The 144,179-nt window shown below is 37.7% G+C and overlaps 1 protein-coding gene across 1 annotated transcript; it reads right to left on the bottom strand.

Moving 5' to 3' along the window:
* Window positions 1–61,642: 61,642 nt before the first annotated feature.
* LOC142034031 (uncharacterized) lies at window positions 61,643–64,459 on the bottom strand. Its single transcript, XM_075034737.1, has 2 exons — window positions 62,332–64,459; window positions 61,643–62,205 (listed from the first exon to the last, which is right to left on the bottom strand). Exon 1 carries the CDS (start codon window positions 64,394–64,396, stop codon window positions 62,981–62,983), a length of 1,416 nt encoding a protein of 471 aa, XP_074890838.1. The 5' UTR covers window positions 64,397–64,459; the 3' UTR covers window positions 61,643–62,205; window positions 62,332–62,980.
* Window positions 64,460–144,179: the final 79,720 nt, after the last annotated feature.

The following is a 144,179-nucleotide window of genomic DNA, read 5'->3' as shown; positions in this document are numbered from 1 at the left end:
AGTTCTCTTTAGTGCAGCACTATCAGTTTAAATTTGTTTGGGTGGTTCAAATTTGTTGCTCCCTATCAGCATCTAACAAAGTAATAATCGCATCAAAGCTCTTCCTTTAAAAATAAATAACCTAAGAAATATTATCATTTTAAGAAGAAAAAAAGGAAAGGAAATTGTGCATTGTTTTATGTCTGCTGTGAAATATTGTTATCTTTCAATGTTACAGTCGTGTAAAAAATAGACATTTGTCATAATGTGTTCCCTTGAAGTTGAACTTCAGATTGCTCTAATGCAAAGGGAAAACCAAACACAGTAAAAGTGTAAAATGGAATTCAAAAGCTGTGTTATCAAATGGGATGAAACAAAATAAAAGGGGTGCTAAATAATGGTATTTGGGAGATAAAAATTATATTCTTTCTATATAAGCTTTTAATGTTTGTTATGTGTAAGTACCATGCTCTGTGAATTATGGCAGGAGAAGGACGGGGGAAGAAATGTTTCAGGTGGACATGTGTTAGATTTCTATTTTGAACTGAGCAGCTCTGATGATCCGTCATACAAATTTTTGCAAACTATTCCTGATATAATGACATAAACAAAAGATGCTTCTAAAAAGAAAAAATTCTACTGTTTGGTGAATAACTGTAAATTTGCATATGTTTTGAATTAGGCAAACATATTCTTTGTTTAAAAAGCGTTTCTCAAAGTAAATAGAGGTTTTGTACTTGGAGTTAGTTTACCATCTTTCTATCTTTCCTTTTCTGTTAGTTGAAATGTGTTGGCTTTTTTTTCTTTTTTTTTTTTTTTTTGGCCATTTAGGACTGTATGTTATCATCAAATTCATTGCCATTATTGTTATTTTTGGTTCAGGTTTTATGCTTCAAAACTGTGTTCAGCTTCATCTAAGGAAAACTTTTTACTGCTTAGCTCTAACTGATGATAAAAGCTACTACATGTAGAGAAGGATGGATTCCCCCAGCTTATCATTACGAAAGATCATTGTAATTTAAAATTAAATTTAGGAGCTAGAATGAGATTAAATTGAAAGCTCAAGTAGAACATTAAAGAGAACTCCATCTAAACACCGGTATGATTTTAAATTCCAGTCAAGTACTTACTGTCCTGTTCTACAGGCCCAGTCACAAATATCTGGGATACTTTAAGAAAATAGTGTAATAATTCAAAAGGAAGAGACCTACGAAACCAAAGAAATAAATTATTTAAAAGGCAGTAACAAAAGATGAGAGAAAAATAAAATATTTTATCTTTGTGATATAATGCCAAAGAATTTTGTGTGTTCTTTGTTAAATAGGGTAATTGATCTCTATCCCAATATCAAAGTTACAACGAAGTTTTTCTAGGTAGTCTGCTGAGGCTGTATCATCTAGTTCTGACTGGGCAAGCACAGCAGCTTTTGGGTCATCATAGCTATGTTTTAAGCTAGCAAATAGCTATTTCCTAAGGTGTTTCAGAACATTTGAAATACAAATGCCATACCTTGTTCAATTCTATATGCTAAGCCACAGGAAGGGTCTTCAGAAATGCTTCTCTTTTTACTTAAAATTATGTGATTTCCTTCTCTACATGCCTAATTTGCACCATCAAGGAAGAAAACTTGCATCATATCATCGAAAAAAAATTAGAAATTGCTGTATCTTCCAAGTTCTGGAACATGATACTTAGAGGCAAAGTTGATACAGTAACATTTCCCATAGCATCGAGCCCAAACTGGTCAGCAGGTTAGGCTAACAGTAAGAACTATGGCCTCTCAATTTTCCATTACTAAGAAATAGTTAACCATGTCTCACATGAACACGAATTACTTCTTTCATCAAATGGGCTTTTACTCTTGCTTGTTCATTGGGAGTTTCTCTGTTGGGCACAAGACCACAAGGGAATTTAGATACCCTGGCATCTAACCACCTGAGCATTTGCTAAAGCATATGTGCTCTGTGATCATGCAACAGCATTGCATAGCCTTCTTAGTAGCCAGTGCTTGAATGCAGTAAACCCAGAGGATTTTCAGAACAGCTTGAATTCAAGCCTCCTGCTTTTCCTATTGAGCATGCTGGCACTTCAGATCACTTGAAGAAAAAGGCTGTAACAACTTGTCTGCTGGCAACAACCACATGTCACTATAAAGCACGGACTGATATACAGCAGCAGACTTGGGATGACAGTGCATGTGCTCAAAGTGTCCACACTACAAGAAGACGTGCTCTTTGACATGTGCACTGGGAGCTGACAAGAGCTCGACTTCATCTCCTGCTGCGGTCCCGAGCTCAGCCAAAGCCACTACCTGCTGACCTCTGTGCAGCCTATCAGTTGTAGATGTCAGATGATCTAAAGTTAAACTCGAACATAAAATATAATTTAGACAGAGACCCTGGCTTTAAAGCTGCTTATTCTCTAGCAAAATTTAAAACTCTGGGATTAACAGCCTCCTAAAATGCCTAAAAAATCCCCTAAAATGTGTTTGGGGTTTTTTTTTAAGAAACCAGCTTATGATTTTCAAGATTATCACAGACCTCTTATGCAGTGGTGAGAGAGGAAATACTCTTCTGGCCAAACTTTGAACCAAAACCCAGGCTTTAAGGTAGCTCATTCAAAAACAAAGCAAGAGGTCGTGTCTTTTTATTTCAGAGAAAAGGCTCAGTAGCCATGATCCAAGAGGAAGGGTTGTGTAAGCATGCCATACTGCACAGATGGGATCTGTTGGAAGGTAGCAAAGCATCCCTCCTTCTCCTGTGCCACTTCCCAAAATCTGGACTTGACCTGTGCTGCTTGTTTTACCTGTGCTTTGAAGGGCCAACACAGGATTTAGGAAACAGGGCTCGATTCCTTTCCCTGCCTGAAGAGAGTTCAATTTACATCTCCCAAAGTAACAATAAGCTGACCTAGGTCAGGGATGCTCTTGTTTCTTCCTGCTGTAGCTATTTCACTTTTCATGGACTACTTAACCTTTCAGTGAACCAGTGACTTAGAGCAAGAGTACAAGTGGGTGAATGAATAAGAATGAAGATGATGCTGTTACCTTGTGCTTGGGACCTTGCTTGAAAAATGGGTATTGGTCCAAGAAATGATTATATTTCATTTTTTTCCCGAAAAGTCCATTTGCTATAATTCCCAGAAGTTACAAGATTGGTAGATATATCCTAATTGGCAGAGATGTTCTAGCTGGAGTAGGAAAGGCAACTGAATAAATTATATAATCTGAGCTAATAGGAGTTTTATTGGACTAAGCAGCAGATTCCAGTTTAGTACTTAAACTGTAGGTTAAAAGAAACAAAAAGTGTTTGCTAATGCAGCAGATGAACCAGACCCTGAAATATTTTATCATTAAATAAATTTCACCTGTAAATTAAGAGGGGATGACTCCCCCTTGATTAACTAGTTACTTTCCTGGAGCTAAGATATTAGCAGTAACGTCAAAGGTTGCAGTTGTTACTGCTGTGAAACGGGATCTTAATTAATTTTTTGTTGTTGAATATGCTACTTAGATGTCATATATTTTGCTCTATTTATGCAAGTCTACTATCTGCAGACTTAAAACAAGTACTTCGCCTTGTGAGAGGTATCTCTAAGTGGTACAAATAGCTTACTCTTGTATTGTGTTCTTTTTCAGACCCATTGAAAGTGCTAAAGGATCATTTGGAGGTTGAACTTCCTACCTTTTCTTGTGCAAATGGTGTAATTCTCAATTCGACGTGCAATTCTGAGGCTGATCTGTGGGAAAAGCTTCTTCCAAAGCCAAGTGAAAGGGCAACCACCAATCCTAGGGTTTTGCATGAATGATCATCAATGATTGAACCCCATGGGATTACTCCTATGAAAAAGGACTGCAGGATCTGAACCTTGAGTACTGTATTGTGAGGACTTCATCATTCTGTGAAGTGCTCTTCGTATCTGTTGTCCTGTAGGGAAAAAATATTCTCCTGTAATAGCCTAACCCTCTTTTGAACTGTCTATATGTTTTGGACATTTTAAGTGTTCTGCAACTTGTCTATTGCTCTCCTTCCTAAATTCTTCCCAGTTGGGGACAAAATACAATTTTAAAACAGAAACTTCATTTGTTTATTTTTAATTCTTGCTCATAGTTGTGTAAAGTAATCATGAACACTGCCTTAATTATGCAGGGGAATGATTTATTTGGCTACAGTATTAAATGGTCCTTTCCCTGAAAGACCTGTTACATTCCTAGTCTAGTATGCCAACTGGAATTTTGTTTGGTTTGGTTTGGGTTTTTTATTTGGTTTTGTTGTTTTGGAGATTTTTTTTTTGTGGTTTTGTTTTAGGTTTTGTTTTGTTTTGTTTTTTCCTCTCAGCTATCATAGTTCCTCCTTGCGTGGTTTTTAGAGGTTGTGTAAAACAGAGTGCATAGAGTAACATTTAACGTTGTGCCTACAGAATAACAAATTTACTTTATCCTTTGAATTACTGCTGCTTACTGCCAGTACGTGATCCTAGCAATCCCAGTTCTTCATTCTACAGAAGAAGAATGCCTTGGTATAACTCTAAACACCTGTACAAATGATATTATAAATGTCTTGTCTTTTTTCTTTTTTCATTAGCCATTTATATGTCTTGTCTATCTCTCCTTTTTTTCTCCTTTTCTTCTCACTAGTTTACTTTTTTTCACAGTCTCCACAGTGTCTTTACCTTACTTGTTCACATTTGCCTTTAAGCAATCAGATGGAGCATTTTTACAAGCTGTGTATTTTAAATCCCTCAGTGATAGCTAATGTTTTCATTGCTTATGTATTCACTTTCCTGATAAGGTATTCTACAATCATAACAAATTAAATGAGTGACATACAGTGTGCAGTTATTTGTTTACTCTTTGACTAGTCACAGAGAAACAGCTTGTACTAGAAAAACAAAATATGTAACTCTGAATTACTGCAGTATTGCCAAGCTAAAGGTGTCACAGTTTACATAATTTTGTTCCTGTTTCTGAATGCTGTAGTAAAGGTTGTCATTCAGCTTCCATAATGACTCCTAACTGGCATCTGTGGAGAAGTTCTTTTAAAAAGTTTGTCTTGATCTAATATTGTATATTTCATACTCCATCTAAATTAATAATGCCTGCCTTATCTTTTCAGGAAAAGTTAAATGAAGTCCTCTGATATGTTTTTTGAGCAACTAGAGGATTTTTTTTTTTTTAATCTAAGTCCCCAAATCAACATTATAAAACATTTTCCTTCATCCTAATCAGTACCCTTGGTGGTTCCAGATTTGCAGTATAGTTAGTCTTTCTGAGAGGTCAGAAGGAAGTTTATAGCCAATTGGCTTTTTCTCTTTTTTTTTTTTCCTCTTTATTGCTTTCTTTGCAATAAGAAAGTCTCCTGTTGTCTCCCTGTTGATTGTTCCCCACCTTTTGCTATTCACACCTTGATTGGATTTCTTACCAATTTTGTACATCTGTAAAAATGAGGAATAGCATCATCTCCGCCGTCTTCCTGCTATGTATGATTTAATTGTAGAGGTTTAATTTTTGGAACTTATTAATATTTTTGTCAGGAATTCTAGCCTTCAAGTCCACAAAGATAAGATTTCTTAGATGAGGTGAATAATATTCCTGCTCTACTACTCCTACAGAGTACCCCATATTGCAACACATGTAGAGCAAGAAATACAGATGCTCATCACATATGGGTCCTTGCTCTTAAGATTGTTCTGGAAAGCCAATCTTTGGCTCCTGCTCTGCGAGAAAACAGGGTCAACAAAACCATTCACAATGGAGCAGGATTAAGACAAACTTTTGCACTTCACAAGCATATGGCAATAAAATTACTTTTGAACGGCACAGAGGCAATTCATTAAGCGTATGTGAGGTAACTTAGATTAGGCAGACAAAAGAGGTAAGCATCCAAAGAAAGATAAAGAAATAAAAAGGATCAAAAAACCCCATACGCAAATGAGCTGCTATGAAACTAAATCAAGGGGTGAGGTATGAGAGAGAAAGACCATAGAGGGAGGTAAAAGTGATGCCAGTGCTAAGCTGGATTCTTTTCCATTTAGATTTTTAGCCTGCCTTTTTATTTAGTAAAGTAATCCACTCCCTGTTAAGCACCAATAGGGTTCCCTTTGTTCCTCCTTTCACCATCATATTTGGCTTTTTTTTCAGAAGGAGGTCTGCCATTTATCAGCTTTTTTATGGATGTTATTTGGCAATTTTTTTCCTTCAATGGGAATCTGAAGAGTGTGGGTATTTATGAATATACCTTTGTGAGGAGAGAAGGTGGGGTTGTAGATAGCAGTTGATTTATTTTAACAAGGCTGGTATTTGGCAACCCAAATTTCAAAAGAAATCTGAAAATATTATTAGTTTGACATTATTTCTTGGTTGTTCGGGGTTTTTTTCCTTCAGTTCACATTGCCTGCAGCATCTTATGTCTTTCTCCTAACAAATGATTTAGACAGGTAACACTGAACTTCCCAAACAAGCTGCCTGACTGTCAAGTGACTGTCTCCATTGACACAGCACATAAGCAAACACATACGATAGAATTGGCATCCAAATACCCAGACAAGCTGTCCCTATTGACAATTGCTCCTGCCTCAGCATATGTATTGTCCTCTTGGATTATCCCATCTGCAGCTGCTTCAGCTCTGATGCCACATCATCATTTACTTGCTCCAATGGTTCCTCTTCAACAACTGAACTCCATCCTTCATGAATTGCATTTCAATGTCTGTGCTGGAACAAGCTCTTCAGCTGCTTATGGTTCCTCCTCTACTGACATTATTTAAACAGTATCTTCAGGAGATGCCAGACTGCTCTTGCATATCATCATGATTATTTTTTTAAACCTCACTGCACATAAAACTACAAGATAATGATGCCCTTCAATACAGAATGGTAGGAAGTACAGAGAAATTAATTTCTTCTTACGAACCTTTAAAAAAGGCATCACTGTGCTTTAAAGCGTTGTCTTTGAAGCATTGTCTGTGAATTTGGGAGCCAGGAAAACACTCAGGATTTAGAAAGGTAGGAATAGTATTGGGAAGACCTGTAACAAAACTTCAATAAAAATCATAGCAGAATAGAATATTCCAGCTTCCAAATCAACTGCTACACTTGCAATTTATGTAGTAATCAGACTCCCTTTAGATTCAAATTCCTTTGTAAAACTTGTCACTTCTTTATGCTGCTAGAGCTAGTACATGAAGCAAAGGATCACACAGGACAGCTGGATGCCTTGTTTTGACTCTGTCTATGAAAAATGTTGAGTTGGAACTGCTCTGCTAGTCTGCCTTATGGCCATATTGTCATATGGTTTTCCACAGGTGAAATTCTTCTTGAAATCAGAGGTTATTTTAATATTTCTGTATTTTACTTCTTTAGCTAACTATATGTATTATTACGGACTATATCTAGCAAGAGACTTGTTCACCCAGTTCACAATGTTGTTAGGATTCATGTGCCTACATCCAAAGCTGGGCTGCAGCTGAGGTTTTCAAACTGCTAAGTACACATCTGACTGTACTCCATGATGCATTATTAATGTTAAGATTCCCCAATGACCAAAACAAAGTTTTCCCTCATCTCCTTCCTTTCAAAGGTATCCTCAAGACACACCTAATTAATCATGTAGTATACAATATGAATTGCTTTTTTCTTTTACATAACCTGAGGAAATGCGTACACAATCCCATCACTTCCTTCTTTGCGACGCTGACCTTGTATGGGGAGCATCTTCTTCACAGGGTATGTTCCCACTGCCAAGCCATTTTCAGCATTCATATTATAATAAGGGCTTTAGTTTCTTATGGAACCAAGAGATGCTGGTTATGATGCCGGAAGGAAAACACATCTTGACTTCTATGTTACGTGAAGACAAAGTAGATATATTTCTTGAAAATGATAGGAAAAGAATTTTAAAAACACCACCTTTGAAATTCCTCTCAGAGAGCTTTTTGCATTGCATTCCATGGATTATTTTAGGAAAAGGTCCATCCTCTAAAAAGATAATTTAAATGGCTACTTCGTTGAAAGAAACATTGCAGGGTAAACATGTTGCATATTAAGTATGGGGATTAATACGACTTAGGGTCTATATTGTGATTCGTATTTGGCTTTACAACTTTATTTCTTTATCCAAAATAGCAATATGCTAAATTCTAGGGATGGCAGCAGGAGAGCAGAGAATTGTTCTATATTTGATTTTTCCATTTTTATCTTTTACCTATGTGTAAGAAAAAAAAGTCAGTTGATCAAAGATAGGATTAGCACTTGATTCTAGAAGGAATCTTTTTTTCTAATTTAAAACAGGATTTTAGAGGTGTACTTCAGTTCTTCTGGAATGCAAGGTGGCTTCCCAGCAATGAGCAAGCCCTCTGTAGATCAAAGCAGACAAAATGGATAAATACGGATATTTCCAAGACCTTCTGAGTCGAGCCTTTTTCCCTCTCTATGTGAATGCTAATGTTCATATTCATTTTGTATGATCCTGCCCTTCATTCTTGTTTTCTCTTAACCCGCGATTTGTTCAGAGTGCCAGCTGTCTGTTCCCTTTCCCCTAAATTGTGGATGTATTTCTGCTTTGTTGTACTACAATAATCTGTGGTGATATGTGATGATCTGAGATGTAGAGAGAGTGTGTGTGGACTTCCATTTTTATTGTATACAATGCTCTATTTACAGTAGAGTGTGGCAGTGATGGTTGTTATTGCCCGCTTACCTGGACATCTCAGAAGTGATATAGTAATTCTTAAGAGAGTTATGCTTTTTGAGGGATTTTTTAAATCTGCCAACAAACTGAAGTACCATTATAACAAGCTCTCAGTTGTTCAAATACAGTGTCCTCAAGAACTTTATTAAAATGTCTAGGGTAAGTAAAGTGGTAGATTACCAGGTGCTCTACGTAGGTGGCAAACATCTGTTCAGGCAAAAAGTGTAAACTTAGAAACCTGAGTTGGCGGACTTAGACTTTTGTCACAAACTCACGAATATTTCCTTTTAAGGACAGCGCTGAAATCACAGATTATTTTGTCATGGCCTGTGTTCACTACAAGTTGATGTAACCATATAATCTTCAGGCAGCATAGTACAAGCATGTAAACAGAACATGTTTGATCTCTGCTGTTCTGGATCAAAACACCATAGGTTTCAAATTGACTTTTTTTTTTTTTTTTTTAAATCCTTGGAATAAAAAAAAAGGCAGTTCATACTTTTTTTTCCTCTCTGAGTTGCAGCTCTAATCCCAAACTGGCAAGGTCCTCATACTTAAATACCTTGACTGAATGCTCAGTAGTTCTACTAACTTCAGTGTAAGTCTTGCTTAAAGCCACGTGTATTTGGGACTAGATTTAACTTAATAACTATCTGACCTACTTTAAAAAAGAGCATGCTTTATGAATTTTTCACCAATATTCATGTATATATTTTGTTTCCTTGCCAAGGTATGCATTAATGTAATTAACATTGATAAATTCAACATATTTGCGTGACTGATTTCTATATGAATAGGTGATGGCTCTCAAAGCTCAGGTTCTTCGAGTGTGGCAGCTCAATCTTTGCATAAAATAACTGTATATAATTCAATAAAATATGTCTCAGAGTGGAATGAATCCCTAGCAACCATTCTTATTTTGTGCAGAAGATTTGTTTTTTGAAGGCATACCGAGGGAGGACAAGAAATACTCTTGTTCTGTGGCATGCAAATGGGGCTGTGCTGGTAAAAATTACATATGCATGTGTTTATAGTGAGCAAATTCTGATCTGCTTGAAGTTGGTGGAAATTTCTGTAGTTGTAAAGATTTGGCCCATAAAGCAGGCAAGGAAGAGACACAAAAACTTTGGTGAAATTATTTTTCATGCTGAGATTATGGTCCTGAGCAAAATCTTGCAGAGTTCACATGGCTCTAAAATTAAAAAGCATTTATATGTGAATTTGACTTAGAGTTATAAAAGTAATCATAATTCTTATCTTTTTTAATCGTGTGCATTCAAATTCATAACAAAGGTGATGATGTGGTATTGACATACCTGAACTTATTTGCACAAGTAATTCCTTTATCTTTTTGAAAAAAAAATTGACTGTAACACAGTTACTTACCTGTGTAGCTGTTGCTTTATTGGTCCTGGAGGAAACCAAATTTTGTATATAAGCTCTTTAGCAAGACCTCAGAAGACCTATTTAGATGCCTTAAGTTAACATGTAAGTTCACAAAGCCCCACCTAATATACCTACCTATTAGTTTGGATCAAAGTTTGTAAAATAACAGAGAATAATTAGAGCTGACAAGGAGATAAGATTTTCCTCTCTTTTTTCTTTTTTAATTTCCTGAAAACAAAAGTGTGATAGTATCTTAAAATTTAAAAAAAAAAAAAGAATCCAAATCTGTCTTAATGTTATTCGCAGCTTTAAATTACTTTTTTTTGTTGTTTTACATGGATTCTTAAAAGTTTTTAGTAATAAACCAACATTTCTAAAAATGACATCCTCCTGATTTCAGCATTGTCAAAATACTTTTTTTTTTTAAATCAGTGCATTCATCTGAACATTTCAATTCAGCAAAACAACACTTCATAGGGGAAAAATATGTTCCAGAAGAAAAGGAAAGTGAGAGCTGAAAGGATTGAAAATAAATTTGTTGTGAGTTTTTACGTGGGATGTGAGAGAGCCTGAAAAAAACAGATGTAGCAGCCTGCTGAGTATTCTGAGGCAGAAAGAGAAATATTCAAAAAATAATTTTGGTGTTTTATGCATTCCCAGTATTTATCTTTGCCATAAATCACATCAGAGTATTTGGGGTTTTACACATCATGGGAGCAGTTACTTATTTATTTTTTCTTTCTTTCTTTCTTTTTTTTTCATCCTCCATAATTCTGTTTGGGGTACTGTACCTACTGCTTTCCAGACCAGTGGTCAAGTCTCTTAGGCTATGTTTGCACTGTCAATTGTAGCAGCATTTTAATATGTACTTGTGCTCCTTTGCCATACCTAGTGTTTGTCACCACAATGGGGATATTGGAGAGATTAGGACTTGCCTGTGTCATGAAACACTAACATGACAATAACAGAACTCTCACTGATTTGAATATATTTACAAATCTTACTTGAAGGAAACTCCCCCTGCCTACATCTTTTAACTCCACCCTCTTTTGAATTTATTACTGATGACTGAATTATTCTCTAAATTTCTATATTCTCTAAAATTGAGAATGGTCTAATGAAGAAGGCATAAAAGCAATGCCATTTTCTTTCTAATTCATCATCCTTTCTGATTCCCTAAAAACTATATCTGTTCTTCATTTCACAGTAAAATGGAGATCCACAAAAGGGACCTGATTATTTAAATCAACATTTCTGACCTTGTACCGAAGAATCACTGTAGAAACACCAGGCAGAAATACCAGAAGAAGGGATGTAGGAATGACACAGCTCTACAACATCTACATTAGTAAGTTATCGAGATCTGGGTGCATTTCCATGCAGCTTCTCAGCACCTCTTGGATTAGGAAGAGGACAGCTTGCTCAAAAGACTCAAGCCATCAGGAAGCAGCGGTAAGAAGGTGAGACAAGACTGAAGCTTTATGACACCCAGATAAGAGATGAAACAGTAAGCAGATGATAGTGACTCATGGAGGTGAGATATGCTAGAGAGGTAAAACTTCCTAATCACCATCAGCTCTGAAAGACTAAAAAAAGACACAAAAACCAGCATGCTATCACCAACCTTAAAACATTCCAGAAGACATAATAAACCCCAGATAGCCATCCCTCCTCTTCTGCATCATCCCAAGGAAGCCTAGCTGTCAGGACTACTTGGATATATGCCCACTGGTGTGAAAGCCTGTGAGTGAAAACATTTTTTTTTTTTTAAATAAAATCACTTTTGCTACCAGAGAGATGCATATAGAGCTTTGCTATTCTGCTGCTATAAGACCACAATCTTACTTGCTTTCAAAATGTTGAAGGCCAAAAGTTGGGTCCTCAGCAACCCCTTCCTTCTGACCCTGGAGCATGAAAAACACCCAGATGCCTCTGTATTAGACACTGCAAGGTCTTTTGCTTGGCACAGAGGTCTGAGCCCACTCGGGACTGAGTAGCTTCATGCTGAGCTACTAATGCCTAAATCCTATGAGAATAGGCATTTTAGGCATCTCTTTGATCATGGAGCAAAACCGCAAAAAAGCATTCAGAGTTGAAAAAAAAACCAGTAGTTGCATTTCCTTCACCTTTTTTATATCATAAATGAGCTCTTAAAGCAGTAACTTTAATGCTAAGGGAACGAACTTCAATGTCTTACTGTTCAGTAGTCTGTCTTATCAACCATGTTGTAAGTTTAAATTTTTGCTGTTGTTGACAAAATTAGCATACGAAGAGAAAGAAGGAAAAAGCAAATATGCACGAACTGATCGGATATGGTGGAGTTCTCTAGTTCCCATGGGATACAGCAATATTGTTTGTATTTTATTCATAGGTTACTTAGTATAAAATCATCAAAAGGTACTGGAGCAGAGAATGAAAATCAGGTACCTTCAATTTCCTGGTGAACTCCTTGATATCCTTACCCATAGCTTTTCTGCCCCAAAGATACAGTCTATCCATTCTGCAAAAAAACATCCGCAAAGAATCTGAGTCTTTTCCATGAAGTCTGGAATGGTAGACAGAGTAAGGCACTTCATTCTCATGTTGGTAATGGGAGTTTCAGACTGCTTGCTCAAGGCAGGGGAATAAAACCACATCTCTCATGTAAAGACAGAGTGTTCTGAAGAAGTGAATTAACATCATCACAGAAAACATCATTTCTGTAGACAGAATTTGACTGATAAGACAATCCCTTGCTGGTTTGTGGAAGAAAGGCTTGGCTACCTTTCTCTGAGCATCAAGTTCAGAATGATGAGATCTTAATGGCTGAGAGAAACAATGTTTCACATGTTTCACTTCTCACGGTATTACCTATAATTTAAAATGCCAGCCCTGTGTGCTGGCAGTGCTGGCTGCCTGGGTTGGTACCTTCAAATTTGTATTTGGAGTAAAATTCTTTTCAGTATGTGAATACATGGAAAAAATAGGAACTCAATATTCAACAGATCTTTCTGCATGCAATGGGTTGCAGCTGCTTGGTTTTGAGACAAAAGTGACATTTTTGTGTTGGTTTGTGGGTTTGGTTTTTTTTCCCCTCTTCCTTGCTGCTCCTTTCTCCAAGGACAATGCTGAAGCTGAATTCTGTCCCACCTTATGTACGGTGCAGAGTCGCTGGTCGCATTCAAGGTGAACCTAATGGGAACTGAAGGGAAGCTGATACTGTTCCATAGGGTCCTTCATACCTGAGAAGCCTGAAGTTAGTCTGGTTTCAGATTGCAACTAGTGGAGTTTGTGAGATTTGATTAAAAGGTAGATTTAGCTTTATTAATGGTATTTGTAAACAGCACTCATTTACTTCCCAGTGCTCTTCACACTGAATGCTGAAAAACAGAATGATTTTTTAATGAAGGAAAGATTCAAATTAAAGATTTACTTGAAAGACATCTCTAAACAGGCTCAAAAATCTCTAAACAAGCTGAATCTCTACCTCTTCTTCCCTTGGGCAAACAAGACCATGAATTAGGGTCCCAATTCATTCCTTTCCTGGGGTTCAGATGAATTTGTAATGTAGCAATCAATAATCTGATTGACATAGCCAATGCCTTTTGTGTCTTACTGTTTCCCATTAGGACCCTATTTATTCTAGCCTTTTCTCTGCTGAGAGCTGCTCCAACCACCCTGTTGTTAGCCTGGGAGGGCTGCCACAAGGGAGTGGGATCCCTGCTGCTCAATGGGGTTTGCACTCTTCCTGGTGGGGTAGGTCGACAGAGAAGCCCTACCACCTGGTATCAGCTCTGCTCAGCAGATTTTGTATTTTTGTTTACACTCTGCTCAGCTGTAATTGACAGTTCTGTCATCATTTCTTCACCATCTTTGGGTGCATTGTTATAGTTGAATACATACCATAGATTGGGAAGAATCCTTGTTCATCACAGCTGTCGTTTTCCTCTTCTTCAGATCTTCTTGTTCTTTTTTCCTACGCTTTTAGTAGTGTAAGTCATGCTGCTTATATTGCATATGCATTGACAGATTTTTTGACTGACATGCAAATTAATTCAGAGGAAGAGAAAAAGAACATTTTTGTTCCTGACACTTCTTTATTTTTATCTTTGCATGCCATCTTTGACAGGCTTTAAAATCTTATTCGTATTTTAAAAGTAACTTTAAATAAAGAGCAATTTGTTATATCAGAAGTGTGTTACTACTGCATCTTGCTTTCCAATTTGTTCAAGTCTACATGATGAAAAACTTCTCAATGATGTGATTGTGACACTAAACAAGATCCCTGGAGTTCCAGTAAATATATACTCTTTTTTTTTTTATCTGCTTGAGGGAGATTTTTTTAATGATCCTGGGTTAGGAATTTTCCTCTGGTGCCCTTTACCATGCTCCTTCAGGATTGCACAGGCAGAGCCCTGTGAAACATTCACAACTTATAAAATTAAAGAGGACGGTCCCAGAAAGGGCCATAACTAAGAGCAGAAAACTCATTGTCATTAATCAAAAATAATGGCAAGCAGACCTATTGTCTCAGTATCAGTAATGGATCAGCTATTGCAGTATAAGACTTTTGCATTTTAAACCTTAGATATTGGCTCTCAGATGACTGATTCTAGTTTTCATTTTTCCAGTTCAACTGGTGTCCTGGTAATTTTACTTTCTTCAAGAAAACAAAGGCTTTATTTGCTTTTCCCTTTTTATATTTACTTACATTGGGATTAAAATTACCTGTGACCTGCCACCTCCCCAGAACATCGGCCTTGGAATAATTCTGTGAATTCTGAGGAAACAGAAATGCAATTTTAGAGAGAGGAAATTGCCTTCATATTTATACTAGATGAATTATATTCTTGTGTGGGATTTTTTTGCCAAAAGATCGCAATTCTCAAGTAGAGTAGTGACCTCAATTTTTCCTCTTCTGGTAGAAAATTGTTGGATGTCCTTTTCTCATTTCCTGTTGGGGCATGGTCACCTCTGAGACCAGTGCTACCCACTGATTACCCAGTGTTGTCCACCCCAAGGATTCAAAAGCATTGCAGGAATTTTTGTGGTTTGTGTAAGCAGTTTTCAGGGAGGAAAACAGTGTTTATTGAATGGAGAGTAAGGTATGTGAGGAAAAAAAGAACAGTGACAGTAAAAGAAAATATAAGAGTGGGAACATGGGTACTGAAGAATTGGAAATGTCATTCAGAGAGCAGCTATGGGAAAGGAAAAAAAGTGGAAAATTAATTCCAGTTCTTCATTGTCATTGTTCTTGCTTTTTTCCTTGTTTTCCCCTAAAATTTTCTTCTAAGAATGAATACTATCTAATAAAGGAATATGTCACAGACATGTTGGCAGAAAGTTTCTTTTTTTAGGATAACACATCATTTGATGCAAAATACTATTAACTGATTTGTTCTTCTTCTCATACAGGTTTTTCAGCCCTTTGTGTTCTCTTGGCTAGTGCCTTGAATTTAGCTGAAAGCCATGTTAGTCAGTGTATGAGAAGCTCTTAGCTAGAGAGGAAAACTCATCCAAACAACATGAAGAGTGAGTTTTCATTACAATCTGTATGCTTTAAAATTCTTTGCACTTCACAAGCTTAGCTGTGCTTGGTCTGTGTTCCTGAACAAACAAAGAAGGAGGAACAGCTTTGGAAAATTCAGCCTTTTTAGAGCCAATGACAAAACTTTCTCTTTTTTTTTTTTAAAATCAGTTTTCTACCTTGAGTTGATGGAGCTCAAGGAGAGTTCTAATTGTCCAAGTGTCACAAGATGTAAGACATACACAACATAACTGGGAAGAATAGTGATTATGGATGGCAATTAGTCATTGATCAACCGTCTTCTTAATGGTTTGTATAGAATGATGGTTTCTCACTACCCACAAGCTAGGAGTATGAATTTAAACCTCCTGTCTTGTCTGCTGGTTAATAGGTGCCTTAGAATAATCTTATAGTGACAGTTTCTTGTATCAATAATGAGTGTAAGTAATGAAAAACCAGTAAACTTTATTAGCCTGTAGACTTTTGTTTGCTTTCTACCACTTACCTTGGTTGCAGTTTAGAGAAGCTATAGACTCTTTCCTACTGTGTTTTCTCTGCTGCTGGTGGTGTAATTTTAAGTAAAGGTCCAGGTACCACTGCAGTTATGCAAAGCAGGTATTGAATTACTGGGGTTAAAGCTAAGTATACAGCAATTTTGTTAAGAAAAAGGCTAAAACAAAGTTTTTGATTTAAAAGTAGAAAGCCCAAGTCCAAACATTAACCTCCTGAAACTGAACCTGTGAATCATGTGCAGATTAGCTAGTCTGCTTGAGAGTACTTTTTTTCACTTGACATAATTTTATTTTTCAGTAAACTTATAAAAATGAAGTTTTTTACTAACCTTACTCCACCTCAGAATGCTTATTTGTTAATTTTTCATTTAAAAGTTACTTGCTATGGACAGATCACAATTCCTGCCATGTTCATTTGTCTGACTTCTTTCCTACCTTCCCTGAATGTGTCTGTATCTCATCATTGCTTTCCTTATTTCTGAAGTCCATAGAAGTGAATATCTTTTAAACTCTTAAACAGTTGTGCTTTTCTCTTTCTTTTCACCTGCTCACTAATTTCTGTTGAGGTTGGTCTTTCTACCTCTAGGACATTTTGGAAAGCCTGTGGAGGGGAGGTGGTGGCTGTTTTCCAGGTTTTTCTGAGGGAGACCTATTTAGCAGGACACTTCACAATCTCCTTTCCTTCACACCAATTCATGTCCTGCCCCAGGCTTGGAGAACCTTTGAAAAATGAGATATTGTACTTGAAGCAGAGGCAGCAATTACACTGTGTGCTGTTATTAATGAGTGCCTTGTTTCCTTTGTCTGCCGAGACCAGCAACGCAACCCAGCTGCCATTGATTTTAACTCAGGTCCTGGGTTTGTGTTTCATCTTTAAGCAAATTACGAAGGAGATGAAAGAAGTGATTCCACTCAAGATCTTTTCATACCAAGGCTTTCAAGACAAATGCTTATCATTTTCTGCCTCAAATGTATCAGTTACAACATTTTGACTGAATCATTGGAAAATGAGTAAAAACTGATGGGCCATATTACAGGTAGTATTTGCCTAGGTTCAGTAGTGAAACATTTCTCAACTGTGAAGAGGTAATAATGAGAAAAGATGCTTGGAAGAGTACTGTTGGTAAAGAAGCATATTGGGTGTGGTAATTTATTTTTCTTCTAAGCTGTGTGGTTCACCCTTGTTTATCTAATGCTTAGGGGACATTCCCATTAACAGGCACCTGACCCTTTCAGATAATGTTTCTGTTATGCTGGGCACTCCTTAGCAGATGTATCCCTTGGATGAGCAGAGTTCCAGGACATCTTTTTAAATTCTGAATGATCTACTTTGAATATCAGTTTAATTTGCAGAATATGGGGGGAATAATTCCTTTTCAAGAAAAGTTATCAAATACTCTATCACTGAATTGTGCAATAAGATTACAGGTAAATCATAATCTTTCAGTGCAGCTGATGGAAGAAATAAATCCATCTAGGCACATCTAAGCAAAGTATTTATGACTCCCTTAAATAGCCTTTCTAACTCATATTTCCTGTATAAATCAGTCCTGTTTGTGACCTTGGCAATACATCAGCACTACAAAAATAACTAAATTGCTTTCTGCCAACTCAAGCTGAGGTTCTTTTAACTTACCATTGCCTTCAATTTCACAGGAAATATCCTCTCTGATTAAATACAATTTTAACATTACAAAATGTTTTAGGAAAAAAAAGTCTGAGTATATAGTTAAAATGATACTTTCATACTACCAATCTTAATTTTTACTACCAGCTATGATCTTGACCACAACATACTGTAAATATCTGTTGACATGCAATCTCAGAAAGAAGTCTGGCTTCAAGTTTATAGTTGTAAATGCCTTTTAAATTCATTTAAAAACCATTGCATTTGAAATGTCCTTCTTTTAAGTTAGGATATATCCCCATATATCCCCATAGGAATTTCCTAACACTTCACTGGAGGTTTTTTGTCCCTGTGCCAAAAGGCCAATAAAGCTAGTCCTCTTTTTGTTCCTTATCTCTTTTGAGCCTAACCTGAACTGCCTGCTGTTTCTTTTTGAGAGTTTGTCATGCTTCCATTGACACAACCCCTGACCCAAATGCTTATTGCAGCTTGTCTTCTGCCTTGTAGTTTCTCAGGCACAGAAAGCACAACTGTCATAATCTTTTAGACTTTATTGATGTCAATATATTGATGTTAATAAAAGATCATGCTGGGAGTTTTTGGTCATCTTTCCTTTTATCTGGGCATTGTCCAGTCACAGTACAATATGTGTTGATGACAAAAGGAGTTTTGGGTGTTTAAGTTGTAGCATTGATAAAAACAAACAAACAAACAAACAAAACCCCAAAACCAAATCCCAAAACAGCTAGCAAGGAAAAACAATGCTCAAATACCCTTGTGTTGTTTGGGTGATTTGTGTGAAAGGAGTTCAGATTTAAGAGGGAAATTGATATTATTGTATTCTCATTACAGTGTTCTTTCCTCTTCTTTTTTTTTTTTTTTTTTTTGAGGGAAGGAATGAATGAAATTTCCTCTGAACTAGAAATTTCAATTTCACCTGGCTCTGCAAGCAGCTAAATTCCAGTTTCATCAAATACATTTAGTGTGTTCATCCACGAAGTCTTGAGAATAAACATGGTTTTAGCAAAAGCCTGTCCTCCAGAATGGGAAGTCACCATGCCCTTACATTCTGTACACTCTTTTGTCCATTTCCTTTCCATGCACAAAATCGTACCCAAAGTTCCAAGGTTGGCCAAAGCCTTTTAAAAGAAAACATTTCACATTTAATCAGTGGAGGTGTTCATTACTAAAATCTCAGAAGATCCCACCCACAGTGAGCAACCAACTCCCATTACTGCTGGAATGACATGAATAACACCTAAGAAATTAAAATTTACATGAGGAAAAACTACCAGGCAAAGAGACAGTAAATAGGAGGCAAAAAAAAATGTCAGAGGCTCAAAACTGAAGGCATGATGTTGTTGAAGGCTACAGGAATGTTTCACGACTTCAGTACTTGCCTTTATAACCATTATTTTTGTTTATTTTGTTGGGGAAAAGGATTGGGGGAGTTTTTAAATGCAATGAATGTTATATTTGTAATAAAACAGCCTTACTACACAAAATCTATGCCACAACATGCTCCCTTCTAACCTGAAAGCTTCCCCAAAGAAGAGAGGAAGGCACTGTCAGAGTCCCCCATGCTTTCTCAGGACCACTGAGAAGTCCCAGCCTCCTGCTGGAGGTGGCCACCTCCACAGGGTAGGAGAGGAGTCTGGGATGTTGCTTTTGTGTGGTGAAGAGATGCTAGTTGTTTGCTGCCTAAAGGGCTGAGGAAGTGGGTATTGTTCTCAGCTCACTGAAATGCCGGCAAGAACTATGTCCAGTCCCTCCCCCAGCTATCAAGGTGAACTAAATAGAGTCTATAATCACCAGGATCTGTGTCTTATTTCTGTCTGAAGGTATTAAAACCACAAACTGATTCTGCAGTTACCTTTTTAATTAAAGGTCAGTGCAACTTTACAGCCTTCAAAAATGTACTTCTGATTTACAGGAAAACATAAAAGTCAGAAGAGAATTGGGTCATGTAATTTAAAGATCATTATTGTCATTCACTTTGAAATAATACTTCCACATTGGAGCTGAAGTTACATTATTCACCGTGATTTGTACTTATAGAAATTGGAGATGGACAACAACTTTTTTAGGCCTCAACCTTTAGCTAGAGTGAGTTATGGCAATTGTTGTAAACAGAGTATTAATGTAAGTAAAGAAAAGATGGCAACAAATTATAAGTAGAGATCTGCCAGGAAAACATTCTATTCCAAAAAAGAAGGAGAAATTTATGGAGAAGAAGGGAAAAACAATAGACTGATGATTATTATTACAATATTATTACAATAACAAGGTCCCCCGTTTAAAATGATATATTAAAACAAAACAAACCAAAACATACTATTGGCTTTGACGGAGCAAGAATTGATTGCAGATGAAGAGCTTGAAGGGGTAGTCTGGACAAGTGGATACTGGAAGATTGACATGTAGGTTTTTAATTCATGAACATCTTTATCTGAAGGAAAGGACTAAAGTAGGCAGGTTTTGTTCCCCCCCACCCCCAACACACTAAACAGTATCAAGGAGACTTCCTTTTCTTTTCAAGTACTGTAGGCTGTACATTTCCACTCCTCCCAGCCTGATGAACCAGAATGTGAAAGTGGTTCAGAAGAAAACACACCTAAGTTTGGCGTGAGAATTAAGCTCCTAATTATTTGTGCAATGAGCAGAGACATTTCCTTTTCTAAAAGTATTTAATTTCCTTACCTAAGAAAGGAATAGCAACTAAGGAAAAAATTGTACTAGGTACTGCTAGTTACCTTCCAACAGAAGAAAAGACAAGTTTTCCTAAATAGATGTCAGAGGATATAAGTAATAAATCTCAGCCAAATTAAAGTAGGTGCCTTTTATCCAGTCTATCTTCCAGTATATCTAAGGACATGGCAAATCTTTGAGCAGGGAGATAAGAAAAGGTGGTGGCAAGTGAACAACTGATTCTTCCCTGAATTTGTTATTGCTGGTTTCTCCCTCAGTCCTGGAGCAGTGCTATTCGAAGCCAATTTAAGTGGCTTGGACAGACTCATCACAATGTAAAAGTGATTTTTCTTACATTCTTTTCTCCTCTGTGACTAACTTACTGGGAAGAAAGGAAGCCAACAGGAAGAAATGTGAAGAGGATAGAGATGCTTACTGCTACATCCTTGTCTTGGCTACTGTTTCAGGTGCTGGTGCTAGCAGAAAAAAATGCAATTTGCTTTTACTTTCCGTTTACAAATGGTACATACTAGAGAGAGAGTAAAAGTTAGAGCTTTGAGCCATTTGAACAACCCTGGATATGAGCCAGCTACTCATAGTAAAATCCCTTTTTTTCTGTATATACGTATATTTCTGGTTTTAGACCCATGTATATATTTATCTTGTTGTGGTTTTTGTTTCTCATAGTTATTTAATGTAAATTTCTGATACATTAAATTAAGAATTCAGTATCTTTGCATGGGCTAATACTCTTATAGGTGATATTTAAGCTTTTTTCTTTCATCCAAATACAATGCAGTTTTATAACTTTTCAGTGCTGTGAAAAACAGTTTGTTGCAGTCACAGAAAAAAAAAAATCTAAACCGCCAAATAATTGAGTCTTTGTGCTACTGATGTCCACAATCAAATTAATCTCCATTAAATAAAATCATTGAGTATTTAAGGAACACTGTAAAAGAGAGTCAAGTGGACCTGTGCAATTATTTTTTAAAGTTTTGGATTTTTTTCTACATTCATCAGGCTTGTTCAAACACCTTAAACTTGAGCTCTAGGAAAAATCTGGACAGGCTACCTGTTTTTACATGGTCCAGACTTAAATGGCAAGATTTGAGATCCCTCTTTTTTCTTTACATACTAACAGTAGACCTTTAAAAAGAAAACATTAAAATGAGACAAACTTGTTAAATTAAGAAAGAACCCAGGAATCTTAACTGCCCCATCCCCAAAGGTGCCCAATAAACTGGAGAAAGCAGACATTATTTTTTGAGGTCCCAAGTAGGTAGTTTCACTGTGCTGTCCCACGTAGACAACCTGCTCCGGTCTTTGCTACGTACATTTACCGCATCAGCTTATGAGCAAAAAGGTAGGAAAATGCAGAAACAACTTTCTCTTTTTTTTGGTCAGAAATATCTTTCTTCTTTGACAAATACTTTTATTAACCTCAGTTTTTAATGGGGAAAATGTTTGTGAGGGTTCATCAATGCTCTTTATATTAACAGTTCCTTTTTCATTAAAATCAAAGTAGCATATACAGGTGAATTTTTTTCACCAACCTGCACATCCTGGTCACATACATTATTTTTCACATGGTGAGACAAATCTCATAAGATAGAAGCAGATGGTGACAGCTTCCCAGTATGATCAAATCAAATTGAGATAGCAAAAATAAACACTGGTCCCAAGCTTAGAAACTAGGTGAACATTCTGCCTTCTGAAAAGCTGTGCCAATTTCTTTAGAAACCGTGAACAAAATAATGTTGATTAAGAAACAACCATGCATCTCCAAAAAGAATTCTTAGGAGACGTTAGTTTACTGGAGACATGAGACTACATTGTACTTAATCTTTTATATCAAGATGGGTTTCATTTCAAAAAGAGTGAATATTCTCCCTCTGGTCTTTGTGTTGAGAAAGTGCTCTGATCAATAATAATTCAGTGTCACCTGAGGTTCACTATTTGAAATTCAAGAACTACAGGTAATATTTGCACTGTTTCTTCAAACCCTCTGTGGAACAATAAAAATCCCTAAAATATGCAGTAAAAATATCGTTACTATATGATGAAAATCCACGTAGTAAATATCATCCAAGTTTACTGACTTACTAGCAACACCAAATCCTGGTTCTGTATTTTTCTCCTTTTATTAATTTCTTTCATGTATTAATTTTTTCACCACTCAAAAAACCTTTTACCCTGGTACATGACAAACAACTGAAGGAGGAGAAAACAATACACTGAGAATTTAATATATATATTAGATTGCATCAACCTTAGTTATACTTCTGATTTTGAGCATAAAGTATAAAAAACAAACATTTTCATTGATTTAGGAGTTGGAGCATATTTGTTAGTAGGAAAGGCTGAATTGAACTCATTTTGGTACAATGAAATAAAACTATCACCTTCTAGGATTTAAATTGGGCAAACCCCATTTGCTTTCCTCTTTCCCCTCTCCCTGTTCACCCCTATCGGCCCATACAATTACCTCTCTCTGTATTTGGCCAATGCAAGTTAGCTTGTCTAGTCAAAAGTGTGAGAACACCAGACTGTTTCAAAGAAATGATTACCAAACTTCTTAACACAGGTCAAGTCTCTCCTTGCTCTCCAAAAAAACACCTCTCAACTTTTAAAAAAACAATTAGCCCTTGTTTGCATATGTTACATTTTCATCTCACATGATTACCTTGGTTAAATATGTATGTAACAGAAAATTGGATATACTAATAATGGAAAAGTAGGGCAACTGATTGAAAAGCAGTACTGCTTCTATTCTACAAAACTGTTGCTTTTGATGGAAGAATATAAATAAAAATGCCTACAATATTAATGCTTTTATGACAGTTGAATAGTGTGTGGAGCAGTGGAAAAGGAGAGGTTTTATGAGAAGTAGGCTGGGACAATAACATAGCATTTGTGTGATACTGTTATCATATTTTACAGATAGGAAGAATAACTCAGTTCAGGCAGAAATGTTTAGCAGTCCCTCTCACAGGGAATGTTCTCTTTGTTATCTTCCAGAGGGTGACTTATCCTGTAAAAAATATGTTGCACAACCCATTATGTGTCTTGATATTCAACACAAAATAAATGTTATGACAAATTAATTTGATGAAAAGATACCATGAAAAGTATCACAGCATAAATGAAAAGTGTTATGACTAACGGTGCTCACAAATGAAAAACTGTTGTCCTTAGTGTAGTCAAAGGTAGTTTATATTTTAGGTTTTGGTATACTCTGTACCTAACTGAAATAAGTTTTATCATCTAAACTGTAAATGGGAAAATGTTAGATCACTAACAGGGTGTGTGCTAGACATGCTAACGCAGGACTGAGGGAAAGAAAATCCTCTTGTGTTGATGAATGACATAGTACTTATAGTTTGGTACTGTGCCTGTGCAGGAGGGAATGTCAGTCTTACAGTGATTCCTCTTGTCATTCAATCAAATTCTCTTGTAATTTTGAGGTCATGAGAGAAGTACAAAATGTTACTGTTATCTTCAAGTTTGGGTCTATAATCTCATTAGAGTAATGGGGGTTTTACTGTTCTGTCCTGTCTGAAGAACTTGGAAAAACAGAATCACATCAGTTTAAGCATGTCTTTTGGATTGAACTTTTTTGCCTTTATAATACCAAATGCTATAAACATATTTCTTAATAATTAGAAGCTTTTTTCTTTTTACAACTTTCATCAATGCTGAACATATCTGCTGACTTAAAAAAAACAAAAAGCTATAATCTATGTAGCATGGGCTATTAAATATGTTAATTTTCCTGTTTATTGCTGCTATACTTTCTCTTATCTTTATTGCATTGATTTTAATTCATCAGACAATATATAGCATGGATTTCCATTTACCTCCTTGTTTATGGCAAAAATCTCTCATATTTGACTGCATTTCTTAGATCCCTCTTTTTAACTTTCCTCATCATTCTTCATCTTTCCCCTACATTGTCCTTTCCCCCAAGTCTTGGCTTTTTACCTGAAGAGACACGCTGAAGAGGATTGGTAACAATTTGGGATTCTTCCTGCTACCTCTCTCTCAAATCCATTTCTCCTCACTTCTAAAACCTGAAGTTCCTTCCATGTCTTACAGGGATAGAACTGCAACAGCATTAGCCCTGTCAGCTGCTTTCCCCAGCTCCAAGTTGCCTTCACGTCCTCAGACGCAAAGATTTTTTGCTTCAGGGGACAAACCCATAAACCATAAATTAATCTTCAGATCTCAAAATTAAGAATGTAATATTTTCAAATGATCTGAAAAGTGGTCAGGAACAATAACATGAGGAGAAAAGATGATTACTGTATACTTCAATAGATACTTTATTGCTTTAAAAGTAAAAGCTGAGAATGTGGGGAATACATAATCAAATATTTAACAAAGGGACTTGAACTTTGATTTTAAAATGAATTTCCACTAAGTCTTCACTACACACTGCTCTGACATTTAAATAAATTTAAATTTATTTACCACAATATATGTAGAAAGAATATGTCCACTAATTAACAATAGTTCTGACAAGTTCATAGTATCCTTTGTTAGAGCAGTATTTCTGTTTTTTCCTTACAGAAATATTTTCCCAAGACTCCTTATAGCAGGATTGTTTTGGTGCATGGACTCATCCTGCAAATGTTGACAAAGTACTGACATAACATTTCAATAGTATTAAAACCTGCTCAAGTTTACTTGCCAACTTGTACCCTATTTGCAAGTAAAATATGCCTGCTTTCCTAATCATCTGCTGCTTTAACTGATCATTTCCCATTCATTTAATAATATATGCCAAGTGCCTTCCAAACATGTTTTGTCCTTAGACTGTCTTATCATCATTATATTGTATGGTATCAGTGCCAATCTCAAAAGAAATTAACAACATAAGGAGCACAAATGTCTAGGTGGCAGGTCACTTTATAAAAAATACAAAATGTGAGTACTAAGGCCTATCTAAAAAACACTAATGTGTTTTTTAAAATGAACAAAAATGAAAGCAGCTGGAGAAGCATTTGGGGAATTTTGGTTAATCAATGAGTGTTTTAAACAATATCTATTATTTGTGAATTGAAGAATCTGAAATATGTTACCACAGTGATGATACTGGAAAAATATTAGTTTCTGAAATACTAATTGGAAAATAATAACCTTGATTCCATCGAAATAAGTGTGTATTACACCAGTCAAGAAAGAATGGCCAGTTTTGGAGTGCCAAAAAGGTACAGTTATCCAAGGAAAAGAAAAGATGTATTTGTGTTCACAAGCTTTATGTGAATCAACTTTAATTTTGTAAGTAAAAATATTGCCATTGTTACTTGAGAGCTATATAGATAATCTAGCAACAGGACCACAACTTAGCACGATCTTCCCCAAACAGCTTCTGAGACCAGTTTGTGAAAAATGTTCAAGATGTATTTGGGAGAAGATATATTTTTAATATCCTTGGAACAGTGCAGCTGAGTAGTAGAAAAAGTAATCTTCTGCCCCAAGCCATACACTTTTAAGATCACATGACTCACTTCTGGGCCTAAATGTATATTTTAAGAATGGATAACTGTCATAAACACTTATGAAACTTGTAATCTGGATAAGAGATTTGTTTTTTTCCTTACATGCCTTAATTGTGTCTAATGTATGTGATACAGAAAAACTAGTTCTACTTTCACACTTGGAATTTTAAGGCAGAATTTGGGGGGTTTTTTTGATGTTTTTGTTCTTTGTGAATACTGGTACCTCATTCTTAAGGGGTTTTTTTTTTTCAATTTTCTGTTCTGGAAAATGTATGGTAGCATACAGTTACTTTGGAACACTCAGAATATTCACTATGGTAATAAGAGCTAATAATCTCGGGAAAGGCAATGAACAAAGTTCAATGCTATTTCCAGAATGGATGGATGTATGCAAATTTTAAACACTACATACATTGTGTGTGCTCTCTCAGAATTTTATTAATAAAGACAGACAGTATCTGAGCAACAAGACAAATACTAGTACTCAAAAAAGTAGTACATATCTTGGCTCAAGACAGAATAAGCAGTTAGCACTTAAATAGTGTTTTACAGTTTCAAATCACCTTACTGATAGCCACAGCACCAGTGTAATGTAGGTGTCTCCTTACAGCCTTGACTACCAGCCTACCTTACTGAGATGGTATCAGGATGTCTGCCTGGGACTACTACATTACAGATTAAATGACTTATTTGTTACATTTGGGAGATGAAGAGTAGTGTTTAAGAGGAACCAAAAGTAATTTGTGCCAAAAAAATGTGCAATAACAATTCAGCATATTTACAGTTTTATTTTAGAAATATTTGCTTGTGATTCACATAGTTACTCCTCACTGGATATCAATAACTTGATTATGCAAAGTAACAATCTGTTTTCAAGTTTCTAAAGAGACCCAAATATGTCACCTGCATCTAAATTCCTTCATGTTATGCACTGAAAGTCAAAAAACGTGGAAATTTGCTTCTCAAAACCCCATTATCTCAAGAGATGTCAGCATTTCCTATGTTATCCAAAAATACAATATATTTTTACTTTCATGATTGAAAATTTATTTCTGTCAAACAGAAGAAAAACTGGTAAAAAAGTAATACACTTGTAAGCTTAAAAACAAACAACAAAACACCAATACCTCCTCTCCCCCTCCCCCTAAAAAAAAAAACCCAAATGCATGCACTAATTTTCTTATCTCGGCTGTTTTTCCTTGTCACTGTTCTATTTTGCATCCCCATCAGTTTAATACTTTCTCAACCAGCATGCCACGATTTCCGCTATCAACTTGCTAAGCAGTGTACCCTAAGTCTGAACTAGTTGGTTTCCAAGCAGTTTTCATGGTACCCTTTGTCTGAGTGCAGAGGACAAAAGAATGGATAGACCATATTTAAAGAACTTTTGTCCCCCTTATCTCATAGTCTTGTTTACAGTGAGCAACCAAAATAAATATGTTTAGATGTGAACAACTCTCAGACAGAGTCAGAAAGATCTGTAGGAATTTGAAATTAAACTGAAGAGTTCATGAAGGCAAAAGCATTGAAAGCTGGTGAGCACTGTGGGGAAAAAAGCAGAATAGAAACTCTTTCCTTGCTACAGCTTGTGTGATACAAGCTGCTTCGGGATCATGGAGAGCATATTTGGAGCTCTGAGCTGCAAACTGCTCCTTGTTAGGGAAATTCGTCTTTTATGAAAGAGATTTAATTGCAGCTATCTTCAAACAAATTGAAAAATAACCAGAAGGTAAGTGAAAGATTCATTTAATAATCTCAATGAGACAGAGCTTAGAGCATCTGAAGGCCTTTAACAAGTGCTAATGATTATACGTGAGAAAATATCTCATTCTGATTCAGAATTATTAATTTAGATGCAGGACAGAGGATAAGATTTGATACCAATTTAATGTGGGGAATAAAAAAAAAAAAAGAAGGGAAACTTGCTGAATAAAGCAACTATTGTTAAAATAAATTACTGACCCAAATGTTTGCTAGTTCTACAAGGTATGAGATACTTTGTTTTCTATGTATTTTTCAAGGAAGAAAAGTGGCTTTTCTATTGTCCCATGCACACTTGGTTTACTGACACATTCCAACACCTTCTGATAATTTCCCCAAAGCATTTTTTCCTTCTGGTCTTGAAAAAGGTATGTGTAGAGTTTCAGATCTCTGCCATGTCAGGGAACAGACTCAGATGAGATCTGAATCAAATATACTCTCTAGTATTCAGTATAACCTAAAATCACATGATATAGCCATAGTGATATAATCACTGCGATATAATCAGCATCTAACCTAAAATCACACAATCACTTCTTCACTCAAAGGACCAGAGAAGAAAAGCAGTCTGGTTACACAGATGAATCAAACCATGGCTTGCTTGCGGTGGATCTCCTCCCTTCCATTTCTCAGGTCTGGGTCCTTAGATCATCTTGATGTGTGGTACTTCGTTGTTGGTTTTGGTTATAGTTATGTCACTGCCAAGAGAGAATTAAATCATACACTCATTTGTCACCATCTTTTCAGTTATGGGAACTGAATACTGATAATTTTTTATTTTTTTTTTTTTACTTTTAAATAGGTCCAGTATTCCTGACTCTGATGAGTGCTGGCTGCAGTACCAAAGTCAGAGCTTCTACAGTTTCTTCACCGTCTGAAGAAGGAAGCCTTGAACAGAACTAAAATGTTCTGATCCACGCTACACTGTAAGCTTTTACTCAATTTTCAATAAACTACTACTATAAGGTCTTCTTTCAGCATTACACTTCATCTCAGCTTTTCAGACTATTTGAATATCTGTATTTTACATTATTTTCCTCAAACATATTAGTTTGTATTTTTCCTATTTGAATCTCATTTTGTAATTTTCTACCTGATTCCTTAATCTCACTTGGTCCCATTTGTATTATGCCTTTGTGCTCTCTGGTGTTCACCTCAAGTTCTAATTTATTCTCACTTGCATATTTCATTAATGTATTTTTACTCCCACATCCACATTATTAATAAAGATGTTAAACTGAATGAATCTCTACAGAATGCTATTAAATATTCCCCCCTACACTCCAAATTTAATACTTTGAGCCTTTATTTTACAGTCAAATCTCAATCCACGTGACAATTCTCTTCTGCGTCATTGGGAAATAATTTTCAGTACAATTCTGCAATGTATCACATTGAGCACCTTACTAGATTCCACATATGTATATTGCATTCCCTTTACCCACTAAGTAGGTGATTGTGTCAAAAAACAAAAACCAAATGGCAAAAACAGTTTCTAGGAAATAGCTGCTGTATTTTATTACTTGATGACTGGGTTTGGGATTGGGGAAAGAATGATCTGAATTATTTTTTATAACCTTTGCACTGTGATTTATAGAGCACTGTTTGCAGCTTTACCCAGGATCATTTAAATTCCCCTGGCATCAGGATCTGTTTCTGCTGCTTGTAGTGTTTAGCACTAAACCTTTGTTCTCAGGATAGAATAGCAGGGCAAAAGGCTCCTTCAGACTGACCCTTCTGCTGAACTATGGCAAAGCTTACAGCAGGTTCTGCTGCGAATGCTACAACCAAGTATGCCGTGATATATCTCTCACAGACAACAAAGTCACCTTTGCGCTATCTGGAAAGCTTCCATCATGCTCTCATGTGGGAGAAGTGCTCCTGACTCAACCTTGTGACTGCAGCGTCTGGGAAGACAGCATGCCCCGCTGTTTTCGTGCTGGTTTGGTTTTGCTCATTTCTGAGTCTGCTTTCTAACACACTTTCTTTTCTATGTTAAATTGTTTCCCTCCTTAGCAATTTTCTCCCAGCTACTTGTGTTCTTTTCTAATTACTAGGCACAATTAGAGTAATTCTACTTCTTTCTACAGGTTCTGTAGTTTGACAGTGGAATCTGATTGGGACTAAAGTCAGCTGTCGTTATCTATCCAGCAAACTATGTACTTGCTTTGGGAAGGTACGTTAGAGACCCAGTGTATTGGTCTAACTGTTTAAAGCAACACTCAGCACCAAAAGAATGCTGCAATCTTTCATTAGGAAATAATGCAGTGGTTGGAAGGGAAATAATCACTTTTTCACATTCTTTATTTTAGATTTATGCAAAGAATGCAACAAAAATAATCGAGGGAGTCCAGCCACAAGATCAAATTTGGAATTGTCCCATAGCAATCAAAGGCTAGGAGAAAAAACAATTTGCTTTAGAATGACTACTGGAATAGCTGCATTTAAGACTTACTAAGCAGTTCTGTTCCAAAGAGGGTATTTTGACATCCAAGCCAAGTACCCTAATGTTTCAAACCAAATACGAAATAAATTATTAAACCTGTGTGGGCTGCTTATTTCCATTTCAAGTAAAATACAAATCAAATATGACATTTAAAACTTTTCTATAATGTCTATAAAGAGCGGTAGGAAGAATACAGACTTGTAAGAGGCTTGTTCAGTGCTTATAAGACTGGCCTATCAAGAAGGGAAGTCATTAAAAATACAGATCTTCTATATGATGATTCAGGAGAACATTTGTGGCTTAAAATCTTGAAAGGTTAATACTGACAATAAAGCTAATGGCTGTCACAGTTTCTCCTGGCATTCATTCTCCAAATCCCTCTGGCCAGTGAAGTCACTTGTGACATAACCCCTGTTTAAGGTGTCCCTAAGGTGTTTAACTTGATTATGCTAGTGTTAGAATGTGGGGATTTTGGTTTGCTGGGGTTTTTAGTGAGGTAAAGACAAGGTGGCTCCTCTGCTTCTTTCTGTAACAAAAAGAACAGTATCTAGTAAGAGCACTGTTAGTGTTTTCAGGCCTTTATAGCTAATGAAAGTTAATTTGCAATAAAGCAGTCCTTGGGTTTCTCTAGTTTGAGATTCATCCTGTAAGTAATAAAAGATTATAAATAGAGCATGAGTGAGCTCTTCTACACACTGATGTTGGGCACAGTTTCCATGTGTGTTGTGAGAATATCTTTAGAATGTACTAAGAATGTCCAGAGCTCAGCAAGAGAGTAAAAGGCAAGGTTCACTAGCTTATCAGAGCAGGGAAAACAAAGACTATAGAGTATATTCATACTATACTAACTTAGATGTTGTTGTGGTTTAAGCCCGGCTGGCAACAAAGCACCACGAGGCTGCTCACTCACTCCTCCCCTGCCGGTGGGATGGGGAGGAAAAAATATAAAAAAAAGCTCATGTTGAGACAGGGAGAGGGAGGGATCATTCACTACTTATGGTCACAGGCAAAGAACAGACTTGACTTGGGGAAAAAAAACCAAATCAGTTTAATTTGTTGCCAATCAAATCAAAACAGGATAATGAGAAGTAAAATCAAATCTCAAAACACCTTCCCCCCATCCCTCCCTCCCTCCCTGGTTCAAGTCCACTCCCCATTTTCTCTACCTCCTCCCTGCCCAGCAGCGCAGGGGGACAGAGAATGGGGGTTGGGATCAGTTCATCACATGTTGTCTGTGCTCCTCCTTCCTCCTCAGGAGGAGGACTCCTCACTCGTCCCCTGCTCCAGTGTGGGGTCCCTCCCACGGGAGACAGTCCTCCATGAAATTCTCCAACGTGAGTCCTTCCCACAGGCTGCAGTTCTTCATGAACTGCTCCAGCGTGGGTCCTTTTCACCGGCTGCAGTCCTTCAGTCACAGGCTGCTCCAGCGCGGGCTTTCCCATGGGGTCATGGCCATCTTGGGGGGCCTCCATCCCCCTGCTCCGGCGTGGGCTTCTCCCCAGGCTGTAGGTGGGCATCCGCTCCCCCGCTCCCCTCCATGGGCTGGGGGGGGACAGCCTGCCGTCTCACCACGAGCTGCAGGGGCATCCCCTCCTCCGGCGCACCTCCTCCCCTCCTTCCTTACTGACCTCGGTGTCTGCAGAGGGGTTCCTCTCACATTCCAATCTCGTCCCCCGCTGCACGTTTCACTTTCTTAAATCCGTTGTCCCAGAGGTGCTACCACCATCACTGATGGGGTTGGCATTGGCCAGAGGTGGGTCTGACTTGAAGCCGGGAAAGCTTCTAGCAGCTTCTCACAGGAGCCACCCCTGCAGCTCTTCCCCTGCTACCAAAACTGCACCACACAAACCCAATACAGATGTTCTGAGTGCTCTCTGGATAAAATTCTGCTAGCACTGGAGGCGAGACAGTCTGACACTTTGTTTAGCTGTAGAAGACAAGTGCCTAAAATACATATAGTTGTTATGGTGCCTTAACTTTTAGTTTACAATGTACATAAATTTCATATTTTAACTTCACTGATATTTTAAAACTTATAAACATCATGATTCATATATATAAGTATATTTTTAGGACAAGCTTTATGTGTAGAATTTAGCAAAACTATGCTATGACTTTAATTGTTATCAATTTTGAGATTTATGATAGTTTGGGGTTTTTTCTGAGATTTATGATAGTTGTTTCTAAGTGATCAAATTTAGAAAGCTGCAACAAGGGAGCTGTATAGATGGAGGCAAGGACAAAATGTTTACGTGAGAGTTTTCTTCACGGGTTTTTCGGTTTGCTTTTTTTGTTTGGTTGCCCCCCCCAACTTCATTTTATTTTATATGAATTTCTACCTTCATTTTGGGGTTGGATGTTCTGAAGTAAGTTAAGATTTTTTTTCTGTTCAAACACCTGTGCTTTCAGTGTGTACCTGAATGAAATATAAATCACTGCAGACCATCTAATAGGTGTGCTATTGTCTCCCTTCATGAAAAACTAGCTAAGTAGACAGCTGTAAGCGGAGGCACAATCTGAAATTTCCAAGACTGTTTCAAAAAAATAGCTCTAATCACTAAAGTTTTAGTGTTTCATGCAGGTACTTAAAATACATGGTGAAGTTCTCATCTAAAATTAAAGTTTATTGTTATGTTGCTGGAGGAAGATGTAAAAAATTTCAGGAATTGATGAAGATGGACAGGGACATTCTCTTATGAATCTTTGTAATATGGCTGGTCAAAAGTGTTCTATTGAAAGTAATTTCCAACAGAAAACCAGTTTTTACTAAATATTCTGAGGCCCGAGATTGCTGTTTTGCTGTCTTTCAATGAAAAGATTGGCTTTTATAAACAAACAAACAAAGTCCCCAAAAGACAACTTCCCACCTCCTCTCATTCTCTTTGTTTAGCAACATGCAAAGACACTAAACTCTTAGCTGATGAGCTTTTGGCATATGTCAACATTGTTTCCTATAGTTTTCTTATAGCTACTATTTTGCTAAGTTTTAAATTTTATGTCCAAACCTAATTTTTTATCAACTCTGGCTTATTACTGCTAAATAAATTGAAGAAACTTTGTCCCCAGTCTTTAACATGTATTGGCAAACCTTCTGGTATGGAAAAAGCTTTTGCAAAAAGGAAGAAAATAACTTGCTCACATGTCCATGATGAATAAAATGAGAAGTTAATTAGATTAGATTCCAGCATGAAAGAACTTGGATTAGATATTATGAAGCACATTTTGATGATAAAGGTATTGAAAGCAACAGAATTGCTGGGGAAAACTGTAGCTGCCATCATGGGACACCTTTATTAATAGTTTTGATAAACATCAGCCAGGAATGACAAAGATAAAATTGACCTTGTGTGAGGCAAGGTGCCAGACTAGACTTTTTGAGGTACTTTACAGACTTACTATTTCATGATTCTATCCCTGTAGCTGTGCATGTTTCATGAGTAGTTTCATAGCTGTCAATGGGACAACTCAGAAATGCTAACCTCTTGTGAAAGACTCTCCATGGTCAGAATATTTACATCTGCAGTCTGCAACAATCAAAAAGATAAAAAGTGTATGTTTTTGTAGCACTCTGTTTTCTGCTCTTTGGGTTATTTACCATCTGTTCTCTAGCATAAGTTGTTCAACATATATTTTATAGTATGAAGAGATAAATGTTTCTTACTGGGTATGGGAAAAAGTCAGATTATCTATTCCTTGGAAAATTCCTTTTGCTTTTTAAAGCTGCATTTTTATATAAAAATAATAACCAGGAAAAGGAAAATGTAAACAAATATGTTCTCAATCTTTAAATAGTCTATTTTAAAAAATTTCACGTGAAATTTGGAGAGCTTTGAGGTTTCTCAGAATTTCTGTCTTTCAGTTTCCTGTTACTTCTCTAGTCACTAGGGAGCTGAGAAACAAAAACCTTAGAGGAATCCAAGAGTTATCCAGCATCTCTGAAGCACAGGAGGCAGTTCTTCATCAGGAAGTACAGAAGCCTAAAAGTTGTTACCTTAACTACCCTAGAGAGCAGGGTGTGATTTACATCTGACTGTGTCCTCAGTGAATTGTTTTGGTTATCTCAAAAAACCTCCCCATTCTGAGATGTCTAACATCTCTTGAATATCCCCAGAGGGGAGCACAACTCCCAGATTCAGCTTAGAGGCCAATGCCATTTTGGTTTCAAAACCTCATTTTGTAGGTTCAGACTAAAGCCTAAATTACTTCAAAATACAAAGTGATTCTAATGCAGACTGTGCTCCTAAATCAAAGAAGCAAAACACCCACAAAAGATATATAGAAACTTCTCTCACATCCCAGACTGCCAACATGGACCAGAGACATTTAAAAATCCTTTTCTAATTCAAAGATCTTAAGAGGTGATATATTTCTCAGAAGTACTGACTACTAGTCACTTAATACAGAAAAGCTTTGCTGCTTAGATGGATCACTTTAGAAAACTTTTTAAAGGGAAACTTGAGCCTTATGCAATTATTTTCCATGAATGCACAGAAACATGTTTTGCATTCACAGATTTTACGTATATTCAGGGTGGGATTAGGCTTCAAAAAAGCAATTTCTTGTGAAGCAGAGACAGAAAGTGGCTAATAAGAGCTCAAATAAGAGGTACTTTCTTGTGAAAAATATAGAATACCCATTCTCACATACACAAATAAATTACATTGGTGTTTGTAAAGCTTACAGAAAATAGATTCAGTAGTAATGATTATTTTCATGTAATACAAACACTTTTTTATTTAATCTCACTGCTACTCTTTTACAATGATATAGTTTTAAGTGTTTACTGTAGATTTTCCTCTTTCTTTGAATTCACTCAATTGTATTATCTGGTCTATATCAAAGGAATTCATCTAAATCAAATATAGAAGTCAGCATTTAGTTTGACAAGTGTCAGTTTTATTTTCTTATCTCTTTTCCTAGTTTCAATGCATCTTTAAACATATAAGCAAATCCTTTACTCTTCACACACAATAGTTTGAATGTCTATTACTACCCTGTATTACCACCACTGCTCTTCAAAATTACCATCCTTGGAATGGTATTTTTTTAAAATACATTTTAGTCAGCATTTAATGGATAATAAATATATAATTTGAAATTCATATTATATAATTAAACATATTCAATTTGATAATGTTTCAAAATAGCTACTTTCCCTTCACATAGAACATATTCAAACTAAATAAAACATGTTTACACTATATTGTTTACACTATATACACAATGGTCTATATTGATTACACTATACTATACTCATATTCACACTAATAAAACATATTTACACCAGATGCAACAAATCCGAAAAATCCAATCAACCAGATGCAACAAATCTGAAAAATGGGGCATTTTTACAAAGAGATATGTAACACTGTGCTAAATCAGAATACATATGGGGCTGCTTCCAAAGTAAATTTCTGTGAATTGTCATTGGATTGTCAGATATCTCGTAAAACCAAACTTTGTACTTTTGCCCAAGTTGCAGTTCTGAACTGAAATCAACAGAGGTTTGGGCTGAGAAATGACTGCAGGATTGTTACATTTAGCTTGCTGATAGACATTTTACTTTGTAGTTAAAACTTTCGTAATAGCGAAAAAAATCACAGATATATCACAGTCTACCCTTGAGGTTTGTTCCAGTTTTTCTCCCTTATTTGACTGAGCATGCCCTGTCTGGCCATCTGTGTGTTCCACAGAAAGATTTTGCTGTTATTTAAGAAAAAGTAAGTAAATTCAGTGGGAAGGTTTTCTTGGGGAGGCGGGGGTAGGAGAATGAGTGAAATCACTGCTTGTGATTTTACCCTGGAAACAGAAGTTTCTTGTTACAGTCATAATAACATGGTGATTTTGTTTGCTAATTCTTGATCTTCAAAGGTGTATTTTGGTCTTGGAAGTACTATTTACTAGTAACTGATTCTGTCAGCTTCTCTTTTTCTTGTTTCTTTCCACATGCATAATTAGTTTGAAGATACACTATGAATTTGATCTTCTGCTTGGTGAGGACTTCTTAAGTCTTTATTGTGAGGCCATAGATGATATGATATATGGTCACGCCATATATATGGTTATTTTGACCAGTATTTTGTTCACAAATCAAATATCATTGACACATTTTGGTTTGGTTTTGTATTTCAAAATAAAATACGTTAGCTTTTCTAGGTAAAGCAATCTGTCCTATGAAGTTTTCCCTCACATTAAATTGTTTAGTTCAGGGAAAGGAAAAAAAGGATTTTCTATGGGGTCATTTTTGCCCCTGCCTTTCTTCCAAAAACAAGTATTAAATGAAAAGCAAAGCCAATATTGGATTAGTTTGATGTTTGCTTAAGCATAATCTCCAATGTTGGAAAAAAGCTGTGTAAATTAGGAACTCAAATCCCATCACCTTTCAATGGGATTTAAGCTTCTAGGTGAGGAAGATGCTTTGGAGATTGTTTTGACCTGTAGAGAAAAAATGACAGGACAATTTTCAGAATGAGCAAATAATTGGTTAGATTGTTCATGGCTTTATAAAAGATTGTTCTATGGGCAAAAGCTTAATGACTTTACCTCTTCCTTTATCTTTCTGCTACCAAAGAGAGCAGATTTCTCTTCTTCCTCAGAGCACACATTTCTGTTCTGGGGGAAGATCACTGAATGAAAGGTCTATTATCTAACATTTTCACACCAGCTTGCAGAGTGGGACCAACACAGCACGGGAAGACAAGTACTTTCCACAAAAGGGACTGTCTGTGGCCATAACCTATAGCTATGTGGGAAAGGTATTTTCTCCCCTCTTGGTATAATATCTTCCACTGCTAGGATAGAGACAATGCAGCTCTGCATCTTCTCTCATAGTTACTCTGGTAAAATGAAATAACAGAGCCCAGAATAAATCAACAGGGTTTTTTGTCGTCATCGTTGTTTGGGGTTTTTTTTCCAAGCAAAGTGAAATTAAAGTGAAATAACTTTGCCTTTAGATACATAAGGACACAGGAAACGACATGAAATCTAGATAGCAGAATGCCCAAGCACACTTGCTGATTTCTTCTAATCTGGATACAAAAATCCGTCATAAAAATCCCTTATCAGTGTTAGGCTGTGATGTTAGAAACAGAAGTAATTGTCTCAATGCTGACAAGTTGCCTACCTTGTTTACCTTGCCTGTGCTTTCAGGGGGAAAGGGTGATAAGCAGATTCTATCTTGTTCTTTTCAGACTACCCCAGAAAGAGGCTGGGATTAAGACCCTTGGAGAGAAAATCTTTTAGAAATTCAGTGTACAGTCTACTTTAGATAATGCAGCAGTTTGGACTGTTCCTCTCATTTCTTCCTGAATCTTTCATAACCTGGAGATAATACAACACCAACTCAATCAAAAGTTTGATAATATACGTCGTAATGAAAAGTGTGAATCTTGGCATTAGGGCTCATCAGAAATATTTATTTATTTCAGATTCCAATTTGTTTCAGAGATTCAAATCTAAAAAGATCTTTATAAGAAATTGAGAACTATTTTCCTCTAATGTTAAGCAGATTAATTGTTTAGGAAGCAAGGTATGGCAGTAATGCTTCCTCTTCAAACTTTAATTTGGATTTATTATCTGCTTGGAGATAGAATATACTCAAAAAGTAAGTTATTATTTGGGATTGGCCTGGCTGACAAAATTTGACCTGTGTAAAAGCTTTTTTACAATCATTTCCACACTAAAAGTTGAAACTTTATGTCATGGTATTCTTTCAAGTTAAATATGGCTATGAGCCAACATATTCCCATTATCACCCAAACTTCACTATGACCCCAGAGCGGTTGACTACTCTTGTGTCTAGCCTCAATCAGCAGCCAATAATGATCTACATTCATTAATCTCAGTTATGGCATTATGTTAAGTAAGGCTGTTAATTTAAAGTTTATCTAAAATTCCGAGTTCGCAGCATAAAAAGGCTTCATGCATAATTTTTTCTTCCTACATGGGTGGAAAACTGTTTCACTTCTCACCTCTGCCCATCAGATAAAGTCTGGCAAAATTTTCTTATTACCACCTAGAAGCCACAGCATATGATCTGCCAAAAATATTTGCATCTTCTGAGAGCTGAAGGGAAGTAGAAGAATCTTTTTAGGAGGTGAATCTGGACTGAAGTCCCAGGACAGCCTGAAAAATAAATTGATTATGAAAGTAAGAATGTTGTGAGGAGACTTTCTAGTGCGACCTGAGCTGTGAGGTAGGCAAATGGATTTAGTCTCCGACTGCATGGAGGTGGTAAGTATCTCTACGAGGTATCTTGAGGCAGTAAAGACAGACCTTTTGGAGCTGAGTATGCTTTCCTTTCATTCTTAAATTTTGCAGCTCTCTATTACTCTTGAAATGGCTGTTGCCTTATACTGGCTTGAATTAAGGTTGATTTCAAGATGGCTGAATCACATCAACACATTTCACAGTATTAATTTTTTTTTAAGTACATAGGAGTCTGGGCTGTTTCTGAAGGACTGAGCATGCCAGCCCAATCCATCAGTGTTTCCAGGGGTGAAAACTGCTGTTCCGGCCCAGGGCCCTTCCAGGAGCTTCCTGGCTGCACAACAGGCCAGCACAAAGTTAAATTGTGTGAGAGCAACCGGCCCCTTTGGCTTCCTGTTGCACAAGACTCTGTCACGATCAGAACGACACCCACAAGGCTTTCATCCTAGTCCCCATCTGCTGAGCCTCCATCCACCAGCTCTTCGGCAGCCGCAGGGCAGCTGGGCACGGCACCAGCCCCTGCCAGAGCAGCCGTGGGCTGCGGCGCACGGTGCAGCCTCAGAGCAGGGCTGCTTTTGGATGGCGCATCAGGGCAGGGCGCTGCAGCACACCAGCTCCCTGCACGGCTGAGACTGACCGGTCGTGGCTGCAGCCCCAGCTCCAGGGATTAAACACAGCAGTGGGAGCATGGTCAGGAGAGCCACGCTTCAAGCACTGCAGCAAATAAAACTTGTGCCTCTTCCTATCACTGCCCCTGTGGATCCCTCTCACCCCACTCATCCTGTTTGTGGAGAGCGGCCCAGTGGTGGTTCTGGTGCAGGCAGAAAATCCCCATGCAGACATTTCTGAAAGATGTTTCCTATGTTCTGGGCTGGTTTTGGTTTCTGCCCCTCCTTTCCCTCGCATCTGGAACTGACAAGCGGTGATGGGTACGGTCTGTCCTCCCCCACCCAGAGACAAGCTGTGCTCCACAGCACGCTTCCCAGGCTGCAGTCCTGGTGGCTCGTTAGTCACAGCCAGGCCTCACAGCATGGAGGCATGAGCTGAAATGGGAGTGTCCCCTCGGCAGTGCCAGGCCTGACCTCCACGGGATTTGTTTCTGACTCTTGTCAGGTGGTACAAGATCACCATCTTCCTGGAGGTAGAAACCTAGCGATGATGGTCCTGCCACTGAGAGGCCATTCCTGAGGGTTACGCAGCCCAGGTCCTCAGAGAAAAGCTGTGACAAGCTATGGAGACTGTGCACAACCTATAGAGGTGGTGGAGGTCTCCTGCTATTTATTGGAGGCAGCACGGCGAGTGCCGGTCTCAGGGAGGGCCGATCCCACAGTGGGCTGAAAAACGATCTCAGATGCTAATGATTCAGCCAGAAATCAAAAGTTTGTCTGCCTTCTTTCATCTATCCGCTGTACAGCCTACATACAAATTCCTATTCAAATATCATTAAAGCTCAAATATTGAATTATTCAGCGTAAGCAGCTTTGTGAAACACAAACTTCATGGTTGATTACATATTGCCTACCCCTGACTCATAGAAGGAATTTAACTCCGTGAGTTCTTGTACCAAAGCACACATGAAACTGAGTTTCATATGCCACATGATAAAAACAGTGTTAAAATGTTTTTCCTCTACTTTCCACACACAGTAAAGTGAGACAATAAATGAAAGTTTAGTACTATGTAACAAAGTTTTAAATAATACTGGAAAGAAAAATATTTAGAAGCAGTTGTAAGACAGCACTGAAAATCATGTAGAGACTATCTCGTGGGCAAAAACAATGAAAGAATATAAATGGTGCCTTTAGGGAGGGAAAATGTGTACTTACAAGGAAAAGCACTCAAATTATCTGAATTTCCAAACAATATAGTCATGCACACACACACAGAAAAAAAGTACTTCCCTAATAAAAATCTATGATACAGTGTAAGAAAAAAAGACAAACACCCATTTCTCAAAGCTCCTGCAGAAATGTATGTTTAAAAATACTCAAATCAACTGTAGTGACTCTTACATTAATATTATAAAGGCTTGTATACTTGTGAATGCTATCACTGTGTCCTTATCTTGATTACAGCGGATTAAATATTTATGTGGGGCAGCCAAACTTTGTTTTATTTCTTTTACATTGAGTTCAGAGTATACCTACATGAACCAGAGCTTAGCAGAGTTACAGAGTTGTAAATCAAAGATAAGCATCCACAACTCCCTTCATCTAGATTATGTAGACAGTCTTCTATGAACCAATATAATAACAGCAAATCTTTATTTTATTCTACTTGGATTTCTATTGCCATCCAAAAATTGAGAGGCAGTATCTGTTAGAACCCAGATACTATATCTGAAAGCAGAAAATACTCCATTTTATTATGCATTCTTATCCTAGTGTTACTTTTTATTTCTACAGCTGTTTCCTAGTAAGTTGAAATATTACAGGTGTAATTAATTCTTATAAAGCTGTACCAGTATAATTAAAGTATTTCCTGTCAGGTAAATTCAACATTATTGAGCCATACCTTATCTCAGAGCATATTCAAATGCAGGACCTAGATTTGGTAATTTATAGACTAAATCTCCTTTCTCTTAACTGATAATAAAATATGCATACACATTTTCTCATAATATACACCAGCTTACTGTATCAGAATGTGAATCTAGTGACCAGCAGTTGGCAAATGGTGTCCTGTTTCATACAGACATGTATTTTCTTTAAATGGATATTTAATATCCTATCTAGTCAGTGCTACTTGTAAGCGGTGTTCTAATTAGATATTATTTTATTGGGAAATAACTTGCCTGCTGAGAAAGAATTGCCAGTATTCACTATTTTGCAGTTAAGAAGTGTTAACACTACTCTAACAACATCCATTTTTCTTTTGTTAGCTAACTGGAAACAATGAAAATTACACAAGAAGAAAATAACTTGGCATATGATTCATGCCATAACTTGGAAATGATGCAAACTCTCAAAAGGTGCAGTTCAATATGAAGAAGTTTGAGTGCTTCTGAGGACGCCCTTCACAAGTCCCCTGATACTCAGAAGATCAGTCTCAGAGCTTCACATCAAAACCTACAGGCCACCCAAAAAGCTGAGCCCCATTCTGTTAGGCATAGTCCATGCAGTATGATGCTAGCTTGGTCAGTTCACAAAACAGTTTCTATCACAGGGTGTTAAAAAACACAGGCCAGCAGACACCTCTCAGCCAGCAATACCTATGGAATAAACAGGACTCTACGCCAGACAAAGAGCAGACAGGCAAAGCTTTGTCAGCTTAGTTTACATCATTCAGAGAAATGGGATACCAGCCTTTTTGATAGACTGCCATTGACCCACACTTGTTTTTGCCCATAAGGGACCCTACTGAACAATTCACATTTTAGCTTTAATACCTCCCAGTCATATACTGTGCAAGGCATGGCTTTCTTAATCTTTGGATCAATCTGTGATGGAATAAAGCTATATCCTTAACTCCTTCTAGCTGTTATATATATCTCTATATATAAATTTATTCATTCTGATTGATTAATATTCTCTCTGATCAGAGTCTTAAAACTGACATCCCACAGTAATATGATTACTGGTGTAAGGCAAGGAAAACGTCTATGGCCAGAGTATGTGTGGCTTGTGGATCCATGGGTAGGATCAGGAGGACTGAAGGTACCTCAATTGGTAGGAGCTTACAGCTGTAATAAAGCGCTCTCATTTGGGTGAAGAAGTGATCCCACTATAGAACATCTCAGGCAAGTCACTAAATAGGTTTAGCTTTTGTTTACCTATATGCAAAATAAGCACAATAATAGTTACCTCTTGAGCATTTTATCTTGCCTTGCAGTGTAACTTTTTAACCTTTTAGGTTGTAGGCTCTGTGAATGCATATTAAAAAGAGGGACACTGAGCAAAACAGATAAAAAGTGACAGAGACTGGAATAACACATTATTTCCGCTGCTTTTTTTTTTTTTCTTTTAACCTTGTGGAATTTCTCATTCTCTCTCTGTACAAAGCATTTCCATGGAAGGAATGACAGTCTTGACTTAATCATGAATGGGATCAGTCCTGAGACATCTAGAACCTGGATGGTTGGTCAGAATGAGAATGGCAAAGAACTCACTACTGTTATTCAAAAACTCAATAACTTCCTGTGCCCAGGGAGAATTTCACAGAAGTCAACAGCCAAATTAAAAGTGAGAAATATGAAACAGCAATATATAAATTAAAAATACATATTGATGCATTCCAGTAAATGTTGAAAGGTGTAGGAATGAGTTCACAATATTCTGAGAAATACTTATTTACGAGGAAGAAATATCATTAGAACACTTTGTTAAGAATTAACAAGGAGATTGGCAGATCCACCTACTTACTTTACCAAAGTTTTACCTTTCCAATATCCTAAGTGGTGAGGGGTGACACAGATAGTAGTTCCCTATCCTGTATAAAGACATAGAACTATTCTTAGGGTGAAAAACTTACATCAGAAATATGGATGTTTATTTTCTAGACTACTGTTTTGAACAAATACAGAAGGCTAAATTTAGTACCACTAGTGGAACTTGAGAAAATAATACATTCTCAAGAACCAGTCCTGAAAAAGGCTGAGTACTTTAAAGTCAAGAAGGATAAAGAATTTTTACTAGTATACTGGACTCACTCAGCAGTTGGTTGCTGAGAGAATTAATTTTAGCTCTTTCAATGCCTTTGGCCATTTTAAGGATATTTTATATATTATTTTGATTGGGTGTTTATTGACTATTTCTCTGTGTAGCTGGCTGGTGCAAGAAGTTGTTACCAAGATACATTACCATTGTAAAAGAAGTTCAAAAAAGTATGTTGACAGGACTGCTAAGTAGTTCTAGAGTAGCAGATGTGTATGTTAACACCCAGGGTTTTGATCTAGGTGCTAGGTGTGATGCAGTGAAATTAAATTGACAGTAAACATTGACTGTTATGCCCAGTTATCCAATAGGTCAGCTTATGCAATTTCTAGTATGTCAAGTCATCCCCTGAGTTAAAAAGAAATTATGATGCTGCATCAGTAATTCAAAAACACAGTCAAGAATGAAGAAATTTCTATATACAAGATTTTTCTTGTTGACTTTTTCTGTTTGGATAGAGTCCTTTCTGTATGCCTTATAAAGGCTTTAAAAACTGAAGTTCAAATTTCAACAACTTTCCTCATGCCAATAGCCTATTTGACTCCCCGTGGGCTACTTATGTACATAAGCAATGTGGTGTCAGGCCTTGAGTACAAAATACACAGAACTCCTTTTACTCACCGTATACATGCATGTGCACTTACAGTGAAGTGCATAGTTTTATTTAAGGGGAGAAGACAACAGATGTTTAGTCTTACAGAACTCCTTTACGGTTCCTCACTCAGGTAAGAACTTGATCAGAGTTTGCTCATGGTAGCAGGCTTCCATTTGATCAATTTGCTTTATTATGAACTAACCAGCTATGGACATATGCTTTCCATTGCTTTAAATAAAAGCAAATGTCCCTCTATTTAATTAGGAGAAAAGAAGAAAGATAAGAAACGAAGGGGATCATATTTTCAAACAAGCTGTTTGAGCCAGTCCATTTGTGTGCCATGTCTGAAGAAAGTATGTATTTACTTGAAATGCTAAAACAAGGAGAAACATAAAACTAAGGGAAGTAGGTAGAAGGGGAATATGAGGAAGTAACAATGGGGTACAGAAAACGACAACAAGATGCAAAATGGTTGCTTTAATGAAGGAAAAAAAAGTTCTCATATGTGTTCCTGCCTGTTCGTGTCATCAGCATTCATCTGGGAAGAAAGCAAAGGGTAGGCAATATAAAAGAAAAATAAGCCTATTTCCTATGCGTCTAGCTAGAAACATGCATGAATTTCCACACTGAGAGAAATCCAAAGCATTCTGAAGCTCATCTTCTGTATTAGAAATTACAAATTATCCAAGAGCAGCTTAATTTTAATTTATATTTAAATAATTTCCTACTAATTTAAAAATTCAAGTAAACCCATACTAATTATGAGAAAATATAGATGAAGGTGTCTTACTAACATAGAAAAAACTTTGTTTCAGAGCCAATAAATTTATGTCAAATTATACATGCACTGATAACTTTGAGTTTGAATAGCTTAGATTTTCACCTGTAATTTTTCTTTTGAATAGCAGAAGGATAATGAATAAAATAACTTAGAAATTATGAAAAATATCCCTGGCAAATCTGGGGCCTTCCACACTTTTCTGATGAATTTTAAGCAGTATGCTCTTGTCAGTCCAGGATGTTTAACTGAATAAGAAGACAAACAAGCTCAATTATCTCATCAAAATATGTTACCATTTAGACTTTAGGAGAACTATTTAGTAGCAAACATATTTAAGCAACCAGGTTGTAGATTATTAATTCAGGAGGAGGGTCAATTATCTTAATAAAGACTGGAGGTGACATAGCACTTTGTGATTTTAATCTGCAGTAGGTTATTCTGAAATTGCCTGAGGGTGAACATAATCAATTTGGAGCATCTAAGCAACATTTACTTTGTACTAAAACTGACAAACAACCTCAGGAAATTCACCAGTGCAGTCAAACAGAACAGTAACACTCAGAACAATAAAGATACTATTCTTCAGAGGTGGATGAAAGAATGACACTTGATGTAAGATATCTACAGAAGTTTTTGCATGTGTTATCATATACTATCCTATACTGCATGCAGTTCCATGAAGAGAAGAAATTGAATTTACCACCACCTAACCCACAAATAAGTGCCCAAAGGTTTATGAAAAGAAGGAAAAATAATACTTCCAAAATTTAGAACTCAATATAAAACATCAACCTGATCATTTAGAGCACATATGGCAATGTAGTATAAAAGTATTCAGACATATTATTTATTAAACTCCTATGCTAAGTGTCTACAAGTCCTTATTCTTACGGATAAATTATGTATTACTCAACACCACTTAAAGAAGCTGCTGAGAGGTCATTTCTCTGAATTTCTTATGTCTGACAGAAAGAAATTCACATCATTAAAATGCAAGAAAGTATGCAGAGCACAAAGCTGCCTCTTTGCTCATTTGGTGTAGATGGATAATTGACAAAAGTATCTTGGTTATATTTGCATGCTCTGACTTTTCAGAGAGGAAAATATATTTTAATATATTGGGCCTACCCAGAAAGAATTAATATTGTAACTTGACCTTTATGTCTACATTGTTCAAATATATTCTAAATTGTTCTGAACATTGGCTCACAGAAACCTAAGATCTCGGATTGTGTAATTAGCTTGGTTTATAGCCGTCAGACCATACTGGAGTTTCTCATCATTAAAGGTGCCAGTGAAGAAAGGCATGTCATGCATCTAGTAAAAAAAAAAAAAAAGAGAGAGAGTTTTTTCATGTTGTTCTTTGATTTTCATCATGAAAAACAGATAGATTGGCCCTTTTTTTCCCCTTCAGCACAGAATCAATAAATTGAGCAAAGTTGTGAAGATTGGCAGAATTACTAGTATCAATGTATCTCCTGTGATGACCCAAGCCAGTCTCATTCCCAAAGATGCATCTCTGTGGTTATTTTATAGCTATTAGTACAGCGTGTCTTTAATAAGAAATATTTCATAAACTCTGCCTCTGTTCACAGAGATATGGCACATTGTTTATCCCAATAATGAAACAATTAGAACACTTAGCAGGTATAAGAAGGGTATGCTCTAAGTATCTTCCAAAACTGTCACTCTCTGTTGGATTCCTGCAGACTTTCCAATATGCAGCAAAGAATTACAAAAAACTTTTTATTTGGTTTATCTTCTCTAAATGAAAATGTTTATTTACTTGATCTCGGAGTAATCCCACTGTAAGCACTCTTCAGAGCAATGAAATAAAAAGGCAGGGAGAAGACTATCATATCACCCTGTGTATCAGCCTGCTGGAGGAAAGTAAAAAAAATGGATTCTAGGGTTTGAAAAAGTCTATTTCTATAATGAATGGAAACTAATTTCAATAAAAATCTACTTTTATCCTGACCCATACTCACCTATGGATTCAAGCCAGGAGAACATCAGCATAAATGAAAGAGCACTCAGGTGGGATTGATGAGATGGGAATCTTCAGTGAAAAAAGCAGAACTAAAACATCATTGCCACTGAGATAAATAAAGTGTTTGGGTTGAAATATTTGAGCAATAAATTTAATTCTTGTATGATTACAAAGATTTGTACAACAATGTGAATGAATATGATGACTGTGAGCTTGGGAATGACAGTGGTAGCAGTATTGCTAGGATAACAGAGAAGACATATCTATAGAGCACATTAAACTCTAGGCACTTCAAGCCTAAATGCAAGCATTCAACGGCAAACCTTTACCCACATTAACATGTCCTTGCTGTTTCTGCACTGACATGTATGAGTTGGGTCCTTTCTGTGTAAAAGTCTCTAGAACTCTTGCCTGTGCATCAATGGAGGACACGTCCACCCCCTCCACAGCACTTGTGCAGAAAATTTGAGTGAACTTGTATGCAACTTCAGTGCCTTTTAAAGAACCCTTTTAAATCCTTTCCTCTCTCTTTCCTTCCCCATTTGTACAAGCAAACAGAATCAAAACACAGGAAAAATTACATTAAAATATTGTGGGTGCAAACCACATAGGTGTGTCAAAAATCACATATTGGATTACAGAGTTAGATTACAGTGTAGACAGCCCTTGAGAAGGTCTGTAGGAATGAACCATTAGAGGATAAATCAGTAGATAAGTATCATAAAGCACTAAGGAGAAACAGAAATTAAGGAAAATATTACCTGAAAAATCTAAGTTAAAAATGAAATTTTATGGCTAGAACACCAAGATGTAGAACAAATGGGAATTATCATGTGAATGCACAATACATGAGAACAGTAGCTGTAGTCTGAGAGCAAGTAAACAGAAAGATTGCATTATGCAAAGCATCCTAGAAGCACTTTGAGGCAGGTAAACTCACTCAGAATCAAACTGAGCATATTCTTAAAAAATCATCCCATCAGTGTAAAAATGGAAGTGAATTTGGGTTGCATACAAAAACCCTGAATCATAAACCCTAAATAGATCTTGTAGGATCTGTAGAGTCTAAAATCTGATGTCTCAGGTGTACCACAACAGATAAAGCAGATAAAGAAATCAATGGGAATGTGTCATGGTAGTGAAAATTAGCAGTCACAGGCATTGAGCTTTAGACTGGAAAGAAGAGAAGAAAATGAAGGTCCTGTTCTGAGCATACAGTGAAGAACTACTTTTGTAAAGCAAGAACTGAGAAAAAATCTGCAAGTCAGAATTTATTGAATGTCAGAATACAATTGGATAGAGGATTTTCACATTCCTTTTCTCTGTTTTAAGTATGGGCAATTTATCTTTTGCTTTGTGACCTTTCACTATCTCCTTCCCCTTTTATTTCTGAATAGGTTTCCAGATGGTCTCCCATCCAAGAAATTTCTTCATTACTCAAAATAGGCAGGGTTCTATTTTTACCAAAATACAGTGGACTAGGTTCTTATGTTTTATGCAATTGTAACAACTAAGCTAAACACCACATCATAAATATTTAAGCAGTTAATATTCATGTCATCTAATTGTTCTTTAACAACACAATGAAAACACCCTAACAACAACCCAAGTATGGAGAAAATACCAGGACTAAATGAAATTAGTCAATTTACTCTTAAGTGAATTCACTTTGACAGTTTATAATTTGAAGTGAATTGTGTAATTTTCATTGGGTTAAAATTCATGCAATATTGTAGAAAGGCTGCCAATTAAAATAAATTTCTGCCTGAAAACAGTTTACTTGCAATTGCCGCAAGGAACCACTGAAACTACACTAACTATAAGAGATTAAATGATAACTATTTTCTATTTTTTTTCCCATTTGTTTGACATTTTTAAATTTGGCAGTACACTATGTATTGACAAAGTAACTGTTTCCAATATACACTCAGTTTGTTAGTCAATTCATGTATTGCTGGCATGGATCTTTCACACAGCAACAGAGAAGCAAAATTTGAAAACGCCCAGAAATATATGAATGCAAGCCCATAAAGTTTGGCAGAATTATGGAGCAGGCCTAGTATATGAAATAAATTTGATTTTGTAGGCAAATAGATTTCAGTTTTGGTTTGTGGTATTTTTTTTTGCTTTGCTCTTCCTTACAAACTACTTCTAGAAGATTTCCATCCAGAGCTTTAAACAACATTAAATATAAACCTGTTTGGTTGTTTTCCAAGTAGAAGCAGATTTTCACTGAAAATATGAAATTATGAAAATTATGAAATCAGGCTTAACAAACTTGTGATAAAAGGCAAGCAAGTGGTGGTTCCAGCAGCCCACCCTTGTCATGCCAGACCAGTGGAGAATGGAGGGCTCAGACAGTCAGATGGCTCTAAGGACTCCCAGGCTTCTGTTTCTGGAGCAACCCTGTCCCAGAGCCTGACATTTCAAGTTTTCCCTGAGCTGTATCTCAAGAACACTCTTATTCTATGGAGTGTCCCAGGACTTGGGACTTCAAGTTTTTTTGTCACAAAGCCTGAAAACCTGGAGCTGAAAATCTGTGGGACTCCCAGCCACTTTGCAACTACCAGGGAGTAGCTCCCCCTGTTTGGGGAATTCTCTGCCCTGAATTCTCTCTTGCAAGCAGGCCCGTCCAAAAGGAAACAGCTGTTCCTTAATTAATTAAGTCTCCCTTTAGGAGGAGGAGGAGCTTACAGAAGATGACTCTCCCCTTGCCCACTCCCACTGATGCAGTACTGGTGAGAAAGTCATCAAGGATATCAAAGTTCTGAGTTCAGTTCCCTTCATCTGTGTGAGCTCCAAATGCCTGCCTCCCTTGGCCCAGAGAGATACTCTGCCTCTCAGACAAAGGATGGCTTTTCAGCTGTGGTAATCTGCAGGTATGTTGGAAGCTGTTTAGTTTGTATAATATTCAGTGAGCCAGAGAGAAATAAGAAACTGGAGATCAAGTCTGTAGGGAAGTGTTTGGGTCATCCTGCTTGAAGAGGAAAATCCTCTTTCAACTGTGCTCTGAGTACTTTTTGTTTGTTCTACATTAATCAATCACTGTGTAAAATACTTATAAGAACTAGGATTGGAGCACAAGCTATATCCAGACTATATAGCAGACAGGAAAAGAGTCAAAGGTGTGTCTCATCAGTGCATGTCAGTGGGGCTTAGATGTGAGAAATCTGCTGAGCTGCCCAGCCTCCTCAAGTGGTAAGTGCTTCTGAGCACATCAAGAAGAAAACCTGTAGGTTCCTGTGTCACTTCTAGTATTGAAAGTAACATGCATTATTGTTTAATGACTTAACAATTAATATGTGAACTTAGGAGTTACATGCTGGAGTTTTGAAAATCTAAACTCAGAGCAGCGATGCCCTGGTTCTATGGTTTTGTTATTAAGCATTTCTGGAAATGCTTATGTAATAGCATGGCTTGGGGTTTCCATGTATGAAAACATTAGCTATTGTAGCTTATTATAGCTCCTTTGGAAACTTTATTTTCCACTTTAACAGCTGGTGCTGTGTGAGGACTGATAGAAAGTTCTGTCAGTTGCAAGTGTGATGCCTAGTCCCACTCAAAAGATATTGAAACCCAACAGAATTCTGCTTACTCTTGGCCTTGGGGTTTGGGTTGTGGTTTGTTGTTGGTTTTGTTCTGTTATTTTGGTCTGGCCTAGGTATTTGGTGATAATGCTGGTTTATAGCAGTTCAAGGATTTTCTGGTAATGATTTTAAATCGGCTTTGTTCAAAACTGTCACATGAAATATGTTTGTGAACATTACCTCTCAAAAATATAGAAATCAAATCTGGTGGTGTTGAATTAGATATATACATTGTTGTAAACAATGTCTCAGATGTTAATCTGAGGAAATAAGCAACAAAACTGAGAGCGCGCTTGTTGCCAGTGTCAAAGGGAGACAGGAGTAAAACTATGTATCTGGTTATTTTTCCTGACCACTGTGGAGTCAGGAGAGCTTTCTTTACATTTGCTGGAAAAAAACAGGGAAGCACTGCTCAAAGTTCCAATATCCTTTGCTTAGACTACCATAGACAGATATTATAAGGAAAATCCTTCACCAGTATAGCGGCAAGAGATGAACAGGAGTACTGGCAAAGAAATATAAAATTTTTTACATTTTTTTGTTCTGCTTTAGAGAGGAGGAAAAAAAGAGACCATTAGGAGTGTGTGGGAGGAAAGAACAGTAAAAAAAGTGATGGCTATAATCTAGAACACCTATTGATGCAGGAGCAGCCACTTGCACCACTGTGGGAGATCTAGGTTCAAGCATCTGTTCCAAATCAGGTGGGCAATATGGGTATGTATTCTAACTCCAAAATCAGTACCTTAAATATTATGACATTCGTATTCTGAATCTAGGACTCCTCCTTACAGGCTTCCTTCTGAAAAGTATCATAGAAAAATATTTGAAAGTGTATTTTCCAACATAGAAAACCTTTCTTGAAATATTCCTCATCAGCTCCACTGAATTGACCTTATGGGAACATTTAAGAAATAACATATACTGAGGAGTAGAGAAGGGCACTTGCCATTGCATAAATGTTTTCTTGAAGGCATTGAAGACCTGGGCTTTCAAGATTTGTGTTGCTCTTGTAACACGCTGTATAGCACGTCTCCAGCAGCAGTAGCTCTTCCCCTCAAGCCAATGGCTGCATCAAAATTCCTTTTCCTCTGGGAACAATATATATTTAAATACTTGTATATCTCCTTAGTCCAACTCAAGACCTAACTTGTACTGTGTGTCTTGATGTGAAATGTTGCAGAACTAGTATCTTTTCATTCCATCACTCAGGGACTGTTGGGCATTTAGCATGGGATGTATCACTTGCCTCAAACAAGAACAGGATTTCTCTTCATAACACGAAGTGTAAGAAAGTTCTGCTGGGCTAACTGAGAACTTGGCTGGAATTGAAGTTTTCAAAATGGTAATTTCTGCTTTTCTGGAATGAGAAAAGAAAATAAAAATATTTAAAGAGACAGATAATTATTTTTAAATTTAACTTTTAAATTAAAAATGATAGAGAAGTGTCAACTGGAAGGATGAATGAAGCACAAATTCTAAAACAAAAATAAGTATATATTTACCTTTGCAAGGCTATAGTGTCAACTTTGGTGGTTGTGCTCGAGTATGTCCTTTACTTTCCATATGCTATTAAGGTATAATGATGCATGGATCTTAGGAAAGCCCTTTGCAAAGGAATGGATTACACCCTTTCTAAAAGGAAATTCAAGACCAATTACACTGGAGTACAATGTAATAGTAGCATTGCATTGTGACTGAAGTGTTCAATGACCTTCTGATATCCTCTACCCCATCTGTAATTTCAGAAGCAGCAGTCCATAAGTTTTAGCACTTATTTGAAGTGATGCTGTTTTAAAATAAATAAATAAAATCTGAGAGCTCAAAGGTGCATTCCAGTGTATGGAAGAATTACTACCAAGTCTGGACAGAGAGACTTTGCTGTGCACGTTCAGGCAAGTCATAAGTTGCTCACTGAATCAAATTCATGAGCTCCTGCAAGAACTGGGGCTGGAACAGTACAAACCCTTCACGTTATAATCAGTTATTCCTACACATTTTTATTTAGTATTTTCTTTGTCCATTTTTGACTATTCCTTGTCTTGAGGTCATGAGGAAGCATGACAGAAACATACAGATATTGCTGCTGGAAGTTTCTTGGTCATTAACATCAACATGGAGAAGCTAAGGTATTTGCACTTGGTTTGATAAGGTAATGGTATTTAAGCTTTCTTAGTGTCTGATCAGCTTCAACAAGGAGCCGCTATGCATACCTCAGAGAAGACATAGAAAAATCTTCTTAAAACTGCCTGCTGTATTTACATGCAGTCAGTCATCCATGGCCCGCTGACCATATAGAAAGGATAAAGAATGTAAGAAGCTTTAATATACATCCAAAGACTGATGTGACCTGTAAGAGGTGGACAACACCTCTTCCTTCAGCTTAGTCATTCCAACTCTTCTGTAGATGTTAGCAAAATTCAACTAACTTTTGAATTGCCACTGGAAGACATTGGAAACTAAAATATAAGAATCTTCTTCTTGCCAGGGATACCTGTTCAAGAGACTAGAGTAGCTGATAGAGAGACATAACCAGAGCCTTAGGTAATGTCAGCTGCTGAGGAGTCTGGATGCTTTGGTCAAATTCGACAGGCCAGTGAAGTTAGTGAATAAAGGTCTAATTCATGATAGCATGGTAGCAAGGAGACTTTTGCTCAGCTGCATGCAAGAGTTTGTCCACACACTGTTCTTGTTCAAACTCTTCTATGCAGCAACATTTTCCAATGCATTCAGAAACAGTGATAAAAAGGTCTGATCATTACCATAAAGACAGGATAATTTCAGTTTGCAAAGACTTAATGCTTAATCAGAGGTGCTAGAGCTGCTTGTCTGCTTAACTGTCTGTCAATGTTTGCAACTTTGGTGCTTCGCTGAAGTAAGTAGAATGTCTTGCTGACCATTTTGAACACTAGTGCCAGAATAAAGAAAACGGAGCTCTTAAATCATTCCCACCCTACAGTACAACATATAGAGCAATTGCATATGTCGAGAAGGGAACACTGAAACTTGCAGACAAGTTTCTGTGTGTTTGCACAAGGATTCTCAAAATACCAATGCTTGGTGGACTTGGTTCAAAGATTCAGAAATGTTTCCAGTATTTCATGAGGTAACCTTACCACTGTTGGAGCTCCAGCAAGAACATACTGATCATCATGGCTCTGCTGTTCCTTTTGAACCTTGGAGTACAACACCTTTTCCTTTTTAAGTTCTGGCTTATGTTATTCAAAAAGTACCTGACATAAGAATTTAGATCTATGTGCACTGCAGTTAAGGTAAGGTCCCTTTACAGGTCGTGTTTTTCATGAGCTGTTTTCTTAGGTCTTTAATACTTGTATCTGATCCCTACCCAATTGATTGTCTTTGTGAGTTCTGGTGACCTGTTAGTGACTGAGCAAGTTACTGACTTTTTGTTCTTCTTACTTTGTCTAATGGCCTTTCTGATCTCTCTGAGTGAGAGGCTGGTTTGATCCTCTCTCGGCTCAGAAAACTCCAGTGTCCTATTTAGATGTCTTTACCTGTGCTTCATGTTATGTCTGCCATGTATATGGTTAGATTGGTTTTATTTATGGGAACATTTAAGAAATAATAAATCCCTCCCACAGCAGAGGGGTTGGACTAGACGATCTTTAAAGGTCCCTTCCAACACAAACCATTCTGTGACTCTATGATTTTGGAAATACGTGGGTGACAGATCACTCCCAGTCTTTCTTCATCTTTTCTATTTACTCTAAGGAGTCCACATCCAAGAATGGCAGCATTTCCTGCTTGCTGCAGTTGCTAAGAGTCTCCATGAGAGCAATGAAAGAGTTGCCAAGTGGGTGGCAAAAGCCAAGGAAACATTCAGAAGGAAGCTTTTTTGTTTGTTTCTGAAAACATTAGCTTTGAAAAGAAAATGAGATGCTATTCCTAACAAGTAAACATAAATGTTCATTTCCTCTTTATGTGTACCTAATGTCTTGGTGAGTTTTGAGTACTGATATTGGTAAAGCTTATAAACAAACCAGGTTGACTTCAGATGTGCAGTTCAAGAAACCCTAGAGAAAAGCAGATGCAGAGATTATGTGGAGCTGCTTCTATAAGATCTGTAACCAGTTCTGTACTGACAAAATCAAACTACTACACAACCAAAGAAGTGATACCACAAAATGTGTTGCATCAAAAGAAAATTTCATCATCATATTGGAATAAAAAAAAGCATTAAGAAGTGAAACTGTGAGGAAAAAATGATTTTTGTGCTTGTTTCTGTACTGGTTGAACAACAACAAAAAGTCAGGAAAATTGCTTTGGATCAATTGGGAAACAATTTTATCTTCCTATTTACTGTGGAAGGTAAATTGTTTTGGGAAGAGCAAAATGTTTTATACTTGAAAAAAACAAATTTTCAAGGAACTTTAAACTCTAAGAATGTGATATTTAGGTATAACTTGAAACAAAATGTCATATTTGAAACAATTGATTCAGTGTATTTTAAAATGTTCACATTAAATATTTTATAATTTTCTCTTTCTTTCTCTCTTAAATGGTGTGACTAAAATAATTGTTTTAGATTTCTTTGAATTTGACTGCTCTTGGACGGTGCGGGTGGGGGTGTTAAAAAAAAAAAAAAAAAAGAGTAAGTTTCTGAGGAAACCTTGGCCTATTTCAGCTGGCTAACTTCATAGCTTTTATCTGCAGATAGATTAAGGCATCTTTCTAAAGCACCTGTCTGAAGTAAACTATAGTGAGGGAAGAAAAATGTGGGATCTTCCTACCCACCAGTGAATAGATTCAGTAACAAAAACTCAAAGAATCCATCAATTATTCAAAGGAATTGCTGCTTTCACATACTTAATTCTGCCATCTGAGCTATGGGTGAAATTCAGCCTTGGCAGGTGATCAGCACTAGGCTTGTGCTCTATCTAAATCCCACATCAAATCCTCCACATTTTATTTTTTTTATATATATATATATATATATTCATTATCAAATCCTTCTCCTTCCTACAGCAGATAATGTAGCACAAGTGGGGATAACTGAGTCATTTTCTCATTATAAACTACTTTACAATTCAATGCAAAAAGGAGAAAAGAAAAAAACACCCTACATTAATATGTATAAGAATTTTTAAAGTTGAGAAATGTTCCACATAGAAGCTAAGTCAATCCCCTTCACATATGTACTATTTTATTACAGAACTAGCTATTTAGTTTCATGCTTCTGTGTACTTCTGCATATTTATAACATGGTGTAAATATTGTTGGTGTGGAAAATACCTTCAAATTTTATCTGGGGTACAAAAACTATCATTGGGTTGAATTGCTATTGATATTTATAAATAAGAGACAGCAGAACAAGAAATAAATCAATACTCCATGATTAATTATATATTCAAATTAAATATGCTTAAGATTCAGTGTGAGATTCAAATGCATTTTATGCATAAGTATATTTATTTTATGCCTGCATCACTGCATACTCAAATAAGCTAGGTTCAGCTATCTACATGTGTGATGTGGGACTTGAATCAGTACTTTGTATTTAGTTAAATTCTCTTACATACACAATTTGCTGAATTATAATCCAAATACCCAGCACTCGGGTAAATTTATTGAGTTTTTATTTGTTTGATTATTTGTTTTGGGAAATCTGCCTTAACACAAGCAATACTGCGAAGTACACTGGTACAGAAAGTAATATGGTTCAGTAAATGTAGAGCAAAATTCTGGCGCTATTTCATCTGATGTTAAAACTCCAGCTGAATGAATGGAGCCAGTACTTCAACCACAACAGTGCCCTTTATTGTGGCATATTTCCCTTTGCCAGAACTGGAAGTAAAGATACTTTTCTGGTTAGTAACATAATGTCTGCCCCGAGAAGCAGACAAGGATGATAGAGACTAGTTTAGATATGGCTACTTCCTTAGCTTCAGATTACTAAACCATGAGAGGGATGATCTGTAAAACGTGAGGGGATGTCTTGCACAAAGTACAAGTGAGGTACATTGTCCATAGAAAAGCTGCCTGGAATGGAGCTAGAAATTTCATAAATTCTTTTGCCCCCAGCCAGGATGAAATTGTTGGATTAGCTGAGTGTTGCTGTCTTTGTGTTTCAGCTCTGAACTGTCTCACGGAAATTGCAGTTTAAGTTTCTCATGCTCATTTCCACTCTTAATATGTCCCGCTAACGCTGTGTCTCTCTGAATGTATCATGAGTATGTGACTTCTCACGTTCTGTGCTAGTTCAAGTAGGCTTCAATGACTGTGAAGGATGCAGTATGAAGCCCAACCTACACAGCTAGTAAGACCAGAAGATGTACCTGGAAGGAGCTAGTCCTCTACTGTCACAAGCAGGCAAATTACAGGTTCTCTTTTAATAAACTGACACATCACATCCTAGAGCTATTAGGATTTCTCCTTCACTTGACAAGCAGTCCCCCAATCCCACTGCTTGAGTAGTCAGGAACTGTCGGCTCCCGGGTTCTACAGGAACACATTGCTTTGGGTAAATTTCCACAAGAAAGCCAGGCATCTTGCAAAACCACTCTGCATTGCTGCCAGCTGGCATCCCGATGGGCTGACACAAAGCAGAAGGCCTCAGGAGTCCCAGCTTTCAGGCATGCTGTCCTCAGTTGCCTGGGATCAAAGTGTTCATAGTTCTCAAGGAAATCATTGCTAGGGCTGTCTTAGCAATAGTGGAGTTCAGAAGACGTGTTTTTGCAGGGAATTGTAAAACTTGTGGTTTGGGTTTTTTGGGGTTTTTTTTTGTGTTTTTTTTAAATAGAAATTAACTAGAACTTTGTAATATTTGCCTGCTCTCTTAAACAGGATTATCATTCTTAGCTTGTAGGTATATTAAAAGAGAAACCTACATGTTCTCCTCAAAGAAAATAAGCTTCTTTTAACTCGTTATGAGATCTAACTATTTTAAGTTTTGGTAAAGATCACCTTAGACATGACAAAATCCAGTTGCTTTTTTTTCTTTCTTTCTTTCTAGCTCAAAGAGACACTAAAATGTCACTCAGTACATTTGTCACGCCACAAAACATTCAGTTGTTTGACCTTCTGTGTATATTGCTGTCTGCTACTTTTCTTCTGATCTTGTATACTTCTTTTTATTTTTACTTCCAATGTGCAGTAGTGTTTTTCTCAACAATTTGGATGTTGATGACTGGCGGTATGGATAGCTCACTTTTTCTATTGAAAAGAAATATGGCATTTCATGGAAACCTATTAGGGTCATTGTCAACACAATGTACTTCAAGAAGAATCAAATGGTAAATTCCTGGCAGAATAGTAAGATAGATCTGACATGAGTCACCAAAGAGATAAATGTAGCTATGCAGCCATTTTGTATACGAAGCAGTAAGTTAACTTAGGGACTGGTTGGGTATTCCCTTTGTTGCATGTATGTCTTGGTACAGAAGAATAACCTTTTTGCTCTAGTCCCTTGCTATTTGATTTATTACACTTTGTTAAGGCTAACTAGTTCATTTTGTTATTTAGTGTTCATTGTTGACCTCTTTGGCTACATAGCAGAATTATAACTTTTTGAAATACCAGAATAAAGTTGAAATAAAGTAAAATACCATCCATGGTGAACTCCTTTTATCCTGTGTCTCCACTGGAGTTATGTGCTTTTCTTGGCTAATACAGGAAATTCTGATTCTGTGTTGTATTTTAAGATTTTTACTGTTTTGAAGTAATCATCCAATACAACAACTAGTTTACTAGCATTTTTGCAAGGCATCTGAAAAACAGGCTCCTAGTATTTAATTCTGGCTTAGGTGTTTATTCTGAAAATGTAGAGCCATTGTGGTTTAGCATATACAGAAAATTTTAGCATTTCTTTTCGAGAAGTTACTTCGTTCATGATGAAGCGATACAGGATAATCCTAGACTATTATTTTCTGTGGTAGTAGTTCCATTTTCACAGAAACTACCATGGTTTCATTTTCTGTGTCATCTTTTTCATAAAAGCATCAAGAGAATAATTACTGGAAAAGTCTTATTCTCACACTGCAGTGTATATGTATACCTTAAAGCAGAGTTTTTCTTTGTTGATCCCTGTTAATTTTGCTTTGCTTCAGACATCTCTGTAGGCTATTTATAGGTAACCCCACATTCACAAGGAGAAAATCAAATCTCTACAGATATTTTCTATAACATACTTTGCTTTGGATGCATATAAAGACAATTTCATTGACACATAGACCATTTAAAGTAATATAAACTTGTTTTCCATTATGTCTTCAACATCACCAGTTAATATTGAGCCAGTACACATTTCTCTCTGTTGCTATACCATTACTTTTAATTAGCTTAACAATTGACTTTTACCTTTTCAGTGCATGCCTGCTATTAATGCCATTCTGTTCATAACTTCTTGGCTACGCTTGTGTTTTCTGTGCCAATTTTTCTTTCCTATGCATATTCGTCAATGGAAGTGATTGGGCATTTAGAAAACATGACCTATCAGCAAACAGTGAAAGAACTGGGATTATTTGGAGAAGATGGAGGGATACATTACAGCAGTCTCTAGTCTTAGCTTGCAATCTTTGCAAAAGGTTGCAAAAATAAAAGAGAATAAACTGTTCTTGTTGTTGCTAGTGAATATGGAGCAGTAATGGGCAGCAATGGAATTGTAGATTAAACATAAAGCTGAAAGTGTTGCATTAGGTTACCTCAGGAGGCATTTGAATTTTCATTATTAGAAGTTTTTAAGATTAGACAAGTACTGGTTGGAGATGGTTTAAATCTAGTTGATCTAGACATTAGCAAAGTTACAAAAGCATGTCAGGAAACAAAAATATAGTTTTTGTAGAGAAATGTATGAGAGCAGCTGGGGTAGTACCTCTTTAACTAAAATTGATATTACCGATAGAGATGAAGTAACATGTCACTATTAATAAGTTTAAGCAGATTGAAATTGCTCCAACAAGTGAGATTTAGTCATTCCAAAGTAGACTAATCATTAGGGCACTTTTCTGAGAAGACTGAAGTCCTTGCTTCAGATCAGGTGGGGCAGGGACTTGAATACAGGAGGCCATGTGTGCTAGTAAGAGCCTCAGGTACTGGGCAGTTTGGTTTACCCACCTACTCCACTGTCCCAGCCTCAGCTGGGTTTGTCCTGAGAAAGGCTGCCAGGGACCTCCTGCAAGCAGGACAGCTCTGGTGTCTTGAAGGCTTTAGCATTGCTTGAGTTTTTAAAGCTGCTTTAGAACACACATGTAAGTGCTTTAGGGCTGTTACTGGAAGAAATTTAAGTGCTGGAGGAATTCACAGGACTGTTGGACAAACAGCAGGCTGGTAGGGTATTAATGTTGATAATTCCTTTGTGAATTTAACTGTGCAGAGGCAAAGATTTAGGTCTTATGAGCCGGGCTTGGTAAGGAAAGAATTCCTTAACAGGGAGTCTTGGGAAAGGGAACTGGCACTTATCAAACTGAAACAGCCTTCCCCCCCCTCTACAAATATTCTAGCTGAAAAAATTAACAATGGAAAAAAAATAAATTTGTTTTCAAAACACTGAAGTATTTTGCTTGACCTGGAACAATTGTGAGTGGAAACCTCCCTGAACTATGTGGTTTTTCTTTTGCAATGGGATTGGGCTGGAAGAACACACAGTGGCTGTGGCTCAGCTGACTAGAGGTCTCTTGTTAAGCTCTGTGGATCCAGGTCACTGGTTATGTGTACCCTCGGATGAAGCTGTGATACCCAGGCTTCAAATAGAGAGAGATCAGGTAGTTGTAAATAAGCAATCATATGAATTTGAGAATTTATGTCCAAAGTGTATCAGTAAAAGTTTTTTATTGTTGCCTTCTGCATCACTGTCTCATGCCCACCACTCTCCTACATATAATCAAGGAATCTTTCTATTAGCATAGCTCAAAACAGTGTTGAGGCTTGCCGTGCTACTGCAGTTTCAGAAAGATGATTATAATTTTCTTAGAAGTTACAGCTACTTTATACAGAAAGGGACAGCTATGACAACCAGCTTCAAGCCTTCTATTGCTCTGTTCAGGGTAAAATGTGCACCATGCTGAAAGATCTTGCTATTTGTGACTGAGTTGTTCAATAACATTTTGGGTGTATTCGACAAAAGTAAGCATTGTTGGCATACAATTGTGTTAAAGCATAAAAATGTAAAATTTGTTTTTTACATGAATTTCCACAGATTTCACCATGTTGCTCATTTAAATAATTCCACAACTAAAAATGTTGGTTAAAAAAAGAAATATTGACTGAGTTGTGATCTCTAGATCAGAAGCAGTTTTTCTGTGTGGAGACAATACCAAACCAAACCAAATTCTAACCCACTTAGAACTCATGTATAACTCTTGTGGGCATGAACTGTTGGATTAAAACTATGTTTAAGCTTGAAATACAAATTTTCTGTAAGGCAGTCAGGAGTGTCTTCTGTAGAAGGCTGATAGTGTTACAGACAGTAGAAGGAAATGAGCTGCTTAGGAAAAAAAGTATCCATCACTGGTAGTGTGAGCATTAGCTGACTTCACTCATAAATCTTGGAATGAAAAATGCTCTGACCCCTGTGTAGGGTTTAGGGTTAATCCATCTGGGGTCCGGATGATGGAACACCAATATGATGACCAAAGTAGTAGTTTATTGAGCTTAGCCGATCATTTTTATACAATTCTATAAGTTGTTTAGAAAATTCTAATTGGTTGCTGCATGCAAGCATTTGGTGTCCATGCGCACAAGCATAAACGGTGATTGGTTACATCGGTACTGTCCACGCGCACAGATGTAAGAAAAGGTTAGTTATACATGCGCATAAACATAGGACATAATTGGCCGTATTAATTAGAGCATGCAAGACTTGTCTTAGTCCAATTGGTCGAGATAAGTCCTTGAATTGAGGTTGTTTGTGCCAAGTTCCCTTTATCGTGGAATGCGCACCTGTGTTTTTCTAATTGGGATCTTTCTTCTTCTATCTTCTTGTTTAGTCTGTTCAAAGCCTTCTAAAGGCGTCTGGAACACTCTTGTGACCATGAGCTACTTTCAGGCCCGATAACTAAGTTCCATATAAATGAACCCTACATCTCCCCCTCTTTTATTGTTTTTTGTTTCAATTAACACAGCCTTACTTGATCCATCAATTAATTTGTAAACACATTGCAACACACAAGGATGGACCATCTTGTACATTCTTGTGCGGTTTTGCTCCGCAAACTCAGCCCAGCAATCGGTAGGTGCCAGCTTTCCGTGGGCGTCCCCACAGAGGCAACGACGGCCTCACCGTACACCAACCCGATGCTCTTCAGAAAATCCCGGTATCTATACATTTGCAGAGGAACGGGTTTTAGCACACGTGGCCAGCGGGTGCCAAAAGCCGCCTCATTTAGAAACTCATGACGCGTGCGCTCACTGGCCAGGCGCGCTGCACGAGTCATAGCCATCTTGTCCATTTGTTCATGGGCTTTGTGATGCGGTTGCAATGCACTGAGAATTTTGATCTGTTATGTTAGCCAGGATGACCTACGCATTAGTTTTTGGCTGAGGTGGTATTCGTATTGCTGCCGCACCATCTATGATGCTCCGGATGATGATGATCGTGTAAATTGAACGGAAGTCCATTGTGGGTTTGCACCTGTGAAAACACAAGCATAATCTCGCCCCAGGTTATTAATGAAAAGGTGGACTTTCCCATTGCTCTGTTTCTAGATCTTTAACTAAGGCAATGACCTTATCTCCAATTGTAGTTTTAACTAACTCTCTGTCTTTCTCCGTGTTTTGTTCTGGTTTGTTTGTTTGTTTGTTTTTTCTTTTTTTTTTTTTTTTTTTTGGACAAATAAATGACTATATATTGGGGTATCCTAAAACCACTGCCACACCAGGCTCTGAAGAGTAAAGTTCCACCGAGTGCTGGTCAAGATTAAATTGTATGTGTATATATATATATATGCTATAATAACTCTAAACTGCTTATTCTCAATACGATCAGTTATAGGTTAGTAGGTTAGTTGGTTAGTCAAATTTCTATTAGAATGGTTACACACACACACACAAAAATAATATATATATATAAATTTTTTTTTTTTTTTTTTACTATCCTTTCTACCCACTCGCACTAAGATACATATCTAAAGCCGGTATCATACTCCACATTTTTCACACGCATTCTTAATTTCCGCATTGACTGCCGCTCTCTGTCGTGATTTGTCCAGTCAGTCTGTCTAGGGCTTCGGGACCTGCTGATGTCTCCGCTGCCTCTTGCTCTCGATCTTCTGAGTTGTTTGTGTCATCTGGTCGCTCAATCCACGGCTTGACCCATTTCGCCGGTATCTAATGGGGCTGTTCGTTACCTGTGGAAACACAAGCATACCCTCTTCCCCAAGTAAATAACTTGCAAGGTCCCTGCCATTGCTGTAAAACTGGAATGACTTCAGATTTCCAGGATCCATCCTGAAGATACACAAATCCCGCTTTACCCGTTCTGCTGCTAGCATCAGTAAAAATGGTAATGGCCTCCAGCAGCTTTTTGCTGCAAATAGAGCGTGGTTCCATTGTTAACATTGTTTTAAATAATGGGTGAGGGGGGTGGTGATTATCCACTTTCCCCTTGAAGTCCAGCAGAGCTACTGCAAGACAGTCACTTTTTATCATGGCCTTATTCACAATATCAACTGACATAGGTAAAATAATTTTGTCCATTTGCTTCCCTGAAATTTGTATCGCCCTCACCCCTGCTTTTTGAATGCACATTCCCAGAGCTTCAATTCTAGTGACTACCGTTTTTGACATGCTAGCAGGCAAGAATATCCATTCTAGTATTACCAATGGGTTTTGTTTCTGTCGTTCATCCCACTGACCCAAAATTCCCGCAACTTCCTTATCTGAGTTATATACATATAAATTTATGGGTAAATCAGGGATATATCTGCCAGACATAGATGATGTAATTTTTTGTTCAATTGCCATCAAGGCTTGCTGCCCTGGTGCATTTAGTTGTAGTACGGAAGTTAAGCTATTGCTGCCCCGTAATAAGTCCAGCAGTGGCTGCAAGTCTGTATTTGTGATACCACAATAAGGCCGGATCCACTGTAGGTCTCCGACAAGTTTTTGCACATCATGTATATTTCATATGTCTTTGTGTAGCGACAGCTTTTGTGGACAAACAGAGGCTTCCGCAACTTGCAAACCCGGATATAGTGTTAACGGTGTTCCATCTTTTTTAAACCTTGATCGACAGTCGCTGGCTTTGTGTCCGAACTTGTCGCACTTGTTACAGACCCCAGGAAAGTTTGACTGACTGCTGTTAGTTAGTGCTGGCATAGATCGAGGCTGCGTTGCTATGCGTTGAGGGCACACACGTCTCAAATGCCCCGGCTGACCACACCGATAACACGCTAAGGGGTCTTTGTGTGGGCCGTAGTCTCCTTTTCCCTGCCGCACTATCGGTTGTAGAGCTACCGCGAGTGCTACAGCGTGAGCGTCAGCAAGTATTTTAGCTTTCTCTCGTCCTTGTATTATAGTAGCCAAATCCTCGTTTGCATTATTTGAATCAGGGTATATGCTAGGTATAATTTGTTCATGTTGAACGGTGGTATCTGGGGGCTGTTTTCTCGTAGGTGGATTTTTACTCACTCCCTGATCCTGTAGGGTTTCCTTTAATTGTACGGTTAGGGAGGCTTGGGAACTGTCAGATGGCCGATTAATATCGGCAGTCCCAGGGAGTGGAGCAGAAGTCAAGGGCACAGGAGCACGCGGACAAGCTCCAAAAAGTCTCTCTTTCTGCATTTCCGCCAACAATTCTAACATTGTCTCTTTTTGATCTATTATTAAAGTAGCCAAGTCCTTGTTTACGTTATTAGAATCAGTATGTAGCTGGTTTTGAGCTTCCTCAGTATTTTCTAAGTCCGGTTGGGCCCCCCAATCATCAGTGTCCATAGGCAGAGGAATGTCTTCCACTCGTAACGGCGGCTGACTTGTCTCTTTCGGCAAAGGATTTATCACCCCCTGTTCCTCAGGTGTAAGCGGGGCCATGGGGATATCAGCGTTAGTTCCCTTCCCCCAAAAATTCAACTCCTCTACAGGAAAAGCTGCAATCGCCGTTTTCTGTTCCTCTAATGGCGGCGCCGTTGGCAGCAGGGGGGGTTCCTGTGTTTCGCGTACTGTCTCTGCCTCCGAACGATACGGTAGCGGAGCAGGAGCATTAATGATTTGAATTTCTGTCGCTATAGCACGTTTTAGTGCATCCTCAGCAGCAGTTTCTGACGTTATTTGCTGCATCACTTTGAGACACTTTTTCCAATGCGCTACCAGACGTGTAGGTATTTTATTCCCTTCTTCTATAGAGTCCCATATTTCTTTTCCTAACTTCTCCCAAACAGACAATAAAAAGAGAGCCTCAGAGTCATTAAAAAGTCCCCTTTTTTGGCCCCACTGTAACAAGTCCTCTAACTGATCTTTTTTAATATCTATTTTTGTTTCTTCAGCCAGCCTAATAAATGTCTTTATGGCTGCCTTTTCTTTTGCAGATGCTGCGATACCCATGCCGCCCCTTTTTTCACCGTAAGCTCACGATTTTACCTGCTTCTTCCGAGCAGTGAAGTCCTGCTTCTTCCGAGCAGTGAAGTCCTGCTTCTTCCGAGCAGTGAAGTCCTGCTTCTTCCGAGCAGTGAAGTCCTGCTTCTTCCGAGCAGTGAAGTCCTGCTTCTTCCGAGCAGTGAAGTCCTGCTTCTTCCGAGCAGTGAAGTCCTGCTTCTTCCGAGCAGTGAAGTCCTGCTTCTTCCGAGCAGTGAAGTCCTGCTTCTTCCGAGCAGTGTCCAGCGCCATCTTTCCAGCCACCGTGGTCCGCGGCAGTTCCTCGTCTTTTCAGTAGCGTTGCCTCTTGTTCCTCTTCAGATCACGTCGGGGTCCCCAAATGTAGGGTTTAGGGTTAATCCATCTGGGGTCCGGATGATGGAACACCAATATGATGACCAAAGTAGTAGTTTATTGAGCTTAGCCGATCATTTTTATACAATTCTATAAGTTGTTTAGAAAATTCTAATTGGTTGCTGCATGCAAGCATTTGGTGTCCATGCGCACAAGCATAAACGGTGATTGGTTACATCGGTACTGTCCACGCGCACAGATGTAAGAAAAGGTTAGTTATACACGCGCATAAACATAGGACATAATTGGCCGTATTAATTAGAGCATGCAAGACTTGTCTTAGTCCAATTGGTCGAGATAAGTCCTTGAATTGAGGTTGTTTGTGCCAAGTTCCCTTTATCGTGGAATGCGCACCTGTGTTTTTCTAATTGGGATCTTTCTTCTTCTATCTTCTTGTTTAGTCTGTTCAAAGCCTTCTAAAGGCGTCTGGAACACTCTTGTGACCATGAGCTACTTTCAGGCCCGATAACTAAGTTCCATATAATTGAACCCTACACCCCTGTAGATTTGCAACCAATTAGAAATAACATTTATAGCTCTTATTTGTGAAAGAGAAGGCGAGAGAAGGGAGTGAATAATACCCTTCCAGCAGAATACCTTAAATACCTTCACAGACAGATGTGAAACATCGATGGGACAATGTCTTACCACCTTGGAGTGCCTGTCTGCAAAATATGAGTTGCAGAATTCCAATTTTTCCACTTTTACAAGCAAAATAGCTCAAAGAAAAAAAAAAGGTGGTGTAATTATAAAGATTTCCCTCTGATGACAGTTGCCTGCAAAATATTGACAGGAGCTCTCCTCTGCTGTTTACTGTACAACTTAATAGACACCACATTCCTGGAAACACAGTGGAATCTTGATTGTGGCATAGAGCTATTGACATGATCTTTACTGTTTGAGAATGGCAGAAAATATCTAGAAAGCAAAATAGAAATGCTTATATAATCTTTATCATTCTGACAAAATCCTTTGTTATATTCCACCTTCGTGGCCCTTGGAAGTTCCTGTGGAAATGTGAATGTTCAGATAAGGCAGCCAACATCATCCATCAACTCTACGATGGACAGATAGAATAGGTCGTGTTTACCCTTTCCTTCACTTTACCTTTCCTAGCTCTTCAAAGGCTATAAAGCAGGTTCAAGCCATCTTCATGGCTCAGACCTTCTAGTAAGGTTACATGAGGCAACTCATAGTTGGAGGGAGCAAGAGATGGATTCTACAAAGCAAAGAATCTAATCCAATTCATTTATATGCATCAAGGATAGTGTCAGGAACCCTATTACAAAATTATGTTTGTAAATGTCTGTGCAGTTGTGTCTTATTCAAAGACAGACCTGAAGATAATGATATCTCATTATTCAGCAGCCTCAGTAAACTTTGTCTTAACAATTAGTATTTCAAAGAATAAGGTTATGTGCTAACCAGCATCAAACAAACAGTGGAATTATGTTGAGACAAACATAAAGATGATAATAAATACACAGTGACAAAATTCACCTTTCTTTGAGTTCTCACAAAAACACAGGCAAGGAATGAAAATATTAAGCTGCCTATATAAAAGGTTAGCACTTAACACAGTTCTGCAGATTGCAGTGTTGAAATAACATAGTTTGGTCCACGTATAGTGATAACACTGCCTAGTGTTGCTTAATATTGCATTGCCCTGCTTCCTATGCTCTGCTAAAATGATGAGGCTCAGAACTGTTAGTCGTAGTATCTTAGAGATAAAATGGGAGCTTTGTAAGTGTGTCGTCTCACTGAAGTTGTTCCACTTAATGTCTACCTTCTGATTCTGAGTGAGGAAAATGCAAAGAGTTGGCAACTGATCTGTTCAGGCTGTTACAGTAGCTTCCAAGAATAGATGACATGGAAGCCTAAGTATTGGCTGAGGGATACAGCCCAACGTGTTTTACAGGGTCATATTTCAGCAATGTGTGCATGAGTTGGATTTTATTTGATTGAGAGCAGCATATGAGTGGGTGAGTAAGAGAGGGAGTGCTTTGTTAATGTGGGTTTTTTTTCCTGTTTTTTGATTAAGCAAAACCAGAAAACCAAGCAAACAGCTAAAGAAAATTATACTGTAGGAGAGCAGACCTGAAAAGAATCCCTAAGAAAATGAGTGAAAAGATATTCAGAACTGTGAGCAGATAAAATATTTCGTTCAGTTTGAGTCATGTATGTTAATGGAATCAGACCTTTTAAATACTTTTTTTTTACATGAACAACACTATATATTAAAGAAATTCCTAATTCCATCAGCTGTTTTCCCTCCTGAGGAGACAAGCTTTATTATTTGACTATTCAACTGAAGAAGGGTAATGATAACTGATGTATTTTGCTACTTCATAATATACATATATATAAAGCATGCATTTGTTCTAACATGGTAGTCAAGCAAGTTTATAGATAACATTAATACAGAATGAATTATCACTTTTCTGTATGGATGAAAAGTGTATGTGAAGGTAATGTCACTATAGGGACACTGCATATAGGATATAAAGGATATGAAGTGAGAAAAGGAAATATTTTAGAGGTACTATCAAAAAGACATCATAGACTTGTAGTAAAGACATGGAACATAATCGTGTCTGTTAGTCATGCCAAATACTGGTAGTCATACCTGAACTGTAGCTGTCAAAGCCAATTGTCTTTGTGGTGTTCTGCAAAAGAAAACACTAGCTGTATTTGCTGCAGCATGAAGTGATCTAAGGATTATCCTCCTTTTAGACAGGCTCTTTTCTCAGCTATCTAGCTGATGTCTGCTTGCCTTGTTAAATAAAAGGGGACCATGTATTCAGTTGTTTTCTTTTCATAGGAGTTTTCTTCTCCCTAGATAGCCCTTAGTACCCTGTTTTGTCTATTGCAATTTGACATGTATGGACACCATTATTATAAAATCTATAAAAAATTTATTTAAAACCCACAGATGGACAAAAGCTATTTAAATCCCACCTCACCGAAAGGAAACAAGGGCTATGAAGAATAAAATTCTGCTCACTAAGAAAAATAAGGCTATAAAGCATAGGTATATGACAGGTCATTTAACATGGAATGAGTAAAAGCAGTGTTGGGAGAAACATATAGCCAGAAGCAGGGCTGTATGTAAGTTTGGTTTTAGTCGGCAATGTTATCTTAAATACTTTAATAGTATCTCATCGTAATCGTATGTTGGTGTTCCCCAAGAAATGTTAAAAGGATATCTACGTAGCTGATGATATTCATATTTCGGTTTAAGAATATGTAAGTATGATGTATAAGATAAATAAGAGGGATGGATAGAATTAAGGCAGCCTGGGCAGTCTTCTAGCAACAGAAATCACTATATCAGATGCAAGAAACAGAAAAAACCTCACCACTCTTCAGTCTGAGGCTTGATAGAAGTGAAAACCTTATCTAAAAGGCAGGAGAATTAAAGAAAAAATAGTCAAAAGTTTAAAAAGTCTCACAAACAAAGACATTTGAGTGTGGCCAAACCTCTTGTTTGTTTTAATTTGGAAGGTCTATGTACCATTAAACAGCAATAGTTAGACATGCTGACAAGGATGAAACCGGGTATCAAGAAATGAGCAGAAAAAATGATGAGAAGATATCCCAGAATCTGTTAAAAAGATAGACTTTCCACTGTGCACAGGTGAACTTAATGTGCTTGCTAGCTGACTCAGAAATTATGGTTAGTGGGCTGCTGTTGACCAGACGAAGTTTGAATAGCAAAATGCCAGTGTAATTATCAATATAAAATCTCTGTTCAATGGGAGCAAAAAACATCATCTTATATATGAAGTTCCCATGTAGTGAAGGCTCCACACAGCAAATAACAGTTGAAAGCATGTTAAGATGAGATTTACTGAGGCTTAGCAACAAGAGGACATCCAAGGCCTGTGGATACAAACAAGGGTTGTTTGCCTGTGTTGATGCTCTGTTTATTTTTTGGAGTTGCTTTATTTGCTAAGTTGGAGATACCTACATATCTTTAACTTTCACAAACACAACTTCATGATACAGTGTATAACCAGCAAAGTGGTTTACTCCACAAATAATATAAGGTAGATTTATCTCAAATAAGATGTGAATTAATCTCATAATTTAATTTGTTAAGGTCATAAGAAATGGTTGATCCTTAGAAAAAGATGTACCATTCTACTTGTTTTGTTTCTAATACAAATGCAATTTGAATAGAACATATAGATAAAGATGTGAAACTCCCTTAGATTTCAGTGCAAAGCTATTAATAATTTCTCATCTTTTGCAACATTACATTTCCATTTTAGTATTCCTATGACAACTTATTCTAATTGGTCAAGGCACTTACTATCATGGGCACCTTTTACATGTATTTGTTGCAAATCTTGGTTTAAACCAAATGTGAAGTTTATTGTCATCATCTTCATCAGTCAATATATTTGACTAAAATACTGAAAAATCCTCTTGAAATTGGTACTTCTACAAGTTAAGCCCAGGTAGATGGTGACTGCAAAGGGAATGATTTTGCAAACTAAGGCTTTCTCAAAAACCTAAGTGATTGGAAATATGTGATCTTCAACAGATTTTGGATCAAATATAGTTTCATGCTCTAGTCACATTTTAGTAGACCACTCCATCTTTATCAGTAATAAATTAGTAAAGTGTTAACAGAGGAGAACTACAAAATATGTTCTGTTAGTCTATGGAAAATCCATATAGACTGGTGAATAATTAGACATTGGGCAAGATTTTGGTTTTATTTTTCATTTTTTGGTCTAATGGTAGGCACCAAAGCAGATAAGGAATTTCAAAGTAGAGAAAGATATAGCTTTAAGTCTTTTTTCCAGTGTGAGAAACAGCTAGGAAAAAAGACCAGTGTATGAATATGAAGCCAAATGTAGTCTAGACGAAACTTCTAAGTACTGAAATAGAAATGATGTTTGATGAAGTTCTGGTGAAAGTAAATTTTGTTAGTGAAGACAAGATCTTGTGTTTGATGCCATGAAAAAAGAAATTAAGCAGAAAGGAGAAATTACATGGGATAAAAGTTGGATTTTACATTAACCTTTGGATTGCAGTGATACCAACCCAAATTGAATGCAAACTGCTGCCACTAATGTGGTATTTGCTAACCACAAAGTATCTTTGTATCAATGGCCACAAAGCACCACAGCACCTTTGGTAGCATGTAGGTTACACATCAAACAGAACTAGGAAACATTTCTCTCTGGATTGGCAAAAAAAAAGTCTGAGATCTACTCCATTTGGAGCAATATCAATTCCTAAAAATTGACTTTTTTTTTTCTAAAAAATATCCTCTTTCGCAGAAGCCTCAGTTTTTCATCAACATTCTGGTGGAAATTTCCCAGACAGATCTGTTGACCAGTACGTTTCACACAATGGCATCTGTCTGACTGGAAGTAAGAGTCTAATTCTGAGAGTCTGTATTCTATAATGAGTATAATCTCATTGTTTCAGGGAGCATGCAAAAAAGCACATTAGAAAGTGGTTTATATTTTATTGAACTTTCTCTTCCTTGTCCAATTCGCATTTCAGCTTCCTTTTTTTTTTTTTTTTTCTGAAGGGTAAACATGGGTTATGCTCCGATAATGAATGAACTAAAATGCAGTTTGTGGGAATGATCTTCAAACTGACAAGATTACTTTACCTACTGGCTTTCTGGGAAGCTTTTCATGATTCCTGTTTTTGAATACATGTTGTTTGCTCCCAGCTGGAAACACTGTCAACTTCACATCTTCCTAGGTCTTTAGAGTCCTGGGAAATGAAGCTGAAACCAAGTGTTGTTAGTTACCATGCTATGATTTGCAAGGTTGGAGAATATGAGGCAAATTATATGATATTGGTACACAAGTCACTTTTCTCATATACAGTAAATTGCAGCACAAAGAGTGCATAAAAAGCAATTAAGTGATTTGTGAACCAGGCTCTTGACATATTCAAAAATTACTAAGGTGAATTACTTCTTAGATTGTAAGATAATTATAGCACCAGTCTTCTAGTCATCAACAATGTAGTCCTCATACAAGCACAATTGCAATGGAGTGCTGTATTTTTATATGTGGCCCATACTCTAATTAGCACATTCTAATTTCAAGCTTAAAAGAAAACCACATGAAACATATGGCTTATAGCATTTTATTGTTAACAACTAAGCTGTGTGTCTCACTGTGAGACAAAAAGCCAATCTTTCTTTTCTTTGATTCAGCCTTGCTCCCTGCTTTTTTATTCCTATCAGATAATTAAATAACCCAAACAAAATGAAATGAGTTACTTAATTTCTTTAGGAATTAGAGGTAATTTAGGTTTGAGAAACTACTTTTTGGAGTATTTGAATGTTTTGTTTATAACAGCTGAGTTCAGCTTGTTTGTTCACTCATTTCTTTTCATCTGCAAGATTTAAAACAAATCAATGATGTCCTGAATTCTGGCTATATTTAATGAGAGAAAATGTTTGTTTTATTTTGCAGTTAAATGCTCCATACTTTCCAAATGTCTTCGTGGTTTTTTTTTCTTCCCCTTTTTTTCTTTAAGCAGCATGCTAATAGCATTAGACTCCCAAGCTGAGGTTGTTGCTAATAGCAGAGTCACAAAGCATGCTAATTACCTGCAGAGAGGTCACAAAGGTTGGTGAGAGACAGATTCTGATAAGGTGGGGCAATTGCAATATTCATAACTTCCTTTTGCTTGTCTCTAACTCTTTTCCTCTGAAATGCTCACAAGTCTGTGTCTGTATCTCCAATGAAGGATAAGATGTCTTCATTTTAACAGAGCTTTCTTAGTGGATTTTTGTGGTGTAAAGCAGATGGCAGTGCTCCTACTGTCTTTTCAGAAGTGAATACATTAAGGGTAGTGCCCCACTGGCTCTTTGATGAGACAGGTCTGAAATCATCAAAGGCTGGCCCTCTTCTTTCCATCAAAAAGTACAAGCAGGGCCTATAGAGACCACTGTCTAGGGAAGATGATAACAGTAATTAGCCTTTATGATAGATAAATCTTCATCCTCTGATGATCAAAGACAGCTAAAATTACCAAATTATATGTGGCAGTTTTGTAATATGAATAAAATGAAGCGGCTTTATAATCTCTATGATCTTGTTACATAGAGTGTTAACTCTGTTTTAAGTGCGTTTAACATTAGTTTGGCTGTTGCAAACAGGAGCTTATTTTGGTTAGCAATTTTTTTCTATTTAATCAATTACTTATTCTTGATGCAATAAAATGATTTGATAAAATGCAAGAAAGAAAGGATCAGCATAGGAGGAATAGGAAATTTTTACTGGTTTTCTCCTTTTCTCTTTCCTTCCCTTTCTTTTGATGCATGTGCTTTTGTATCATTCTTTCTATCTTTTCTACCCTTCCATGGCTGTTACAGTCTTATTAGGGGTAGCACTTTCTGGATTTCAAACAGGAAGTTGGACTCCCTGACCTCCCTCAAGATCAGTCCTATCTGAAAAACAGGAGCACGTGACCTGGCATCACTGGTGAGAGAGATAGCTGTAATTCTTGTCACAGAAGATAGGAACCTTGCTCCTGTGCTAATAGCAAAATCTCTTCAATGAGGCAAAGAACTGAGGGTCTAAGGGTCTAGAAGTATGCTGCCATTTAGAAATCTCTGCCCCCCCCCCCCATAAGCAAGGGACCTTATTCCTGTGCCTAGATAAAGTTTTAAACTTTCTTTTCTTTCCAAATTAAAATACTCATTTTCTAAGTAGAGAGGAGAGGAATTAATATTTTTTTTTTTTTAATTTCAGCAATGATGACATGTTTCTGGGCACTCAAGTTGTTTGGGTTTTTTGGTTTTTGTTTTTTTTGTTTTAAATCCCCCCCCCCCCAATCTCAAAGTTGGTGCATTGTAGGGGAATAATGGGAATAATGTATACTTCTTTTTGACAGCACGTGTACATACACTCCGGTGTGTCAGGAACATAAGGGATGAGTGACTTTAAACGTGGTTATGCTGAGCATTGTGATAAGCGATGTCAGGCAGCTCACTTGCAGAGTTCCCAAATCCCGTTGCACACATATTCCTTGCATCCTAGCAGGAACCTTAGAACAGGATCCAGCATAGCCAGGGTGCTACATAAGAAGCCAAAAGGAAACCTGCTCAGCAGGAAAGTCTTTACAGACAGGGTTTTGGGAAAACATGACATCAGGAGTAATTAAAAATTACCTCTTTCACTTAGCACTGAACTGCCAGTGTCCACATGGTCAGTTCACAGGTCTCAACTGCAAAGCAGCAACTAAGACCTGAGGGGTGAGATGGTAACAAACAGCGAAGACAGTCACTCATTAAGCTACCACAGCTATTTCCCAAACAAATGTCTGACTGTGTTCCAGATACATTCACGGTCCACTTTCATGCACACATAATTAAAGAGAGCTGAGACCTCTCCTCTGAGAAGGATCAAGTGGGAGGGCAGGTGGGCAGTGTCAAGGAAGGTGGGGAGCCTGCAGGTGAATGTGAATGCAGGCGTGAGCCAAGCAATGGGACCCCAAAAGGGCAGCAGCTCCAGTGTCTGCACTAGGATGGAGACACTGGCCAACTTGTAAGAGATACACACAGCGAGTTGTTGGACACTGGTTAGTTTATCCCCATTGCATATGGGGACTGTTATGGGTTTGTGTGGTGCAGTTTTTTTGGTAGCAGGGGAGGGACTGCAGGGGTGGCTCCTGTGAGAAGCTGCCAGAAGCTTCCCCGGCTCCAAGCCAGACCGGCCTCTGGCCCAGGCCGAGCCCATGAGTGACGGTGGTCGCACCTCTGGGAGAACAGATTTCAGAAGGGGAACCTGCAGTGAGTGGTGGGATCGGAATGTGAGAGGAACCCCTCTGCAGATACTGAGGTCACTGAGGAAGGAGGGGAGGAGGTGCGCCGGAGGAGGGGATGCCCCTGCAGCCCGTGGTGGGACGGGACGGCAGGCTGTCCCCCCCAGCCCAGGGAGGGGAGTGGGGGAGCAGAGGCCCCCCAAGATGGCCGCGGCTCCATGGGAAAGCCCGCATTGGAGCAGTGCATGACTGAAGATCGGCCCGCGGAAAGGACCCGCGCCAGGGAAGTTTGTGAGGAACTGCTGCCCACGGAAAGGACTCACACTGGAGAAGTTGGTGAAGGACTGTCTCCTGTGGGAGGCACCCCACGCTGGAGCAGGGGAGGGGTGAGGAGTCCTCCTCCCCAGAGGAGGAAGGAGCGGCAGAGACAAGGTGTGGGGAGCTGACCCCAACCCCCATTCCCCGTCCCCCTGTGCCTCTGGTGGGGAGGAGGCAGAGAGAGCCGGGAGTGGGCTTGAGGCGGGAAGGAGGGAGGGCTGGGGGGAAGGTGTTCTCAGGTTTGGGTTCACTTCCTGATAGCCTTGTTTTGATTTGATGGGTAGTAACTTAAATTGATTTAGTTTCTTCCCCAAGTCGAGCCTGTCTTTTGCCCATGACCATAAGTGGCGAGTGATCCCTCCCTGTCCTTGTTTTGACCCACGAGCCTGCCTTTATATCTTCTCCTCATCCCACCATGGCTGGGACAGGGGGAGTGAGCAGCCAGCTGCGTGGTGCTTCGTTACTGTCTGGGCTGAAACCATGACGGGACCAACTTTTAACTTAAGAAATGAAACAACGGTAGCCCTTAATAACTTCTGAGAGGTGAGCAGGATGCGAGATTACAGTTTTAGATTTAAGCACCTAAATGATATTTAAATCTGGCACTAGTCATTTATTTCTTGTTTTGAATTGGAATCTAAGTTTATATTTATTATATGTTTTAGGAACTTTCTAAATAAAGCAATAAAACAAGTGTAAGAAAAAAATAAAAGGTAGCAGTCTTTGAGACTTATCATCCAGTCCTGTTAATGACCTGAAAACTTCAGGGACAAAGACGCTGCTTCTCTTGCTTCTTTCAGATGATGATAATAATAATAATAATGTGTAGCTATTATTATTTTTATAAAAAATATGAAAATACAGTATGTTCTGTAAGGGAATAACCCGTGTTGCCAAGGTGACTGAGTAGAATATATCTGCAATATATAAGTAACTTTCAAAAAGAAAATGGAAAGACAGTTGGATAAAAGAGGTAGAAGAATGCTGTAGTGCTAGGAGATATATAACAATATATTTCAGTTTTATTATTCAACTAAGAGTTCTTGTTTCAGTCAAATATAGACTAGCTTGAAGCTCAAAATTACTATTTTTTTGTGATCGTAATCTAGGTTTTTTTCAGAGCATGCTCAATTTTATCTACTAGAATCAAAGATTTTGCTACCTGTTTAAGATACGCTTGTGAATAAATTATTTCAATAAAAGGGATTTTTTTGTATCATAATTTCATATTAAATATATGTGAAAGATGGCTGTGTATGAGTGTATAACAAGTATTTTTGCAATAACATTTGAGTGCTGTCCTAATTTACACCAGCCTATTTTGAGTCAAAAATCCTAAACATATTTCTGTCTGTTGACTGCATGTGGCACTTAGGCTGCTAAACAAAGGCCACATCAAAGTCAGCTCAAGGGCAGCATCATCAGAGAGGCGAAGGACTGAATTAGCATGAGCTTATGATTTGGTACTACTAGCAGCCTTCCTTACCTTTCTTACAAAGAACTACAAGTTCGTTCTGAGAAAGGACTTGGGCTCCTGCTTTCAAATTGTAGCTTCCCAATGTGGATATACAGTGCTGCAATTGTTGAACTGTCTAGACCTCATGTTTTCCTCATCATTGGGATAATAATAACAAAACAATGTATAAAAAATAATATGAATGTGCAGGAGTGCAGTGCCCTGCAACACAACTACATTTGCCCAAATAAGTATGAAGGCTTTAATTCAACTTACTCTTTCATTCCTGATGGTTCGTAGGGAAAAAAATTGAAAGTTATAGCTATACTTGCATTTTGAGACCTGTTCTACAATAGTGGTAACAAGTATCCACATTTTAATGTGGACGGGATACACATATTGTTCTCTGTGTCTAAACCAGGAAATGTGAGCTTCCTGAGATATTTTTGTGGAAAATTTATGATCCAGTTAATAGAATTATTAACGAGTTGAAACATTTAGGATGCACATTGTAAACATAACCTAAAAGTTAACTGAACTACATGTTAGAACTGTTTCTTTGTGTTTGTGATAGTAAATGATTTAAAAGGAGCAGTTTCATCAATGACCCAGTGACAGTTTCAATATCAGTTTACTAGTCCAGAAGTAGCCTTGTTGTTAACTGCTCTATTGCTATACTCTCTATCTGGGCAAACAAACATGTTTGTGAAATTCTTTGTCATAACCAGTCATTTAATGCTGAGTTTTTATCTATTCTGAGCCTAGCCTTAGACTATGGATTCAGCCAATATGAAAACACACGTGAAGTTCTTTTCTAGAAAGCGGATTATAAAATAACTTCCTGTGGAAGCACAGTAGGTATTTGGATAGGTGGGAAATACAGAAAGCAATCTCAAATCAAAAAGGTTCAAATAAATTGAGTCTTAGCCCAGTTTACGGATATTCCAATCAATGTGTTAATTAATGAGTCAAGAACTGCAAATACTTTAGATAAACAGAGAAGTGTTGCATCAGTTTTGTCTATAGAAACAAATTAAGTTTACAGCTGCAGCTATGTTTTGTAAGGAAGCACATAGAGCAGGCAATACCAGGTGGCAGGCATATTTTTGGAATCCTGCTACTCTGCTGTGTTTTCTTGAGTATCATATTGCTTGCTCTTTAATAAAGCTAATTAATTTTACTATCTGATACAGAAATAAATAGATAAAAATTGCCTTAAAGAGACTTCTCTATAGCAGGAAAGTCAGCATTACAAAATTTTAATGCCAAATACAGCCCTCATTCACACATGAGCTGCCTAATCTGTGGCAATATGGTGTGATAGGGCAAGAGGGTGCTCAGTTGCTCCTACTCAATGTGCAAGAGGTGTAGAGGCAGCACAAGCTGGAAGGCATTCCTCCCTGAAGGGCTGAATGAAAATGGGCCCTTCTGCCTGTCAGTCCTGGTGCAGACATGATACCATACCTGAACTTAAAATGCAGCCTTTCAGCAGGTGTGTATTTTAATGATGACATTGGACACATTCTCCCTGGAGCACAGCTGCCTTTGTATTTCTCCTTGGTGAAGTGTTTCAGATGTTTCATAATCTAACACGCACAAACCATATTATTGTGTAAACTGTAGTGTTCAAAAGGGAGACATCCTTTGCTGTTCCTTACTTCTCCTTGCATGATCTGGGAATAAGGAAAGGTTCAGCATGATTTTATTCCTTCATTTTACAGGGAGAGATGAAATGGCATTCTTCTCTTCAATAAGCCTCTTGCATAATTCAGGTTGCAAACTAGCTCTTAGTAAATCTTAAACAAACAAATCAAATAACCTCTTATGGAGAACTGCAGTAAGGAAGCTGAAATAGTATGGTGAAAAATCTAAAGATTATTCCTGTCCTACCAGATGTTAACCTTAATTCTTCTTTATAAATAAGTAGTGAAAATCAAATACGGTATGTGAGCAAGAAGAGGCTGGACATTTCAGCCTGTTACTGTTTTTTTTCCTATAGGAAAAGAACTCACTAGCCTGAAGAGAAGGTGATGCTCAAACCGAATTATTTAATAAGAATCTACATGTGTTCTTCTTAACTACTGAACAGTCTGTGATGTTAACCCTTTGATGTGCCTTTCCTCACCACACGTGATATTAGCTGATTGACTTTTCCTCTTTCTTCTTTTTTTCCCCACCTGTTTTTCTTCTTATTAAAAATATATTTTGTTCTGTTTTACTTTTTTCTTTTATTTTCCTCTCTTAACAATTATTTTAATAGAACAGGAGTTAAATCAATGACAAAATTCTACATGATATCAGTGAGACCAAGATTTTACCCTGAGTACACAGACCTATTAGGCACAACTTCGGAAAGCTATTCTTTGCAGTTCTGATTCTTTCTTTTCTTCCTGTTCTCCATGACCAAATTTTCACACACTCATGTCCTTTGAGACCTTTAAACCCAGTTATTAACTCATATAGTTGACTTCTGTCTGGAGAGGGGGGAGGAAAAAACCACCAGGCTGTACTTCTCAGTGGAACAAGGCAAGACACTACTGGTCAAGGAAGTATAATCTCTGTGAGACCCAGGGACCAGCTAGTGATGAAAAAAGACTTTCTCCAGTGGCATTTGTACTACACAGGTCTGCACTGAAGTGCTCAGCCTGCAGCAAAGCCAGTACTTATCTTCACAAATTAGTTCTTATTCCATATTGTATGCAGTTTGATTGCGTGTTTTGTGCAGATATATGTGTGCGTATCTGGTAAATACACCTACACAGGTAAATACTTTTTTAAAAAAATTGTATTACAAATGAATTAAAATAATTAGATTAAAATTAAAAATTATCTCTTTAAAGCAACTTCATATTCAATGGATATATTATCAGCTATATGTCCTTTCTTTACTTGTATTATTCTTGATAGAAATTTTCCCAAGATATTTCCAGATGTTTATTTTATCCTTAGATAACAAAGTGCGATTTCTGACTGTTAGATTTAACAAAACAAAACTTCTTTCTTGTCTCCCTATAAAATTTGACCTTGTTGCTATGTTATAAGGACTCAGACTGCATTTCACCAGTGCTTTCCGACTAATTTGAGCCCATCACTAGTTACTGGCACAGTCCTCTCCAGAGGTGCCACATGCTGACCTCCTTCATGTCCCCTTTTGAATTTTTGATTTACAGCAGGTGAGTAGGGGCAAGAAAATGAAGACTTATCTTCTAATGAAGATCCTCTGAGTCCTGCATTTACTGTCTGTTGCTGATTGACATTATTATGCCATTAATACCTTATCATTTTCATCCTGTATAAGTTTCTATTGGATAATACAATTTTTAAGAGATGCAAGTGCTTATTTTTCTATTTTCTTTTCTATCTTTTTTGTTTTCATAATCTTAAATATTCATATTAATATTTTTCCTGTTCTCCTGACCCATTATATCTTTAAACCTTTATGTACTCTTTTGCCTCCAAATGAGTTAAGCAACTGTATAACTAGCATGCTAATGTTATTTGTTACAAAGCTGGAATAGAGACAATGTTAAGTTATGATTTTCTTGTTTAGGGGTTATTTTTCTCTCACTAATTCAATTTCACTATTTTTACTAATTCAAGACTTTTTGACCTGAAAGTCATAGTACTGGTTTTCTTACCTACCTTGATCTGCTCAAGTTAATTGTGGAATTTAAGACCATAATATCTGCTGAGTTGATATACCTCAGAATATCACTGGCACCAAATCTCAGTCTGATTAACTCAAATAGCCAGTGAACATTCACGGGTATACTTTCCTCATTCCATGTACAAAAGTGGTCCTGAAAGTTCCTATAGGTATTGAATTAAACCCTCCTTCTAGATAATGAAACGAGGAAACTATTCTCAGTATGAAGTCTGAATACTTTTCTTTACATCTCAGGAACTCAAGATAGTCATACTTGCTACACACCCACACACACAAACCCCCAAAGCACTGGTGTTATTTAATGCTTTTATTCAACAGAGAATTTATGCACATGCTTCAATTCCAGCTGAAACAGGGCTCTAGTATTCTTTATGATTTCTTTCAGGTCCATTTTCTACTGTTATCTTCTCTTTGGTAGCATAATCCTTCCTAACCACCCGTTCAGTAGGATGAAGCTGTGCTTGTTTTGATATTACATAGTTTCCACTGAAGTCAACTTTGATTTTTGTCATAAATAAAAAGAAAGTTTATCCTGTTCACATAACTCAGATGTGTGAAGGCATTTTATAGACACATAATTTTGAATGAGTTCTGATGAAATTGCAGTATAGCCTCGAACACACAGAGAGAAACCAACCGAGTGTTTTCTTACCTCTTCTTTATCAGTAGCAGAAGAACTCAGGCATAAGCAAAGAAAGCTCTACCAAACCTGGGCAGTCTAGCCCACTGAATGGAAAAACATGTGTCTGACAGACAAGAGAATACCATATGATCTAAGACTTCTGTTCTGTGACAGTGTTGAAGAAGCCAGAGGTTAGCAATATGTGCACTGCAAAACCTGAAGCTGTCCTGAGGAATGAGGGGACCCCATCCTGGCTGCTCACCCTCACACAAATGGACTCCTGTGTGAATCTCCTCGCAACCCTGAGGCTGCAATGGCTCCGTCCCTGCAAGGTCCTTACCAACCATATTTGGTAAAAGTGCCAGGCATGCTTGTCACACCCTCTTTTTAGGGAGAGAGATGGCATAGTCTTTTTCTGTCAAGAGGCAAAAGACTTCTATTCCTTCATGAAAGGAAAATTACTTGAGATTTGTCAAGAGGCAAAAGACTTCTATTCCTTCATGAAAGGAAAATTACTTGAGATTTGTCTCTATTCTTTTATGAAAGAGATCTGGCTGAAATAGGGAACTGGGCTTTGTATATGTTTAAGAACTTATTTAATACATATGGCCTAAGGTTCAGTTAGTAACCTGCAGTGGAAACATTACTACTGTGAATGGTTTGTTCTTTGCTTAAGATGTTTTTTTGTTCAAGGTTTCCTATAAATATTGCAGCATGAAAGGTAGCATCTGAAGAAAGAGATATATGCAGTTTTCTCTGTCATTTACATAGTATAGGTTAGATCTTTAAGTAAAGATGTGAAAAAAATCTGAACCATTTGAAGAGAAAGAAATGGTGGTAGAGGGCACACAAGTTATTGCAGAAAATGATGGCAATAAGCCACTGAAACCGTTATGTTATTCCTAAGTCCTCAGTGTAAGGTGAAAGCATTTACATGCCTTAAGGACAGGAATGATTGCTCAGTCTCTAACAGGAAAGTCTCTGCCTTGCTACATCATGATTTTGATTGCTGACTTTTTTTTTCAGTATCCTTTTCTCTTGGCAATATGTGAAATTACTACATTCTAACATATGTGAAATGTATATATTACATAAGTAACAGGACTGATGTCTCTAAGGGTACAGCTATGCCACTAAATAAAAGTGAAGTTCACCTCCTTGATTGTCATCACTACTAACCTGCCAGCCAGCTCCCTGGCTCTGTGTTGGAGTGCCCTAACTAGCCTTTTCTAAAACAAAATTCAGGTGTACGTCTGGGAATAGCTTATGATGAGGACTGCTCCCCAAAACAGTCTGAGTAAAACTGCACCAGGTTTGTCCTCCTTTCTTACACATAGTCCTCCAGAGCTAACCCAGAGATCCTAGCCCTCAGAAACATGTTTGCACAATCTCATGTCATAAAAATACTATCTTGGTTTGTCCAGCATGCCTTATGTTATTTCCTACATGAATGGAAGCCAAAACAAACTGATTGTTACATTATTGGCACATCACCCATGTAGAACCAAGGCCAAATGCTGTATAGTGCAGGTGCAGTCAATATGCACTAAAAGATACAATCTATGTTCCTTGTGAATATAAGATAGACTTGCTGTGGATTGCTCATCCTTGGATTACAGATCTATCTCTGGAACCCTTTTCATTTAGAAGTATAAAGAGTCCAATATTTTCTAAAAGAACACAAAAGATCTTCTAGTAAGATGCGCTTTGTTCACTAAGATGCAGCTTCATATTCTATTACTGAGAAAAAGTTGTTGAAAACTTTTATTTGAATGAAAGTTTCTTTTTTGCATTCTAAAAAAGTATATATACATATATGTATATTTGAACTAACTGATGTGCCACGCCTAAATCGTTTTTGTTTTCACTAGGTGAAAGTCTAAGGTGGTAAAAGCCTACTGCAGTTTTGCGAAGCACTGCTTTTGGTTAATACTACAATACGATGTATTATGACATGTACTTGGTGAAGTTGTGGGAGAGGAGTTTGGACATCAACACAAAGTTTCCATGCTCCATCAGCACTAGTGTTGGAACTTGTTCATTCACATTACTGTTAAGAGTGCTATTCCCAAACACAAAATAGAGAAATGGCTGTAAGAATAGCAAGTAGAGGCAAGTGCAGTTTTGGTTCAAAATCTAGCATTAGAGCACCACCAACAAAAGAAAAAGAAATCCCTTCAGGCTGCAGTCCTTCAGTAGCCCCTGAAGCCTAGCTGGTAAGTTAGAGCTAGGCACTCATTTCTACTTTCTACCAGCTCTGAGTGATATGCTGCAATACAAGTCCAACTATACAATGTCCATTTTGAGATCAGTTTGGCTGTTGAGCATATGGTAGAAGGGAATGCAGTGTCTATTAAAATGCTTATGAAAAATAGATAAAGCCTTTCAAACTTTAATAACATGCTATTTGATTTTGTTAGTAGATAACATTATGCACAAAATATTGCATACCCAGGTTTAAGTGCTTGAAAGTCATCAGTCTAAGAAGGATTCCAGGAGATGTGGTGCAGGATAGCTAACTTCAGCACATATTGACAAGCTGCCAGTTTGAGGGTATGAGGAGGACACAAGCACCATAGTTTTACTAGAGTATGTGGAAAGGAGCTGGATATTCTCAACAGGAGTGAATGGACAGGACAGGCATGGACTGGACCAGAAGAGAAAATTTCGGTACAGGTATATTCAGCAAGATCTAGTAGGTGAGGTATTACTAAATATGTTTGTTTGTGGCCTTCCTAAGATGTTCTAAAAGCTTCTAAATATTCACTTAAAAAATTAATACAAACAAACAACCACCACTGTTGAGGATTTATTGGCTGGGCAAAGGCATGTGAGCAATCCAGCCGTTATGTGGGAACGAAGCATAAGTTTACAAAATACTGGAGCAGACAAGGACACTGTGTCCTTGTACGCTGGGAAAAAGGAAGATAAGAAGAGCCTGACAAACAACACCTGGATGCTGAAGAATGAGATAAGTAACTGCTGGACGCCTCATGAAGAAGCTTGCACAGCCAATAGAGAATAAGATAGTGTCGCGTGAAACGGGGTATTGTACCAATTAGAGTATTGTATAAGGCGCGTGGACAAGTCAGTCTTGTATAAATGTCAAGATGTCTGAACAGTAAACGAGCAAGATGTTAACTCATATTGAGTGTGATTCTTGACTACGGCCGTTTTTCCCGACACACCACCACCAACAACAACAAAAACCCCTGGATACATCCTAGATTCTGGGAGTTATGTTGTTGATTTTCTACTTGGGCTGTTTGGGGTGGTGAGCACCTGCTTGTAGGAGAGGAAATTTCAGGAAGTGCCATAAGGAAAAATATTCATTCAGCAGATCATGGACAGAAGGATATGAACTGTGTCATTCATCAGGATCTCTCTACCTGATATGGTTGAAAATAAAACTCACAGCTTCCCTTTAATTCCTTCTTTCCTATTTGCCTTGGATTTGTCCTTAACACATGTGAAAGGAAAAATTCCCTTTCACTCTCTCTGCCATTCCAGGAACAGGAGAACCACTGATTACATGGTTAGACATTTCTCTATGATATTGCTGTAAATCTGCTGTGGTTCATTTGTACTCAGCACGATACTATTGCTCTTGTCCTCTGCCTGCCCTGCACTGCTCCTGTGATAACTGGCAGAATAGTGGTAAGGTGATCTATCAGTCTGTTACACATACCTTCTAACAAGTCAGCAAGCAGATGTTATAACTTCTCCTATTTATTCTTATTCATTGTTTTGACCCCAGTCCTGGTTGCGGTGCTTAATATGATTTATTTATTCATAAGATGCTAAACTAACAATATCGGGTTTAGTTTGGACTGCCCATGAGACACAGAAAAGAAGCGCTGACATGTTATTGCTAAAGGCCATGGGCAGATTACTCTGCATGAGATTCACGTGGTGCATTTATTCATCTATAAGTATTTTTTAGTGACTGTAATTGTAACAGCTGGGCGATATATATGCACTATAAAAACACTGAGAACTGTCCATTAGGACAATTAATTCTCTGTCCTGCTTCTGGTTTAATTGAGACATTGTTCCTTTGACTGTGTTACTCTTTTTAATTTAAGGCATGCGGTAGGGAAAAGCCAACTCTCACAGCTGTGAAAATATGTGGGTAGATACATGGATGCTGGAGGCTGAGTCTAAGCAGGAGAGGATAGAAAGTATTATAGCAGAAGCAGTTCCAGCATGGTTTTAAAGATTGTATTGTTTTCTTTGTTGTAATGACACTGGGAAAATTTTATTTTATTACTAGTAATTAGGATAGAAAATTCAGCTTAAAGGGGCCTGAAACTAATCAAGGTTGAATTTGGTTAATAGTTCTGGTCAGAACAAAGGGGGGGGAAGAATTTAAAAAATGTCAAAACATATCATTTTGACCTTTCTGAAATGAAATGTTTCATTTCAGAAATGCCAAACCATTTCATTTTGACATTTGTAAAATGAAACTTTGACTTTTTGATTCAAAATGGTATTTTTTCCTTAAAAATTGACCTACATTGTTCAAATAGTATGAAACTGCAGTAAAATAGTTGCAGAACACTTTGAGCTGAAAAAATATTGTAATTTTTCAGGAAGATTGTAATGAATCTCACTTTTCTTGCAATTACTTTCTTTATTTGTTTTCTTCCATTGTTGTTGCTGGTGGTATTATTGTTGTTGTTTTCTTATGTGTTTTCATACTCAAGTTTTCCTCCTCCTCTCTGTTTTGCACTAAACTGACAAATCTGTGCCTTGCTGTATTGTAATTTGGTCTGAGATTTTTCTTAAGAAGCATTTTTCCCTGCAGTTTCTTTGGGGTTTTTTTGTTTGTTTGTTTGTTTTATCCTAATGTGGATTTCTAACTACTTATTCAAAAAGCAGCAGAAGGATGATGCTCTAACATTAAGACAGTGCTGCAACTAAAGTATTAGATGCATGATCTAGTCAAGGAATACACATCCCCACCACTTGGGAACTGCATCTGAAGAAACCACTGAAAAACATGCTTGAGCTTCTTAATCTCAGGTCCTGCCTTGTGCTTGTTAAATTTTAAATTGATTTCTGGGAATTTCCCAATCAATTAAAAGACCACAACAGCCTCAAAGTAAAGAAGAATGTTTAATGCTTCTGTCATTAACAGGCCTTTGCCAACAGTCATCTTTACTACAGTCTTTGAAATGGCTTTATTAAAGAATTGAATTTCTTATGATTTTAAAGTAGACCCAAATATAGAAGTGCTTGATGGACTGCCAGGCAGTGAATGAACCTAGATCGAAATTGGTTCCTAAAGTATAGCTAAAAATGCACAGGCACGTAGTTTAGCTCAGTAAATTCACCTGGAATGAAGGCCAACACTGAGTTTGATATGCAGTCTTCTGCATTTTCCAGCACTGATTTTTATGAAAACAGTGTTCTGATAATCCAGTTCGGTTTGGTATTGTATGGTTGTATTGGGTCTGGTTGAGATGGAGTTAATTTTCCCTATAACAGCCGTCATAGTGCTGTGCTCTGTATTGGTAGTTAGAAAGGTGTTGATAGCACAGCAGTGTTTTGGCTACTGCTGAGCAGTGCTTGCACAGCATCAAGGCTGTCTCTCCAGCATTTCCCCCTCACCAGTAGGCTGGGGCTGGGCAAGATCTTAGGAGGAGACATAGCCAGGACAGCTAACCCAAACTGACCAAAGGGATATTCCATACCATATGACACCTGCTTAGGAATAAGAGCTAAGAGAAAGGAGGAGGGGAGGCATTCATTATTACCATGTCTGTCTTCCAGAACAACCCCTGCGCTTACTGAAACCCTACTTTCGGGGAAGTGGCCGGACTTCACCTGCTGATGGGAAGTAGAGAATAAATTTTTTGTTTTCCTTTGCTTTTGTGCACGACCTTTGCTTTCACTTTATTAAACTGTCCTTATTGTTTCCCATGAGCCTTTTGTTATATTCTCACTCCCCTGTCCAGTTGAGGAAAGGGAGTGATAGAGCGGCTTTGGTGGGCACCTGGCACCCAGCCAGGGTCAACCCACCACAATGGCGCAAAACATATGGTCAGTGAAGCATTGCCTTTGGAACAGAGAGGCTACTGCCTAAGCAGCAAAGATAGGCAGGAAAATGGATGTACAGGTATGAAAAAATTTCTCTAGGTAGTGTAGCAGGACAGTGGTGTATTTGAAAATCAAAATGCAGTAAGTTTTTGCACAGTAATGATCAAGACTTTGAAAGGCTTTTAGAAAATGGAAGCAAGTGGATGACTTTTCAGTTCATGTGACGTTTGAGGACAAGCCTGATATAAGTGTAGAAACAACACTGACAGCCAGTGATTGAAGTTAAAATAAAACATGCATCTTATTAGACATCAATATTTTGGTCATAAGAAACAAGAAAAAGTTTATCAAGATAGCTAAATAAAATAATAATAAATAAATGAAAGTAAAAACTAAATTCCTTGTGGATTCATTTTTGTGGCACCATATATTCTAGAGCAGAGGCATACCTAATCTAGCTAATCTGTCCTCCAGAAGCTTAACTGTTTATAATAATCTCTTCTTGAACATGGGACAAAATAGTCTTTGAAGTTTAAGGGAAGTGTAGACCACATTCCACTTCTGTTGTGCTATCTTGTAAAAGTTTCAGCAGAAACTAGAGCTGTAGTCTCAGAGGGGAGAGCTAGCCAGTTACATGGAGATTATTGGAAACTCGGACCATTTTGCTCCAGACCACACTCCAAATCCAGGTAACTCAAAGACAGCAAGAACTTTGGCCAGATACATGTCTGCAAGAGCTTCATTTTAGCAAAATGGCAGATAGTGGTAACAGTCTTTAGATACGCTGTTCATAAACCACAGAGGTTTAGACAGAATCCACATGAATGGTAAGAGATTCTTATAGTTAATCATATAGCTGATGAGCTCATGGTATTTAATCACACTACAGAATACAGATGTGATAAGTTTCTTGCAATGGTTTACATGGTACCATTGCTTATGGTGCTATCTTGTGATAGTTGGCACTTAACATTGCCACTTCAGCTGCCAAAGGAATATGATTAGATTGTTAGAAATTTTTTAGAACCTCTGATTACAAAGAAAAACTGAATAAAATGACTGAAGCTTAACCAACAGACTCATAATCCCAAAAGCAAATAAAACTAGGTCAGCATGTTAGATCAGACAAAATATTTTGTGGGATGATCTATGGAAGAATGCTAGAATGTCTCAAAAGTCATGGGCTGTTTGATGCTGTAAGTGTCCCAGAATAAGATAAGAACACTGTGCAAAGTACTTGCCTTGTAAACACTTTTGCAGTTATATGCTAGAGTTTGTTAATTCTCTACTGTGGTATCCTGGATTATGATGTAAATTCCAGGAATATTTATTTCCAACTCCACCTACACTGGAGAATACAGTGAGAGAAAAGTAAGTACAGATTTTCAATGGAATACAGAATTTTTTTAAAAAAAATCATGTATTTGTTCTGATCTATAGTACATAATTCCTGTATTAAGATACGAACATCTTAGAGGCTTTTGGTTTGGTATATAGCAGTAGTGTTGTTGAAGCGAAGTTCCTTCACAAGAACTCCTGATGTGTGGAAGATCAAAAATTGCATCTCAAAGAGTTTTCATCTAAATGAATTTGTCTCAGATATACCTAATTTTAAACCAGTAATCCAAAGTCTGACGCTACTGAATGAGAGAAAGGTTTTTTTCAGCGAACAGTAGAATTAATGAAGTCTAATTTCCTACCCATTGTGCCTCATAGATGGAGTCTTTAGGTCTAATCTTTTTACATACTTAAGGTATTTACACTGTTACTATCCCATAGACATATTGAAGTATCTCATAATGGTCGAGTTGATGCCACAGCTTTTTTCAAAGTGATGAAACTAATGCAGTGTTTACCCATTTTTAAAGAAAAATGTAAAGACTTAATACCTTTAATACTCCTATTTTTCTTTCAACCATGGCTGTGATTTTCTAACAGTTATTCAAAATTTAATAAAGAAGAGGAGACAATTGTAGGATGCAGGATAACAATACTGAATGCTACTAAGTCTTTTCACTGGAAATTAACATATCCTTTCATTCAAATAGGGCATATTCAAACATATTTAATACAGGAAGAAATAGATGCAAGCTGGTATTTCTAAGCAAGGTAGATATCCATGTAATCATTGCATTTGAGAAATACTGAAAGAACTTCTAAAATTTTTCTGGAAACATTTCATGTCCATGATATTTTAAGATGTGATAAATCCAATGGAATGTAAATGGAAAAAACCTGTCAACACTTATGGTAAGAAGATGATTAGAAATATTTGAGTGCGACTTTGGTGTCCATAATGTATGGACACAAAAAAAGTAGGAGGATAAAGAACAGTTATTTTTCCTCCTTAAGATGACCTACAAAGTGCATTCATAAAAAAATAAGTAAAACCAGTATCACTAATCAGATGAGGGAACATTGTGTGTTGTGGGATATGGAATTTTTATAAGTATATGGCTATAAATATTTTCACATTTGTAAGTTTTGTAGTAAATTTAATAGTTAAAATCATATTTTTCTTTGTACTTTTTTTTTTAATGTTAGCCTTGCCCATCCCTCTAGAGCTAAAATTGAGAACAGCAACAATTCGCTTACAAATCATCATACAAAAAAACCTTTATGTTTATATATTTTACTCTTTCATTAGGAAATTTAATACAGAAAATATGAAGGACAGAGGCAGAGGAAATAAGAGGATCAGTAGTCAATTAACTCTTAAACTGATATGTAACTACAAATAGTGGCTGATGAATGGTGAAATAATGATACAGCTATCCAAACTGTAGTTTCTGAGTTTTCTAAGGTAAATATGACAGTACTTAAAGATACAGCCTTTTCATATTTTCAATGCTTATTATTGTTGCAGTGCTAAATTATTTGCATTTTACATTCTTATTTTTAAAGTATTAGTTTAAACAGTATTTTAAAAAAAAACAAATCTACTCATATGTTTTGCAATTAAAAGTGAGCAGCAGTCCCCCTTTACAATTATTGGCATATGTTTTCTCTCAACATTCCCTGAGACTCTACTTAGGAAAATAATTAACACATTTATCTGTTTCACTTATTGGTTAGCCTGAAATAGCTGAGAAGCTCACCCTCTTCTCTGAATTGCTGAAGCTCTTCCTTATGGCTGGTTTTATATATATATGGAAGGGTTTATGATTTTTTTGGTTGGTTGGGTGGTTTTTACTTTTTATATATCTATATTATGTGTATATATACACTTGTATGTATTTATACATATATGCATGTGGATATATGTAAATATATATATGCATGTGTTTGTGTTTAGGCATGTCTTTGAACGTAGTCTAGATAACGTGTAGGTGACTGTGCTTATTTCAGAATTGGTCATGTGAAGTATACCATTATCTTCAAATGATACCTAAGGCTGCTTGAGAGTAACTAGATAAATGAAAAAATTCAGTGTCTTCCACGTAAATGTTTTAGCATCAGGTATTTCATTCTGAGAGCACCGAGATCTGAAGGCAATTTCCACTCTGATAGCCATCACTCAAATATATCTCAAAATGGGAGGTCCAAACATTAGTGAACAGAGAAATCTCTAGTCCATGCTGAAAACTATTGGGTAAGACCACACCCTTTAGTCAGCTAAACACAGACGTCTGATAACATTCTAGACACCCTGGGATATCCTCCTGCCTTCCAGTGCAGAAGGATGAGTTTCTCCAGTCTTCTGTATGCAAGTCCCATGGACACCTGTTTGGGACAAAATGGGTTATCTAAAATGGTATTAGACATCTATGCCAGGACAACTGACCTGCACTTGTTAGAGGTGCTTCAGAGCTAAAAATTTCCAATCATCACCACTAATTTGCTGCTGGTAAGTTCCTAGTTCTCTTAAGACCCAGCTTGCAGGCAGATTTAGGGAACTGCTGCTGCCTACCAGAGGAGAACCACTCAGAGCACGGCAGGAGCACAGCTGACTCAGAAACCCGTACCTGGAGCAGAGCAAGAAAAAGTAAGACTCCTGGGCTGGGATGTTGGGCTGTGTCCACGCTAAGCAAGGCAAAAGGATCTTGGTTTGAGAAGTTCTGTTTCATGGAGAGATCGGTAGGGATGCCTGACCTTAAATTTCGGAAGAACTGTGGCAGGAGGGAGGGAGGGAGGGAGAGGGAGCTGACTTAAGTAGTGTAGATGCTTATGATCCTATTCTGTAGAACAGGAGCGTGGAGGATGGCATGGGCTGGTGGTCGCAGTACTGAGTAAGCAATCTTGGCAGATTTGGGAGCTTCTACATCATCAGACATAGCAATTGTGCAAATCTTTAGAGACTCCTGCCCTAATACAGCTAGTAGCCCATCCATGCCACCTATTTCTGAGCTTAATATGCTATTCTTTGCTTTGTTTAATTTATGGAAAAGCCTGTGTAATGTAAAATAAAGATGAGCTAACATCAGTGCTTGCTTCCTCAAGTATTTCAAAAGAATTTATGCAAAACCAAATTATGGAATAAACTAGGAAACAAACTTTTGCACACAAATGTGTCAGAAAAGCAAGCAGAGAAGGGAACAACACTGAAATAGTTCTGTATGACTACTGAGGAGCCAGTAATACCATGTTTTCACACATAAGAACTCTTTTTTGTTTGATAGCTAATACTGTAGTGGGGAAAAAAAAATCATAATACATGCATTACTCAAAATTGCAAGATATTCTAATTCATTTTGTGTTTCCCCAATTTTGTGGATTCTATTTTCTGCCAGCCTGATTTTCTAAAATGTGCATATCTGTGTTCAGATCAGTAGTGTAACAGGCCAAGCTCAGTTCTCACATATTATGAGGTTTTGTAATTCAACGAGTTACATTGGGATTACAAGTTACAACATGTCTTCTACTCTGTGCTGAGTAAGCAGGTGTATGTTCTTTCATATATGAAATAGCTTCCTCTCTGTTTCATTGAAGAATAAATTTTCTCAAGTAATCTTTCTTATGAATACATGCTGCCAGCACAGTTCCCACAGACAACTGACACCTGTTATCTTTTAACCTACAATACCTTTTATGTGTTCCAAACTACTATGACTTTAATACAGATACACAAGAACTGATGATCTGCAGTTCTTAATTATTTTGTTGATGGGCTCCATGTGGATGAATATGTTTAACTTGAAGAGCAAACTTTGAAAAGGTAATCTTAATGCTGATTTAGGGATCTGTGAAAAAAAGCATTTCTTGTTCAATGCAGCATTGAAAAAGACAGATCCATAATTTCTCATTAACTCAAGCATAGATAGAAATATCTTGCTCTTGCCTGCCTCCGTGTACAATGCAGAATTATTGTTGGGTTTGGTCTGCATTGGTTCAATTGCTTGATTTTCACTGCAAAAGTACACAAATACACAAGTTTTTTGTATTGTACCAAGGCTATGAATTCAAGCATGGAGAAGTTAAAGACAAGTACTCAAGTTGCCCATACATTCTTGTTAGTCAAAAGTCTCTATATGATCCCATAGTAGTTTTGTCTAGCAAATCCCTGTCCTATTCAGTGTACAGAATGATGGCACTTTTATTGATTGATTGGTCAATATTTTTATTATTTTTTCTTCTGTATGTAGTCATCTCTATTTACTATAAACTGCAGACAATGTTACCAACACCTTCATTAATTTTGCCATGTTCTTCAACATATTAGTATCTGGAAGCTTTGCAAAGGCTGTGGCATTTAGTTTCATAAGACTGTGGTGGTCAAAGTACGTCTCCATTTTGTTTTCCCACTGAGACAACTGATTTGTCTTTTCAGGCTATTTCTAGGTTAGTTAGTATTGTAGTTAACTGTACAGACTCTCTTGATGGCAGCTGGTGCTGTGAATACTCAGTAGTTCTGCAAATTAGATCCTCAGGTCCCACAAAATGAGAAATACAAATTAGGTTAGCGTTAGTTGTGTCACATCACATTTTTCACTTGCAACCTTCTCACTATTGGCCAAAATGGATATTTACATGTATTCTTCAACTAACAGAGGGGCAGCAAAGAAGTTGTTCCTCCTTTGGCCTCCCATTGAGTCTGAAAATGTGGGGCTCCAATATAAAATGGGAAGAGGGAGCAAAAGAAAAAGTTGACATTAGAGTTCGCAACAGGAGTAGGACTACCTTCCCTCCAGTCTTCTCACCACTCTTGCTCTTTCACGTCCTGCCCAGACCCTCATTTTGCTGTTGGCAGGCAGCAAGGAGAGACTGAGCCCAGGGCCACCACAGTATCTGTTGAAATTAGTGACAGGGAGCAAAAATATGCTGTGAAGAGATAAAATGAAGTTTTATTTTAGGAGACAGGCTGTATTTCTGATAGTTGTACCATCCTTCTGAACCATATAGCCTCCAGCCCCATCCTGCCAGGGAGGAACAAGTCAGCCTGAAAGATTAAAGTTCAGCAAAATTATAAGCCACCAAAATCAGGGCTTTATAATGGGAACTGTCATCTAACTTGAATAATAGTCCCATTCATAATACTTACACTGGATCTTAATCTCACTTAAAGTGAAATTACTCTGGGGACTTAAAATAGGAGTATTTGTAATTTAAATGCCTTCTGAGACACTTTACACCTTGGATATAGTGTACAATGATGTGCTATGCGTGCTTTCTACAAATGTGTCTCTGTGTGTACAAATGTCTGTATATCAATATATATAATCCATATATATTTTTAGATAGATAGTAGTATACAGGTAATAGTGAAACCAAGGGGCATAATGATTATTTCCTTCTTCAATTATTGTGAAGAAATTTTTTTTTTTTTTTTTTGGAAACATCTGACAACACATTATTTTCTGCTCTGCTTTTCACTGGAAAATACAGAAGTAAAATTGAATGAAGAGCGCAGAGGAAAGAAAAAAAAAAAGCAGAAGAAGGAATGCAAAGTAATAAAAAGCAAATTATTGTTATGATCAATTGTGAAGAAAAAACCCCAATTGAAATGTCTGCTATTGCAAAGACTATGAAGCATCCATACAGTCGTCTTTGTTGTATGACCAGAGCTACCAAATACTTTCTGTACTCAGGACTAAGCACAGAAAACACTGAATTAAATTTTCTCAAGGCTAATACTTCTTAATATTTTTAGCATACATTTATACCATTACTCATAAATTTGCTATTAGAGACATGCTTACAGTGAGCTCTCAGCGGGATACAGAATTTCATGCCATTTATCCAGTGCTGGCCATAGCTTCTCTTCAGCAAAAGCTCATCAGTTTGTGTATATTATCATTGCTCTTGCAGGTAGAACTTTATTATAGGTGATGCACATATGCCAGACTCATCTATTATTATAACACTTTCTGTCACCTTCATCCAAACAACATCTGGCAGCAGTTCTCAGAGTGACATTTCAGACATGGAAGCAGAATTAATATGAATAAAAATATGGTGGCAGTGGCAATACAACCAGTGAACAACTTCCTCCCCAATTAGGTCAAGATGCTTTTATACACTAGTGTCTCAGGAGTCCCAACTCATTCCCAGTAGTTTTTTTTCTGATACATAGTTTGCAACAGTCCAGTTTTCCATAGTGTCCTGGGTCAACTGCTCTCCACAAGAGAGGGTGAGAAAGGTGAATGTCAGCTCTTTGAACCTGGCATCCAAGACTGAGGTGAAGGTATGCGCCTTCGACCTCATAAGGTATTGTATACAAGTAACATGCTGTGAACCGAATTCACTGCAACATCGGCAATCACTTCAGAGTCCTCTAAAGCAGAAAGCCTGTTTCCACCCACTATGACTTGTTAGATCTGTATTGTTGCATGTCACTACTTACGCAGTCTCTTCAAAAAGTTCCAGTGAAATCCACCACAAACATAAAAGGTGAGAAAAAAATTATTTTATTAGATGCTTGAACCTAGTTTTATGAGCATTAAATTGTGGCTTTTAATTACTAAACTTTAATTTTGTATATAAATGCAAAATGTAAGAAATTCTGACAAAGTTGTAGTTTATGGTTTCCAGACAAAGGAAGTTTTAAAAATTTTAAATTTCATATATTTTGGCTGAGAAATTCAAACACACATACTGCATAATTACGTGTCATGCCATTGCTTATTTGCTTCACTAAATGCACGTAGAATTTCTAAGCCAAAAAGATTGCATATTGTAGGCTGCACCTTGTCATGTTTTAGGTGCAAAATAAGAGAGGAAACCTTTTTAAACAGCTTCAAAGTATTGTTCAGGTAGACTTCCCACAGTAAGACATCACTAGCCGGGTTATAGATCTATATCACACTTCCTAGCCACACAGTCCCAGTCCCTTCACGGGTGAAGTAATTGGGTCACTTACCCTTCATGGGTAATGTAATTCTTACTAGCTGCCACTACTACCTTTTTTGTGTGTGCTATGTGTCGCTTGTTCTGCTACAAAAATAAGGTTGCTCACCGTAATCTGGAGGACATAGAAATGGGATGCAGGCAATGAGACAACATAGAGAAACAGCTATTTGCCATGTCTACCTTTCATATGGGGACCTTTTTACATTTACAGTGTAGTTTTTTTCAAGCTTTGATATAGCTTATTTATCTCAGGATTCATTGTTTTTTTTCTTTTCCCTTGTCTGTTACTACACTGTGGGTTTCTGAGGTTTTTTTAAATTTTTGTTTTGCTCTTTATATGCTTCCTCCTTAATCACTACAGCTTCTCTTTTCCTTCCAAGCCTCTTTCATGAATCTTCTGTAACTTCCTATATAAAAAGCATAGACAAAACCAAACCAGAAACATTCTAACATGTCTGAAAGAATACTGAATATTTTAAAAGCCACAAGTAAGTCATATTCAGCTGTGCCATGAACCAAAGTAATACTACTAATTAAAAGCTTCTATTGTTATCAGCAGCAACCTTAAGAACTCCCCTTATACACTGAACAGTTTTTAATTATTTACCCTACTGCAAACATCGGAATTCACAGTGTCTCTTCTTTGTTTACCATTGTGTCCCCAAGGGACCAAGGAAAGGAGAATACAAAATCAATTTCAATCCTTATAGCTTTCTAAGCAATCCCTTATGTCCATTTGGAAGAAAAAGAAACGTGACACACTAAATACTTCAGGGATCTGAATCAAGCTTCTATCTTGTGTGTGCTTAAGGATCAAAGAAGTCTGAGAGATGGAAAAAGCCTGTTAGACTTTATCATCTGGCCACCACCTTTGTAAATGCAGCAAATCCTTCTCAAATAGAGGCTGTAAATAGAAGGAAATGACACCTGAAACTTCATCATTAATTTCCCAGGAACTATTTGCAGAGGTTGGATAATTTTTACACTGACTTCAGTGGCACCCTGCAACTGTGAGTCTTCATGACTTTGTTTGCAGGCCACAGTCTTCTGATGTTGTAGCCATGAGAGATCCTGCCTGCTGGTGATAATGCCCTTGCTTGCTGGGACCTGTGCTCCAACCAGGCTCCCTCCCTCCCACTGTGGCTTTTTCCCATGTGTCTTCATCCTCCCATGGGGAATATTTCGCAACAAGATGAACACTGTGGAGAACTAGAACATTTCAGCACATCTGAAAGCTTTCTGTCAGGTTTCTGGTGAGAAAAAGAAAAACCTTTCTTGTCTGGAAAGGGCAGAATAATCCATTTGAACATTGTTCTCAGTGGCAAATATTAGCAGTGAGGGCCAGGAGGAAGTGCAGAGGGCACTGGTACTATGGCTGAAGAAAATAAGAATTTAGCTCCTTCTGACACATCTGTTACCCACAGAGCTCTCTGACCAGCTTCATTCCCCCATATCCTCCTTCCAGCACTGTGCCTTGGGTAATGTACTCAGCAGAAAACTACTAAGGTGCAGGTAAGTAACTGGTGCGGGCAGCTGCTCTTCTCTTGTCGGGGCCATCAGTGTACCCCCTTCCCCAGTGGTTTGCTGCCTCTTCTCAGGGCCAGCTCTGCCAGAGAAGCTCTGACACACCATGGGAGGAGGGTCAATCCCATCGCTCAGGAGCTGCATTTAAGCTGAGGGCCTGAGCCCTGCTCTCTGCCTGACCTACATTTCAGCTGCATGCTGGACCTCAGACCCCTTCAGTCTGGTCCCTGACTGACAGGACTGACATGAGTTTGATCTGCCTCATTGCTGTGGATTTGCCTGCAGATCTGGATTCCTGGCTGTTGAACCTGCTTGCTGTCACTGGACTTGCTCTTCTTGTTCAGGTAGTGTGGGACAGCCCCCCTTTGGAGAGACCACGATGAGATTTCAGTGTGAGTTATCAAGCAAATAGCTGCTCTGCTGAACATGCAGTCCAAGCAGGATTTTGCAGATGCCTTCAGATATATATAATGTTTTCCACGACTAAGGAAAAAGATAAAGTTATGAATTCTAGTAACTGAAATAACTTCTTTTATTCATGAAACCACTCCAAAATAATTCAAAATTTTTCTCTTGTTTACCCAGCTACAAAATTGTAAGGTAGGTTGCCTGGAGGCAATGAAGGTCAGATAGTTGTCAGTAAAGAAGGCCAGAAACAGCATGTTCCGGTATAGATTAATAGGAAATTGTTTTTATCTCCAACCTCTCTCAGTAGCACTGATCAATTAAAGTCAGCAGCACAAAAGTTTGGAAATGCAGCTGCAAGGAACTGATTCAAGAATTTTGGCTTCTGGATCTGTCGCTCTATCACCAGCAGAGAAAGATCCCCTGGATTTAGACTCACTGCCAGAGGTGGCAGCTGGTAGAGAAAATACTGGTTTTACAGCAACTGCTGAAGCATGAAGTGGCTGGTAGCAGTAGCTGCCCAAGAGGGAAGTGCACATCCCTGTAACAGACTAGAGAGGCAATGGTGTTCAGCATCCTCTCTTGTGGGGGAACCCAGCAGATCCCAAGTACAAACACCAGAATTTGACACAAACCTACCTGAGACAACAATGATTCCTGTGAGGGACACCTAAATAGTCAAGGAGGGATTATGGAATGCACAGAGGATAGGCCTCAGGCTTTGCAGGAGTACATCACACTTTAGCCCTCAGGATGTGGCCATGTGATGAGACCCAAGACTCTGCTGAGATGGATGCAATTTACTACCCAACTGGCACTGACATCTGCATATACTGGAATGCCTTATGAAGGACTTCTACATATCTAGCCTGTCTGTAGTATCACTTTTCCGTTATGCCAATATCTGGGCATCAGAAGTTTAGGTACGGTGGTTAGGACTCCCAAGGATAACATTAACTGTTGGGTTTTGTTCTGGTTTGTTTTCTACTTGATCTCTCTTGCATGCACAGCCTTCGTAGTTCCTGGGTGATATGCTTGTGTCTCTGTTCCATAAACACAGCATGTGCTGGGAGAAGAGGCTGGGCGCATAGATGTTATAGGTGTCTGCAGTAAGGACATGACTGCTGGGTGGAAATTCCACTGGATTATCTCCTAATCTACCACTGCAAAACAGTGTGAAGCATTCAGATTAGAGATACTGACCTGAGTATCGTTTCTCTTAATGATTTTTTTTTTTTTTTTAACAGCACTGACAGTCTCCCTTAATTTCTCCTGTTCTACTTAGTAAAGTGTTGTCAGACCACTTGGATCTAAGTACTACGTCATTCACCTTGGACTAGAATGATCCAGCATTTTTAAGACTATGGAAACATGAAGTTATTTTACTGCTCAGGAAGGTTTTCCTTCTTACTCAGGGCAAGAAAATTAACACAAATTAAGGATTTTCTTCAGGTGAGTGAGAGCTGGCATCAACTCAGAAAGCTAAAAATGTTGATTTAATAACCTTATGAAAGCCTATACCTTGCACAAATTCAGCAAGTTAGATATGCTTTAGATATATAGTTTTGTTGCAGGGCCTTTGCTTTGGCATAAACCAAGCAAGCTTGGTGTGCCGACTGCTGAGCAAATTATGTTATGTAGGTTTTTTTTCTTTGACATCACCCTGTTCAGCTAAGGGTCCTAACCTGTTCACAGTTCAAGTCCTACAAATAGGAGGTATTGATCCTTTGACCTCATTGAGGCATTTACATTGATATAGGCCCTGGAAAGTGAAGATGAGTTTGTCCTTACAGATGTGTTTGACTTAAAATCGGTCTGGTAAGCAAGGAGTGCCGAGTCAGTAAATTTGAGCACTTTAGGTTTGGCATCAACTGCACTAGCTAGAAGTGATGAAAAAGTGATCTTTTCAAGGTTTTGAGTTTGGTTTTGATGATCCTGTAATTCAGCATCTTTCTTTTTTGTCATCAATCTGTCTTCTAGATTCTTTTTTCTTTCCTAGTTCAAGTTAGAGCAATGAGAAGCCTAACATAGCAATGGGAGAGAAAAATAAAGCTTCCCCTTTTTTGAACTAGAGATAAGTTGAAGGACTGAGAAAATGATAATTTAATAGTATCTTAATTAATTTTAGGTTTTGGTAAGCTGCTGGTGCTTTTTATGTGCTGTTCTTTCACTTACACTTAAAAATGTCTTGAAAGTTATATAGATATTTGTAAAGTATTGTTTTTGTTGGGAGTGTATCTGGATGCAAACCAGGTCAATTCTTCTGGATTGTGTAGGAAACACTGTGCAGTGCTTTTCCTTCTGTTTTGTTTTCTTTTTTCTAGTGACTGAAACAGGAATTTCCTCTGGCTTGTGGATAAAATATAGATAAATGTCAGTATGCATTTTTGTTTGTAGCCTAGCAGTGAAGAAAGTTAGTAACTGGGATGTTAATGATCCTTGGGAATTTTAAACTGGAAAATGTACCCCAGAATTTTGATTTTTCCATTAGAAAAATCCAGCTGTTTGTTCTGAAAGCTGTTGTCAAATCTGTTTTCTCCCCATATATCACAGTCTCTTCTGCTGTTACTAACTTTAAGGAACTTTTATAAAAGGAATGAAGACTGAAAAGCTGCAGTACTAATGCTTGCTCCTTTGAGATAGTAAAGGCCCTTATCAAACATAGACAAGGCAGAGCTTAGGGTTTCTCTGGTCTCCTGGTACAGTTCTTTTTTTTTTCAGATCCCCACATGCAAATGCACAGGGGGAACTTCATGCTAGTATTTAACTAAAATCACAGAAGAATTACATAAGCTGTGTAGAAGTTTTTTATAAGGTGAGACTGGCATCTCTTCACCCCATTAACTAGGAGGGAAATAACTAGAAAAGAAGGAAATCCACCAGAATAGCTTCACAACTTCTGAAAATAAAACTCACGGACATTTCACTCAAGAGTCAAGCAGATATGATGGTAGTCATTTCACATCAAAACATGGCCAAAGAAAGAGAGACCTGGAATAATATCTGAGAAGCCAATAATAATGCAATCCCCTTTCAGATGGTATTATCTGCAACTGAAATTTTGAAAACCTCTGGAGATTATGGAATGAGAAGAACAATAGCTACCTGCTGCTATTCAGGAGAAATGAAAAAGCCATAATAATGCACATTATGCTGTCTGTGAATGGGACACATTTCCCATTTGGTGAAATCACTTTAACCACTGATTCTTAATGCTGCATGAAAGGAAGTTATTTGCTGCTTCTAAAGAAAGAGTAAAACACACCTTTTCTTCTAATATCATCAATGCTTATGTTGGTAGACAAAAATATCAACTTTTCTCTTCTGCCTTTTATCTTCCCCTGCCTGACCTAGACCCAAAAAGCAACACCGAATTTTTTTTGGTTCACATGTCAGCTATTACTAGTTCAATTTTGGTGTCATTAGTCATATAATCAACCTCCATGTTCAAAATCTATGTCTGAAAATGAGTCAGACCTATTGCTGGTTTTCATTGCCAGTAGGGCTGCAAGTGCTTAAAGTAGCACTAAAGTCTGCCTCTGTCTTGCTTTATTTTCCTTAGATGCAGTATTCAAAGAGCATTGCCCCTACCATGTTAGCGGACTGCTGTTTACCCTATCTATATCCCTCTGAACAGAAAGGCATTTATCAAAGTTGAGATGTCCCCTTTGCTTGGTATTCAGCTAACACTTCATTTTCCTTAATGCTTTATGGTAAGAACGTCACTTTGAGCTTGCTGAGATCAAGATGAGTTGAGCCAGGACCTTCTACAGTCTGTGACAACGCAGTCGCTCAGTGTGACAGAGAGGCCGTGTCAATGATGTCATGAGGGCTTTGACGTGGCAGCAGGCAAGCAAGATAGAGCAGCTACAGAGCGCTGCACCATTTTATCAGCATAGCCCACACATGCCTGACAGATTTTTGATCTGAAATACGTTCAGTAAAGTTGCAGCTCCAATAAATGATAGTTATCTTAGTAAGCCAGAGGCTCTGATCTACTGCCTTCAGAGTACAATCTCAGATGAGAGCAGGCTAAGGTTAGTGATCCAATAACTTGGAAAAGACCAAATCCTGACATTGACCCCACAAAGTGACCAGCTAGAGCAGTAACCTTACCAAAGCCCCTACCTTGATATCAGTCTAACAAGTCAAAACTAGCAGTATCTATAAAGCCCCTAATTTGAAATCGAGGTGCCTTTGAGTTTTGCCTCTTAAGTAGATCCAAAAAGCATGTTTTATGTATTATCCTGTAAATGTGGTATGCCCCTTAGCTTCTGAGGCTGCTTGCCTGGGGCTTTCCAGAATGTGTGCTTATTAAGTTAATGATAATTGCAACAAATTTGCTGCTGCTGCTAGAACCACTAAGTGACACCTGAGTTAAAATGTAAACGTTTCTGGTGTCCTGAAGCACAGGGAACTGGCATTTATCATTCACGTGTCCTATTGGTAATTTTGGGGGGACCTACTATATTTATCAGGTGAGTAGCACAGAGCAGTGTCAGAACAGCACAAAAGGGCATGGCATTGATTCTTTTGGTAGTGCAGGTTTTCATGTTTCCTTGGATCTACTGCAACATACATATCAGCTTGTGGTGGATTTGAGACATTTCACAGAAGTGAAAGACTGCCCTTCCATGATTGACCACAGGAGTTAGTACAAGTTGTCTCTCAGGTCTCTTGGTATAGCAAGTCTGAAGAGGGTCAGATATGTGCCTTAGGAAGTTTTTCCAATGATCTCCAGTAAGTAAGTTTATTGTTCTGAGAGTTATGCATTCTCCCAGGCAGTCAGAGATACTGGCTTTAGCCGCAAAGCTGGTATAAGTAGTTCCTATGTTCTTTCTCTGTCGTTTTTTCTGTCCTCATGGTTCAATTTTTCCTCCCACCTATCTCCTCAGCTGCACAAAATCTGTTCTGTGGTGGGCTGAGCAGGAAACTGGATCACTGAACTTAGCTAATTAAAAGTACTCTTAAAGAAAAAAAAAAAAAGACCGCAATGTGCCAAAATCTGTTGTGACAGATGGCATCTGTTTTCCCTGCCCTTGCTTTTGTGTGCCTTTAAGAAGTCTCAGTGAGGTGAAGCCTCCAGAAAGACAGGGAAATTTCTTCTTTCTGTAGGGATCTGTTGTAGCTGCTCAAAGGGGGTGGCTTGGGAGACTGCAGAGTGCGGCCAGGTGCAGCTCCTCAAGACACCTTGAGACTGCAATGAGGAGCAGAGAGATGTTAAAGCAGGCTGTGCAGAGTAGCTCTGCTCAGAAAGTCATCAACTAATTAAATTCTAAAAGCCAAGCAAGGGGAAAAGTTTTATTTCTAGTGCACTTAACCTACTTGGTTTGAGTTTCCTAAGTTTAAAAATAAGGTATTGTTGTCATCTTTGTTCTAAAAATCCTGGGGCATTCTAGCTTTTTTTTTTAAAGAAATGGCAATGAGAAGAGAGACTAAGCAGGTGTAGTCCACATCAAAGCCATAACCAGCTCTGTTATAGTGAAAATACATCCTTATTAAGTAGCCTGTAAACTACATTCATAGCCAAAATCTATAAGAATTTTCCTGATGTGTTGTTCTCATCAAGCCTTTCCTGACAACTTTATACATATTGCATGGACATGTTTCTCTATCCTAAAAGCTACACTTGCTTGTTGGAATTCCTCTTGTTCCTCATGCTTGCCATTTCATCAGACACTAGCATTTATATTTTAGGTGTCTATTTTGTCTGATGTGAAGATGTTTGCCTAAGAATGGGCTTCAAAGAATGGTTGGCACCAATAAAAGATATGAACTCAAGCCAGGAAAATCCCCAAACAATATTTCTAAGAAAGACAGAGCTAAGAAAAACAGAATTTCTGCATGGTGTTGATGACTGAATGATTTTTAGCAAAGTCACAACAAGGCCATTGGGGTTATAAATGCACTTCAGAAATGGGTACGTTAGAAGATGAAGAGTGGTAGAGTCTACTGCTTGCCTGGAATTTTTGTAGAGCTTCCAGAGCAAGGCTGAATAGCTACTGGAAATCAGCTAAAGGAACTCAGGTGTAGGTAGCTGTTGCAGATAGGTCTGAAGGCAGCTTAAAAGTATACCCATTGAATGGTATAAAGCTAACTTCAGTCAGGCAGCTGATGCTGGTAATAATGAGTCATGTCCTTAAGGAGCATTATTGCTGAAGAAACTTCTACTAGAATTTTAGATATTCTATTGTATTTGGTTTAGGTATCTTTAGCCCAATACGTGCCTTAAATGTATAGACTCATCTTGAAGTGGATTCAAAATTAAATGGGAAGTCAAAAGAAAAATATGTTTTTGTTTCTGAAGAGAAGCATTGAAATAAACTGGATTTTTTTTAGAGTTTAAAAACCTGATATTTCATGGCTATGTACATTATGGGAATCTAGTAGAGATGATGAAACCATGAATAACAAAGGCAATCATTTGTCAGGACAGAACAGAGTCTGCTAGTAAAGTAAGGATGACATAAAACCACATTTTTTTCTCTTGTATTTTTCAAGTGATCTGTGCTATTCTTTTTTTTCCCCTCTTCCCCCACTCATTTTTTGCAAGGAGAGGGAGAAGGGATGATCTTCCACTATCCAGAGGTGCTGCTAATTATAGACCAAACTGACCAGTGAAAAGAGTCTGCAGATTGGCTAAAAATTCTTCTAAATTCACTTCTGTGAATTCCACTTCCAGAGGAATCTGTTTTCTACTTGCCCAGTCAACTACCAGTCAGCTATTTTTAATTCATGGGCTGATTTCTGCCAAGCATTGCTGACACTAAGCTGTTTTCATGCAGTAAAAGAGAGGTGTCTGATGGTACTCAAGGTGCATCATTTTCACTAGGGTTAGCTAGCTTGGAAAGTTACAATATCCCAGCTACTTTTTGGTACTCTTACCTCCTTTGCATAGGGATTTTGTTTAATAAGAGCTTTGGGACATGTACTCTTTTTACTCTATATTTCTTCATAATACAGCGTGACAGGACTTACCAGAAGTTCCAGGCAGCACCTTGATAGAAATAATTAATAATATTACTTTGCACTAGGCAGTTTTTGCTCGCAGATTTCAAACTGCTTTTCAAAAAAAAGTAGAACTGTTAATATCCCCATGTTACTGAAATAAAAGTGAAGGAAAAGAGGTTTATTATGCACTCACACGGTGTGTCAAAGGGAAGCCAGGGGAAGAATCCTCATCACCTCACTCTTTCCTGATCGCCCTTGGTGGTTGCAATGCTGATGGCATGTGGCATTTGAAGAACCCTTCCTCTCCTTCTCTGATGCTGTGGTTAGGGCTCAGTGTATATCCAAATGTTAGATGGGGAGCGGGCAGGCTGGGAGGCTCCTGCTTGCACCTTGCTATTTCCATTTCTTCTCATAATAACTCACAAAAGATTCAAGCTACAATATATATGAGGTAGAATATGTGGCTATCGACTACTGTAACACCCTGACTGAGAAATTGATAGGATGTCACTTGCTAGGATGTAATTTCCGATAATCATATATCTTCCGTTTACCTCCTTCTTAGTGATTTACTGTGTAACAAGTCTTCACCATATATCTGTAGGGAGCTTCTCTGCTCTCCTTGGTTTCTGCCTTTCAAGATACTGCACTGCATGATGATAAGCTTCAGAGAGAAATGACTACTGTCGACAAACCCAGTCATCCATGTTGTACATTGCATTACCTAAATCCCAGGGGAGTGTCTATCTGCAGGTGAATGCTGATGGCAGAATCCATTGAGAGAAATGGCTGGTGTTGCTCTGTTTATTTGCATACAGAAGTATCTGTAAAGCATCCTATTATTCTATTCCCATATTCTTTTCCAGACAATCATTTTCTGAGGACAGAACTGTAAAAATGAGTGTTAAAAAGCTATGAAGTACCTTAAGAATTTTGTTTTTCTTAAAAAAAAAAAAAAGGTGTCATTTCTACTATATAAATAGTAATAAATGAGAAGGTGAGAGAGACTAGAACTGAAACCAGGAAAAGAAAGATAATTTAATTTTACAGAGCATTTCAATATTTTGCTTTTGGCATTCTTTCTTCATTTGATATAAAACCATTTCTTTTTAATTCCCTGTGAAAGCAAATAGAAGTGTGGACTCTGGGACCTCCCTGTCACTAGCTCAGAAGCAGCCCACCTGATGTTTTTCCCCAGAGCCATAAAGTACTGAAGCCACAGGAACAGTCGATCTGTCTTCTCAGGAGATGTTTGGCTAAATTCTCAGGGAACTGGTTGCTGTCCGGTGAACTCCCTTAGCACCATGGCAGAGTTGAAATATCTCTGCATCTTATTTAAAGTTCAGGAAAACAGTAAATTCTGTTTAAAAAAAAAAAAAAGTTATAATTGTTCAAACTTGCTGCCAAGAAAAATGACCTTGTATATTTAGTTAAGTCTTAAAAACGAGGTAGCCATCATATAGACAAAACTGGGAGGAGGCAAATTCTGAGGTACTTTAATGCTCCTTTACACTAGTCTGTATAAACAGGCATTAATGGGGTTACAAACTGCTTCTAGAGAAACATCCTTAGAGCATATGACTGCTCTGGCTGACAAAATATCTTGTTTAGGACCTCTAGACCAGCTCAAAATGTAAAGGATGCGTCAGGGTGAGAGTAGGTAACAGGAGGAAGGGAATGAGTTGTGTCTAGGGAATGCAGTTATTTCTACTTTCTAGAGCCTGAGTTCCTGCAGGAAAATACAGAAATACCACAACGTTGCTTTTGTCTCTCACTGCTTGGAGCAGGGGGAAGACTTGAGGGGTATGGACTTCATTTCCAGCAAACATGTAGTTATTGTTTTTTACGGAGATGAGGAAAGAAGCCTTCAAGTCCTTTAGGGTGTTCAGGAAGAATACCCAGCTGATACCAAGCCTGCCTACCTATAAACCTCATTGAAAGTCTAATTTCAAACGTCTACAGAGGCAGGAAGATTACAATTTCAGTAAAAGCTGTAGGCTTTTTTCTTTACTTTAGCTCATCTATTTTAGATGTTTCTCAGTGGCATGAGATTCAATTAATTAATGTCATGCAATGAGGTAAGTTAAACCGTTTGCCAGGCTGGGCTCTGAGCTTTACTTCCATAGTTTCTTGTTCTTGAGGGCTTTAAGGGACACTTCGAGCATTCTGCACAGGTGTTGCTTATGTCCGTTATTTGCAATAGGTGCTTGAAAAATAAACTTCCTTTCCCAGTAGTCTATGTTCTTTCTAGTGGGTCCTCTTATTCCCTGGTATTAAGCAGGCAGATACCTTGTATTTCTAACAGAACTTACCATTTTACTTTAAAAGCCTTGGGGTTTTTGTTTCCATTGATGTTGTCACTGTAGCTCTGGGGAGAATGTTTTCTACATGACCCACATGCCCCAGAAAAGTATGCTCAACAACAACAATATTTAACTTTTCTGTGTAAATATGGCTCTTTATTGTTGTCAGCTTTAGTTAATGAAATACTAGCTTTGAACAAAGGTTTAGACTACAGAGTAAATTACTCTGCATACTAAACATTTTGAGGTAAGTCAAAGTAGACATGAAATAGAATATGAATATAAGCTTCAACCCTTTTCCTGGATATCTTTTTACTGAACTCAGTAAGACTGTGTGAATGCAAGGTAATTTGCAAGGCACTGAAGGAATGTAGTCAGCTGACGACGAAGTAGGACTGCTCATCACTGCTGGTGATGAGTCTGGACAGGATGATTCCAGTCTGGACAGGTTTCGCTTCCTTTGAAGGTCACTTGGTTCTCTCTTGGCAGGGAAAAATAAATACTTTTGGAACCATGTTTGTGAGGGAGCAGAGCTGCAGAAGCTGCAGTTTCCAGGTTGAATCCTGCAAGCACCAGGACAGTGATTTGAGCTTAAGAATTAGGATTTTGCAGCCTCCTACTTCCCTACTTCCTTTATAGTCCTACTGGAGAATTGCTGAGATGCCCAGGTGGTGAAATGGCAGCAAATACTAGCAAAGGCTTGCAGTATACAATTACATTTGAGGTTAAAAAAAGATAAAAATATTAGTAACTATGAATATCTGTTTGTGGCCTCATATTCACATTATAGGACTTGCTGCTTTGTGATTCTGGCAGTATCCTTGACTTCCACAAGTTTTTGTGCCATTCTTAGCCAAGAGCAGCTAACTAGTGGTATTACCTGTTAGCAGCATCTACTATTAGTACCCAATACTGCATGTGTTAACCATGTAACAGAATCACACGTGGTAAGGAACAGATAAGCTGAGCTGCAAGGTTTGCTGGGGATTGAATTCATGTTTACATAATTTTATTTTCTTTATTCAACCAGCCGTGCAGCCACATCCATTTAGTGAATGAGACAATTTTTAACCTTTGGTCACTGTGCTGCTTTTGGCTGGGATAGAGTTAATTTTCTTCACAGTAGCTGGTATGGGGCTATGTTTTGGATTTGTGCTGAAAACAGTGTTGATAACACAGGGATGTTTTCTTTATTGCTGAGCGGTGCTTACACAGAGCCAAGGCCTTTTCTGCTTCTCACCCCACCCCACCAGCGAGTGGGCTGGGGGGGCACAAGAGGTTTGGGAGGGGACACAGCCGGGACAGCTGACCCCAACTGACCCAAGGGATATTTCCAGACCATATGCTGTCATGCTCAGCATACAAAGCTGGGGGAAGAAGAAGGAAGCAGGGGACATTTGGAGGGATGGCATTTGTCTTCCCAAGTAACTGTTACGCATGATGGAGCCCTGCTGTCCTGGAGATGGCTGAACACCTGCCAGCTGATGGGAACTTGTGAATGAATTCCTTGTTTTGCTTTGCTTTGCTTCTGTGTGTGGCTTTTTCTTTACCTCTTAAACTGTCTTTATCTCAGCCTACGAGTTTTCTCCCTTTTACCCTTTGATTCTCTCCCCCATCCCACAGCAGCAGAAGTGCGCGAGTGGCTGTGTGGGGCTTACTTGCCAGCTAGGGTTAAACCATGACAGTCACCAAATATGTATTTTAGCCCAGCTTTTACCACTCTAACCAAGTTAGTGGTTGTTTGCTCTTCTCACTGTGCTTATAATTAATACCAGACTAGAATATGATATGAGTCAAGCAGAATTTGCATTTAGTTTCCCTTTTTTATATTCTGAAAGTTAGTGAAAGTTTCAGAGTGAGAATATGCAATTCTGTTCTTCACTCAGCATCTAGGCGTGTAATGGTTTTGTCCTGTGGCAGACGTGTGAAGAATCACTTTTATAGGGTTTGCAAGTATACTTGTGAGATACTTTGGTTTTCTGAGTAAGAGATGTATATACAGGGATTATACTGCAATCTGCAGAAGATATGACACTTTGCCAGCCAAACCTGAGTAATAAACCCAGAAGGATCTGTTGATCCAGGAAATGGCCTGGTCTGAAGGAGGTTAATTCCCAGCCAGCGGTAAAAGTGTTTGGTAAGGTGCTCCCAGCTGGGACCTAATTAGATGCTGCCGAGACTGCTAGGGTGTCCAGGTGGCAAATATGACACATGTCATGTCACTATCGCACTTCAGCAGTCCTATTGTACATTCCTGCACCTCAAAGGGATCTTTTACATCTGAGTAAGCTGTGGGAAGGCTGAAGGCATTTTCGTTCAGCTGTGCCTTTCAGTCTCAAGTATCAGATGTGGGCCCTGTTACACTCATTGCTGCTGCCTCCTCTTTTATTGCTTCCCCTGCGGGTTATGATGGCTAAGAAAGAGCTGCTCGGTGGGAGGAGACATTGTTACAGAGGGGTTGTATATGTGGACACACAAGCTTACCAAGTAACACTCATGAAATGAGCAATATCTGATATATCTAGCTGTGCCTGTATTGTTGAATCCTGAGCCACAAGAGAGCTCAAGCATGATTTACATTCTGTGTCCACATTGCCCATTCTAAGACACCGGTGACCACTCCTCCCGTAAGTTCATTGCTGCTTGTGATGTTAAGGCATCCTGGAAGGAATCTGGGCTGAAGGTCTCTGCTGAACACTGGGAAGTGTGAAATTGCTGTGTGGCAGTGAGAGGGATCACAACACACCTGGCCATGGGCACTGTAAGGTGGGACATGATGACTGGTAGGGAGTGCTTGAGATAGCACTGCCCCAGCTTTCTTTCTTGCTATCCTTGAAAGCTCAGCTGAAGCCAGAAACTGAGTCTTGCCTGTGTCTGAACAGCCCGGGTGGCAAGGCAGTTTGGACATAAATTCAAAATGAAGTTTAGGAGAATCTTAGGAAGTTTATTGCTTTTAAAGAGGAGAGTTATGAAGTCAGAGCTAAATAGAAGCTATATATAAAAAAAAATAAATTATTTGTAGGACACATGAACTGTACTGTGTGGTTTGAGTTTATAAGCTAAATGGGATGGACAAAGTGAAAACTCCAGCTAAGCTGCATTCAGTTTGCACACACTGCTTACTTAGTCACAGCTTGGAGTTTCAGTGGACACTAATGCTGCTAAGGATATCTGGAAATAAGGCTTAAAAGCCTAACTGCATATTTAGAAGCCTGACCTATCTTTAAAAACGCAAGTCTCTAAAGCAGGTTGTTTTATACATACCAATAGCATCTGTGAACATTTCCAGTAACGGGTTTGAAACAGCTTTCTTCATTACCTGAACAGCTCTAAGGATAGTCAAATGGTATTCATCAGATAAATTATTCAAGATATTCCTTGTCAAATTTCTAGTACATTCTTCATGCAATTTTTTAATTATTGATTTGCAAGCTCTAGCTATTTTGGTGGTCCAGCTTTTCTTGAGGATTGAGAGAGATAAGCTTTGTACAAACATCAATGGCCATCATAACCATTCAGTTTATAGCCAGTCAGCTCCTGTGAAAACTGCAGATTAAAGACAATCTGTTCTTGCATAGCTGGAACAGCAGGAATTGACTTAATAGGTGGTTGAACAGCTCTGAGCAATGCTAAACTGCAATGAATTTGTTTTGCTGAAGAAAGGTGAAGGCTCAGGGCTACATCTACACAGGATATCCGTGGAGCAGAAACTTACGGGAATACCGTGAACTACCCAGAGACAGAGTGTGTGCATGTGTGTTTCCTTCTTTGGTACTCTCTCTTTATCGCACAAAAGCAGTTATTATTTGAGCTGGTTTGGGAATACACTGGTGCCAATGCATTTTTCTTAAGTAATTTCCATGGTTTGGCTTTTGTGAAGTCCAGTTGCTTTTCTTATTAAACCCTTTTGAATCTGATATGCTTTACAACTGTCTTCCTTTTTCTTGCCTTGCACATCCACTAATTTTAAACTGGGGGCTTTCCCTGGTTATGGGATTAAATTTTACGGGATTTTTACAAGATGATTTGCCCAACTAGCCATATAAGAGGAAATAGCACTGTAGTTTTTAAATGAGATATGTTTGAAATTTGCATGCATTGTGTTCAACTTCATATGTTATTTACAATGATATTAACTATAAAAAATAGTTAAAACATAATTTTATTTAATTTTCATTTTCTCCCCCCCCCATTTCTGTGGTGGTTATTATTTGTTTAGGCAAGGTTATTTCCAGCCCTACAAAATTGAGTTGAAAAAGCAAAAGGCATCTCCTTTTGAAAACAGAGAGAACAGACTACCCCTCCTGTGAAGGCTCGGGCAGCAGCAGAGGAAACCTAGGCCCTTGCCCCCGTGGCTTAGAGCCACCGTGGCCTCACCAGTGGGGGAGGTTGGGGGCAACAGCTCTGCTCCCACCATGTGCAGACAAAGCAGTGGGAAAAGAGGTTCCCACAAACCAGTGGTGTCCCCTACATTTCAGATGAAAAGGAATAAATGCTCCCCAAAAGGGGGGCCCTTGGTTCAAAAGGCCATTTGGACATATTTTCAAGAACTTCTTCACAGTTAAAATTAAAATGAACAGGATAAGGTTTTGTCTTACTATATGATTCCTAGCAGCCTTATAACAAGCCTCTTAGAAACTATCCATGAAAAAGTCCTAGACTGCCTATCAGTTAACTAAACTTTGCTCTAAATCCTAATTTAACAGAGAAATAAGTTGCTAGATTTTTTCTAATTAAACGTAATTTTCACATTTTACTTATACAAACCACATAATCATATGTAAGCAGCTGAGACTGTCTTTCCTTAACTCAAAGTATTGAAATTTCAAGTATAGTAATGCTTTAACTTAGTAAGATTAAATCCCAATCCAGCCATAGATTTATGCTAATAATTCCAGGCATTTAACATTATTAGGCATCCAATACAGCAAAAGCGTTAATATTTTAAGAATGTTTAGAAGACAAGTGACTATGATATTCTTCCATAAATATTTTAAGACTACATCATATTTTTTCATAACATTAAAAAGTCTCTCAGAAAATAAAATAATTTGTGGGGTTTTTGTATTGTGCATGTATATGATGCTAGTTTTACCCACCCAGTTCAACTTGTATAACACTTGCATTATTTCATACCTGTGATCATAAGAAAGTTTAACGAGCAATTTTTTTCTGTTGGGTTTTGTTCCAATTAATTATTTTGTACTTTAGTGCAGAGAAAAAGAAAGATGCCTCCAAAAAGCATTCATTACCAATAGATTATGGGGCAGTAATGCAAAAATTCTTCATAATTAGGTTGCATTCAGTGCTAATCAAGAAGAGATTGTATGGAAGGAGAGTTTTAAATTCTCTATATCCAGTAGGCTTCATTCCTTTCTGACTTTGGTGTAAATGGCAAGTTGTTGGCTTTTTTCCACTGGAATAAACAGAATCATAGGTGCAAATGAACAGAGGTAAATCAGCTGTCTGTAAAACTGGTATTTCAAAGAAGAGAAGAAACCCTTAGTAGATTAGCGGAAGACTTCAGAGCTCTCCATTAGGCAGCTTCTGCTAATCTTCATCATTTTTAAAACTCTGAGCAGAAGTTCAACAGAAACTAAATATTAAAGTCTTTACTGGGCTGCTCTATTTTTGCACTGGTGATCTCAGGCTGGGAAAGGAATTGGAGTAAGAGCAGAAAAGCCTCAGGAAGCTTTGGTCCACAATGAATGCCTGAAAGTTTTTTCCCTTAAAACTGTGGCCGCAGTGCATATATGCATTTACCACCTTTTAACAGAGTAAGCCCACTCAGGTCCCATCAGAGCTCACGGTAACAAATTCAGAGCCCGTGACTTGAACTCTGCTGTCTGTGGGTAGTGCCTGCAGGGAACCGAGCATGAGGACAGTGTGTTCTCTGCCACCTGTGTTGCTAAGCAGATGGGTTGCTTTATTTCCTACCAGTTGGCACAAAGAATACTTGCAGCTCAGGGTAAGGCAGCATCACTTTCAAGCTCAGCAATGCCTAAAATAATCCCCAATTCCAGAGGAGGAAAGTAGGATCTGCAATCAATAACACCTGAGATAGGTGTTATGGTAACCAACCCTAATCTTGTTAAAATGAACACTGAAATAAAACAAAATATGCTAGATGGAAGTACTGTAGCTGGAGATATAGTGAGCTATAGTAATTCAGGTAGCTGGAGAACCATGGTGCTTTTCAGTTGGTTTCCACACACGGTAGCTTATTACTTCATTTCCAAACTTTGGTTAGAAAGCCACTGAGGGAATTGATAGGGAGTCCAGTCTCCAGATAAAGTGTGTTCACCTTTAAAATATATTTTTAAGTGTAGCCACTGCAAAGTGCTTCAGTGCACAATAACATTTTCACTGGGTGTCAAAAGCAAGTGACTGAAAAGCAGGATAGGCATCATGAAGGACAAAGGTAACATTATATTACTTACATTTTTTGGCACGTTGCCATTATTTCATTTGTAGCTTTAAGGGGAGTAGAACTATCTCTTTTGCATATTTAAATGCAAAACACATTAAAATGCAGGCTAAATAGAGACCTACTCTATGCTCGTTAAATATAACTGGGTTTTTGAAACATTTATTGTGAAATGTGAGAGAACATTATTAAAATTACACATTTGTATGCTATGGGTAATTCACAGTAATTATGTTCTTAATGGTCAGTTGAAATCTACCTAACATACAGAAGAAATTTCATCCACATTTAAATTAAAAGTATATTTAAAAAACATTTTGAAAATGACCCAATTTGACATATAGCTATATTTGTAAATAAATATTAAGGTTTGCCTAAGTTATCTAGGCTTAAGGAGATACTACCTGTTTGATAAATGCTTGATTTATAAAAAAAAAAAGAAAAAGAAAAAAGAGAAAAAAAGCTATAGTGTCATCCTAGGAAAACACAGTGCTGCTGACTATGAAAGGATCTGGGAGACCTTCATGATACAGCCCAATTTTTTTGTATTTGAGAAAAGGACTCAGCAGTATAAAGAAACAGTTACAGAACAAGCATTACTGCATGACTCAGGAAACTTCTTCATAAGAGCTTAATTCTCACTCCTCCGTAAAAACGCTGGGTCCTATTATGCCTGGACAACTGTACTTGATATCAATGGTGGAGAGAAGCAGTTTTGTTCCCCTGTTAGTTCCTTCTGACCCATGTTGCCAGCATCCAAGCAAATTGCTTAATTAGGGTAACCTCAGGCCTTTGGACACTTCATCCTCTAAAAGCTTGGGATTTGCCAGGTCACTGAGATCTCCCATTCACGTGTCTGGTCCGAGAGCCAGTTGCTCTAGGAGCCGTGAACAGTGATACAGGAATTGACTTGGTGACTGCCTTAGCCCTTACCCGGAGAGATGGATAGAGTGGTTATTTTGACTCTGATGGTTTTACTCATGGGATAACTGTTAACTGCTCAAAATCTACTGAACCTGAATTTGAGGTGTCAGAATATGTTTCCTAGTGAGTGAAATTTTAAGTAGTTGGTATTTTCTTGTATATTTTAGTACCTTCTAAGCCAGGATAGTTCTGTAATAATATGTAGAAATGTTCAATTCTAAGAGATCTAAACCCAAAACTGATTTACTGAACTATCCGTTTTCCCAGCTCTGATTAAGGGAACACATCCAATTACATAAGTATATTATTAATGCTCATCTGTAGTGTAGTAGAATTAAAATTGCAATGCCTCCCAATCACAGTCTAAACTGTGCAGTAATCAAGCATGAATTTAGCAAGTTCATTTTTCCATTATGCTGTTTTCAACACAAAGTTACCATATTAGCATATGGTACCATAACATTGCAGTTCAAACCAAATGCGTGTTGGGCATAGGAAGCACAAAAGACAGCTTGCTTTAAGTACAGATGGAGGTCACCTTTGAGATGTTGTGGTCCATGCTTGGGCTGCACTTATCTTTAATCACTTTTAAAATGGAAAAGAACAGGTTATGATTGAAAATCCCGAAACAGTAACATTTACTGAAATGAAGAGTAGAAAAAACATATTTAAAAAGCTCACCATTTGAAACTTTTAATGTTTCTAATGCTTTCTCCCGCTTGACTCTTGCCCCAACAGACCATATCAAAACAGGACTAACATAATACCACTGTACTGAGTTCAAAACTACAGTAAAATGTCCAGGAGTCTGATTCTGCCCAAATCAAGTTATTCTTTTAAGTATGTGCTGCTGTATTTAAATATCAAATTAGAGAGGAGGGGAAAAAGTGAGTTTTGTTTTTTTCTCTGGGTTTCTGTGTGGTAAAGAAAAAGTCTTCATAAAATGATGCACTGTAAATAGGAAAAAGGAATAAAAGGGTTATCTTTGGAAAAAAATAAAGTGTCCTTTGCAGTGTGCCAAGGTTTAAAAGTAATTACTTATCATTATATAACTTCCTTTTTTCCCCTTTTGTTCCTAACTTGATCCACCTTCTCCTTTTTTTTTTTTTTATTTTCTTCACTCATTTGGATAAAAATAGGCAAAACTGTGAAAATAATCCATCCTCTGTCTGTCATTCATGCTTTTATGATATGCATTGCATTGGTAATTTTACCTACTGTGAAATTTTTGTTTTTAGCTAAGATTAACTAAGCTTCAAAGTACTTTCAAGGCTAATAATACAGACTGTCCTTATATAAGCAATCTGCTCATTTGTGTGGATTCTTTTCTTTGCAGTTTTGTGATAATATAGGAATGTTTTTTCTCTAACTCACTAGTCTGCACTTGCATTATGCCATCTCCTGAGAATCTTTTCCATAGTGGCAGTCATGCACAAAGGAGAGGTATGATCACAATTCAGAAGATATACCTGTATATGAGGCAAGAAGTATTACCCTCTAATAGAATTTTTGGCTAAAATCCAGTACAAAACTAAGCTTGTAATGCTTTTTTTTAAGAAAAAAATGTTTAAAGAACAATGTTTTGTAGTTAATGGACTAAATTTCACTCTACTGAAAAAAAAAATTCTCTGTTTTTACTTCTACGTTGTGCTAGTAGACCATGACTGTTCCCTTGGAGTTTACTCTCTATGTCACTTGCTAATGTTGGCTTAAAAAAAACCCAAATACAGGCAGGTGCTAAACCATTAAATAATAAGTGAAGACATGCCAAATTGCATAACTAATGGCACTGTAAATTGAAAATAATAAGTTAGGGAATGTAAGTTTATATTTTAGGCCTTTGCAAAAGCAGACTTTGACTTAATAAACACTAATGAGTACTTATGGGCTCATATATCGTTGAGTATTTTTACAACCATGACTATGCATCATGAACTACATAGATGATCTTGTGGGTATTTTATTGGAAAATGGTAGCTGGATGTAAAAAATTGTAAAAAATGAACTAATTATTTTTTTGAGTTTTTTCCTTATAATTAAACTCCCAGTAATGTTCCACATTTTCATTAAAATAAGGTGAAACAGTTCAGGCAAAACAAAAACTGTCCAGAGTTTTTTATACCATTTTCTGAAATTAACTTTTTAAGGTCTTAAAGTTACCTTTTGGCCTTGTTGGTTTGGGTTTTTTTTTCCAGAGGAAGCAGGCAGGAGTGTCCTGCTCCTGAGATGCAATGGCAGTTTTTCCCCACTCCGACTGTGAGCCTGAACCATCTTTTTCTGTGGTAGCAGGATCTCCTCCCACTCTGGGTCACTGGAGCAGCTGCTGTCTGAACCCTCTCTAGAACTGGTAACTCTGAAAGTATCGTGCCTTATCTGACCTTTCTCTTACTACTCCTTATATGTCAGATGACTGTAGTATTCATGCTGTACTTGGAGATGTTGCCCTGTTTAGGACAAGATAGTCTTCACAGACCGTATCCGGAGCATTTCCATGCAGCACACTCGGTGACACAGCCATTCCTGTAGCTCCCTGGACCAAGGCATGATGGCTACTTGGTTGTACCAAGCAATGACAAAGTTTGCCATGCCATGTGCACTTTGAATTTTCATAGAAGTGATTTTTGCTTAGCTCTTTCACCTTGATATCATTCTGTTCCCCCGTGCAAGCAGACTACAAGGGAGAGTCAGCGAAGGAGGAAACAAGAGTGGTTAAAGCTCTGAGCGGTGTGCTTTACTCTCCTGTGTTCTTGGTGAGTGTATTAAGGACTGGAGGAGATGTTCACTGAATTATGAACTAGGAGCCCAAGCTTATTCTGGAAAAGCATGAGCCCAAAGTAGCTGAAGTGTGACTTTTTATTCTACACTAGCTGCTACTAGGAATTAAATTGTAGAGGAAAAGGATAGGGGAAGCAGTATAAATGGGTGCTCCCCATTTGCTCTTTCAGTAACCATGAATTCTCTTAGGAGCATTTATCAAGTGGAATTTATCTAGCTAACTGCAGCTGGAAATAAGCAGCTGTATGAGTGACAGTAAAAAGTAGGACATGATGGTTATCATTGATTCTTATTGTGAGGATGGGACAGCAGATTTAGCCAGCCATCAGTATCAGCATATCTCAGAGTGGTCAAATAATTATGAGGGTCTTATGCCAACATAAAAGTTATTTTATCAGAACACATCTATGAAAATGGGAATAGTGAGGTAAAAGATAGCTAGCTGTTTTTTTGGTTTGGTTTGGTATGGTTTTCTTTAAGGGAAATTTTGACAAACAGGAAAAGTTCAGAAAACAAGAGTTTAGGGCTTTTTTACATCTTCCAAGAAGAGGCCAAAACTTTTCATTGGATTTTGGTATTTCTTCAAAAGTATTTGTTTACTTGAAACTACTTTTACCCTACTGAGACAATTTATAGACAGAATAGTTTTTAAAAAGTTTCTATGAACTCAGTGTAACACTGAGAAACTTATTGTGACTCAGCTTCTCAGCAGGTCTGAAAAACATCCCTCTGACTTCAAACAGGATCCAGTATCATTTACATCAGTGAAAATAGGCTGATTTATGTCATTCAAAAAATCTGTGATCCTGAAATAGAGATCAAATACGTATATGATATATAACTGATAAATGGAGCTATGTAAAATCCTTAGTACAAGGTTGTGACTGTGGATTGTTTTTGCTTTCTTAGTAGATAAACTGATTTTTTTAAAAGAAACTTTTAGCACTTCTAAGTGATTTCTGAAGGAACAAATGATGAATGTAGTTAATGCCTGGTTTTTGACCCACTATGTCAGAGACTACCAAGAAAGGCGTATGTCTAGATTCAGCCATGATTAATGACTAAGAAAAATTATAAAGGGGGTAGTAGGACCAGTCACAACAAAGACTGCAGTTAAGGTATTCTCTCAAACTCAAAGGCCTGATTACCTGAATAAGAATTTATAAATTCAGGCAAGGTAGCCTATCAATTACTTTTTAATTTATTTTCGTGTGGGATTTTGCATGTGTTCTCACAGTTTCCTCGCATTATCTGGACATGTTGTGGTAAGTTTGCAAACTCTGCTTAACGATGCACTTATGCTTTTTTATTAATCATTCCAGAATACAAGAACACCAACCCCTAAGTGTAGGAAATAGCAGGAAATTTCTTAAATTCTTTGCTCCTACCTTTGTGTTTTTCATTGCAGGATAACTATTTGTCTGGTATACATAGAGAACATTGTAGAAAAGTTGTATTTGTAGATGCTTATAAATGTTCATTTGAACTCTGATATATGGGTGTACACATCAGCTTTGTTATGGTGTCAGGCTGAAAAACTAGCACTGCAGGAACATACATATTTATGCACAAGAGTGTGTACTGGGTAGTTTTGCTGCTGTAAGTCCCTTTGTCCCATGGGATTACACTAATACAGATGTAATATGTCTTCCTCCATGAATATGAATCTGTCACCAGAACAGATTGATTATATGGTTTCATGAAGAATTCATGACAGAATAGGTGGATAAATATATACATGTTCCAATCACAAGTAAGGAACCTGTTTTTCAGTGAAATAAATCAGAGGTTCCCCCATGATGTAGTGTCCACATAGGATCCACATGTTGTTTTAAGCTTGATAAAGCCTGACCAGTGAGGAGGTTAGATTGCTGAGAGTGTTTAAATACCCTGTAGATGTTAATGACTGTGCTGAATGCAAGCTTGTGCAAGTTCACATTATTTGTCATTTGCCCTTTTCTCACTGTTTCTTGCGCCCTACCTCCTCCTCCCTGTTCCCCCCCCCCCAAAAAAAAAGTGCTTGAAATACTTGCTGAATTTAGAGAAATTTCAGGTTTGTCCAGTGTCCCTTCCTCTTCTCAATTTTCATCTGTTTTCTTTATGGCCTCAAGCTTGTTTTAGCAGTGTAATCTGTTTAACTGACTATACTAATTTATGAAGTCATTGACAAACTTGAAGAGATTTGACAAGAGATTAAAAGTCTTCTAAATAATTCAATTTTCACACACTTTATAAAAAATAAGATAACAATTAGGGAAGAAAGTAAGTTTTAAAAATTCACTTTTGATTCTGTGGGTTGATTTTTTTTTTTTCCATCAAACATGGTGGTCTGCAAATTGCTGCTAAAATGCTGCATGGGAGGAGAGCATATGTGTGTAAAGGTCATAGAAAGCCTTAGGATAGTTCAGGTAAATAGTCAAACAGCTAGGAGACATAAGCCTGTGGGAATCAGGTAGCCTGAATTCAAGGGCTCAAAAAGCTGTTTATTATCCACCTTTCATTGTTTAAGCCCAAGAATCGTCTTCTCATGCAGATCCGGTGTTGTTTCAGGGTTTCACCAGGTCTATAACAATGTCAAGCACATTTTAATGTTCTGCTAGGTTAACTGCTCTGCTTCATGCAGCCCTCCTGCTGAGCAGTCCTTGTTCAGATGTGCTTCTAAAATTATTGCACGTTTTTAACTGTGAGGAAAACTCTCAGGTCTCATGGGATCTCACTGCGGATTTTGTAACCTTATAATTCCTCGCTTTATCGATGGGCTTCATTCCAGCAATAATTCTAATTTGTTTTTAAAATAATTACTGAATTTCACTTTTTTCCCCTTACTGTAAGTATCAGGGCCTTGTATGAATATAAGTAGACAGTTTTGTTTGACACGGGTTTCTAAAAATGAAGATTAAAATTAATTTCATTTTTTTTCATAGGGAAAGATATTTAGGGATAAAGTTTGGGCAGCTCCAGGATAAAAACAAGTTAGCTAACAATCTTTTCACATCTCACTCCTTTTGCAAAGGCATTTGCAAGAATCTTACTGATAATCTCACTGTTATCTATATCTGGCCTGTTCTTTCATGGGTGATAATTACAGAAGCAATGGAAAAGAAATAGCAAAAACAGATGAACAAGCATCAACTTGGATGGCACTGCTGGCAAAGTAGCAAGGCAATTTGCAGTATATGAAGAGAGAAGTGCATCTACTTAATGAGGGCCAGAGTTACGCAAAACCAGGTAAGTGAAGATGGGCACAAAAGAAGCAGCTAATAGTGAATTTAGAGAGACCTACTCTGTATTTTGGCACTTGCTCCTTACTTTTTTCTGAGTACTTCCTCCATAGCCCTTGGCAAGTCTAAGTGCAAATCTACCATATAATGAGTAAGTCTGTTTATATAGTGCCCACAGTGTGCTGGGGGCTATGTAGTTAGCCCAGCGAATATGGTATCTGTTTGCAGGCATGTAAAGCAAAACACTAGACATATGAGACTAACTTTTTTTGGCTTATGTTCTTTAGGCAGTACATGTTTTTGTATGTATTTTCTGCCAAATCACTTTAAGGTTTCTGTTCCAGCAGCACGCATAACCAGGCACAGCCAACCATATAGACCTGTGCAGAATAACTTATTGAAGAATATTAGCTCCTGGTTTGTGACCTACTTATACTTAAAATGAGACTTAGAGATTGTCATGGTTTAACTCCAGCCAGCAACTAAGCACCACGCAGCCGCTCACTCACTCCCCCCACCCAGTGGGATGGGGGAGAAAATTGGGAAAAGAAGTAAAACTCGTGGGTTGAGGTAAGAACGGTTTAATAGAACAGAAAAGAAGAAACTAATAATGATCATAATGACACTAATAAAATGACAACAGTAGTAATAAAAGGATTGGAATGTACAAATGATGCGCAGGGCAATTGCTCACCACCCGCCGACCGACACCCAGCTAGTCCCCGAGCAGCGATTCCCCACCCTCACTCCCCCCAGTTCCTATACTAGACGTGACGTCCCATGGTATGGAATACCCTGTTGGCCAGTTTGGGTCAGGTGCCCTGGTTGCGTCCTGTGCCAACTTCTTGTGCCCCTCCAGCTTTCTCGCTGGCTGGGCACGAGAAGCTGAAAAATCCTTGACTTTAGTCTAAACACTACTTAGCAACAACTGAAAACATCAGTGTTATCAACATTCTTTACATACTGAACTCAAAACATAGCACTGTACCAGCTACTAGGAAGACAATTAACTCTATCCCAGCTGAAACCAGGACACCTGGAGACGAATGTGTTTTTTCCACATATACCTATGCTATGCAGAGCTACTCTTAAATCTAACTTTGCTAAATGTTATGCAAATTCAGTGCATTTTACTTTCACAGTCTGGAATAAAAGTGCTATGCTTTACTTTAAGCACACATTTTGCATAACAATATTAAGTTCCATATATTATCTTAAAATGCAAAATGTATAAATCTATGTGGCTGCAAGAGCATAAGCAGAACATATTACTCTGTTAAAAGGAAAGCGTAGTCCCAGCAGTGTAGAGCATCTGTATATTAATCAAGCCCACTGGTAGCTTTGTTTCAGGAAAAAGAAGTTAACTTTAACTTTTTTTTGCTTTAATTTATGAAGTATGAGGAAATATTAAGCAATAATGCTTTTTAGAAGACAGCATTTAATACATGAAGATATTCACATTTTTATCATACTATGCTAAAAGAAAAGCCATAAAATTTTCAAATTTATAATACTGCAGCAGAGATAAACGCCTAAAATGATAATTTAGCTGTTTCTCTGTCAGTCAAAAATAGCAGTTACAGTTCCATAATCAGATTCTAGTTCTCAATTTGTCCCTCTTAAAAAAATGAAAACCTCAAACTCTTCATAATTAAGCAGCCAAATTCCATTAGTGTAGGGAAAGCTTCAGAAGACAGAGATAGATGCTGGCTATGCACCAACCCCTTCTCATGGCTCTATCCTGTGCAGAACTGGGCAGTGGCGGGGTCAGAGGAGGCTCCTAACTGATGCTGAGGAAAGCAGCAAGGCAATTATTTAATTCAAGGAAGAAGAATTACTTTTTAGCTTCCCCCAAATGCAATAGCATTTGCCAAAGAAGGCAACAGCTACTGTCATAGATGTGGGAGTGAAGAGGGAAGCAGCAGGCTGCCCTTTCCTTTCCAGGAAACCCCAGGGAGAAAGGAGAAAACATGGAGTTGCTGCAGAGGACACTGGGGATGCGCTTTGGGAAATACACCATTTGTTGAAATTTCAGTCTCTTTCCCAGTGAAATGTTTATGATACAGAATGATCAGTGCCCACCTCCCTTCTTTCAACTCCTCCACTCCACAGGAAAATCAAAACAGAGTTCTGGGCGAGGCTTGGGCTGCTGTGAAAGATGTGCAAAGGAAGGAAGAGAGGGGTGGCCTGAACAGTTTCCATTTTGCTCAACTAATGATCAAGGGTGAAACCAGGATTATTAACAATGTGTGTGAATTTACTAAATCAAACTAAATTTGTTTTTTCTTTCCACTTTTCTGAATTAATTCTTGGTTTCAGGAGAATGCAGACAAGCTGCCAGCTGCAGAAATAGTTGCTCCCATTATGTGTGGCCCCACATGACAGATGACTCTTGTAACTTTATATAAATATGAAATAAAACAAGAGCTGGAGGGTATTATTTTAGCATACCTGTAAAAACTTTTTTTGCTAGATTGGTTTTGAGGTGTAATATTATATTTTTTGTACAATGTGGAGTCTTTGTGAGCTTAATAATTAATATTTTTGGAAATTTATGTTGGATGAGAAAACTGTTTCTGCCTTTTTTTTTTTTTTTTTGATTTAGAAGTAAAACTACTCAAGCTCCCTTACATTGCAGGGCTCTGACACAGTGACTGACCATGATGCTGTGCAATTCTGCTGCAAAATCACTAATAAATAGTGTTTCTACATGTTCATAGTTTAAAGATATTTAAGCTTTTATTGACAAAAATTGTTGTCAATAGTGTTTTCTGTATCATGTGTTGAAATCCATGGGACTTGAATTGGTACTGTTCCAATAAATGTAGACAATTCACCTATGTGCTTAACTGCATCTTTGGGTGCCTAAACACTTTTGAGAATATAATCTTAAATTATTTGTCTGCAGTAACACATAAGCTTATGACAGATTGCCACTACATACCTGCACTCACAATCACAGTTTGTTCCTTACCCACCAGAACTTTCTTTAAAATCTACTGAATGAATCACCTATCCCTAAATAATTACATATTCAGGTTGTAAACCATTAAAGTCCATTGATTTATTACAAACCTTTAGAATATGATGCTCTGGTTTTTTAAACATTCCCAGACATATCAAGAAGCAATGCTTCTGGCAGAGAAACAAGGCAGAGAAATGGTATTTCCATGGTTTTATCTTATTCACCAGGTTCTGCGAAGTATATATCCACATGAATAATGATGTCTTGTTCCTCACAGAAAGAAAACTTTGTTTAGGCATGTTGTTTACCCTAACTGGAAGCAGCATAAAATGTCAAAATTCGTTATACAGGTACTTTGATAATAGTAGTGAGAAAAGCTGAAGTGGTTGTGTTCTGCTGTCTTATGTAGAATCCTAGGGTGCCATAAATAGTTAAGTTTCTCAAACCAAATGGTAAAAACTTATGTTAAAAGCTTATGGTTTTTCCAGTTCACTGCACAGATTCTTCTCACAGAAAAGTAATTTAGTCCATATTGGCTTTTTAAAGCTGTTATCAGTACCATAAATGGTTTGACTATATTTAAAGTTAATGTATGTCTTTCATGTGTGAATATTATCTTTTAAGAAGAAGGAAAGAGGGAAATAAAAATATGAGGCTTTTTTTTGAATGACATATTAATTAACTTGAATTTTTAGACTCCATAACACATTGGTAATGTGATATATTTTAATGTATAGTGTGTTCTGCCACCTATTTACCACTGAATTTGAAGAGAACTTTCGGCATATATTTGTAGGAAATTAGGTTTTTTACTTGTTGTTGGTTTGCAATGTGCTCACATGCATGAAACATTATTTTTTACATGGTTTCTTAATTGTTTTACATGTGATGCAGTAGTTGTTGCATAGCTGCACATCTGCCTGGACAGACCTGCCTAGTTACTGTTTTCACTTAATAATAAGCATGTTATAAGCCTGACAAAAGGGGAAAGGGGAACTTCTGTCTTCTCTACGATCACTCAGGAAAGTAATTTCTTGCAAGATTGATTGAAAAGACTTTTTGATAAGAGGGTGTTCCTCCCACACTGTGTGTCTGTTCTGGGAATCAGTGCATAGATCACTACCCAGACCAATGCTCTGGATAACCTTATTTTTAGTATATGACTGATACTCCAAACTAATCTGGACACCTAGGCTTAAACCTAGACAGGTAAACTCCAACCTAAATATCTGGTAAATCAAATTTATACTCCCCTGCTTCCTGAGGATGCCATAATAAGTTAGAAATTGAATTAAAGCTATTTTTCTTGTATTGTTCATGCTACATAGCCCAGCAGATTATATATTTTTTGTTTCTTCATTGCTCACTGTGGTGGGTTAACCTTGGCAAGCAACCATTCCCTAAAGTCTGAATTGAAGGTCTCTCCAAAGCCTTAGGAAAAGTTTAGAGTTTGAAAAGGTGCTCTTAGACGTAATTTTCACATGTAGCATTTCCTTTTCAAGCCCCTGAGTCCCTGTACTTAGGGATGTGTGGTGGTGCATTTCTTTCCCCCCCTCCAGGCTGATTTACAAACTTGGGAAGGCTCATTAGGCCTTAGCATAAGTGTAATGAGTTGGGCAGTTAAGCAACCCTTGACTGGTCCAGGAACTCTTACACAGCTAGATAGGGAGATATGCTGTACATCTCAAGGACTTCTGCTGCCCGGCAAAGGCAGGGGGACAGGAGTAGAGGTAGCCAGTTCTCTCTCATAACAACCTTGAGACATTAAAATCCTCTGCTGACAATCTTGGAGTATCCCGTATCTACGTTTTGAGTTATTCCCCAACAGTCTCGGAATTTTCCAGCACAGCTAGGATTCTAGCAATTTGTTGATGATGAAAGTCAATCATCTCCCAAACCTATAAACAGCGGTACTAAGTGACACCCTTTGAGCTCTCCTAGACCGCAGTGGGCTGTGACCTGCATCTCCCTCTGAGCCGGACACCTCTCAGAGCTCGCCAACTTCCCTGTTTGTGAAAATTGGATGTCTATTGCCAAAAGCCACTACAACCTAGGTTGATTCTCTCCGCTCCTTGAGGCTCAACCCTTTGCCTGTTGAAACAAATGCTGAAGCATTCAATGTGGATATTTTCACTGACCTCGAGGGGAGTCTTTAACGGGTATACTGCTTTTTCTTTCTCTTTTACTCTTTTATGTATTTCTCTAAGTGTCTTTATGCACGCATATGTACTAACCTGAATAGTCTATTGTAAGTTATAGCAACTATAAGAGATATTATAAGTTATTACTTTTAAATTTACACTTAAATTACTGTCATGATTTTTATTCAACTTCGAATGAATTTTAGGCTGCTATTGCATTCATAATCCCTTTAGATATAAACCGTTGACCAAGTCTGGGACTAGGAGTTGATCCAGCCATACCTAAACTCTGACTGGAGTTTAGAAAGCAAGGGGGTATTCTCTGAACTTTGTGACTCAACAGGAGGGTCTCCCTTACTCTTTCCCACATTCCCTTTTACCCTACTATGTTTTTGGTCCCTATATACATAAGTTTAGTTTGATTCTAATTTAATTTTCCTGTGCGCACTTCATCCATGTACTGAGTAATAGAGTGAACCTTGCAAATGAATTTTGTGAAGTTGCACTTTCATACAAATTTCTATTAAATCATTTTTCTATTGCTAGTACAATTGGAGGTAATTCTTTAAGAGATCCGAACGTCTCTCTCATTTTTAAATTCCCCCCACAACAGAACAGTAAGCACAGGCAAGCAATCTAAAAACCTGTAAGTAGTGGAGCATTAGAACTGAAATGTGTGGGGGATTTGTTTTTGTTTTGTTGCCTTCAAATATGAAGAAAGAAGGGAGAATATAGGATAGGATACAGAATAACTTTTTCCTATACTTCAGACAGAAATATGTGTTTAAGAGGTATCAGTTTGAGCATCATGATAAAAAACTAGAAATCTTCCCTTGGAGTATCTGGCAGAGGAATGTATTTAACTTACGTTGTCAAGGCAACACCAGCAGCATTTGCAGGCCCCTTGAGTGCTTTATTTTCCATTCTTTAATATTTGCCTGGTTTGGGAGTTACACACCCATCAGAGTGTTCCCAAGGGCCAATGGGTCACTGCTGAAATCTACCCATTAGACTCCTCCACTGCTTTGAGGTGACCTTGTATCTATTGGAGAAAACAGGTCTTTTGAATTTTTTTTTCCCAAGCATGACAGGTTTGAAAAGCCCTGTCTAAAACAATTTTTACAAAGTTTACTTGACACTTACAATGCACTTCAAAGGAAGGGATGGTGGAAAAAGAATTAAAACCACAAAAAACGGGTTTTGTGTGTTCTGTTTTCTACCATGAACAGAATGCCATTGTGTTGGACACAACACAGAACACAGGATTAGAGTTAGGTTTTGAAATACTCCTTTGTAATGCAAGGGGCTCTGCATGCCTATTTTTCCACCAAGGCTTTGCTGATATAGCTGTAGAAATAATTTCACTATTATTCAGTTTATTCACTATAGTGCACTACTTCCCTCTCTGAGTCTTGACTGCACATTAAACAATACGTGTCCATAAATTAGTTGCAAAAATAGACTGGCAAAATAATTATCTTTCTGGACCCAGCTCTTTGCATTTTTCATCAGAATGGCTGCAGTCCCTACATTGGATTTCACAGTATGGTGACTGCAGCTTCAGGAACACTGTGGGGCTCTATTTGTGAGAAGTCTCATGAATTGAATCCCATGGTTCTGTCCACAGGGGGTGACTAGCAATGAACCAGCCCCTGTATATTAAAATATACTGAAGTACATTTTCAAGGGAAACTGCCAAATGGTTTTTCCTTTTCACAATTAACAGCTAACCTCTCCTGCTTCCCTCAAAGGCTCAAGCCTCTTATCTAACTCCATGACTTAACTTTGATTATTTCAACAGACTCAGTAATATGAGTGTGTTCTTTTCTGGGACTAGCTGTCTTTTCCCCTGAATCTTTTAGAGTTTTTTTGTCATCAATTGCGGGCAAATATCCCTTTTCTGTATTTGGTAATGTATATAGCCTGGAATGTAAGCCATTACATTTTATGAGTAGGATCTACAGACATAGATAACATACTTTCTTAAATACCAACTGGAATACACAGAATGTGTCTTCACTGGCATTTTAGTTCAGATCAGAAATGTGCTTTAGCAATGAATCTCTCAAAGTAATTTCCAATACTATGGTGTTGGAGCAGATGGACTGGATTTCTGTTGGGTGAAAATAAACTGGAAGATGTACTGCAGGAACATTCATAATCCTTTCTGGCCTCTTACAGTCATTCAGTCAACAGAACAAGAACAAAGCTAATCTAAGGTAAAAAAAATTAAGTAGATATAGTCTAGATATCAAGTGCTCAGAAACAGCTGTTTCACTCAATAGATCTGCATAAGATGGAATGAGCCAATACTAAGTCTCATTGAAATCAATGGTACTTTGATCATTTCCCCAAATGCTGGGTGAAATGACTTCACTATTTCCTGAACTGACCAAGAATTTGCATCTCTGAGAGGACAAATAATTTAAAACTTTGTTTTAAATAGCTTTGCTTTCCACTATAAAGTTCTAATGAACTCAGTGTAATTTCTCTCTGTATGGAAATCAGTCCAAAAATCATAGACTCCCTTGCAAAATTCAAGTATTTCTGGCTTGACTAAACAAAAGGCAACAACAACAAAAAAATCTTGTGCTATTTTAATAAATTTGTGTGTAGTTTTAGGGAGAAAATAAAACTTAAAAACCAGGTAAAATTTCTATAATTTCATAAAAACTGATTTGGCTTAGCTGGAATTGTATATTAAGGTTTTATGTGTCTCTCTTCTATTAATTCTTTTTTTGTGTTAGCATCTTGCAAAGCAAAATGCTGACAAAAGAGATACCCTGGATAAAAGGTAGTGTGCTCCAAATAGCAGGGAAAGTACATTACTTGGCTGACAGCTGACCTGCCATTTATAATTAATATCAGAACAGCCGTAAACCAAAATGACTACTTTTCCACCTGATATAACTTGTCTTCTGTCTTGTCCTCTTTAAACCTCTTTCAATGCATTATATCTATTGGCATATCCTCCTAAAATCCCTTTCAGTGCTGTGTTTTGATCTCTTTAGCCAGTTGACCCCGTTTTCTTACAGTGTAATTTTGTTTAATTGAACAATATTCTCCTAATTAAGAAATAATTAAAGTGGAATTTCACTTAAAATATCTAGATCTTACCTTCTTTCCTGTTTTGCTCAGGAAGACAATCTGTTGGAACAGCTGTGTGAACAATAAAACACACCTTGTATTAAGAGGCTAAACTGTTTTAACCATAATAAAAGTTATCTTAGTACTGCAGATACCCAGAAAGATCTTTTCACTCTCCTCCTTATCTCTTTTAAACCTCACAGAGAAATGAGAAATCTCTTCTTATATTCTCCTGGATCTAATTTACATACTGTCAGCACTCTTGACTGGTCTCAGAAATTGACACATGCAAGAGAATTAAAAGAGAAATAATAAGATGAACTATTAAAGTAAGTGAGAAGGGAAAGAAATGGATATTTGTGAAGAACACGAACAGAGCTTACAGTGAAATAGAAAATGCGGCAGTTAAGGGTTGTGTATGCATTTCTTCCTATATTATAAGCACATAATTATGAATACTATGTTTGAGATCCAGTTAGATATTTGGGAAGAAAATTCTGTCAAAGACTTTCCATCCTATTATTTGTATTCAATACATAACATATACATACATATACATTCTTGTCATATTTCCACTGAGTACTCTGAAAAGCAGTAAATGTTTAGATATAATTTACTTTTTTGAAAAAAAAAACAAGTTTTCAATGATATATTTGGGTCATCTCTAGCAATTGCTCGTTCTGCTGGTAATTATTGAACACTGAAAAACTGTTGTTATGTGCATATGTGATAAACTTTCCAGAGACGGCATGGCGAATATTAAACCTGCTGTATATGCTTGATTTCAACCATAAAAGCAAGTGTATAATCAAATAAAACAGGCCTATAAAGTGCACTCACACTTAAAAGCTTGCTATTAAAGTGTCTTTGTTGGATTCAATGTTAACTGGGCTTCGATGGTTTCAAGAGCAAATGTGCTAATTTTACTCAAGGCTTGATCTGTCCCTTTCCAGGAGCCAAGAGGACCTTTTTGTTGTATTTCATTGTGTGTGAGGCAGAGGGCAGTGGATCTCAGCTGGCATGGTTTTGACAGGTCTGCGGTAGTGTGATGGACAACAGGGTTTGGCCCTATGCAGGCAGTGCAGTAGTTCTCCTCATGTGAAAGGAGCAGCCAACACCGGCTTCCAATCCAGCCCTAGTGCTGGTGGTGCCTCGCTTGTGGATGTAATGGACAGAGAGACCTTTTAAGGCTAACAGCTATGCATACATGTTACTGCAATATAGGTCAGAGCCTGAATTTACACAGCATTAGCTAGGCGGTGGTAGTTGTTTTACTGACCTCTCTTTTTCAGTTTCATAATCAAAATTTTTGCTGTTTGTACTGGTTTTGACTGGGATAGAGTTAATTTTCTTCACATTAGCCAGTATGGGGCTATGTTTTGGATTTGTGCTGAAAACAGTGTTGATAACACAGGGGTGTTTTCATTACTGGTGAGTGGTGCTTACACAGAGCCAAGGCCTCTTCTGCTTCTCACCCCACCCCACCAGCGAGTGGGCTGGGGGGGCACAAGAGGTTTGGGAGGGGACAGAGCTGGGACAGCTGACCCCAACTGACCAAAGGGATATTTCCAGACCATATGACATCATGCTCAGCAATAAAGCTGGGATGAGGTGGAGGTTGGCCAGGGCTGCTGTTGCCTGGGGACTGGCTGGGCATCAGTCCAGCTGGGCATCACTACAACCATTGGTTGGTGGTGAGCGATTATTTTTTTTAATAACTTTTTTTCCTTCATTTTGTTCTTTTTATTCTCTTTGTTCTTTTCTTTTTTCTTTTTTCTTTTTTTTTTGAATTCTTAAGCTCTCTTCATCTCAACCCATGATTTATCACACTTTTACCCTGCCGATTCTCTCCCCCATCTCACTGAGTGGGAGAGTGAGCGAGCAGCTGTGTAGTGCTCAGCTGCCTACCGAGGTTAAACCATGATGTTGTTTTATGTACACGAGTGTGCATGTGGATGACTCCTGTGAAGTAGCTAAGATGCTATAAATCCATATCTTCACTTGCTTTAGATGTGATTTGTGTTGCCCTCCTCTAGGTGCACACATACACTAACCTGTTCCTTGTGATGCCAGATGCTGGAAAGCAAATTCCATTGATAACATTCAATATGTCACAAAGAAGAGGTATTAATATATTCTTCACTTATCCTACTACATTTCCCTTTAGGATTTACAGCAGTCAATCTAGATGGCCTCCCTTTTGCTGTAAATAGCATATCCCTGTATGGGAACCTAAACAATGAATCTACTGTTTGGAATTGCCTGGATTCTAAAAATGAGCAACTATTTAGTCCCATAAGCCACAAAGAACAGCAGAAAAATACAATTGTGGAGAAAGGCTGATGAAGGGTTGGATGCAACGCCAGATTTCTGAATGACGTGGGAATATTTCACAGTGGTGGGATTCTTGAGTGCAGTCAAACAGCAAGAGGGATCTTTATATAACATATAACTTCTATAAAATGGTCTGTCAAAAATTTGACATTAAAAAGTCAAATGAAAAGCATAAACACAAAGATTTTAAAATAATCTTGAATGTAGTCCATATTGTGCCATTAGTATTTTTCAGTGGTTTTGACGGTCATTTCCTCTTTAAAAAAATCAGTGGAATAATATATCAATGTATTTGATATAGCATAACTGTACTGTATAAGTAAGAGCAATGTTCACATTGTCAGTGCACAAATACCATTTCAAGTTGGCATATTTTTATTGCACTTTGACTGGTTTTGTTAACAGTTCTGTGAATCTCTTACTTAAGTAGCCAATACTAAAAGTACATTATTTTACTTCTTTTATCTACTGGTATAAACTTTGGAAATGTAAAACAGTATTTTTGATTCTGCAGTTCTTCCTCCTCATGCATAATCATTTCAACTCCCCCAAACCAGGTGTAAAGTGCTACTGCCTGAATAGCCTATTATGGCAAAGTCTCTTCCTACTTTGCACAGATCTGAATGATTACATAAATCATTATACAGACAAAATAATCTCATAAGGAAAATAAGTTAAAGGGGGAAAAAAAAAAAGCAAAAAAAAAAGCAGCACATTCTTCCAAAAGTGGAGCAAATGGTTGGTAAATTCAGAATAAAATAGTACTTACCTAGTCTCCTTTCTTCCACAGCTCTTTATCCTCAACTACTGTTTCACTTTAAGTCTTAATCCTTAAACACTTGGACCCCCCCCCACACACACACACATTTATTTAATTGGAATGAGACTAGACCCTTTTTTGTGAGGTGTTTTGAGTTCAAGTAGTGCTGGGTCAGCATTAAGATTATTGGCTAGGTCAGTATGTTTGTTTCTTAAATCCAGTGAGGTCTGCTTGTATTATGTACTGTTTCATTCTTATCTTCAACACTTCCTTGAAGTGCTACTAGATTTAAGTGACGGAAAAAGGGTTTGAAGAATAGATGATAATGCCATCTACATTAAAACAAACAAACTCAATGTGAAAAATGCATAGTTACAGAAATAATTATTCTCCTCCAGTTTCACAAAAATCATTAAACTGTATTATACATTCTACTTAATAATTTTGCTTAATGCTACAAACTGTATTTCATTTGGTACTAAAGAATAAATGGTCAATGACTCACATTAATTCAGGAACATCTGCCTGCTTACAGATAAGAGTCAGGGGAGGAAGGCAACTGTGTTGAAGCTCTTTCTTGAAAAGCAATGTTTTCCCATATTGAAAAAAAATAAATATGCAGGAGTAGAGGTTGATTAGTGGATTGACATTATTTCTCAGATGTCATTATGTGGAGAAATGCTCAGGTACTTTAAATCCTTGCTGTGTCAGTCCCCAGTCTTGAAGTATTTTGGAATTGTTGATCTTTCAAACTGCTGATAGTCTAAACTGAAGAAGTATATGAAGTTCTAGTAATTTGTCACATGGTGAAATTAAAATGACCTCCATATTGAATTTGGCTTTCACTCTGTTTTGTCTTGTGGATATTTTTTATTATTATTTTTTCAATGATTGCACAAAACGAACTTATTTATACTGACTTCTTGTAAGGTAAGGAGAAAAAAAAGAAAGAAACAAAAATGTATGTAATCCTGGAACAGAATGTTCTCTATCGTGAGCTTAAGAAAAAAAATTGTGGTTGGTTGGCCCAGATTTTTTTTGTTTAAACATAAACTACAACCCCTTTTTGGCCACATTTATAGCCATTTATGGAATTGTTAAACACTACTGGGGTGGGGGGCAATGTAATTACTGTACATTGTGGCTAAGTCAGTCTCAGCCAAAGTGATTAAGTTAGCACAAATGGTCATGTATAATGAAAGTATGTTGAATGTGTAATGCTCTTCCTTGCAGTACTTGTTATCAGAAGTAGTCAACACCAAAATTTTATTTTCACATACAATGTATTTTATTCTAATTACATTAAATTAATTTGACCAGAAAAAGAGAGATAACTCTGTGGGTAGAATGTGAATGATAGTCTACAAACATGCAGAGAGACAAAATGGAATTAGTTGAAAATTTTTTTAATGATTGTCCTTTGTAATAGCTGGGTGGGGTGGTGACTGAGACTGTATTTTCAATTACTCTTCAGGTCATTAATGTTGATTACATTCTTCTTCCAACCATAAGTCTTTATTTAATGAAAATGTATGCCACCCACTAAGCAGGCATGTAGTTAGGGAACAATACAGCAGGATTTGATTGCCCTATTAACAATAATCATCGTGAGATTTTGGGAGTAATAATTTAATGACTTCTTGCACTCTTGTGCTACTTTTTGGTAGTGTTCATTTAGCATGTACTACAATATCTCTAATGAAATTAAAACTTGCCAGCAAGCATTATTAGCTAGAGATAGGCAGGTAATGAAATGCCAGACCTAACAGGGCTCCAGTGACTGCCATTAAAATATCTGTGGACAATGTAACTTAATTTGAATAAAGCAGGGTGGCCTCTTAGAAAGGTAATAAATAATTTTCAATGGCTGACAGGGTTCATGTGGAGGAGACTGGGGGGTGGAGGGGGAGGGAAATGTTTTGTTTGTTTGTCTTTCTCCTCCTCACAATTCACAGTCATTGCCAGCCTTGTGGACAAAATGCAAGGCAGGTGGCACAGAGCTGGAACTGACCCAGTCAGAGAAAATGGTGGGAGAGTTGAAAGGTTCCCTTTTATGGGGCTTACAGGCAGGTCAGCTATAAAACTCTCACCTGATGGGTGCAGCTCTGACCACACTCTGTTCCCTAAAGAATTCCCTCTTCTGCACCCTGAATTGACTGGTGGAAATCATTTTGCAGAGGCAAAAAATAAGCTATCACAGAAGACATTTTACTCAGTCTTATATGAAGAACTAGAGTTAGGGAAGGTACTTGCTGCTGTTGTTTGTGCCTTCAACGCTTCTTTGCACCAGAATAGAGAACCTTGTGTCTCAATTATCTGGTTGTATATTTACACACATTTACTCCTCGCTCAACTAATTCTCTGAACTTTATCATACATATTCAAGCTAAAGAGTACACTTAGTGAGGTTGTACTAAGCAGAGACCTACTACTGAAAAAATGCCAACCACAGAAACACAGTGTGCTCTGAGTATCTGAAGAACATGGGTGCACAAGAATTGAGGAGTCCATGAGGAGTAGTGGTGTGTGAGGTCAGCTGCATACATGCCAACAAACCCCCAATGTAATGCTTTTCTACAACCTTTCTTCCAGCATAAAGCACACTTCAGTCAGTATCTAAAAAAAAGAATTTTCTCTTTTTGACATGTTGCCTGAGATTATGTTTGATTATATCGGTCCGTCAGTTGAGACTCTGTCAGTGAGTGGGTGAGTACTCCTGCTCCACTCCAGTGCAAAGTTAAACTTTACTGTGGTTTGCTGAAATTAATCTCTGCAACACCGCACTGAAACTCTCAGGAGACGTTCACAAGGCCAATAACTACATCTGGGCTTGGAGGCAGTAGCTGATAAATGAAAGGCTGTAAAGAGGTAGCTCCCTAGAACCTCACTGGCATAACTGCTGATCAGTAAACCTAGTGCATCTCAGTGTGAGATCAAAGTATAAGTCACTTTCAGCACTGGCTGAAGGTAAACATTCCCACTTAGAGCTGAGAGATGGTATAACAAGCTGCTCTTTATTATATTCCACTAGTTACTAACTGCCTCGGACCCTGAAGTTCATACTTGGTTTGTTGTCAGTCCATCAACTGGTCATACCACAGAACGGAGGAAATTTAAGCTTTCAAGGAGGGCTTATTGACACCCAAAGAAAACAATGGAGTTTTAACCTTGTGATGTTAAACAAATTAATTTTCAGCTGATCCCAACTGACCCAAGGGATATTCCAGACCATATGACGTCATGCTCAGCACATAAAGGTGGGGAAAGGTGAAGGAAGCAGGGCATGTTCAGAGAGATGGCGTTTGTCTTCCCAAGTCACCGTTATGCGTGATGGAGCCCTGCTTTCCTGGAGATGGCTGAACACCTGCCTGCCCATGGGAAGTGGTGAATGAATTCCTTGGTTTGCTTTGTTTATGTGCATGGCTTTTGCTTTACTTATTAAACTGTCTTTATCTCAACCCATGAGTTCTCTCATTTACACTTTTCTGATTCTCTCCCCCATCCTGCTGGGGGGGAGTAAACGAGCAGCTGGGTGTGGCTTAGTTGCTGGCTGGGGTTAAACCACAATAGTGTCCTAGAAGGTAGTAGAAATGTATAGGTACTCTTTTTATAACTTTACAATATATGCCAACGGTCTAAGTAAAACTCCCTACAAATGTAGAGAGTATACAATATAATTCTATATTTAATGGAAACGTAGAATTCTGTGTTTAATGTAAATACAGAAGTAAAAGTAGATATCCATATGGTTAAGGAGGTTATACCCAACTCTGCACTGAGGCTTGCCCTAAAATTTATTCAGCGGGCAGAAGAGTGCTGTTAGCCACAGCCCTTACACCATGACCAGACCTGTTCTGTGCAGTACTTGTAGGCCAAATGCTTCCAGTAACCATCAGGCTAATTGAATATGCACTGTACTGGTGTCCCAGGAAAGATGAGAGTCAGGAACCAGTGGGCGCTACTAGAACAACTTCTACTAGCACGGCACTCTTTTCTGAGTGGTTTGTTCTCCTGCTTGTACCTGGATGGGCGCCTGCCTGCTCATGGCAGAGATAAAGAGTCCCTGAGTGATAAAACAACAATCCCAGATAAAAGTTTTGCCTAGAGGGAAGGGAAAAATCTTACTAGCGTTCTTCTGTGAAAAGGCTCTTGGGAACTCTCCAAGCTTCAAGTGATTAGAAAGGCAGGTTTGGTACCTGTTCAAGTAACCTCTTTGTCACAAATGCCTCTTCTTAACTGCGATGAAAGCACAAACCCACTGATTTTGACAGCAACTGGAATCTAGTCCTTCAGCAATGCAGGTTAAAGTTTGAGGTTAAGTATCTTATGTAACTTTTTAGGTCCAGGTTTCTGTGTTTGAATTGTTGAATTGTTGCTGCTCTCCAGTAATGTCCATTTCAGTAACTGATGCCTTATCTCCTTATTATTCTTAAGATCACTTAACATAGGAATAAAACTGACCCAAATAGTCATTAGTTAACCAATTCCTATCTGGAGAGTAGTAGAAAAAAGTTTCATTGTACATGGACTTTTTATGATGTATCACAGGAAATTTGAGGACAAAACCTAGTACTAAGCAGATACAGTGGAGAGCAGAAGGAAGTATCAGACTGCACAGAGCTTTCTAACAATACACACAACAAAATTTTTGCATAACTCTCTCACAGACTATTACTCTTAAAAATGGATAAATGTGATTGCCAAAAACTAGCTTCTGTGCAAGCTTATCGCTTTGCAAGAAGGAAAATTCAACCTGTTAAGTCTTGTGACTGTGGGGCCGTTGTCAACACAAGATTAGATGAAACCCAAAAAGTGCAAAGAAAAAAAAATCCATCCTAGATGCTATGTCTTGTAAGGCAGTATAAAGTATATCAGCATTAGAAGGCAGTATAACAGGAAGTGTTATGAATATCAATCACATAAAGTGTTTCTTTGTATCCCATAAATTCACACAGTACGGTCTGACTGGCATAAAATGTCAAAGTTAAAGTCAGCTTTAATAAACGTAGTATTTCACCCTTGATGCTCAAACCCAATCTGATGTTTTCTTCTATTCACAAAACATCATAATTTCAGGTCAAACAGAAAGGGTGTTACTTTACAGTATCTATCATGTCCAGGAAACATGCTGATGACTCATGTGGCATGATTCTGGTCACACAATAGGATCTACAGTGCTGCAGTGGTGTCTATTAAGACAGGCTTTTGGTCACTTCAGCAAAATTCTGTTTTTTTGGCTATAGTGGGAGAGAGTGTGTCCCGTACTATGAAAAACAAATGCAATAGTTTCTATAAGATCTTTTTTCTCTTTTTTTCTTTCTTTTTTTTGTGAGTGTGGTTCTACAAGATATGTTCCTAAGCTCAAGCTATTGTTGTATAATTTAACTATCTATGTAAACATTCTTTGCTTGGACTCAGAACCACATAAGATGTGTCCTGTATTTGACATATATTTTATCTTTATTTGTATCCAGTGAAGAGATGTCAAGAGGTATTTAATCCGCTCAAGTGTGGTATCAGATGTTTATTGTACAAAGTGTATCCATTGTATTTCAAGAGTCTTTGTCTTACTTGTTCATATGGTTGGTCTTTATTTTCTCCCACTTCATGGAGTTCTATGCATTAATCTAAACTTTTATAGGAAAAACATGTGTCCAGGCATTTTTCACCTGCTGCCGCGCAGAGCACACACAGTTTTGAAAATGTACAATTTCTGTGTGGTCCTGCTAACCTGTCCTAGCTCTTCACTTGAGCGATTCCTCATCTTCTGTTTGTCATATTAGGCAGAGACACCTTTGTTAAGCACCAGGAACTGACCTCTATGATTTCTGTTAGATTCCTCCCTTGATTATCCTGTCTATTGGTGACCTATATTGCTTACTTGAGAGTATTTTCTTAATACCTAAGGCAGATACCAAATAGCTGTATCTAAATCTCTTCCATCAAAGAACTCTGACATCAAGAAAATTAAAATCTGTTTTAGTCATACAATGTTAAAACTGTTTTTTGACATTTAAAGGCTTGTTTAGTGCAGATCTTCTACTGGATTTAGGTTGGGTTGCTTTTTGAATAATATTTGAAAGGGAAATAAAATCTGCAAGAGAATTTTAGAATTTTCTCTCAGAAACTGAAAAACAAAAAAGAAGTTTGTCTGATACTTATTCATTATAAAGGCTTTGATTTTTAATTCCTGATACTTCCCAGAACTTCTAAAGCACAAAAAAGAATGAAAAGAGCTTGGTGATTTGAGGTTTTAAGGTTATAATAATGTTGATGATAATATGATTAAAAGTAGCGGGAGGCTTAGTAGGTTCAGCAATTCTATGTTACAATTGAAGAGACAAACCTTAGAAAGCATGATATCTCTTGGACTTTCATTTTATGGAATGAACACACTAATTCAATTTACTAATCTTATTTAAAAACTCTTCAGACTGGGGTGGGAGGGAGGTGGGAAACCAACACCACCAACAAAAAAACATGGAAAAGGCTACAGAGAGTTTTTATATGATCAAGAAGTAAAAAGAAGACAGGTGATTTTAGGGTGTTTTTCTTTTATGTTTTGCACTTTTATAGCTCATGTTATTTGTTCAATTCTTTGACACAGAACAGTGATTACTGTTCTCTTATAGAAGTATGTAAATACTGTATATTCTTTAGCTTTGCAGTTTCTCTAATTTATGTTCTATTTTGGTTGTATTTCTAACATCTCCAGAGACTTAAACGCTTTTCTTTCCTGTTTATGAATTTCTTCCACTCATACTGCTGTTGAAATAAGGGGTTTGGAGATTAATTCGTATTGGTGCATCTCTTTGTTACAGGAAACCATTTTGGGCTTGCAAGGGGAGGTTACTTAGCCATGAGAAATGTGGTCCAGTTTAGGATACTCATAACCTCATTTGCAACCAGTTGGGGGAAGGACAACGGAAGTAGTAGTGGCACATAGCTTGCAAAAAACAGCAAACAGATTGGGAAATAGTTGTTTTATTTTTTTTAATCTGAGGTGGAATATCTGATGGAACAGGCAAGGACTGTGTGAACTTCCCAGCATCATTTGCCAGAAGTTTTTTGCACCTCAGGTATATCAATGTAGTACCATCTACATTAATATCATACCAGTGGTGGTAGAGAGTAACTGAATCCTTCATAATGTGTGTACAGCTAATTGTTCTCCCTGAATAAGAGCAGTCTTCCCATATTTTTATGGTGTCAACTTAGGCAGTTTCCTACAACTACCCACACAGATGTGTGATAGTAACAACCAGGAAAAAATATCAGATTAGAACCTTCTGTAGAAGATGAAGATTTTGGAAAATTGTTTCAATGAATATCAGTTATTAGCAAAGCAGTGTGACTGAAAACTGGTTATTTTCAATGAATACATCTGTTTCAATATTTTATTAACAAAAAACTTGAATTTTCATGTCAGTGTGTTTTTTCTATGTAAAAACCAAATTTTGTTCTTATTATGAACATTTTGAAGACTCATAGTAAAAAAAAAAAATAATCAGAATGTTTTAACCAAAAAATTACTTAGACTCCAACTTTTAAAATTTGCACTGTTGAAATACTTGAGAATTTTACAGTATGACAAAAATTTCATAAGGCAGAAAAGATTTTTTTTTTTTTAACAAAATCTCCATATAAGTACTCTATTGATGGAAAAAAACCCCAAAAAACAGTTAAATAAGTTATAATGCAATTCCAGCTAGTCTACCAAGGAACCAAGTACCACTGATTCAGGTTCATAACCAGTTTCTTATGTCCTTGGTCCCTCTGGGCCCAATCTCTATGTTATTCATTAAGGGTAATGTGTTTCTTAAACTGTATACAGCTGGGTCTTTCTATGGGCATTATTTTTTTTTTGTGTACAGCTGTTTATATTTTCAGATGTCTCTATTTACACATGAAAAATATAGATGTGGAAAGCATTTTATTATCTAAGCACTAGGCTGATTTTTTTTTTTTTAATTCATGCTTATGTAGTCTATTGGATATATATGATCCAGTCAAGATACATAGTAATGGATGCTGATAAATTCCTGAGGAACCAAAGAGCACTGGGTTTGTTTCCTTAAATAAAATACAAGTCTTCATCAAGATGGTATGAAATTTTTACATTCTTATGGATCTACAAAGATTTTGGATGCTTTGATAAGAGCACTAGGAAAACATTTTGTACACACGGCCTCTCCACAGACATGATACTCTTTGCTTTCTGATATGACCATTGTTGCCTTTAACAGCATTAACATTAGACATAGTTAAAGCAAGACTGCCAGCATTGTGAGTGCACCTGGATCTACTGCGTATGTCAGTCATGTCCTGACATATATCCAGGTCTCATTCTGGTATATCCTGATCCTCCCCTTAGCCCAGTAGAAGAGTAGGTGGAATTTGTCATGTGTTTCAGCATGTTGCTTAGTCTAAACAAAGTGGGAGACCAGGACTGTGACTTACATCTGCTCTGAAGTTCGGACACACCCAGTGACATTTTGCAATAGTTCACCATTGAGGTGATTCTGAAGTACTCTGTTGCACTTACTACAAATCTTTTTTCCTTCTCTTGAGTGTAGGCCCTGTTCTGCATTAAATATCTTTAAAAGAAATCCACCTGAAGGTAGATGATGGGTAAGAGAGTGAGAATATTGAGTTCAAAAGTTTAAAAATAAAAAAGGTTTTTGAATTCTAAACAAGTTTTGATTTGACCACAATCTATACGTAAGCATAAAACCAGACATTTAAAAAAAAAAATCTATAAAGGCTGAACTTTCCAAAGAGAGAACACAAGGTGAACTGGAACAGAAATAAATAGGTTTACAAACACATTTTCTCCCTACCCACTGTGTCCTGGCAGCAGATATTCTTCTTATGGTTTCTTCTCAGCCTGGGAACAAGATAATTACGAGAGTGGCAGCAAAGTCCATGCAGTGCTCTCCAAGTCCTCAGGAAACGCTTCCTTTCTGTTTTCCAACCTGAGGTCTAGCTGGGTGTTTCTTCCCAGCAGGGGTAGCCTTGGCTGCAGGATCCACACTCCCCCAGTGTGTGCATTCACACAGCACGCAGGGAGGTGTGTGCCCAGCGCATCTGCCTCTCAACCCCTCTCTGTATTCAAGGAGCTCTTCCCAGCTCAGGGTATACTTCTGTTTTAAGGAAGGATCATCCTGCTATTGCTGCTAGAGATTCCACCTGCCCCATGGGACAAAAGCTAAAACAAGGTAAATAGCCCTTACAAATACTTCTAGAGGAATATAGCACAGTAAGCTATGAACAAATGAACAGAACGGATTCAAAGATGTACTACACTTTCTTTTCTGCATATGAATTTAGCTAGCCCATTCCCACCTGTAGAAGGAAACAAAATGCAAGAAGAATCACTTGACCAGAAACATTCAAGAAGGTCATTGCGATGGTTTTGTTTGATGTTTTGGTGTTAGGTAGTGAGAACGGTCTTTGCATTCCATTTAAGGGCTCATCTTTTCCTGATCACTGCTAGCTTTGATGCTATACATCGTGTAATCTAAGGCTGGCTGGAATTTCAGATCATAAAAAGCAGGATTTTGCTGGGGCCATAATAGAATGTGGTCTAGCAATTTTTGTAATTTTTCTTGGGTTTAACGACAGTTTTCTCCCAAGGCAAGAAATTTCAGAATAAGTTGTTGCTTCTACTGTTTTTTCTTTTCTTAACAGAGCTTACACCCTGACTTTATCATTTCCTCTAAAGTCCTTAAGCTATTTAGCATTGTGCTATCCTATGGTTCAGAGGTGATAGTAATACTGTGTTGCTGTGAAAATAATGGTGACATTGTAGAGATGAGTAAATACGTGGTGGATGTTACATATACTTTTTCTCTTCACCTAGGCAAAGAATTTGAGCTAGGAGAAACAGAATAATGTGTGTATAACCCTTAGGGAATCACTGTGGTCACTCCTCTCCTCATTTTATTTTTTCATTATCATTGACATTTCTGAAAATGGAGCTTTTATTAAAGACTTCTGGCTTTTATCAGTGGGCTAGCAAAATAAGGTTTCCCTGAGGGATAATGCATATGAAAAAAGGAATTATGTGAAACACTCTAATAATAATGTTGTGATGGTATCTTGCAAGATGAGACAGGCTGTGGAGTAATGTACTACAGAGGCTATTTAAGAGCCAGAGTCTAATGTCTTTACTCACTTTCACTTCAGAGCAACTTGTCCATAAAGTGCTACTCTGTGAGTAATTCAATTGCTACTTAGGAAGGGAAGGAGGGCTTTGTAGCTAGGATAGTCAAGGAACTTGGACTCTGTTCTTAACTTTCTTCCTGTGAAACCTTGGAAAAATGGTTTGATGAATCCCACAGATGGAAAACTCACAATATTATGGTGTCTCAAACTTTTTAGCATGTTTATTTTTGCACATAGTAATGCCTGTTATATATTTTCTATCCTTCTGTTTTCTCACTTCATTGTTTGTCAACCAAATCCCAAACTTTTTCTCATACTCTAGTCCTTGGACTGCCCTCTTCCAGGGTCCTTAAATATGCCCCAGCTGGAACCAAATCTTAAGCTGACCTGCGTGTTGCAACCTGTCAAGTTACCAACAAACACCAGTCTGGTTTCACACTCTAGAGTGTAAAAAGTCCCCAGTTTGTATGCAAAAGGCAGTGTCTTGGGGCCAAGTCTGCAGCTCCCTAGCTTCAGTTTCTCCATGGGCAAGATAGAGAGTCTGCTGATTTATAAACATTGGCAGTGGCTGCTATGTGGCAGGATCTCAGCAACCCACAACTGTTTGGATAAAATTTGTTAGTAACTCAAAGGTGCTGTGAAGCTTCTCTGTAGAAGTATAAATGGCTTAAAATAGTACATCCCTAAATTAATTTCTTTGCTGTGGATCAGTGCAACAGCCACCAGCTGCAGGAGCAGCTTTATGAAATAAGAATAATGATGATCAAATCTAACGTATGCTGGAAAAGGTGACCTATGCATGTCTTTAATTCTAGCTCTTTTTTAAGTTTGTGGTAATGTATTTATTTATTGCCAGAGATGCTAGTGGTACAGTGAAACAAAATGAAATCTACTTCTAATATACCTTCAGAGTCCCAATAGGGTAGGTTTTGAATCATGAAATAAAGACAAGAAAAAAAGAAATAATGGTATACTTTGGTTTTCCCCCTGTGGATGAGATTTGTAGTAGGAAAGCAAACGTCAGCTTGCTAGAAAAAGTGACCAGCCATCCACTGGATATCACCTTTTCAAATGAAGGGAAAATAGCCTTCCTTTTAACTAAAACTACTTTTTATTTGTGTTAAACATATGCATTAACTCAGTAGATTCTCTGCAGCAGGTCATAAATTATATATGATACAAAATAAAAAAAAAATCCATGCACAATGTACATAAAGAATATAAAAAACTTTGTGCAATTACTGCTGAGCTCTTGTATTCACTGTAATATCAACTCAGATGAAACCAAAAATCCTTGCTATGCTTTTTCTTCAAAAGTAAATAGGGTATGGTTTTGGGGTTTTGGTGGTGATTCGTTTTTTTCTCTCACTTTTCCTTTCCTCAGTCCAGGAGGTTGGTTTATTTTTCTAAAATACCATTTATTATTGCACATTACCAACAAGGCAATTAAAAGCTTAAGGCAGGAAGCTTTGTCCAGTTCTTTGGATATAGCACCAGGGGTTCAGGTGACCTGAATTATGTTCCTGAGTTGACTAGTCATGTGCCACTATTGCTGGGCGACATAACTTTTTGTCTGTTTTATCTTGTAAAACATCCCAGGCTCTCACTGTCTCTCTGCTTTTTGGTGCATGTCATCCATCGCAGTGGAGGTGGCAGTCTTCTGGACATCTTACTCACCCCATTGCAACAAAAAATGGTAAGTTCTAGTAATATTTACATAGAAAAGTCCTGATTTTAAATGAGTCTGCAAAACTATTTGCTTATTTTGGCTTAGGTAATGGCAAAGACTCTATGTAATCCAAGATCAAGATGTTTTCTTTCACAACGTTAGAGCGGCTTTAATGCAGTTACTGGCAATGCAGGGCATTCAGTGTGGTGTACATGTCCCTTCTTCCTTGTTCTGTAGCTGCAGACCTCTGGCTTCATAGAAACTTTCCCCAAATTGGAGGGCAGAACCCACCATGCCGACTGTCTACTGTACAGTCTTGGTGACTGTTAGACTGCCTTCACCTTTGGCTGTTGAACTGTGCTTTTTTCTGAAGCTTTGCTATCAAAAGGAATGCAAGGATAGTAAAGGTTGTGTGGCAAAGCTGTGGGGACAGACAAATATCTCCCAGGCAAAGAAGCTGCAATAATACATTCATTAACAGCTAGTAACATGCTATGACCAAGGTGACAGCATTTTAGACAAAGAGCAGTAAGATATTTCTCTTAAAACTTAAAAGTTCCAGTTCAGCTTCCCACTCCAAAACTTTGTCTTCCATTAACACAACTGTTTTTACATTTACAGCCTCATCAGAGTATACCATTCTGTGAAAAACAGCTGAACTTGATGAATTGCTCCTTTTTGTGTGCCTATGGCTGCAGAAGCTGGCATGTCCCAACTTTCATTTCATGAGCATCCATGGTGAAGGTCCTTGATGGAAAAAGATACAGTGAACGAAGATGGTGTCCGCAAAAAAGAGTCTTAATTAGCCTACTAGCCAGTCTTAGCCATTGCAAATACTGAATATGAATATAACTGGATTACACATGAATCTTCCAAAACTTGTAACTGTATTAAATTTCATAATAAGTATTGGGGAAGGAGTGATACAGTTTGCTCAGTATTTTAGTGGCAGGCATTGAAGTCTGTCTCTCCTCTCTTCTGGGGAGAAAACTGTTTCATTCCACAGCCCATTGTGCAGTAACTAATGAAGTAGAAGTGGTCACTGTTGAGCAATATTTTCTTAAAGTAATCCTTTCCTTCCCTGGGCTATGCCAAGTTATTTTCAGTATCAGTTAAAGTATCTACAGTAATTTTATAGACTTAGAGGAGCTGGTGATATTCATGAAAAGTCTGCTACTGTCTTTTCTTAAATCTGTCTTCTTGTTGATTTACATTTATTATGAACTATTTCAAACAGAAGCTTTTAATGATGATAATAGGGTTGGGGGCAAGGAAAAATGTTTCAAAACATTTTTGTTAGAGAATACTTGTCTTGGTCTAAGTAGCTGTTGAAAGATATCTAACTTTATGTAGTAAAACATCTTTGTGCTAACTATTATGTGATGAATGTGACTTTATTAACTTCCAGTTTGCATCCCGGTTTCAAAAGGTAGCAATTGTAGAAAGGGCATTTAGCCATAATCTCAGAGATCCATTGGAAATTATTTATAAGGCCAGATACCCTGCCTCACCATCTGGCATTTAACTGAATACACTAGCTGTAGTCAAGACTGAACTGTGTTCAGAGGAATTTTATATAGTGAGATGACTAAAAGGCAGAGAAAATCTGCAGTACAAGGGCTTGAACATAGAACCAGAAAAAACTTTCCTTGTTGAGAGGCTTGCTGAATGGAAGGCAAAGTAGGTAGAAGGTTGTTTATGGTTACTGCCACAAAGGGTTTTGTTTGTTATTTCTACCACTTTCCTCTTCAGAGTTCACTCAAGGAAGTTAAGCAAGAAATGCCACATCTAAAGGCCCACAGAAGGTTTGGTTGCAGACCCCAGAACTGCCAAGTGAGGGAACCCTTTGTTTATTAGCATTTCTTCTTGACTTGTCTCAGAAAGCCTGGCTGAGGGAAGAGCTGTGGTGCAATTTTCCAAATTCCCTTCATGGTGATTCAGTATCAGTTCCTTTTCCACAGGGCCAATGCTCCTCAAAGCAGCATATATGCTCCTCAACTTCCCTTAAAAATTAACAGCCCTGATCATTCCCTTCTCGGACTTAGTACATGACACTTGTTCTGCCACCTGCAGTAAAAGAATTTTTTCCTTCCCGTTCTTTACGGACAGACCATACTGTGGTACCCAGGGTGTCTCTCCATTTAGAACCCAGAGAAATAAACTGGACCAGACTGAATATAAACAAAAGATAAAAGAAATAAATAACATCTGAACGGGGTGTGTGTGTTACTGTAGGTTACACAGAGAGAGGGTTTGAGGGGATAAAAAGTTTAATTCCATTGGAATGTAAAAGGATATCGGAGAAATTAATTCAAGTGCTAAGTAGAAGAATAAATATTTTCAAAGACTAGAAGTCTGACTACACCAAAGCTAGAATTATATTAGGTTACTCATGCTTTATTGTTTGTTCCTTCTCCAGATTAATGTTGTTTTGTGATGGTGTAGCCGTTAGAGTGTAATTCACATCGAATGAAACCAATATCATGTTGCAGGAAAAAGGTAACCATACAATGAATTGAAAATGAATGTTATATTCATTTTAGTCATATGTCAATCAGTCATTGATTGTGACAATTCAGAGTCATCATATGATTGGGCCTTACA

The sequence above is a fragment of the Buteo buteo genome, chromosome 8, assembly GCF_964188355.1.
Source record: "Buteo buteo chromosome 8, bButBut1.hap1.1, whole genome shotgun sequence".
Taxonomy (NCBI): Eukaryota; Metazoa; Chordata; class Aves; order Accipitriformes; family Accipitridae; genus Buteo; species Buteo buteo.
This window is presented reverse-complemented; position numbering and strand designations above follow the sequence as displayed.

Excerpts from the sequence above, each read along its gene's own strand:
- LOC142034031 (XM_075034737.1), bottom strand. The coding sequence starts at position 64,396 with ATGGGTATCGCAGCATCTGCAAAAGAAAAGGCAGCCATAAAGACATTT.